This window comes from Strix uralensis, chromosome 4 (genome assembly GCF_047716275.1).
Source record: "Strix uralensis isolate ZFMK-TIS-50842 chromosome 4, bStrUra1, whole genome shotgun sequence".
Lineage (NCBI taxonomy): Eukaryota > Metazoa > Chordata > Aves > Strigiformes > Strigidae > Strix > Strix uralensis.
In genome coordinates this window covers 44,728,452-44,866,698 of record NC_133975.1, presented here as the reverse complement: position 1 = coordinate 44,866,698, position 138,247 = coordinate 44,728,452, and the positions used below count along the sequence as shown (strand labels likewise).

General features: G+C 38.2%; 2 protein-coding genes across 3 annotated transcripts in view; both read left to right on the top strand.

Annotated features, from left to right (window-relative positions):
• MSMO1 (methylsterol monooxygenase 1) overlaps window positions 1–8,982 on the top strand; it is a 9,057-nt gene extending 75 nt beyond the window's left edge. The window contains exons 1-6 of one of the 2 annotated variants that reach the window (XM_074866528.1): window positions 1–72; window positions 1,692–2,001; window positions 3,020–3,168; window positions 4,037–4,163; window positions 6,245–6,399; window positions 8,002–8,982. The exon at window positions 1–72 is cut by the window's left edge and continues 75 nt beyond it. In XM_074866528.1, coding sequence (XP_074722629.1) covers window positions 1,744–2,001; window positions 3,020–3,168; window positions 4,037–4,163; window positions 6,245–6,399; window positions 8,002–8,209 — 897 coding nt within the window. In that variant the 5' untranslated portion in view covers window positions 1–72; window positions 1,692–1,743 and the 3' untranslated portion in view covers window positions 8,210–8,982. Of the gene's footprint in view, window positions 73–242; window positions 409–1,691; window positions 2,002–3,019; window positions 3,169–4,036; window positions 4,164–6,244; window positions 6,400–8,001 lie in introns of those variants that run through there. The other variant, XM_074866530.1, reaches the window with a different exon arrangement.
• Window positions 8,983–17,101: 8,119 nt separating this feature from the next.
• Window positions 17,102–75,731, top strand: CPE (carboxypeptidase E). Its single transcript, XM_074866527.1, has 9 exons — window positions 17,102–17,448; window positions 56,685–56,881; window positions 58,713–58,880; window positions 59,824–59,941; window positions 60,945–61,127; window positions 67,615–67,754; window positions 70,052–70,151; window positions 72,471–72,589; window positions 72,999–75,731. Exons 1-9 carry the CDS (start codon window positions 17,148–17,150, stop codon window positions 73,095–73,097), a joined length of 1,425 nt encoding a protein of 474 aa, XP_074722628.1. The 5' UTR covers window positions 17,102–17,147; the 3' UTR covers window positions 73,098–75,731.
• Window positions 75,732–138,247: the final 62,516 nt, after the last annotated feature.

The following is a 138,247-nucleotide window of genomic DNA, read 5'->3' as shown; positions in this document are numbered from 1 at the left end:
CTGGCCACGGGCGCTGCCGCCGCTGCCGCTGCTGCCTCCGCCGTGGCGTGAGGGGCCGCCGCTGTCACCCAGGTGAGGGGGCGCGTGGGCTCCGCCGCCGGGGGAGGCCGAGGGCGGGCGGGCGCAGCCTGACGCGGGGGTGCCCGTGCCGTTGTCTGGGTGCGAGTGCCAGCCCGCCGGGCCGTGGGGCTCCTCCTGGTGCGACCCCCGTGCCGTGGCTGCGGGTGGAGTCCCGGCTGTGCGCGGGTGCCGCCGGCCGGGCGTCTGCCCTGGGCATTGCCCGCGGCGTGTGCCGGGCCTGTCCGCCTCCGCGCAGGGCCCTCGCACGGGCTGGGCGGGACGGACGAGTCCGATCCAGGCGCAACCTGGCCGCTGGCCCCTCGGCTAGCCGGCGGCTTTCTTGGGAGGGTGAGTAGCCTTGCGTGCCCATCGGTTCAGGAGCTGGGGTTGTAAGCTTCCCCGGCATCTGCTGTGATGTACTTAACGTTAATAAAGTGGCATCTGCTGTGATGTATTTACTGTTAATAAGAAATGGTAGTATCTTGGTGCTGTTCATAAGAAAGACAAATGGTAACTAATGTTGTTGGACACCGAGCTTGGTGCGTTATTTATGTTGGACCTAGTCTGAGTGTATCAGCTGGGGACTAACCAGCGTTCTCTGGCCTGTATATTGTATACGCATTTTAGAGTGGAAGATGGACCTGTTAGAGGGGGTCCAGAGGAGAGCCAGGAGGACGATCAGAGGCTACATCCCCTGTGGAGAGAGGCTGAGAGAGTTGGGGTTGTTCAGCCTGGAGAAGAGAAGACTCTGGGGAGACTTTACTGCGGCCTTTCAGTATATAAAGGGGGCTTATAAGAAAGATAGAGAAAGACTTTGCTGAGGTCTGTAGTGACAAGATAAGGGGTGATGGTTTTAAACTAAAAAAAGGTAGGTTTAGATTGCACATAAGGATGACACTTTTTACCATGAGAGTGGTGAGACACTGGGACAGGTTGCCCAGAGAAGCTGTGGATGCCTCATCACTGGAGGTGCTCAAGGTCAGGTTGGATGGGGCTTTGGGCAACCTGATCTAGTGAAAAATGTCCCTGTCTATCCCAAGGGGTTTGGACTAGATGACCTTTTTAAAGGTTCCTTCCAACCCAAACCAACAAGCAGCCTATTCTGTGGAAATGGCAGAAGTTCAGGGCACCAGCAGGAATGCTGCCTCTATGCTTTTGGAAGCTGTAATGAAAGCTCCATTACTTATGGGAAGGTGGATTGCCCCAAGCTAGCTACAGTCTAAAGGCAGTCTGCTGTGTTGATGTAGTTTGCGTGGATTCTGGCTCATAGCTATGAGAAGAATGAGGCTGGATAATCAAGAGATCACAGTTAATTTAATTTCCAAATCTGGTTTGAATCTTTCTGTGCTCTTTTAGTACAGGATATAATTATTCTAAAAAAAAAATTGAAATAAAATGGGTAATAATGAATATTTCTTTATCCTTTTGCTTTCTTAATCTCAAAACTTGAGAGCTGATTACCTCTCAAACCAATCTTAAGTTTTGTTCTTTTACACTATTCTGTAGAAAGAAAATCTGTCTTTCCCTTCCCTGTTTGTACTTTAAAGCTAGGCAACAACTAAGATAGGTAATGTTTTTTTTTTTTTCTGAAGATTAACTGTTGTTTATTCAATTTTTCTCAAAATTTGCAGGTTACTTATAGACAACTGTAGAAGAACTGTAATTGTGATGTTTTATGTTTGAATGATGGCAATGAACGACAGCGTTAATATCTTGAACTCTGCTTATCTGGCGGTGGAATATATAGACTCTTTCTTGCCTGACAATCCCCTGCAGCAGCCATTTAAAAATGCCTGGAATTACATGCTGGATAACTACACAAAGTTCCAGATTGCAACTTGGGGATCACTTATAGTTCATGAAGCTGCATACTTTTTGCTCTGTGTACCTGGATTCGTCTTTCAGTTTATACCATACATGCAAAAGTATAAAATTCAGCAGGTAAGACAAAGGTGTGAACTACACACTTCCTGATTTGTTTTTGAACATGTGAAGTAGAACATATAACTGCAGTATCCTAGTTTCCAATTTATATGACTCTATTTCCTCTATGACTTGGACATCCTGGAAGTAACAGAGCAAAATTACAATGTGTATGAGGAGAGAAGTGGATTTTTCTGAGGGAGGGTATCCTTTTCACCATGGTGGTATAGAGAGAAAAGGGTATATCAGTCTTTGCTAACAGGGTTACATACACGGTTTATGCATCAGCAGGGGATGGTGTGTATCATAGCATCCGGTGGTAGAGGTGTGTCTTAGTATTATGAAAGAATTACGTGGTGTGCTTATTTAATAGCAGGTGTCTCTCTCAAAATACCTCAATGCACACCCTCTTGAAAGGATTTTGAAGTATTTTAACAATGGAGAAAGCCTGGGATGGACTGCACGCTTGTAATTGGTATTAAAAGCACATCCAATGCCTAAAGATGATTGTTTTCCCCCAGTTTTTTGTAATATGAATTGGAAATTAATAATACCAGCTTCTGAAATTACTGCAGTAATTGGTAAAACGTCTCCCTGCGAAAACTGAATGTTTTCAAGACAACTTATTTCTTCATAAGCTTATATCTTCAGCTTCCCTTTGTATTACTTCAGCTATGGAAATACATTCTGTGGTGTGAAGAAGAAAAGCAAACTTGGATTTGAGTTAAACTGTTAAATGTTCCTGCTAATTACAAACAATGAAATAACAAGAATAGTTTGGGGCGACTGACAAAGACAACTTCCATTGAGAGGCTTACTTTAAATTTTATAGAAAGCTAGCTTAGAAAAAGAGGTTTTGATGAAACTGAATCCAATCCCATGTAATTTGTATTGCCTGTGTTAATTTGTGTTATTGGAGGACCTGCTGTGTGTCTTCCAAAGCGAAATGAAACTGCCTCCAAAGTAATTTTTGCAGCACTTCAGTTATGGGCAATAGAAATATGTAACACAACCAATTCTTTTTGCTTCTTCTTAGGATAAACCAGAAACATGGGAAAAACAGTGGAAGTGTTTCAAAACGCTCCTCTTCAATCACTTTTTCATTCAGCTTCCTCTGATTTGTGGCACCTATTACTTCACGGAGTATTTTAACATCCCATATGAGTGGGAAGAGATGCCTAGATGGTAGGTAGATTTTTCTCATATGTTGATGCTGAGTTACATACAGTTGGAGGTGTGGAATATTTAACAATAAGCTTTTGGTGATGTAAACTGTTTGTTAATTTGCTTCTGTTGATACTTAAATGCTATTAAGAGCTAATTAGAACTTTCTAGATTTTTTTTGTTTTTTTAAATGGCTCCAAATTGTTCTGATACTCAGAAGAAGAGAGATTAGGATGGAGTTTATAGAAGCAAAACAAGATTCGTGGTGGTGTGACTTAAAAATATTGGACTTTCTGGGGTTTTTTTATCCAAAATTTTTTGACTCTTCCTAAGTGTTTCTTCTCTCCACCTTGTTTTAGATCATAGCAGCAGTGTGTTCCTTAAAGGAGAGAATGTACCACCTGCTTCACATTCTCCTTTTTTTGCAGTAAACGGATATACTTTTAAACAAAGCTAAATTAGTTGTAAATGCCGCTTCCTCACCCAACCCCCACCCCTAGAGTGGTTCTTTACAACAGAAGGTTGTCTTTCTTGGAAAGCTATTTTGTGTCTGGTTTAGATAGCTGCTGTAGCTCTATATTTTTATATCTAGGTCTTACACCGTCTATGAGTGTTCTCTGTAGACTGTGTGTGTAACATTGAAATGACACCTTGTTATACCGCATGCTAACTCACTTCAGCATATCAACAGATGAGCTGATAAGCACAGTAGCCCTTGTAACTGGTTAATATTTTTAGTATGTTAAAGAGGTAGTGTCAACGTGCTGTTATTTAGTCAGTAATAGGCGTAAACATTTCCCACCCTTACTAACATATAAACTATTTTCTCTTTTGGGATTGTACATCTGCTAATATTTTTTATAACTAATAGCTCTTCTCCTTTTTAAAGGTACGTTCTGGTTGCCCAGTGTTTTGGATGTGCAGTGATTGAGGATGCCTGGCACTATTTCCTGCATAGATTGCTGCATCACAAGAGAATATACAAGTATATCCATAAGGTTCACCATGAGTTTGTTGTATGTATTCCTTGATCTTTTTTTTTTAATTGTTTTTAGTATATGCGGTTTCATACAATTTATTTAAATGTCTTATTTGAAAGAATTAAGAATTTTGCATCCCTCTGACAGTAGGATAGATGTCTTGAGCTCTTTGTCAAGAACAGTCTTCCATTTTGTTTCTGAAAACACCTCCTTTATTTCATTTAATGGCAATGAAAGATCACACTCTTGCTAAAGTTTGATTGTATCTGTTGACCTAGGTGAAGCAGGCTTTTAAAAGCGTATTTATAGGTCTCATTGTTAGGGGAGGGGAAACAGCAGGTTTCTGGGTTTGATGGTTTGCCAGTTCTTTTACCACCTAGGGTGTTATCCAGAGCATACTGATCCCCAGAACACAATCCAGACAGGCAGCTCCAGCAAGGCCTGGATGTGTGCATCATACATGCAGCGTACTTGATTCAGGGAGGGATTATAGCTCTGGATATGGGCCTCTGGAAGCAGTATAGCCAGTTGTGTGGTACTGCATCAAGAGCACAGTGCAGTACAGAGATATTTTGGGTGGTTCTGCATTTAACGGTGTTGGAGCCAACACTGAGCACAAGGTAATGAGCCACACTTGACTGAAGGTGGCACTGTTCTGAGCCAGGTAGGGTCCAGCAGTGCTTACACCTTACAGTTTGTATAGTTGTGTTTAGATGGCACTGTCTCTGGATCACGGAAGTCAGTGCTGCTGTATTTGTGTACTGCTGTGTATAAGCTATACTGTGCATAAGGTAAACTGCAAGCTGCTGGGTCAGGGGTGGTTTATACAGGCTGCCAGTGATAGAGAAGTTTGGTATTGATTGATGCATGCATAGATACGTACATCTGCAGCAGCAGCTGCTGTTTTCCTCTTGCTCTTGGCAGCCCCTCAGGTCTCTAGCAGGAGCAGCTTCTGGCCGTTATTCTTGAGAGTGGTTAGCAGTTCACACAGAATTGACCTTGTAGGCTAATGGCTGTTTCACTAAAAACTTTGCCTGATCGCTCTCTACAACTACCTGAAAGGACATTGTAGAGAGGTTGGTGCTGGTCTCTTCTCACAGGTAATTAGCGATAGAACAAGAGGGAATGGCTTTAAACTGCAACAGGGGAGGTTCAGACTGGACATTACGAAAAAAATTTTCACAGAGAGAGTGGTCAGACAGTGGAATAGGCTGCCCAGGGAGGTGGTGGAGTCACCATCCCTGGATGTGTTTAAGGGTCGTTTAGATGAGATGTTGGGGGATATGGTGTAGGGGAGAACTTTGTAGAGTAGGGCTGATGGTTGGACTTGATGATCCCAGGGGTCTTTTCCAACCTGAATGATTCTGTGATAGTAAAAGGTGAAGATTTTAAAATTGCCCTTAAGCCAAAGTGGATTTTATTTTTTTCTGATAATCAAATTTACAACCTTCAACATTAGGTTAAATTTTTTTAAACTGTTCCTTGTGTGGTGTTCTGTTTTTGAAAACTGTCTATGGAATGTCTTTTTTGGTAAACCAAAGGTAGGAATGACTGGTGTGCGTGTGTGTATATATAAAGGAAAGAAAATGTTTTATTTCAATCTCAAAATAACATTTGAACAGTACAAATTTACTTTAAAAAAAAATCATCAAAGATGAGGCTTTTTTTGTTTTTAAAATAAATTTCTAAGTGAATCCTGATTCTGAGAATATTTTGGCTTCCTTCTTTCTTCTGCTTCCAAGACTGGATTTATAACAAAGCTGATAGGAGCTTGCCAAACACTTTAATATTCCTGAAATAACACTTTGGCCTGGGGTAATGGTAAGCCTAAATAAAAGTTTTCAACTTTTCAACTAGTAGTGAAGTGTTTGGAGTCACTAATGGAATGATAATACTTATGACCCTGGAACACTGTTTTCCCAGTGAGGATCTGAACACCTGTGTTAAGGCCCTTGCTCAATCATACCATTTCCTTTGCCCCCAACATCATTCCATTTGTCCTATTGTAGTTTTGTGGGGTAATGGGAAGATGAGAGTACCACAAAACGCTGATTCTGATTTTGGCATATGTAAAATTGAAAATGGTGACTGTGTTTCTGTCTGCTATCTCTTTCTAGTCTCCATTTGGAATGCAAGCAGAATATGCACATCCTCTGGAAACACTTATCCTTGGAACTGGCTTTTTTATTGGAATTGTTGTTTTCTGTAACCATGTGATTCTTCTGTGGGCCTGGGTGATATGTCGCTTAATGGAAACCATTGACGTACACAGGTGAAATCCTCATTGCTTTTTAATAATTGCTTTTTCTCTTCTCCCTGTCTCCAACTTACCTGCCTCTTTCAGATTTACTGTTTATTTTGCACTGAAATGCATTTATGCATCTTACAAAGAATAATACAACCTGAACAGTTACCACTGTTTTCTATTTTGAGGTAGTGTTAATAGCAAATCTTGCTGATTAAAAGAGTGCAGACTGTCAGCTAGAGCATCTCAAGGAGGGTTTCGGAAGCTACGTGCCTCATCAGGATGTCTGGCTCTTGATATTTGGTGTACAAGTGATCTTATGCATATTAGAATACCAAAAATTAATTACAAAAAGCAACATTCCAGCAAGAGTTCTTTCCATTTAATAATACTTTGTCAGAGAGTTTTCCTGGACAAGAGAAATTTTAGTCTATACAACCACTGAGTGTCTTTAAAATAAATATATAAATTACTTTTATTTATTTGCTTATTAATTTATTTGTTGTAGATACAAAGGACAAGACTTCTTGTCTCTGTAGTAAAACTGACTTCTTTCTAATTTGACTCCAAAATGCTAGTGCAAATCCCAATAGGCTTAGTTGGGCTCATCTGCAAATGAGTGAGTTTTTCTTTCCTGTGGAAGGGAACAGTAAGAGTTCATTTTTAAATGCTAGTATTACACTTGACCTTGTATCTGTAAATATATTATGAAGCATATACTGCCTTATTAAGCTGAGTGTCAAGTGTTTTAGTGGAACATAAGCTACTAATGAAGTCATCGTACAAATCATTGCTGGTTTAGTAATATATTGCTTATAGGCTGAGAAGTATATGTTGTGACATACCATGAAGTGATTGATGCAAAATATGAATCTCCTTTGATAATTATCAGTTTGTTGTCTGCATGAGGTGTTTATAAGAAATTACCTTGTGCTTTCCCCACTAGGTGGTGGTAAGATGCTTTCCTGTACTACTAAGCAAAAGAGTTGAAACCCCTCTAAAGCAAACTGTTCTGGTTTTAATATTACTTTAATTGTATATTTTGAATTTTAAACATATTGAGCATTTGCAGTAAGCTGAAAGTAAGAGTAAAAATACTAAAATTGTAGTTGATTTGAGATGCTGCTTGATGAGCAGCTGAGCTAATGTTCATAGATTGTTGCTAAAAGATGCTCTTACTTCTTGTTCCTCCTTCCTGCTGGGCCATCTTGTCTAGACCACGCTTTTGCCAAGAAAGGTTGGACCAGATGATCCTTGAGATCCCTTCCAACCTGGTATTCTATGATTCTGTGATTCCTAACATCACTCTTGAGTCAGTTAAAGCTGCTAAGCTAGCAGGAAGTTAGCCACTGTGATTTTTTTAGGTGACTTGCTTAAATTTTTTTGTATTGCCAGTCAGCTGAGGTGAAAAGGTCGGAAAGTGCCAAAGCCATTGTGGGATAGTTTACAGGGGCATTTGGCTAGGATAGGAGGAATCTTGTTTTCCTATTAAGCCAGTATTACAAGTGATTACCTCAGGGCCTTACCATACCAAAAAATCATTTTATAAAAATAATGTTAGTCTCTATATTTTGTGGTTTATGTCTGGGAAAAATCCTTACTATAGTTGATTTTTTTTCTCCCCTGTAGTGGCTATGATGTTCCGCTGAACCCTCTTCATTTGGTGCCTTTCTATGCTGGGGCCCGCTTTCATGATTTCCATCACATGAACTTTATCGGCAATTATGCTTCAACCTTCACGTGGTGGGACAGAATCTTTGGTACAGACTCTCAATTCATTGCCTATAAAGAAAAAGAGAAGAAGCAACAACTCATAATGAAGAAGAAGTCTAACTAAATTTCCAGTGTAAAAATTCTGATGCTAATACTGGTAGTCAACTTTTGCTTTTCTGTAAAGCAAAATAGTGATTGGGTGTTAAGCATAAATCTTGTTCCTTGGCTACTAAGTGGTAGGGAAAAAAGGCTAATTACACTGCAGTATCTTCCTAATGGGAATGCTTTCTATTTTATACTTAAGTACCGCATATATTTTAACTACAGATTTAAAGATGATGCAAAAAAACCTGAGATGACTTGTGTCTATCCTTTTTTTTTCTTTTTTTTCCAAAAAAAAAAAAATCAATTTTGTCTTTAATGTTGCCCACTTTGGATTCAGACAGAATTGTACATGTACACTGAAATTGGACTTAGTTTTTTTAAATATATATTCTTAAATTTGTACTATCAAATAGCAGAAGATATTAACTAGTATCAGCACTGTACTATTTAAATATTGGGTAAAAGTCGCTTAAAACCAAAACATCTGTTAATAAGAAGCTTGGACAGGCCTTTTGCACACTGGATAACGCAAACTGTTAATAACAGAATACCTGGCTAAACATGAGTTAGCAGAGACATTCCTGATCTAGATTTATTATGTCATTTTAGATTACAGGTAAAAAGAATAGAAGTTTTTATTTGAAGAAACTGGTTTTTGCTGCTCTTTTGATGTTGGTCTGTCAGTGTACTTAGCATTTACATTACATTCTTCTCTATGTGTTGTAATTTGCTGAACTGACTTGTTGCTATATTTGCACTTGTGACTGATGAAATAAATGTGGTTTGGTTTGATGCGTGTATTATACCTTTCATATGTTTTTTTATACAAAACTGTCTTACTCTATTCATCTCTTTAATGAAGAAGCATTAGTTCTGTTAGTGTGGTCTACAATAGTTCCATCTGTTAAACTACTTAGAGACAGCAGTAAGAAATGGAAATGGAGAACATCTTATAAATTCCGCTGGTTTGTGTTTTGAAGGACTTGGATGCATAGCTACTCAGGGTAGGGACAACTTTTGGGCCAAGTGTATTCTCAAGTTAAGCTTCAGCTTTCACAAACTAGAATCTCAAAATCTATTACTTGAGTTGTACTAGTAATAGAAGCAGTAATCTAATATTGTTGAATCTACTCTAAATACTTGTCTGTTGCACAGGAAGTAACAGTGGAAGTATTTAAGAAGGGCTTAAACCCTTACAAAGTTTTTACACTTTGTATTTTACTGTCAGCTGCTCTTCAGACTTCAAATACCACTTCATCTACCAGGTAAGTCCTTTAGAGATGCTTACAGCATTTTTCTTGAGTCAAGACCACCTGAATTTTCATGCTGCTTCACATACAGTCTGGTGTAATACTCAAAACAGGCACTCCTGTGAAAGTGCAGATGAGATCAGGCTTCTAACAAAAAACCAAGGCGTTAATGACATTCAGAGTGATTCAAATATTACTTGAGATGGGGGAGTGGTTCAGATTCCTCTTCTGCATGTGTTTTATAGAAGCTTTTACTTCTCTACTCGTATCCCTGTTGAAATTAGGTGTTCTTCCCCTTCCCTCTAAAAGGAAGTGAAAATACTTGGCTGTGACAGGTGAATGGAAGCTGAAATTTCTGTATTGTTCATTTTTTAGCAGAGACTGGTACTTAAAGACTTCCTGAATCCATATGCACTGCCAGCCTGAACTCTCCATGGTGGAAGCAACCTCTTTAATCAGATTTCAAAGATGGCCATTATCTGCTTGGCTTTGTCAACTCCCACTCTCATCCTGCAGCTGCAGCTATACTTTATTTTACTGAACCCCTAGCCTAAAAATACAAGGAGCTTTGTGCTTCAGATTTTCCCTGCGTACTTGATTCTATTCACTGGTTCTCAGCCCACTGGCTTGTGCCTATACGCACAGAGTCGCAAAATTGTGTACAACTGTGAGCTAATTGCTTAAATACTCCAGTAAAGGTATTTGTAAAAGCGTGGTGTCTCCTCAGCTATTGGAGAGCTTAATCAGAGCACTAAAAGCTTGATAGGATGACTTACAAAGTTATAATGTATATTCCATTCTTTAAGAGGTTTTTAAAATAAATGTAATTTTAACACATTGCTTGTGCCATCTTTGTAGGTGGTATGCATGGAGGTTTTTTTGTTCTTTGTTCGTGACTTTAATCTGTGTTTTTCTGACACCCTTTGCTATTTCATTTTTTTGGGTTATTTTATGTACATCCTTAGTGTACAATGTGATCACATCACTGCTTTTGATCCTCTAACATCCTAAGAGAATTATACAAGCTGTGCTTTATACATTTATTTTTCACTGAAAAAATGTGCCCACTGAACTTTTCTTAACACAGGATCTTGCATTTGGAAGCCACAGGCTTGTTTTGCTGCAGGACTCGGATAGACCTGCATTTTACCACCACCCCATCACCTTTTCAAGTGCGGAACCTTGTATTTATTACTGAACGTGATGCTGGCCAGTAAATGACCTACCTCGTTACTATGTATCTTTTATGCATATCAAGAACTGTTAGGCATTTTTGAGGTTTTAGGCCATTATTAAATAAGACTTCACTGGTTTTTTTTTTCCTGTATTTAGTGAGAGAGATTATAGAGTATGTATAGTTCTGAAAACTAAGAGGGTTTTGTGCAATAGAAGAAAATGAGAGCAACATACGAGTAACAGTTTTTGGCTCTTCACAAGGCACAACAAAACCTTACATAATCTGTTGTCCTTTATCCTCTTTAGCAAGGAGGCAGATTTAACGCTTCAAAGTGGTAAGATAAGGGAATAAGTGGGGTAGCAATATTTCCACAACTTAGTTTTTTCCTGAAAGTCCAGTTTAGTTTAAGTAAGGCTCATCTTGGGAAATAGCAGCTTGTACTGTCCCTTAGGATATGATAATAATTAAGCCCTATGAAAGCAATGAATTAATTTCTTGGGTTCTCTGTCCAAAAAACATGGAAACTTGGAAAGTGTAATAAATTGCTAAGATTAGGATTGCATAATAGTCAGCTGCTTTTGGCTGCTGATGTGAAATACTAAATAAGGAGGTTTATATTATACTACAGCACAGCTTGCCAGAAAATACTAATAATGATTGATATTATATTTGTAGATTATATGACTTAATTTATTTTCCTCACTGAGTTTATAATAAATGACTGCTGAGTGGTTTAAGATAATTTTAAAGAGAAGTGTGATATGTTTCTAGATCTTTAACATTAATTTTTATTGAAAAATTATATTGAAACCTACATTATGGCTACAGATAGTTATTGATGACTACAGTGTCTGGTTCAGTGCCTCCAAATCTCCATTCCATTGCTGCTGTCTTTCTCTCTGTCAGCTGCAGCCTTTGGGTAAATCTCAGCTATTGAAACCTGTAACTGGCAGGTCCAGGGAGAAGGCAACTTTCTGCCATTGGTTCTTGGTGTAATTTTCTATCGGTTGAAGGTAATAAATACAGCTTTTTGCTTGTATTTTTCACCAGCTAAATGGATTATATCACGTCCTCCGCAGTAAGGCATTTCCTCTATTTCTGAAATCACTTCTGTGGCTTGTCTCTGAATTTCTGATGTCTTGTTTCAGCTGTAGATAGCAGAACTGCATGTCCAGATCATTCTCTCTAATACCACCTTGGTGGTATAATCACATCCTTCCTCTTAACCATTGTCCTTTTGTCTAAACATTCAAAGATAGAATTAGCTGTTCCGCAGCATTGTGCTGGAAAATACAGTCAGGTTACCCATCTACTGTGATCTCTCGATGCTTCTAGCAATACTGTTTGCCAGACTGTTACAAGCGTTTTGTATTTCTTGCTCTTAAGTGTAATTTGCAATTTGCTGCTCTGACATATTTAAATGTGTTTGATTTACCAAGTAATCTAAATCACATTCCAGAGCTGCTATATCCTTATTATTCACCATTCTTTGTCATCTGCAAATTTTAATCAGTTTTGATTCACATTTATGTAATCACCCAATAAATTAACCCCCAGACTTGAAATACCACTCCCTGTGGAAGAGCAGAAGAAAGTTCCTGTTAGATAATGACTCACCACTTTTAAAAAAACCCCATCGGATAGTTTTGCGAACTTTCACAATGATCCGGCATGGTTGTTCCTCAGTGTGAGAGTGTTCGGCGCTATAGCCATGCCATCACTCAGCAACAGCATTGCAGTTCAGTGTCCAGGACCCAGTATCACCCCAGGAGCAGTGATTACTCCTGCAAACTGAAACAAGGGGTAGCAATAAGCCATGGCCTTTTGTGTAGGTATGCAGTGTGTAAGTGTGAATGTCAGGTACTTCTTGTATGAAAATTAAATTGCAGTCTATAAGAGGCTCTATGCAGAATTGTTACATGTATAGGATGTTCACCGCCCCAGCAAGAGCACAGTAAGCTCTTAAATACCTGATAGGGTAGAGTTTCAGTAACATGGATGAGTCATTGAACAGGTGGAGACAATAAATGATTCAGTCTTGCAATATGTAACTGGAAGGTGAGGTTTTTTCTTTCCATTTCTGTAACCTCCTGCATAACTGCCTCGTCTGTATTTGGATTTTTAAAAATTAATTCTTTTTTTGTTTATATTTCCTTTGACCTGCCTTATGTTAGGCCTGTTCTCAAGGTACTGAAAAAACTTCAACTTTCCATACCTCAACCCAGTTTTGCAAGCATCCAAGAAATAGAGCAACTGAGTTGTGCAAGACATTTTGGAGGTTGGTAATAGAAGCTTCTATCTTCAAGACAGCTTCAAGTGACCAGAGCTACCAGGTATAGTGTGTGCATATAATCAGCATTCAGATAAATTTTGTAAAAGCTTCTTAAAACTCACAAGTTATGCCTACCTACTTGCCTGGTAATTTGTCAACACTGAGATCAACTGTTCTCTTTTTAAAATTGTTTTGAGCTATTCTATTCCTATCATTAATTTATTGATTGAAATCCTTTCCAGCTTTTACTTGGTCTTAGGACATATATGGTCTATAGCTGTTTTTTTCTGAATCATTGTGCTAATACCCTAATTAGCCTCTCAGAATTTTTCTAAGGCTTGAAAATGCAATATAACTGGATTTTAGCAGGCCAAAGATAGCCCTTCTCAGAGGGGAGCTTAAAAATCAACTAGTATAAGAAGGACATAGACCTGCTGGAGCAGGTCCAGAAGAGACCACAAAGATCATCAGGGGGCTGGAGCACCTCCCCTGTGAGGACAGGCTGAGAGAGTTGGGGTTGTTAAGCCTGCAGAAGAGAAGGCTCCAGGGAGACCTTTATAGCGGCCTTCCAGTACTTAAAGGGGGCCTACAGGGAAGATGGGGAGGGACTCTTTACCAGGGAGTGTAGGGATAGGACGAGGGGTAACAGTTTTAAACTGAGAGGGTAGATTTAGATTAGATAGAAGGAAGAAATTCTTCACTGTGAGGATGGTGAGACACTGGAACAGGTTGCTCAGAGATGTGGGGGCTGCCCCCTCCCTGGCAGTGTTCAAGGCCAGGTTGGACGGGGCTTTGAGCAACCTGGTCTAGTGGAAGGTGTCCCTGCCCATGGCAGGGGGGTTGGAACTCGATGACCTTTAAGGTCCCTTTCAACCCAAGCCATTCTATGATAGTGATTTGGTCTTGCTGATCTGAACATGCTTCTCCCCTACAGATTATGTTCAGCATTTTACTTCTTTATGGGCATGTTAGAAAACACTGTCTTCCTCATGCAGTGTAGTGTACCCTCTCACTTCTTTCCAAATACAAACCGGAGAAGTTTACTGAATATCTCCATGGTGTAATTATTAACAGCACTTTGTTATTAATAATGTAAATATCTGATCTCCATCATAGAGTGTTTTTAGGATTTCTGTTGTTCCTAATGTAATTCTAATGTTTTTAATGGACATAACTTTAGGGTTCTCATTCTGGGTTATAAAAGAAAATAGTTGCCTCAGCTGCTTGTCTTGCCAAACAAATAAAAAAAAAGGGCAGAATTACTCAAGTCTTGTAAGCAGAACTCTGTGCGTATAAGGTTTTTTGGGGTTTTTTTGAAGATAGATTTACATACTTGCTGGTGAATCATGATTTGCTGAAAAAGACAGATTCAGGCAAGTCAAAAATATCAGAAAATTTGAATCACATTCAGCAAATTGTTTTGGCCAAAAGAATGGAGTGATATGTAAATATATATGACTATTATATATATTTATGTCTATAAATAAGTATTTTTTGAAACGTCAATGAAGTTTTCACCATTACCAGATTATTCGCCGCACCTGTTAGCGAAATATAATCTACTATTCGGTGTCATATACAGGCATAAGAGAGAGGTAAACCAGATTTGAAATCTGCTGATCAGGAAGTTTTCTGGATAGGGAGCGCTTGAGCTCTACTCCCTGCTCTAATTAGTATTATTATCTTACAAGGCCATACCTGGGAGCCTGGTCATGCATATAGGCTGGGAACACCCTTGGGGTTAGGATATACCTCTGAGACTAAGGCAATTCAAAGCCTTTTTCCATATTACAAGGACGTTGGGCCTTTGTCTGTGATGATAGCTGTCATCTCTGAACTACGGAAAATAGGAGGAGGGATCGGATACAAAGGAAGTAATCAATTTATTCCTCCGGTTCTGCGAATGCTCCTAAACTCTCTGAGAATCTAATCATTGTTTCTTAATCCCTTATCAGAAATAAATTAGTAAGTGTGAACTCAAAATGAAATATCTGATAGTATCTAAAATGCCCTGTTTTACACAGGATGTGTATGTGCATGTGTTTTTATAGTTACTCATTCTCTTAATTTCTTTAGGGGTGGGGGGTTAATAAGTATGGAAATTAATGTAAATCCATTCAGATCTAGTTGTGAGACTAATTTTGTGTAGTGGGATAATAATTCACTGCTCGAAGAGATGAAAAGAAAGATAATTTCTAAGCCTACTTGTATCCTTTAGTGACATTGTATTTTGGGCAAATAAATTTGAAGGGAAGACAATGAGAGTTGCTACACTGCACAAAGGTTTTTTTGATGGATCAGAAAGTTCTCCCAGAAAATGATACTGTAAGTCTAAAATCACAGCATCAGCGGATTTGTTTACTTTGTGTATATGGCGCAAGGGAAAGTGATGAAGAAAACAAGGAATATTTAGCCTGTGATGAATGTAGCTAACAAAACTGATAAAGAATGTGAATCTTTTGAATGCTAGGTCAGTTACCTTTATTTGCAGTTCATTTTGGAGCTCTGAGAGCATTGCACATATTGCACACAATTCTAAAGCGGTGTGAAGTCATAAATTCGTAATACAATTCATGCTGTTAGGGAGGAAAGAAGTCAGAGGGATGGCACTTCTGTGTTCCTAAATCTGAAGAGTGATCTTGCTCAGAGAAAAAACTTATCAGGGAGTTTCTGTACATCCAAGTCTTGCAAAATGCTTCAAGCAAATTTGCATTTGCATTTCATGACCCCAGAGCAAATGTGACATGATATGATAGGCATCTCCCAAAGTTTTCTAGCAATAAGAATGGAGAGTTGAAGGCTCCAAGAAGTGCTCTGAAGGTGCCTTTGCACATGGTTGCGTTCTTGTAACTCTGGAATTAAACTGGGCAGAGAAGCTTCTGAACCCAGTTGGCTTTGAAAGATGGTGAGGACTGGGTGAGCTGACCTTTGGTTCTTGCTATGAAGAAATGCATCAACTAATCCAGGACTGACAATCAGGACACTGAAAGATAACAAGTATAGGTGAATATAGAGAAATAGATCTATAAGTATTTATATATATAGTAGTTGCATTTTCAGGTCTGAGTTTCAGCTGCTGGATGAGTTTCTGAGCTGGTATATCACCTAGTGTCAATGAAGATGTTCTAGAAGACATTATTTCCATTATCTTCTTGGCTGGAACTAGGCAAACCATAATTTGGGAAAATATCCATAGGATCACAAAAGCTTAACAAATCTTCCTGAAAATTGATTCGGTGTAAGTTGGTGATGGAAGGGGATGTTATACAGGCTCACCCTTTTAGATTAGAAGATCAGGGTAAAACATGTATTAAATTATTGGGGGGCAAGATTCTGTTTGTAGAAGGATGAATTGGATGTGTGATTTTTTTGAACCTCTCAAAATTTTCCAGTGAAGCTTTGTGTCCTTTAAAAATAATAATAAAAATAAACCACCCTGATACAGAAGTTGCTCTTTAGCATTTAGCCTTTTGCTTGTATCAGTTGTCCTTTTCAGGCTGTTTTGACATAGTCTAAACACTTATGCCTATAAAACAGGTTGAAAAAACAGAGGGCTTCAGAAGTCCTGTCGTATCTGTGGTCTAGAAGAGATTGTGATTTATTAGTATCCAGCGAATGGTTCCTCACAAGGGCATTCCCTTTAAACATCATGGGATGTGCTCGTTAAGTAAGCATTCTCAGCATCGGAAAGTAAATCTTGCGTGATCCTTTGCTTTCTGTGATGCCGCAAAGCTACTTTATAGATGATAAGCAAGGGAACCTTTTAGATGGTTGTTTATATAGTTTTCCCTGTGAGGTCAATCACATACATTTGTCTTATTCTGCAATAGTACTATTTGAATCTTGCATGGCGCACTCTGTTCATCCAGGTTTTTGGCAGTGGGTTAACTCGGCGGGACTGCAGGAATGCCGTGCAGGGTAAAAGGATGTCACCGAATAAAATCAAGAAGCAATGGATCCTTCCAATGATTTTTTTTTTTTTTTTTTTTTTTTATCTGATTGATGACACCAGCTTTAGTGACTTTCGGCCGCCTCTTGCGGCTCCGGCACGGCGGGGCCGCGCACCCACCGCCGCCCTCCGCGGGGAGCTCTTGCTCCCCCCGCCGCGGCCCGCGGAGACGGGCGGAGGGGCCGGTCCTTCCCCTCCCTTCCCCTCCCCTCGCCACCGCCTCCGCCCGCCCCCCGCTCCCTCCCTCCCTCCCTCCGTCCCTCCCGCCGGGGCCGGCGGCAGCTGCTCGGCCGCGGGCAGGAGTGCGGGATGGCGGCGCGGGTGCGGGTTCTGCTGGCGCTCTGCGGGCTGCTGGCTGCCTGCCGGGCGGCGGAGCCGGCGGCGGGGGGGGCGGCGGCGGCGGCGGGGGGCTCCAGCCGGCGGCGGCGGCTGAGCGCCGAGGAGGGCATCTCCTTCGAGTACCACCGCTACGCCGAGCTGCGGGAGGCGCTGGTGGCCGTGTGGCTGCAGTGCCCCGCCATCAGCAGGATCTACACGGTGGGGCGCAGCGCCGAGGGCCGGGAGCTCCTGGTCATCGAGGTCTCTGACCGCCCCGGCGAGCATGAGCCCGGTAAGGGGCGGAGGGGATGCCCGCAGCTCGCGGCAGGTAGCGGCGGAGCGTAGCGGGGCTGCTGCCGTGGGCCCGGGGTCCGGCGGCAGCGGGCAGACGCGGTCCCTAAAATATCCCCGTTCCGGGTGTCAGTGGTCGCCCGAGCTGAGCGCAGAGCGCCTTCGTGCCGCTGCCGCGGGGTTTAGCACCTTCGAGAGAGAGAAACGCGCTGAATTCCCCACAGAATCTCAGAGGATGCGGCAGCCGCCGGTATGGGCGCGCTCTGCAGGCAAACCCCCGGTGCGGCGGGGCGGGAGGGCGAGGCCTTGGCCCCTCGCTCCCTGGCACCACCGAACTGCCGGGGACGCGTGAGGCGCCGCCGTGTCCCTGCGAGGTGCGTGACACGGCCAGGCTGCCTGCGGCCCCGCCTCGCCGCGGCGCGCTGCGGGCTTTGCACAGATGTCTCGGGTATGTGGTTATGTGTACCTGGGGTTTGAGGCATTTTTTATAAAAGGGGATATGATTGACGCCGTGCATTTGTTCGACGCCTACGAGGGTGCGTTTTTCGTCGTTTCCAGTTTCAGAACTGGTAGTATCGCTTATGTCTCTGCGTGAAGAGGCTTAGTCTTGAAAGCTGCTCAGGACCTGAGGCCCAGCTATAAGCCACCTGCAGTCACGTCTTCACCCTTCCCTTGGCAGGTTACAGAACAGGTTGGAACTCTGTGCTTTTTAGGTGGAGAAGTAGCTTCTGTTGGTCTCTGGGGATTTGCTCTATACAATTGGTGCTTAATGTCCTGCTTTATGACCTGAATATAACCTCGCTTTGCATCCTCAATGGACTTACATTTTTACCGACTGTGTTAGGGCTACTGATAAAACTTATACATTATAGGATATCAGACGTAAGGAAGAGCGAAGAGATAGTCAGGGTAGCTAAGCATTGTCTTGAAGTGAAAAATGTAGGAATTGCAGCGAAATTTGAAAAATTTCTTTGTGGTATGTTGCCATCTTGATACGGGGGGTGATCCTGAAGCTAAGAATTAATCTACTGCCACCATGTAATTTGCTCTCTAGAGTGATAGGCAATTATTATTGTGACTTTGCGCTACAGTCAGGGGACAGTTGCTACAGCTCATTTATTTGGCACTTCTGTCAAGCCAACAGAAACAGGGACAAAAAGAGCACTCTGTGCAGTCTGAGGTGGGGCCATGGCTCTTCCTAGAGACACACTGCTTCTCCTGCTGGTGTCAGTGACGTGAGAGAGGGTTTGTCATTGAGCCTGAGCAAAAGAGAATCCAACTGTGTACCAATGAGCGATAACAAAATGCAGAAAATTTTCTATGGTTTGCATCCACATATAAGCTACAGTGAATGTCAAGCATTTCCTAGAATGTGCTCTATCCCTCACAAAGGGACCCCTATAGCCGAAAATGCCACATGTTGTAATGTCCAAAATCACATGTCAGGGAATGTGATGAGTCCTGGCAATCTTTAGTGGTGGATGCTGAAAATGCTGCGTTTTGCAGAGGATTCACCAGGGTTTGAACCAGAGCAAATTCGTTGTTTTATTTCAATCCTCAGTTTCGTTGTGCAAGGTACTGTGAGCATTTCTCAAAAAGCGGAGAACTGCTGCAGTTTTCGCTATCTGCAGCGGCACATGAGAGAAACTCAGGATCTTCTTAGGAAGAGCAGCGAGCCAGACCACATGCCTAGTTATGGTTGTGCTCCTTTGAAATAATTGTAAAGGCATTGATAACACCCCTGCTGCTTTGTTACAGAGCCTAAGCACCTACATACGATGCTAATGGTTGCATTAGAGGTGTTTTCTTCTTAATAAAGTGCCCTTTCTTCTACTGGGTAGTAAAAGGTAGTACTGTTTATTTTTCTATGTGAGCTTTTTTAAGCTGTGCAGTAAAAGAAGTAGAGCCTTGTACCAGCCTTGGCAGGAAATGCAAGGCTGATTCTGCAGCTTGTACCTGAGGGGGAATCCTTGCTCACTCTGAGCATCCATGCTTGATTCCCAGGGCAACAACAGGAACAAGGATGTTTTGTGTGATTGAAGTTTGCAGGATCAGGACCTGATTTATCATCATCTGTTATTAAAAAATGATATAGAATTTCACAGACACACACATACATGTAGTTATTTTTTCTTTTTTCACAACAGGCTAAGAAGTTGTTATTTCTGAACATAATCTGTTCCTACAAGATATCCTAAGTGTCACTAGGTTTATTTTTAAATATATATAAGTATAATGAAATATACGCTGTGGCTCATAGGTTTACCATCTGTAGAGAGCTCATGCTTCTAGAAGCCTGGTGAGTATGCAGGGATGATACCTGAATTATCTAGTGAGCTGCTGCGAAAACAACAAAATGTTTCTGTTCACTTAGTGAGCAAGTTGATGACAAAATAAATCAGGAAAGTGTCAGCAGAGCATCAATAAAGACTCTTTGTACTGAGCAAAGAGTCTTTGTACTGAGTAAATCAAATACCGCACATGCGTGCATACATTGCATAATCACGCATATTACATGGCCGTGCAGCGCTGTGTAAATGCTTTTGATCGCATGCAAGCATATAAATCAACTTTAATTTTAGAATATCAGCTATTTGTGGAAATGAGTTTGTAATATATGTGCAGTATTTGAAAAAAACGCATGAGAGAAGTAGGAAAATTTTAGAAATGTACTTTAGGCTTCCAAAGCAACTGGAACAAATTCTTAGTGAACGAAGCAACTGGAACAAATCGTTAAGGCCTCATCTTTTGCTGGGGTAAATATACATTATGAGGATTTTTTTTTTTAAAGTCCTGATCCTGCATTGGAAACCAGAAAGACTCCATATGAGTCAGTCTCGTTTCTTGCATAAGCATACAAAGTGTCTTGGCAAATCTTGGAAACCCAGATTAGACATTTGGAAGACGCGAACTGAGCCTTCACTGAGCTCTTCCCAGGGACATGCTAAATGCCAGAAGCGTGAGACTGCCTGAAGTTTCTGATCCTACATTAAATTCTTGGAGAATGTGCTGCCTTCTCCGCAAACTTGAACACCATGCTGCCTGTGCTTCCCTCGTGGTTAATGCCAAACAGAGTTTGGTCTAGTATTTTGTGATTTTGTTTTTTTGTGGCAGCAGTTTCTTTAGGCTGATACTGTACACTTATGGGAGATCAGAGCCTTTAATTGCTGGTGGAAAAGAAGCCCTTGAATAAGGAGAAGCAAAACCAGGAGATGAAGATGTTTGAACTTTAACAAACAGTTTTATATTGAAGCAGCTGTTCCATGTAGATAACCTCACTTTGAGTTGGTGGGGATTAGATGGTTAAGGCAAAGGAAGACTTGAATAAGACTATATCAGTGGTTAGCTCTAGAAGGGGTTGTATGAACCTAGACTGGAAGTGATCAAAATACAATTTTGTCCCCATGCTTGCCAAAAATTGGCAAAGTTGACAGAAGATGGTGAATGGCAAGGTGGGATAAAGCGAGGAGGAAGAGACTGTGGGAGGTTGATGGTGCACCAAAGGAAAACAGAGGACGGTTGATAGTAAAGCACAGATTATTTCTGGGACAAACTAAACAATTTTTTGCCTTAACTCAGATGCAAGAGAATACTGACTACTCCTGAGAGAGGCTCTTGCTTTGGATATCTGATGTTCTGTTGAACAAACACCCAATGGATCCTGATCTCTTGAGGCTTTTTTAACAACCATAACTAAGCTCATTTTGAGCATAAGTTTCTATTCTTTGATAGAAATGAAATATATTTAGAATTGATTAATGCCAAAAGCCATTCCTCCACCGTTAATGTTCAGCCACTCGTTTAGGCATGCTGCCACTTCTGACTCATTTGTACCATGGATTTTGGTGGTGCAAGGTCGATCCCCTCTATATTACCTCTTCACTTTGAATGTGAAAATGAAACATTCTGACGCTTTCAAGATTCCTAGGTCGGTTTCTTCTGTTTACATGAAAAAATTGCAGATTAAAACTTCTCTCAACTCCTAATCTTTTTTAATAAATTACTAAGATTCTTATAGTGGTTATTTTTCAGTGTTTAGTTTTGTGAAGATATCTTCAAAGTAAGGCTTATTAATTGACTAGTTACATGTGTTACAGATACAGGCTCTGAAAATTACTTTGCATGGAGGGGAGAGAGGGTGGATGAAAATACAGATTTTGTGACAACAAAATGGTCTGCAAATGACATTTTCATCAAATTGTTCATGCTAGAGAAAAGGAAACAGAAATCCTGAAAATATCAGAATAACGGCATTTTGGAAACAAAATATTTCATGTTTTTTCAAAGCAGCATTTTTTTTTCAGTGTTAATGATTTTTTTCAGTGTTAATGATTTTCTTGTTCATCCTTCTCCCCACAAGCATCTTTAAAAATACCTAAATAGAAGGAAAAGGTTTGTTTGTAGTTGAGCGAGACATCTGATTTTCCAGAAAATGATGTACTTCGGACTTTTCAGTTTTGAACAACATCAAAACATTGTGTGACAGTGAGGCAGGAGCACACTGTGCACAAGGTGAGCAGCACAGTTGTGACTTGGAGCATTTGCAGGACCCTGTGAGTGGGACTTCAGTTGATTTTATGAGGTGCAGTTTGGCTACATTAATCCTTGTACCTGTCACTTTACCAAAGACCCCCCTTGGCATGGTGAGGAAATGGGTTGGGTGGGTCAGTGCTGGCACTGAGCCTAAATAAGCTGCTTGATTTCCCAAATTGCAGCTCCTGACTGGCCCCCGCAAAGTCGCCCAGTGTTAGGCTCTCAATTTCACGCTCCAGCCCTGCAGTGCTGGAGCTGTTTCTTCCTGCAAAAACATAATTAAAGGGTGACTGAAAGAGAAAATCATGACTTGACTCTATATTAATGAATGGGGAAATCCAAGATCTGGCCACTAATACAGAAACCATACCTAGGGTTTTTTTCTGTTGTTGAAGTGCTCACCCATTCAGCTGTGGCACCAGCCATAGTGACCTAATACTTTCTGTGGTAAGAAACTGTGAAAAGTAAAGCCAACAAATTCACAGGGAAAAAAATGGTTGCTGGTAATGTTTGTATTTCACTGTTGCACAAAACTCATTTTTTAATATTTTTTAAATTATTGTAATTTAAATGACGGTGCAGTCATTACAGAGAACTGTGAGCAAGTGCTGCTCTTTTTCAAAGAGAAACGACAGCAGCAAGGAGAAACAACCATGTAGGAGGCTGCCGTGATTTCAGCCCAGCGTGGTGCTGTGCCACCTTAGTGTGGTAGCCCAGAAGCGGGGAGACCACTTGATACCACCTGTGGGTCCTGGGGGCTGCCCCGCTTTGGGCGGGCGAGTGCAGCCCTTGGGTTGGCGGCAGGGTGTTTTAGCAGTGGTGATGTCAGAAAGCGTGCAGCTTGTCTCTTGGTTATGGTGATGTCATCAGATGCAGCTGTTCTAATATTATCACTTACAATTCGTTGCACTTGATTTTCTAAAGCTTCTTTTCCTTACGTTCGGAATTTGCAAGTAAAAATCTTGTGAGCTCTTTGATGGGCCTTGTTAGTGTTTCCAAGTTGTGCAAAGCATTTATACAAATTGTCTATGGCAAGAGCTTGTTATTAAATCTAGATATTAGAGAGCAAACCTAATTTTTACATGCTTGAGGTTTAAGCAAACACCGTTTTTTATCAGTGGCCAGTCATCTACCTTTCCCTTTCTGAAGGGAGGTGTTGAAGGATACAGGGCTGATTGCTGGTAAATGAGAGTGCACCAAAGTCATATTCATCCAGCTGCATTGCATAAGGGTAGGGGCTGTAAATGAGTGAAAATAAGCAAAACACTTTGTATCAGGAGTACAGGAGTTGCTGTGCTGACCAGGTTATGGTGTCACATTTTTCTGTCGGCTGTGGTTCAGCTTCTCTCCTTCTCTCATGGCTTATATTTGTAATCCTCTTTAAAGGTGAGATGCTCTTCAGGCAGCAGAGTAACAGGAGCACCTGCAGTGCCAAACCGAGAGCACGAGCGGGGCAGCTGCTGGTGTCTCTACAGGGATGTTTAAAATAAAATGCAGAATAAAACGTGGTTGAACCTGTTATTCACGTAGCCTTCTGCATTTGGATTTTTTCTTTCCTTTGTGCATCAGGGAACAGATTTTCTTTCAGAGCTTGTGAGGACGTTCTGGCTTCCCCATCAAACACTGCAGGGGCTACACTACCGACTCGCCTTCTGGGAGTGCAAATCTGGGGCTGGTTGTACCTCACTCATTCTGCAGAAGACTAAGAGTCTGTAATTAACTTTCCAGTGAAATCCCTTATGGGCTGTAGTGCCGTTTAGGGTAGTCCCCCTGGAGTCTCCTAGCCAGGATTTGGCCTGGGGTAGTCTCTGGCAGCACGATTTTAGTGCTGCCTGCGTTCAGAGTGGGATGTCCAGTGTCCTTCACAGACTGTGTAGGTTGCACAGGTCTTGGGAGGGCTGTAAGATTTGCTGGCAATAAGATGGCTGTCTGTACATGCAGAGTGAGTTTTTTAAAAGTATCTGTTTTATTTTAAAGAACCTTGAATAACTTTGTATTTTTAGAATGTACTTCGTAACACTCAGTTTTTTGAGAATAGATTTTTCTTCCTTAATATTTTCTTTCTTAAATAAATAATATTTCCTTAATATTTATTATTTCATCCTATTTCAGTTTTAATGTTCAGCTAAAAATAGAGGTGTAGAACACCAAGAGAAAAACGTGCTTACAAAACTGGTGAAAATCAAGGAGAGGTAGGGACCTTTATAGGTCACATTCGCAGCTAATTGTTAATGCCATTCACGATCCCATTGAAGTCAATGGAAATTCACATAAGTGTGGTGAGGCAGCTGTGCTAGGCAGTCTCTGCAGTGTTTCCTAGAGATACAATGCCCTTACTCCAAATTGCTTCACTGGCAGAAGTATTTAAAGACTTCCCTTTTTGTTAGATCATTTTTAAGAGAGGCTGAGTGCTACCTGTGAAAACACAGCTACCACCTCTCAGAAATTTCTCGTTGCTGGAATAACACAAAGGGCAAGCAAGCTGTAGTAAAAAGGGCTGTAATCATTAAGAATAAACATGACTCCACAGAAGGCAGTTGTTTTATTTTTCAGGCTTAGAATTAGCTCGAGTATGCAGAGCATTCAGAGTTTGTTGATCTGACCCAGGCTGGTTTTGACAATCCCACTCCTTTTGAAAGAGTCGATTACTTTAATTTCTTTTAAAGAGAAGAGTTGTCATCACCTCCCACTTCTGCAGAATGCCTTAACAGTTCCCAGTGAAAACAGGAGGTGAGCCTGTTTTGTTGTTGGCTTGAATTAAAGGGATGTTTTATTATGGTGACATTAATGCAAGCTCCAGAGAATTAGTGAGAAGGCTATAAAGTGCAGGGATTTCCTAAGATTTTGTGAGACATTTTGTTAAAGGCAGTAAGCTGTAATTGTGTGACTTACCAAAAAGTGACCTCATTATTACATTAATTTTTAATTTATTTTATTTAGGAGAAGCTGTTTATTTTTCTATAATGTAATGATCAATATCTCAAGCCTTTAAATTACACAAGGGTGAAAAGGGCAAGACAGTTCTTCCTATTTCAGAATAAACACAAGTTTTTGGTTGTAACAATGGAGTTGCTACTATGCTCAGACAACAATCTAGAATTAAGACTAATTTAGAATTAGTTCTATGTTCATTCCACCTAATTTTTGTTTTCAAAGGTGGTACGTAATTTAGAAGCCTACGTGCTGTGCATGCATATTCATGCTATAACCTCGCTTTGCTGTTTAGCAGGTAGAACTCTTCATTGGGCTGCAGTGCCCTCTGAAAATGTCTATCCAACACTGGGCAGGCTTCTAACTTAGGAACGTGTGCAAGAGCTTATGGTTAAGACCTGATGAATAACAAGCCTTTGTGTGTCATCATCTAAAGTACCTTGTTGTGCTTTATATGCTTGCTTTGTGAAACATACTATTTATGAACCTTATCTGGTCTTTTCTCAGCAGATTAATTTATATTGTTAAGTCTTCATACCTATTTTATTTCATGTTCCTCCTGAAAAAAAAAGTCATATGTCATCTTTTTTTGGTCTACATTTTCTTTTTAAACAGAAGTCTCACGCATGTATTACCACAGACTCTTGCTTTTTTTTTTTTTTTTTTTTTTTTTTTTTTCCATTGAGTTGGGAATTGAACTGGAAGGAAGGTTTGTAGCTGAATTCCCTTCAACATTTTGTGGATTCAAGGAAGAGTGAAAACTGCAGTGTGTACTTTAAGGCTTCTGGGTCAGTTAATTAAAATGATGGGTAGAGTTATGAGCAGTGGAATAAAGGCTATATACTTCATTTTGGAGTAAGTTGCACATCAAAAGCCAGGGTTCAGTGAATTCAGTGGGACTGGGATGTTATGTTTGAAGCTTACTTTCTGATATGCTGAGGCTAAATGAAGACATCCTTATCAGTAAAATGGTAGCAGAGTGGGCAGGTTTGATTTGCCATGTGACATGAATCTGAGTTCTTTTGGCTACCAGATCTGCATGCTTTATCTCATGTATAAGGTTGAAAGCTGGTGCTGTATTGGGAGTGGGTTAGGAGCTCTGCAGAGCAACAGCACTGGAAAAAACAGCTTGACTTGCTGGGATTTGGGATTTTGGAATCGGAGTTCTGCCATGTTATGAAGAAATGACTGTATGTGCTGGTGATGTGCTATCTGCCCTGTGACACTGAAGCAGTCGCCTTGCTTACTCCTTTCAGGGGCACTGTTGGGGATGAGGACTCTAGACTAAAAGTGCGGTCTTGGTCCATAGTGCCCTTCCCTTTGGATTGGAGGTTTCCTGCAGTTCTAGCTGAATCAGCACTGGCCACATCTTCCTGTGACAGCAGCAGGTAACAGAGTCATTGTCAGAGGGCTCTGGGGTTTGGGTCAATACAAAGGCATGCGTTAGAAATGTGTGTGTGTAGCTACAATGGCCAGGTAAGAGAGAATCTTGAATCATAAACCCTTGTTTGAAGGCAGTAAATGTTTGTTTTTAATTAATTCTTTTTTTGAAGTGAGACATTTATAACTGTAAGATAGTAGCTGCTTCCTGCTAGTTGTTCAATACAGAATTATGAGCAAAACCTGACATCCTTGTTTGCTCACAAATTAAGTCCCATGGGGCAAGCTGAGATAGTCGTTCTTTGTATGGAGCTTTACATGACTGTGGAGCGTGAGCTGTCTGATTTATGACCAAAGAAAGATACTGCTCTGGCTGTAGAGTCTGCCTACAGTGAGAACAGCCATCGTATGCCATTTTGAATACTTATCCTTAGGTATGGATCTGCCTTAAAGCCGAGTGGAAAAAATTGTTTGATCAGGTGGGACGTCTGACTGGCCAAGGTTTAATGAGCTGTTTTCTTGGCAAAGACATGCTTGCTGGTATACCAGTCTAATGATCTGGTAGATTTTTTTGGTATCTAGAAAGTATGACCTGGACCTTTGCCATATTAGTTCTCCAAACAAAAGAGAAATCATGCAGTACTTTACTATGAGAAATACAACTAATAATAGTTGAAAGATACAAAGAAAGTGGAAGGACAGCGAGACATTTCAAAGATCAAAACTTTTTGTGTAGTTGTTTTTCTGATACCATCACATTAGACATAACTAGATAACAATGTGTGTGGGTCAGTGCATGTTTTTCCCCTGAGATTTGTAGCTGCAAGACGTCATTTGGATGTCTTTTTGTGTCCCTCAAAAGTAAAGGGAGCCCACAGTGTGACTGTCCTTCACACATTACTGTCCCTCAGTATTATGAAAGGCATACTCCTTGCACAATTATGGTTCAAAATTAACCTTTTTTCTTATGCTAAATTGAATGTTTTGTAGTCTTGGCTGGCTCTGCGTCTTGGCTTATTGTACAAAAGCACAGTTCTAGAACTATAAGCAAAATTGGTGTGAGTCTAAGAGCTAAATACACACTTTTTACACGTGTGAAAAATCATTACTTCAAAGGGGCTTTATGACTATGGTAAGCTGACTCTCCATGTCAGATCTTCACCTCATATAGACTAGACAGTGCTTTAATTTCTCCTCCCATCCAGCTGCTGAGCATCCACAAATCAAACTGAAGTCAGTGGGAGCTGCACATCTGAAACTTCATTATAATCAGGAGGTTTATAAATACTAATGTTCAAGCCAATTTGTGTGCATGCCCTTAAGAAAGAAGGCTAAATGTGACTTTGATTCTGTAATAGCCTGCATTTAAGGAATGAGTGATCACTGTTTATGCCTTTCTGAATGAAATGTCTTCATTCTTTTTGGTGACATCAGTACATAGTGAGATGGAGAGAAGAAGAAAGATGTGGGGTTGGGAGCTGGGCTGTCGCGTGTTTAAACTTTAAGCATTGTCATTGTAGGAAGTTGTTTCACAGGGAGGAAAAGTGGTTTTGTGATAAAGGATGTCTGGCTTCTTTCTTGGCTCTGCTGTGTATTCTTCATCTGTCTGGATAAGGACATTCTCTTGCTATGCTTCAGGTTCTCATCTGTGTGCCTAGGTTCTCATCTTCTGTGATGCAGGTTAGCATGTGGCTATGCCATGTACCCCATATGTAGGTTCTTGATAGATAGCACGTGGTTCAGCATTTGATCTATCTTTAAGATGCGGTTCCTACCGGCTTCCTGTCAGATTTTTCCCTCGGAGCAAATAGCCCCAGTATTTGTGCTGACTCAGCTATGCGAACTGAGAGATGGTGAGGAGTCGTCAAGAGTTTCTCTCCCTGTTTACCTGTTAGGTAGATACACTTTTTTTTTTTTTAAAAAAATATCTGCCTTGATAGCAGAGGAGTATGAAGAAGGTACCAATTCTTCCTTTTCTTCCAGTGCTGGTAGGTAGAGTCACAACACAGACATCTATATTTGTAAGGTTTCCCTGTGTTACAGTTACGGGAACAAATCCATAGTGGAAATAAATAGTACAGACCTTTAATGGAAGTCTTATAGTACAAATCTTTAGTGGAAAAGTCTATAAATAAACAGAAACAGAGGAGCATCTGTTCCTTGATACTTCATGGAGCAGCTGGTAAAAATAAATTCTGTATTATAACAGTAGCCAATACAAAGTGAAAAAGTACCTGACAACAGAAGACCCCCTGAATAGAGAAGTTTAAGGGCCAACAAGCTCATCTGACTTGAAAATTGAAGAATTGTCTGAAATAGATGTTGCCATGGAGACAGAGCGGATTAGCAGCCTGAGACTGATTTCATTGGTCTGTTGCTAGCACAAGTTGCTTGTTTGAGTAGCATTAATATGTTGTCTCATGCTGCTTTATATGCTGAGACCATCTGGCATTAGTGGTATTTAAAGGTGCAGTTCTTGTTATGGAAAGAGTTGGCCAACATGGTTTGATTTATGCTTGTAAGACAAGTTATGAAAGTTAAGAAGTCTTTGCAAAGCTGCCCCATGCACTAAAAATATTATGAAAAGTCACAGCACATACAGAGATGAAGTGGGGCTTTGGGAAGCGACATGGGGAATTTCAGAAGTTTGTTTTATGCTCAGCACACATTTAAAGTATTCACTGCACAAACATGCACTTTTGCATGTTTCTTCAGGTGTGTATGTGCAGACAGCTACATTCTTCTTTTCAAAAATAAGCCTTTTCACTGTACACTATGAAGCTGCTTGGGAGCTACAGCTCCACCACCTTGAACAAGCATGAGATCATGTTGCTCATCATATTGTGTATTACGGCAAAGTATGTCATAGAGTTAATGAACAAGATAAGGTCTAACCAAACAGAGCCGCTCTATGTTACTTCAGAGTCTATGCTTTCAAGAAGAAATATTTTCTTTAAGTTTGACTATACCATTGAAAACATATTTTGTAGCAAAGTATTTGATAAGAAAAACAGTTTGTAGAGACTAACATAAACCTTATCTTTGATCTATTTATAGCTGTGAGTCTTCATCTGCTTTCCTTAATACCATTCTCAAGTGGGAGTTATCTTCCAAAGGAGCTTATATGACAGTGCTGTCATTCCTCAGATGCTTGTAAATTTTCACTATTTTTTTTTGATAATTATTATCATGATACTTAATTATTCTCAAGAGTTTTTCCACAGACAGAAATGGGTAGTTACAAAGTGACCAAATAATAGCCAGAAAATGTTCCTGTCTGAGCTTATGAGGTCCAGTGTAGAGGTCTGTCTGTGGGCTGAGCATCATAGGAAAAGTGGCTGGAGTGAAAACTAGCTGGAGGCTTTGTTCTCCTGGACAGACTTAAAACCGAACTGAATTTGAAGTTAAATCTTGGTAATAAACACTGTGAAAGCATAGGAATAGAGCATTTTTAGATTCTCAAGTTACCGGTGTTCTGAAGTTACTGATGGAAAGCATTCATAATGATCTTCTGCAGCTGTGTAACACTTGTCTACAGATATTGATGTGATATTCATTGGATATTGATGATGTGGTATGTAGTACAATAATAAAATGAAACAAGGACTTGGGATCTGTTTCACAAACCTTTAGGTTTTAAGCTTTTATTCTGGAGCTCTGACTTCGATGCCAAAATAAATTCTTTGTATACTTTCACTTCAAATGCAAGACCCAAAAAATATATAGCTGTGGATGTCCTAGCTCCCTTAAATAGCTTTAGAATGATTACATTTGATGCTTAATGTTTTTACAGCTTAGTCCTGTTTTAACTCTGTCAGAATGAATATAGGGCACATGAAGAAAGCCAAATAATTTATCTCCCCAGCCCACTCCCAACCCTCAGCTCCTTGTTTGCAAGTCAGTTTTCTCTCTGGGTTTTTTTTTGAAGCCAGTCATCCAGTTCTCTCTGAGACAAAGTTTGGGTGCAGTTTTGGGGATCAATCCACCCCAAGACCCACCTCACAGTGATATGGACAGGACTGCTTGCTGCTGTTGTCCCTGAGCAGTCTTCTCGTGTTACCTTGTCATGTCTCAGAGCATCACATACATCTACCTACTCTCACGACACACCCAGGGTATGCCACACACTTTCACAGTGTTGTACTATTAAAATCAGCCTGAGAGGCTGTGACACAGCCCTCACATGATTGCAGGCGCTTTGAACTAGATAAACCCACAAGTAATTACTTCTTAAAGACATTCTGTGAGACCCATTGTAGCCTTGTCCAACCATGGGTATGATCAGATGGGACTAGCCCTGAGGAACGAGGGTATAAGCCACCTCCACCGTTTGGCACAAGGGGCCTCCTGGATGCCCTTAGCAATGTAGGCTAACTGCTTTCCAGTTTTATAATCAGAAGTTATAGTTTCTTGAAAATTATTTGTACTTAATTTCTGAAGCCACTGATTTTGGCCAGATTCCTTCACAGTATTTGGTTTGTTTCAGTTCTCCAGATACTGAAATTTGACATACCAGTATTTATAGTCTGGAAATGTACTTTTCTTTCTCCTTTCTGTTCATTTCCAAGGATGGAATGCTGCTTCTATTCTTGCTGCATTTCCATAGCACTTAAATGAGCCTACTGCAGCTGATTAAACTATTGACAGATTAATTCAGTGTGAGGAAAGATGATAGAATTGAGAAACAGAAGCATCTGGAATAGTGCTTGAACTATATAACATTATACTGAGTTGCAAAGCCTGGTGACTTGGAGTCTCTGAAACTGAAATAGTTGCAACTAGGCTTTCTTGTCTGGAGTGTCCAACAGTTCTTTAAATTTATTGTTAATGTGAAGTGGAATGAACATAGATAAATTTATCATATATTTTGTGGTTTATTTTATTGGTAGCCCTGAAGACTAATGATATGGAAATGTGCTTTTGAAACAACGAACCATAAATGACTAATGCCAAGTTATTCTCACAATACCATTACAATAACTCTGTAGATCCAACAGATCTATTTTAACAATAAATTTTCTATATTCAGTGGATTAATTAATATAATTCCATATTATGGGGGCAATTTCAGAAACCCGTAGTTAGAAATAGCTGAATCGTCAGAAGGTGAAATGTCTCCTGTACAAAGAATCAATAAAAGGCTCCAGAAATGCTCTGTTTAAATGTAAACAGAGCTGCTATTAGATTTGTGCTTCCTAAACTTTGTTCCAGGTAAATTGCACCTTTGGATAGCATTCCAGTGCTATTCCTATAACCCCAGTGAAATCTCTATATAAAGTCACTCTGGAGTGCTTAGGTATTACTCTAAGACTTGACAAAGATTTAGTGCCCATCTATACCTCTGACTTCCTCTGCAACTTTAGAGAAGGGCGTTTGTTCTGCCTGAACCTCAGTTCACCCTCTGGGACCCTGGAGCAGCAGTGCTTGCACAGCTCATGGGAATCTGTGAGAGAGAATCTTTTGATGTCTGTGTTGCCCAAACACCACAGAAACTAGAGATATTGGTTAGTGCAGTCCAATCCGTTTTTCATTTTCTCTTTCCTAGGAACTGAAAGGCTTAGGATAATCTAAACCAAAAAAAGATTTGACACAGCCAGAGGAGATGGAATCTCCTGTTGCAGGTCCTGCTTAAGGGTTCTTTAGGATCCTCTCTAATGACTGGTGGCATTGTCGTCTACTCTTATTCATCCCCTGTGTAAGAACTGGCTAGTACAGAGCCTGGTATCTCTATGAGTTCCTTATTCACTTGGTAGCAAAATTTACTTTAAATGGCTTTAAATATATATCACAGATCTCATGTGTTTTTCCCAGCATAAAACAGACTGGTGGTGAGGCAGAACCTTGAGCATCATGCTCTTAACCAGTTAGAAAGAGGGCTGTATTTTGCAAAGGACAGGTGATCATCCAGAGTGAACAGTTTACAATTTGCTTATTGCTGGTGCCTGTCAAGTAGGAGCACTTTCCAGATTATTTCTATTAAAAGTAATTGTATGGACATTGAGTTAGATAGACCTTAGCCTATTGCTGGTATAACAAATGTAGGTGGAAACCCTTATGAGGTCCCAGTTGTAATTTAAACTCATTGCACCCTAGAAAGGTGTGAATGGCATGTATTTTTTTGATATAAGGATTAATTTAAAACATTTTTCTCTTTCCTTTCATCCTCCTTCTTTCTTTTCACTATTCCTATCCTTCTATTCCTCAATTGTTTGTTTTTGTGGGTTTTTTTTTGTTTGTTTGTTTTTTTTAATCACTGCAGTTGTCTTTTAAAAGCTAGTTCTCAAAATACAGCAAAGGTGAAATAGAGGAAGCGTAAAAGACTAAAGAAAATGTGGTTTTGCTACAGATTCTGTAGACTTTCAGTTTTCTCCAGCCTTAAGGCTGCATTATAGGGTGTATCAAGATTGTACTGTCTAGAAGGATGCTGTAGCTGTAATTTACAACAAGAACATGAGATGTTAGTCAGCAATCTGTTTATAACATTGTGGTTTAGAGAAGAACTTGCCCTTTCTGTAGGAGGATCTCCAGCAGAATGTCAGAAAAATTGAAGCAGCTGTGGCTGTAAAAAGAAATGTACATTAAAAATGCCAGAGAGAAACCACAGGCAGGGATCCTCCTCTGCCATTTATAGCCCTGTCATTAAATGTCCCTTTCAAAGCTTTGAACGGAGATAGAAATCCCATTTATGTTTATATACATAAAAGGAATAGACAAATAATGACATCAGGGGTTCAGCTGATGATGAGACTGCAAACTGTAATAAACTGGGATCTGTCATTGCAGTTAGTGCCTGAATAGAAATCTCCGAGCATAAGAGCATGGGAGTGCAAGGGGCAGTAAGCGTACAGGGTCTTACCTAGCATATAGGAATGGAAGCAAGCAAGCAAAACATTGTGATAATTAATATTTTTACAGGAAAATGCTGATTTAGTTATTGAGATTTTCATGTGCAGAGTCAACAGGAGTGTGGATCAAACTCTTCCCTCTGCTTTAGGTGAGGGATAGGTTGATTTCGAGACAGTCATCCTGCTTTTCTGTTACTTTGCCTTTAGTTGCCCTTGTGTTACTCTCTGTTGTTTCAAAATACATTGAAATTAATGAAGCGTAATTTTTATTTATGTTTACTTGTCAAATTGGGTAATACACGTTTAATTTTTGAAACAGTTTATCAGAAGCGCACTATGTGCATTTCAAGAAGTGTATGTCAAGAGTTATTTCTTCCAGCTTTCCCATTAACTGGTTTACAGTGATGAATGTGTCTTCCAGGAAAGCAGTCAAAATGAAATAGCATGAAAGTCTGTATGGGTTTCAGTTCTGCACACAATGAAGTCCATTGAAGCTTTGCCAGTGACAGCAAGGGATCCAGAGTTTAATGTATTACCTACACTGTTGAGCACTATGGAAGTGAGATGAGAGGGTGGGCTATATGTGCCTTCATAAGACATTACTAATAATATCAAATAATGTGTAATATGTTTAAATCATATGTGATTGCATGTGTGTATTAATGTATATGTGTACATTTTATATCAAAAATCTTCCTTGTAGAAGGGAAAATTGAAAACTCTCAAGCATTGGCTGCGTAGAAGATCTGTTTCTTGGGAGCTGTAGCAGAAGCTTATCAATGTGGAAGTGAAGGTTCACCAATCAGTGGGGTAATTGCTGAGCTGATCTTTAAAGCTCCTTGAATACTCAAGAGGGGAAAGTAAATTTAAAAGACTGGAAAAAAACTTATGCTAGTCCTTATTTTAGGTAGGATTCCACAGTAAAAACTACATTCTAGGTAAACTTTTCAGGCCTTCATATTCATGCTGCAATTACCTTTTCATAAAGTGATGATATGAAAATTTGAGAAGCAGCATGGCAAATGTTCTTTTTTAACATTATTAAAATATCACTGATGGCACTTATTGACCATGGCAGGGAAGTCTCATGGGGACTTCTGAGTTATTACGGGAAGAGCAGGCCAAGAGACAACCAGTGGTTTTGAGATTTTGTTAATTCTTCCGTTCAATAAGCAAATTCAGATCATCTGAAGATAATATACAGATACAAATTAACACACAATTGTGCCTGATCTTGTGTTGTAAGTTGTTTTATATTGTTAATAGTGTGCACAGTCAGAGGTTTAACAACAGCTACAATACATGAAGCCCATGCCCTTCTCTTGTTTCTAGTCAGTTACATAGCTAATTTCTACACGTTCTGCCTTTCCTGATGTTATTAGCAAGGCTTTCATGGTCTTCAGTGTGTGCAAAATTGATATTCTGATTGATTTTCTTTCCTGTTTGCTTGGCTATCCTTAGTAGCAATTATAATTTTAAATTACTTCAAAACCCAGTCTTTTTTACTAAACTCTTGGGGGAATTAAAAAAAACAAAAAAACCCAAAGCAAACAAGAAACTCTTTCTAAAGCTTTTTTTTTTTTTATTTTTAAAGCCTTACAAAACAAAAATGTATTTTTTTATCCCTTTCAATTTTGCTGTGTGAAAAATTACCAGAAGAGGAAAAGAGAAATAATATTATCCATATAAAAATCATGACAGTCTTGTGGGTTTTTAAAAGAAAATATTTTTGACTTTGAAATATGAAAAATCACAAGTCTTGTGTCTTTTATTTGTATTTCTTGATTTTCTGGATTGGTCAAGACTGTGGAGTGATCTTTCCTGGAGTGGTCATAATTCTCCAGTGGCAAGGTTTCACCTTGAAGAAAGAGATTTTTTTTCTAATATAGTTTGAATAAAAATTAACAAACATGTAAAATTACCCAACTATGAATCAGAGTTTGAAGCATGAAAGTACAAGTTGAAATTCAAGTCTCAGTTTGCCATTCTTGCATGGTGCATCAGAATTCTCCAGTTGTTTATTAAGTCTTTTTGCAGGTGATTTCCTGGCATATGTTGACCCATCTTTCAAAACTTCAAGCATTATTATAAGTTGTAGAAAAAGATCTTTTGAACTTTGTGGCAACTCTGAAAAGTTACAATGTACTCAGGGGAGGTTTCTCAGATCAGCCTGCTTGATTTGCAAGAGTGAGGCCAGTATCTCTAACACTACAGACACAGTGGTCCTGTCTCACCAGAGGATCAAGGCAAACCAGAACACCATTGGTAGGTGGCAGAATGAAAGATACCCCCAGAAAACTGAATTTCAAATGTTCACATTGGGCTCAAAAGCCTTTAAGATCCACTAAGCTTAAACTGTGTTTAAGTCAAGAGCTTGCTTTGTTTGCAATTCAGTAATTTCAAAGGGAAAAACATAAATAACTTCAAAAAGGAAGTGGTCTTAGAGAATGGGAACAAAAATATCAAAGGTAACTTTCTAAAACTTTCTCATGTATTGAAGGGGTAAGAGCAGATAGGTTAGAGGCATATAGTCTATCTTGAATAACTGCTTTCTTTATTTCTCTACAAATAGAGAAAAGAAATAAAAGAACCTACCTAATGTTAGTCTGTGAAAACTCTTTAGATAAAAAGAAACAAAATTCTCCCAAGAGTGTTAGTGTGTTGCTATGTGAACAATTACAATGCAGTAGCAGAAAATGTTTACTGAGTGCCCACTGTTCTAGGAAGGATTTTCTGTAGGCTATATCAAAAGAGAAGGAAGTGTTTTGATGCCAGTTAAAGAGATCTGTCCATGTTGTGAGAATTGTTCAGTTTTGTTTACTCTGGCGAATCATGGCAAGCCTATTTACCAAGACTCAGACTCTAAAATTGCTAAAGAGTTAAGAAGACATTCAAGGACAACTTCATTATTTTTAATTATTGATATATGGATAATATATATGTGTGGAGGACAAATTTATTCAGAAGAGAGAATAACCCATCCCTTTGTAGGGTGTCTACCAGTTAACTAAAAGTACAGTTGTACCAGAAAGTATGCTTATACTTTTAGTCCAGTGGCTGAATCCAATGATGTTGATGAAAATATGTTAATAGAGGTTTCCCTGAGGGTGTTTTGAGCTGACAGGGATTTGGGGGTGCTTATTCGTATTGCTAGCCTGTGCTTAAACCTGCATCTTCATCACTGTTGTCACCCATTTAGGTAGATTAAATTTGTCCATGCTGCTGTCACACCTCCATTTACAAGATTTCCTCATGCAGTATGGTTGTTGAAATTCAAATCTGCAGAGAGGATCAGGATAAACAACCCATTCATTAAGGAAGTGTCACAGCATTTTTAATGAGGATAGATATGAATTTATTACGTTGACACCCTCAGAAAGAGATGATCTTTGGCAGTGTGAGGCATTCATTCCCAGTGAGATTGGACATATTGTAATATCCAGGTATTCTGTGAAAATAGGCAAGGAAAGAAATCTTCTTTGTTGAAATGTCTTGCTTTGTCAGTGCTGATGACATTATTGTTATTAGGTTTTCCGTGATATTTTTGTGTGAAATAATGTCCCTAGGTGATATCACAAAGATGGTGTTGTATGTTCCCATTGTCTTGTTGATGCCACTATATTATTCAACTTAAAATGGATTTTTTCACATGTTCCTAATAATTAAAATAAATATATTTTATTAAAGTAATCAAATTGAATATAATTATACTTATTATGATTTAGTTCATGTTTTCTTTCTTCAAGGAAAATTTTGGAGGTTAGTATGAAACTTAACTAGAATTTTAAATTTTTTTCCCTGTTCCTTCCTTCTTTACATTGTTATTATGTTATTTTTTTCAATCAGAACTCTGGAAAGAAATTCCTGACCTTTTGATTTTTCCCATGTAAGTGCTGAACTACATTTGACATGTCAACTCATAAAGTTGTCATAATGTCATGACTGTGGTTTCAAACCTGTGTCGCTGTGGGATTTCCTCAGGAACCAGGAATCATAATCAGTGTTTGTAGATACACTCTATGGAATTACATTTCACTGATGAGTGGAATGCAAACAATGAATTAAGAAGTGTTCTTAGTCAATTACTAAACATTATCATTTTTAGAATGATCAGAAGAGGAGCTGGGCAAAACTCTTCATAATTTTAGTAAAAATGAAATCACAGTATGTATGATTTTTTATTAATTTGACTTTTGAGAGTGATCTGTAATTGAAACATATTTTTGGTACATATTGTGAACCAAAATATCACTCTTAAGGATACTTTTTCCTTAATTCGATTTTATTCTACTTATAACAAAGATGGATGCATTGTTCCTGGGTGGTAAAGTCAACACAACAGTGGAAAAATTAGATGGCTTTTGTACAAACAGTTACACACTACACAGCTACTTAAGTGGAAGTAGAGATTGGTAGGAAGATTTTTTTCAGGGGTAATACTGTGATGTTGAATATAATGTAAAAATATAACAGAGGAAGGTTAAACATGATTCACAAAGAGCAGTGTGTAATTTTAAAGCACTAAGCCTGTAGAGGTAGCAGCTAGATTAATTTCACCTCTTGACACATAAACTGGGACAATGCATGTCCCATCATTGTCCCAATGCATGTGATGTTCCATCAGTTCCTAGCACTTGAAAAAAACCCCAACATTATGGTCCTCTGGGAGGCTAAGCACTAGTTTTACTTTATCACTTTCCAAGGCCATGAAGAGAATAAATGCAAATATATTAGTTTGGCAGTCACCTGGGAGACTTAGAAGCTGCTGTCTTGGGTATCCAACAGGTCTCCAATGAACAGATGCTAATTACTGTGCCGAATGGAATATTTTTCAAGGTGGATGGACAGAAAGCAAAGGGTAAGAATTAGGATTAAGCAGTGGTGAGGTCACATATGGAAACTACTTTTCAGTGTGGAATACTTCATCAGAGAGAAAGTAATAAACTGGGTAAACTTAGTGGTAGTGAGAAGATGGTTTATGAGGAAAAGGTAAAAACATGAAATAAGAAAATAGTCATGTAAAAAAAGACAGGAAAAACATCTAGTAATATTCAAATCAGGAAATTAATTTATGAAAACAAATATGAGCAAATTTCCAGAAGTGTTCTCTCCCCATTTGTTCTTAGGTCAGTGCCTGTTGGTCTTGTTAGGTCTGTGGCATGAGACACCAATGAAGACTTTCTTTTTCCCCCTTTTTTTTAGTCTTCTGATTACCAGCATAACAATTCTTTGTAGTTTTAGATGGTGTGAAAACAGCAGGATGCTCCAGGTGGTGTGATCTCACAGTGTGAATGATGATGGAAAACTGGTGCTGTGGTCACTATGTTATAATGAGGTCATGGAAACATTAACTTTGTGGCCCGATGCTGCCTGTCGCTGAGTCTGAGTACAGCACTTGGACTGAACCAGCTGCTGTCCCATCTCCAGGAACATGCAGGGCTAAGGAACCGCTTGTTTGAGGTCCACGTGTCTAGATTGCTCAGTACCTGGCACCTCTATTTCTCTGGCTCCAGAAGGGAGCACTGTTTGAGTGCAGGCTGCTGGGTTTGCACCTTCTGCCTGTTGTCCTCTCTCTTTTTGGGTCTCATGCGGTGTAACTTCCTTCTCCCTCCCCCTTCAGAGTATTTATTTGCTGTTCTCAAAAACATCAGCTTGAATCATGGAATAGCCTTCTGGGTAAGTGAATCAAAGTGCTGTTTTCCAGCTGCTGGGATGCTGTGAGACTACTCCCTTTGTTTGCTGACAAGCCTTGCAGCAGAATTGAACTCATGCCTTTCAGAGGCTGACATGATACGTTGTTATTTCTTATTTCATCTTATTGTCTGCCTTGGGTAACTTATCCTGGTCTTGTATTCTTCTCTATAATTGCCTTTATTAATTGGCCTCTTATGGCAGCTTAGCTTAACTCTCCCTGAAGTCCACATTAACTTCTGAAATATTTTGACTTGGTGGAAGAAGTCCAGTGTCACTATCTTCTGAATTGTATTTTAACCTCAGGAAATCCTGGTCTCCCATTCCTCAAAATGAAGGACATGTAAGTGCTACAGCAACATAGCAGCATTTGTATTTCCAAAGTGATTTCCAGAGGAAAATCTTAGTATGTATTAAATATTTTCTTAATTTTAATTTTTTAAAAGTGTGTTCTTTGCTTCTCCTCCAAGTTGGGAGTTTAAATATGCCTCTCTTTCTCTTCTATTTCTAGCATTCTGTAAAAGGGTAAGATAAATTAAAAACCCACAAGTGTTTCTGAAGGAAGATGAGTGCTTGAAAGTTATTGGAAGAAACATACTTTGTCTTAATGCAACACCATATATATATGAATAAGGTTATAATACCATAACCTTACAATTTTTAAAGGAGAAAAAGCATATTGTTCTATACCTGCTTCAATCCCATTATGATGTGAAATAAAGTTTGTGTGCACTGCAATGTAAAGTAGGATTTATAGCTACTATGTAAACCTTGATAGAATGCTTTTGGCTTGCTGAACTGTCCAACACTTGCTTCATTACTTTGTGGATAATTTCTGCAATGTATAGATCTAGTGGAGAGATTTGAGGGCTAATTAGGCATAGTACATTAGGCATGGTGATAACGAGTCATAGATTCTCTTCCTAGTATCTAAATCTTTGCTTTTCTGGAAGATACCCATATATACTATAGGGCATATATGAATAAATTCTGTCTTTTCTCTGCTGTATGTCAGTGTTCATTACTCTAAAAAATCAAGGTATAGTGCAATTCCTCTTGAAGGCAATTGAAGTGCACCAGGTAACAGAGAGTAGAATAGATCCCAAATCCCATACCTATATACACCTGCATAGCAGGGGGACAAAGTTGTCAGGATCCTTAAATGCCTGTTGCTAGTATGACAGTGTAGCAACTTGCACTGAACAGGCCCTCTTAGAAGAAGTGGAGTTTAGCTTGGTCTCCTACTAAGTATTCTGCTTCTAGAATAATTCTGTGAAATTACCTCCAGAGTCTGTGTAAGAAAAAAATAGCATTAGGAATTTGTGCAGGTTCAGTATCCAGTATCCTCAGGCATAGAATATTGATGCCAAAGTAAAATCTAGATTTCCTATATTTGACAGAAAAATGCATCTAACATAGAAAATGTGCTCTGAGGGGAATCTGTCTTGCCTCTTTAGTGCTCTGAAATGTACAGTGTCACTGCAAACTGTATCTTCAGAGTGAATTATTTATGGAAGGCACACCTGTGTTACTTGGTTGCTCATTAGATCAGTAGTGTGCTACTTCTGTGGTTTACTGCCACCCATACTCAGCTGTGTCCATCATCTTTACGTCTGTTACTCCTTTATAACTGATAACTAGTTGCAGTCAGATCTCTGAGTGATAGAGCAATCCCATACCACAAAACTGAAAGAATAAAACCACCAAAATAACCATAACAAAAAGTCCAGCATGGCAAACTTCCAAAGAGCAAATTCCTCTTTCTGTGTGAAATAATACAACACCACATGTAATGAAAAAAACCCATTAAAAATGTGAAATATTATTTATCCTGGTCTTACCCACATCCTTATTACATATGGACTTATACATTTGAAATGTGGAGGTTTTGCACTTTCAAACATCTGGGCCTTCTTTTTATTAAAGAAGTGTGTACTGAAGTTAAAATAAATAAACAAATCACTATTGTGAACCAATATGGTGATTTCTATGCCAGCTCTTCTCTAAACTTAGTTCAGGCTACTTTTCTGCTCACTGTCAGAAACAGGTTTAAGTGTGGTATTGAACTGGAGTCTGATTACTTCAGGCCATGATCCTTCTTTAATTCATAGACAATTTGGCACAGAATTTGAAGTAACCTAGTTTCACGCTGTTTTGTCAGATCTCAGATGTACTGAAACATTTCCATATTCTGTAGAATGTTAAATTTTTATATTAACTGATGTTTCCAGCCCTTCAAAAAAGCCAGAAATACTTTCTGAGTTTGCAGACTCAAACAGTAAGCATGACAGACTCTAATTGCCATATTATGAAAGAGGTGACTCTGAGCTCTCATAATAAATTTGAATATCAGCATTTACTCTCTTACTGATTAATTTAGCAGGCAGATTCAGTTTAAAAATAAAATTGTTGTGGCATGTACTTTTTACTTTAACAGGTGCTTGGGTATTGGCTCTCCAGGATGCTTGCAGTCTCTTAAGTCATTCACTTGTAGGAAAAAAGAGTCTGTCTTGTTCTAGTTAGGATTTCCACTTCATAAGAGAGATGGAGTTGAGGGAAGAGGCCTAAAAACTCTGCATGTGAATAGTTTCAATCCATATAAGCCACAGTGGGAGGCTGTGAACAGCAAGTCCACTTTTTTCTGCTGATGGTGCTGTGTTGTCAAGTTCCAGAATTTCACCTGTGTGACCATCACCTTTCTGAGACTCCTGGGGCATGACAGCTAATTCAGGCTGTCTGTAGTGTCACACTTGAGTGGTGCCCCTTTGAGCGGTGTGGCCATTCCTGGCTCAAACAGCCTCATCCTGAAACCTTGGTTCAGATCTGGAGCTCAGCAGGGAAAGGCAGTGCAGGCATTGCTTTCATGCTCTCGTGTCCCCCTTTTTGCTCCAAGACAGGATGCTTGCATAGAACTGGAAGATGTTTTTGCAGATGATAAATTAAAGGATAAGTGAAACTGAATGGCAGTGAGAAACCTACATCAACTGACATGAGTATCAAGTAGCTCAGTGCAAGGAATTGTTATAGTGGTCAAAGTGGTAAAGAAAAATTTCCTGGAAGGTTCGTCAGACCAGGGAATAGTCTACAAAGGGTGTCAGGAGTTAGTTATTTAAAAATAAATACATAAACCTTGAAGGATACTTTATAGCAAAATCTTCTGATAGAAGGAGAATACACAATATCCACGTAGACCTTACCAGCTTGTCTGGCTTCTTCACTTAGCTGGTTAAAAAAAATAAAAAGTTGTCTTTCACTCTTGTATGTTGAGATTTAGAATATTCATGGGATTTAAATTAAAGTACACATAAAGGGCGTAATGAAAACACAGTCTCTCCTCTAGCTGAAAAAATATTATGTTCAGCAGGTGTGACATTGCTTTTCACAAAACTTGTGTTTTCTTTTGTTTTAGTTTTCTTTTTGTTTCTTTTCATCTTGATTTGGTTTGTTTTATTTTTGTTTCCTTTGTAGGTGGATTTGTGTGGGTGTAATCCCGATTCAGCAATCCTGAAATAAAACCGCAAGATAGCACATTTCTTTCCTCCATTTAAATAGAAACATATAGTTATAAAGCCCAGTGATAAGCAAATAGCAGCTGAACATCACATGTCTTCCTGCTTTCTCTCATGTGCATCGATGTGGTACCAAAATGACATCTGTTAGGGTATTTCTGTAGTCAAAATCCATGAAGAGCGAGCTCTGCAGTATAGCTGCCCAGTCTGTCAAAAATGTTGTAACACCCTTAAATTTTTGTTGGAAACATTATACTTGGGAACAATTGCAGTGTAGTGACGAGTGCTATGTATTTTGTCCTCTGCCAATATTCACTTGCTTTTATACTAATTGTGCAGTGAACTGATTTTCATTTTGTACAGTCCTGAATTCTTACACAAACCTGTCAGTTTCTTTGTTTTTTTCATTACATAGGAAAATGAACTGTTCCTTAAGAAAAAATGTGCTCATATTCAGTTGTCTACTTGAGCTAAATGTTGCTTATTCTGCCTATTTTGGAGGTTTCTTTGAGTCCAAAGCCTTGGAGCATCATTTAGGAATGGCACTCAATTTTGTTGCTGTTGAGACATTAACTGCCAAACAATTAGTAAACATTAAAATATTAGTTTGTACTTCTGAGCCATTAATGATCATTTCTGTTGTCCACTGAGCAAATTTTCAAATCACCTTCCTTGCACTTGCTCCTGTGGTGACATCTGTGGTAGGAAACAGCTTCCCCACAACAGTGTCAGAGGCCATGATTTGATGCCTTTCTTCAGATCTCCCCATACTATTTACTTTTGTCACAGCAGTTCTTAAAAGTAAGGAAGAGGGGTTGAGATCTATGGTAAGATCATTGCCTGCCATGTTCTTGCCATATGCTTCCATTCTCTTTTCTTCTTTTGCTTAGATAGCAAATACTGTGAGAGCAGGTACAATCTTTGTTCAGTGACAGCACAGTGGTGTCTGTCCTGTCATGTAGACTGTTAAGGATTCGTGATAATAGTATTAATACTTGTATGGAGAATCTCGCGCTGCTGGAATGGCAGCTTTGGGTAACCCGTGGTTAAGATCCCCATGTGGCTTTCTGCACTGCAACTATCCCTTGTAGTAGTGCTTGCATACATGTTGGGAAAGAGGGCTGTTGGCCCCAGCTGATTTTTTTTTTTTAAAAAAAGCCTGTTGTTTAGTAATCAATACAGTAAACTATATAGATTTTTTCATATTTCTATACACAACTCACCATTCAACTCACAATTCAAGCCACTCACCATTGACAAGCAATCTAAAATAGGAGTCTTTCTGGGAAAAAACGTCATGGTCAGACTAGTTTTGTCTGGTTGGAAAGAGCTGTAATCCAAAGCATGAGCTGCTCCTAAGAGGTGTGTGTAATAGAAAGCCTGATAAATTCTGGTTTCCTATGTTACACAGTGTTATGTTTTAGCTTGGTCTTTCTAAGTTATGCAGTCGTGACAGAACAACATCTCAGCGGAAGTCTGGGAGCTGTTCCTAGTCAGGAAACTCTTATGGTTCCTGAAGTTATCTCTTGGGTTTTTGGGTGTGGGTTTTTTTTTTTTTTTCTTCTTGCTATAAAAGACTTAGGTTTGCCCTCATATCCTGCTTCCTTTGACACTTTGAGTTGATTATTTGGATCTAATGGGGCCTTCTGAATAGTGTGAGATGTGATAATAGCGTTGTTCCCAACATGAAATATTTTATGAGTAAACCTCGGTTTTGAGTTTGTCGCTTTCATGGGGTTACAGTGGGGGAAATAAAGATTACCCTGAGAGCCTAGCACATGTTTGTTCCCAGCATAGCCTTATTGCTAAGGGCTGCTTTGTTTTCCCTCTGTAAAAAAGTGTCATTTTCTAACACTGAAGAGTTTGCAGTAGTTGTCTTAGCAGAGCAATAGTATCATATAGATGTAATTTTCCTTTTTGTCTCCATTTTTAAGCAAAATAAGAGAAAAAATGCTTAATGTTGTACTAACCTCAGTATGCTTTTCTACAGTTGGTTACCAGATAGGAGTCTGCTCAACAGGCAGTTAAGCCTTAATGCCCAACTACAACTGTGTGCCTAGCACTGATACTTTATATGCACCTTTTCTAGTAGCTTTTCAAATAGTATCATGATTCTAAATTTCATATTGCCCACTGCAAGATGGAGTTTTCTAACTTGTAGAAATCTGTTGATTCATACCTGGTGTGAAGAGAAGGCCTCAATGAAACAAGCCACCTGGAGAATTTTAACATGAAAAACTAATTTGTATTCTGGGTTACACAAATACAAAAAAAATATCTTTGCAAAAAAATGTTGCCTTAATAGGGCCTATATTTTTTTACCCCAATATAATTTATAAATAGGTGAAAAGCTTTTGCTTAAAAAAAAAAAAGTAGTAGTTAAATATGGACAGAAAACAAATATGGAAAAATTGCATCCAGAAAGAAATTTTTCAGAAATAAAAACTTGGTCCAGAATTTACAGGAGCCAGTGGAATATCTCTTCTCAAAGTTGTTGCTTTTGCATAAGACCATAGTGCCTTATTCTGGCAAACTCCTGAGCATGTGCTTGACTTGATGTTCCAGACTAAACCCTCTGATGCTAATATGCTGAAGGTAAGTATATGTTTAATGTGCTTCACTGGTTCAAGTCCTAAATATAGGGAAAAGATGATAAAACTGAGCTCTCAATGTAATTTCAATGGCAGTTTTTGCTACTGGCAAAGTTAAAAAGGAAAATGTCTTTATTGTATAAATATGGAAGTCTTTATGGGTAAAGAGCCATATTAGGTCAAATATCACCAGGATGTCTTGGGGAGAAAAGTATTGTGCCTCCCTGCTGGGTTAGTAGCATGTCTTGATGAGTTTTATGTGCTGGATGCTCTTTCCCAAATTTACTGCCTTTCATTAGGTGCAGTCTTTAATGGGCAAAGTGGTAATCTTCAGTCCTTTGCCCTCCCATTTCTGCGTTCCTATAATCTGAACACAATTTTTTACTTACACTTTGTAACTGTTGTTTTTTTTTTTTTCTTTATGGCTTAGCAGACTGCTGGAAAATATATACTGAAACATGCTTTTGGCAGTCATCACACTGTGATCATAAAAGTTAAACCCAAGATGAAAGAGAAAGTTAAGTGCACATAAAAAAGAAGTAGAAAATATGGCAAAGACTGGATAGCTAGTATTTTATGAAACAATCCAAGCAGCTTTAAGTTTGTCTTTTAATGCAAAAATACAATAATTTGCTAAAAAAGACTTTTCTTGCAGATTGTTTGATTAAATAAGAATGAACTACTGAATCACAAGGTGTAAGAGAGTTAATAAAGACAGGGAATACTGGGTTGCTTCCTAGAGGGTTCAGTTTCTTTCTTAAAGAGAGTCATGTGGTTTTGATTTTGTTTGTGAACTGTGCCAAATCTGTCTTTTCATATGATTTTGAATATCTGCAAATGCAGTTTCTTTGGTTAAAATTAGAAGTGTGCTTTAGATCTAAGAAGATGTCAGCGAACAGAAACATGAAAAATATTTTTGTGACCTGTGGATGACCTCCTTGGTGCCTCTCAATGAGGGACGTTCAATGTGTGTCTGTAAGATGTACATGTGCACATACACACACAATAGTAGAGAAGTGCTTGTATACGGTCAGAAAAGATTTTACATCCACACTACTCGGTACTGTTCCTCTGTTGTTTGTTGAATTACTGTCCTTGAATTTAGAGTTTGTCAAATGCATATTGGATCACTTACCACTTTTTCTTCCTATTCAATTGGAATAATTATTTCCAAAAAGCCTCAAATACCTGAAACCTCAAAGTGAAAATACTGCTGTAGAGCTTCTCAGGAGATGCCTTTTGGCTGTATTATGCTTTCCTCTGTGGGATGGCTAGTTAGCTACTTCATGGCATCTCTAGCCATGGAGAATGATAGTACATATGAGAAAAGTAATTTCAACAATCTCAGTATATATGTTAATAAAGAAAGGTACAAAGTGCATGAAACCAGCTTTTAAAATGTGCCAGCTTTTATCATACCTCTTCATTATACCTCACCAGCCTTCTACACTTGCATAAAATTAAAATAAAATGCAGTAGATCTGGAAGGTATGGCACAGTTTTCCTCTCACTTTCGCTGCTTTAATATTGGTGTGAATTACAGAAGTATGGCACAATATTTCAGCTCCTAGTGTTTTATTATGCCTACTAAAAAATTTAGATGATTACACAGGAATTGTGGTGAATACACTCAGACTGATGCCAGATACCACTGATACCAGTAACAAAAGCCCTTTGGAGTCTTACCTAGTGAAGGGATTTGCCCTTGGATAACATGCACATTTTCACTAACATGATGTTTCCTCCTGCACCAACAGGAAAGAGCTTGTCTGATGTACTGCTAGTAACACAGAAGAGAGAGAAAGTTTCAAATGAGATGAAAGGGACCACAAAAGATGGATTTGCTGTAGCTTTTTGTATTGCTCAGAGGAAACAATAATTACACAGTACTAGGAAGAGCTACTTGGTTTCTGATCCTGCTTGGCATGTTGGAGGCATAGTGGATATAATTGTAGGAAATTGCTATTATTTGCCCTTTTGTGAGGAACATGCCTTGTTGCTTTGAACTAACCTTTCTGCTTGTTCTTAGAATAAACCCTAGGCAGGTTCATTTTATATCAAATTCACAAAGCTATATTGCCATACATAGACCTCATTATAAAATATCTAGTTGCTCTGCTGCTGGTTCACTTTCTGCACTTTATAGGTGCTGTTCAAGGACAGGATTGTGATTTCTGTTGTCCTTGACTGTAGACCATATGGGCAACAGGTACCCCTCTCTCCTTTCTCTTAACACAGAACTATCTTATTACTCTTTAGAGGGAAAACCCAGTGTAAGCTCTGACGAAAGCCGAGATACCAAGCTTTTATATTTGTTCCCTATATAAGGAAAAAAATCTGTCTGGTTTTAGGACACTAGGATGTGTGCCCCTGAGCAGACCTAAAAGCCGTTACAGGTTTTTTGTTAAACATTTGTTTCTATCTTTCGAAGGCTGTTCTGTGTCTTGCAGCTATACAGCTGTGCTTGCAGTGTCAGGGTCAGTATCCATATGGGATTTTTTTGTCTGGTGCTCCCTCATCTGAAGGCAAAACATCTCTTGAAAGCCTTCTGGATCCAATCCCATCTGCTATTGAGACAAAGGATTTACCTGGTTCAGTCATCTCCATCATTATTCTTGAGTCAACAAGCTGTTATATGATTCACTTCTTCCTGTAATGCACTAAGGTTGATTTTATTAGCCTCTGCACCAGTTTAGCTTCCTCTCCTTATACTGTCTTGCTAGGAATCATCACCTTTTTCCATTTTTTTAAATGTTTAAGATGATATGGGGGGCATTTTCTAAAGGGTATTTATATTTCAAACATATGTGAGTGTGAAGTGATAGATTCCCACTAAGCATTCATGTCTGCATTTCTACCTAACTGGCTATAAATAAATAATTAAGGTACAATACCAATTTTAAATAAAATTTTACATACCATTGAAAAATTCTGAAGCCCAGTGTTGCAATGTTTGGAGATGTAGTGTTTCACTACCGATCTTGACCATGCTCTATACACTTAACCTTTATTGTCTTCTGCTTCATACTGATTTGATTTAACCATTGCTATCTCAAGAACAAGTACAATCAAGATTTACTGGTGGTTATCACATAGTATTCATACCTCAAATGCAGAAACTTGAGAGAGTATTAGCTGCTAAAATCAGGCTGGAAGTGAAGTGCAGCAGGAGAACAGATCTCAGTGAGCCACTTTTTCATCAGGGTTTCACACAGTTTACCAAGTTTTTAAGCCTACGATGCAGCTGCAATTTTTCTGTCAAAAAAAACCCCCTAACTTCTAAAATGATGGAATTATGTTTTTAAAAATTATTTATACCAAAAGGGTGATGCTAAAATAGTATTAGGAGTAAAAGAAGCTACTTGGTTATTTGTTGGTTTCTGAGGATAGTGACATAAATCATGTTGTTTATGTTCTGACGTAAATGGTGTCCTTTGTTAGTCATCACAAGTCAATCTTTTATATGTTTTTTTCCACAAAGGAGCAAGGTAACAGCATAATTAGCTTTGCAGTTTGCCTATGTCTTTCTTACTGTAATTTATTTTAAAAGGGCACTTTATAACTCTTTCTGTAAACTCCATGGCAATACTCACAGAAGTTAAGATCAATAAATATTAGGGCTCATATAAGCAAGGGAAGCTAAATAAATGTGCCAGTGCAAAAGAAACTCTTATGCTTTCCACATGAGGGGCTTGTTACAGATGTACATTTACGGGGAGATTTTATCCCTCTCCAACTGTTAGCAATGGCCAATACACTTCAGCATCATCTGTCTGAATCATAGATCTGCAGCCCACAGGTTTTTTCTCACAGTCAGGTTGTGACAAAACAGCAGTGGAATAAAATAATGTTCCAGTTACCAGTAACGAAAGAGCATCCAGTACATGTAGCCACAGTAGAGTAACAGGTGCCATTACGATGCCTCAAAAAGACTCCTGGAAATCAAGGGAGGAAGTCTGGTGGCTTACTACTAGTTATTCCTAGATCCTTAGGCACAGAAAATATATTTCTCAAGGACCCAGAATGTGTTCATGAAGGGAATTTTAATCCTTTTCAGTCAGAAATATCGCTCCTCTGTGGAGAGAAAAATGCAGTTTTTCTAGGTGAAGATGAACTCTGTGAGTGCGCTTCCCTTGTACACGCTGGTGCAGCGCGGGACCGAAGGTAGCACAGCCCTGAAAGCTGCCCCAGCTTGCTTTCCTCCTGAAACATGGCCTTGCAGCAAGTACTGGGGCACAGTGCTACAGAGGAGGAACCCTGGCTTGACTTTACTCCCTCAGCCCTCTTCAGATTTGCTTTCTGCTCTGGGCGCTGCTGGGGAAATCACAGCACTGGTTGTTTCCAGCCTGGAAATTGCTGTCTGTGCTTCCATGCTTTTGGCCACCCATTTGGCAGAGGGAAGCCAATGGCGATGTTGAATTGGGCCTGTATAACTTACTGGAAATGAATTATTTGTATATTTTCATTGACTTTTTGTTTGTTTGTTTCCAGTAAAAAGGGAGAGCTTACTTTTGTTTCTTCACCTTATTTGTCCAGCATTTCTGCCTACGTCTTTACCTTTAGAGTCTGGAATCCGGATATAAATGGGTTATTTCCGATTTTTCCTCATCCTCATTTCATGAAGAGAAGAAATAAAAGCAGAGCCCAAATATGTCTCCATCTGGCAGCAGGTGTTTGAACTAGTTTAGCTTTGAAATTTCTGTATATTTGTTACATTCAAAAGGAGTGAGATAGAGAAGCTCAGTCCATTTGAAGTGCTCTGATGGCTGACAAGTACTTTCGTAGCTGAAGTGAAAAAGCTGATTCTAGAGTTTGCTGAAGAGAGAAAAGTTGTTAAGTGAACTTGATGAGGAAACATCATAAATACACATCTAAATTATGTATCAACTTTCTCTTCACCAGAGGTCTATTTCAATGAGGAATCGATGGATTAAAAAAAAAAAAAAAAAAATAATCTTTGCTCTATGTGCCAACCAAATCTTTAGGGATACAGTGAGTACCTTTGAAATGAAAATTCACTTGGTCACACATAGTTATAAATGGAAAAGCTCCCTCTCTTACTGAGCACAGTGGAAAAGATGAATTGAATCTGTTATATCCCACCGCCAGCATCACAGCAGACATAGAGAGAGTTACTTATGATATCTCTGTACTTCCAGTGTCCTTCACAAAGAACCCCAGGGTTTGTTTTGGTCCAGATTTTTCCTATCAGTGTGAGCAAAAACTGAGAGGTTAAAAAACTGTACCTGTCTTGTACTCTGCCATAGACTGGTGATGGTGGTTCAGGACAGTTCATTTCATGTTTGGTTTCTTAGGAACCTCATCTTCAATGCTGAGCTAATGATACTTGCTGCTGTAATGAATTTTGTAAATGCAAAGTCCTATTCAGTTTGCCTAGAGCATGAAAAATGCAATTGATTGTACAACTAATCTAGTTAATCCAGTTGTATATATAGATGGTTATTTGTTATTTCTGAAATTCTGGTAATTTTTTAAATCTACTTTGAACATCAGAGAGGGCTTTTTAATACATTTACACAAAATGAGGGTTTTGTGCATATCACATTTCAGTGTTTCTTATTAAGTTAAAGGTTTTGATGAAATAAGTAAACTCGTTTTGCTTTAAAAATGATTTGTTGTGATTTAAAGAATCATCAGTTCTGTTGGATAGCAGCATCAGTTTGCGCAGTAACACAAATCTAGTAGGCAAAAAATGTTCTACTATCTGATAAAGCAAGTGGGCTTTACTTGAAATACTGTGTATTACTTCAGCGTAAGCACAGGGTGTTGTGGAAAGATCAGCATAGGGATGTGCCAGCAGAGAGCTGTAGGTGGGGACTGCAGGAGCTGAGCAGATGCTTTGCCCACTTGTCGTGGGAGGCAGTGCCAAGTCCTGTAGCTGCAGGGGTGAGAGTGGGCTGTTGCAAACCTGAAGAAAGCATCGAGTCATGCAGAACATTTTTAGTGGAAATAACTGTCTTGAGCATGAGGTAATCTGTCTGGAGAATTTAATTTCCAGTGCAGGGACATATAAGATCCTATTTTGAAGCTGATTTGACAGACTTTGTACTCAGTAGAACGGAGATCACATCTGAATTTGTACGTGTCAAGGCCAGCAGAAACATAGCTGTTCTTAGTGAGCTTGCACTCCGAGTTTAATGTGCTGTACAGACTTTGTTGTTAACTTTAATTTTAAGCAGTAGTGTTCAAATAATTATGAAAATTTCCAGAAGGAGCTTGAAACCACTCTTGAATCATAGATGTTAAAAAATGCCTGCATTTTCTTAAAGCAGGATGCTGCCAATAGATCCTTGATTTTCTTTTCCTCTTGTTTTCTTCTCAGTGTATTTTCTAGCAGTTAATGTCATGAAAGTGAAAGACTGCATTTTTCAAAGGCCTTCGGTGTTGATCTGTTTCTGCTTTCATGTAAGCCACCTGTGAAAGTTCCAGTAGTTTCTCTTTCCACAAGGTTAGACCAATGCTACATCTTAGCAAATGTTGCCCTAAAATTATATAAGGCCTATACAATGATTTAGAAACTAATACTGCATTGCAGTTCTATCTTTCAATGCTGTTTTTGCACAAGTTGTGGAGGTCAACATTTGTATTGAAATACTGTTGAGGCAGGCTGCAGACATTTAGTTTACAGGGTGTTAGAAATCTAAGTTTTCTAATTCTTTCACTTCCCTATCTCACGACCTCATTTATTTTCTTCTTTCCCTCTCTTTTTTCATATTCAAAGGAGAAACCCATTTTATAAGCTTTGGTTTTCCATGTAGTTGATCTCCAGAAAATTTTTCTCTTTAAGCTACTAACAAAAATGTGGAGCATAAGAAAGTCTTCAATCACATTTAATGAATGAATTTCTTGCCAGCAGGGGTTCTGAGATTTTCCATGCCATTTATCTACAATAAAAGTTTACTGGTTGCCATATTAAAAATGACAAGCAACTGTAAGTAATCAAAAACACTAAGTCTGTTATTTCAGGAACGTTGCTGGCTTTCCATAAGAAATACAGGAAAGCAGAAGAAAGACTCTGTTTTTTAAGGGTATTTGAGGCTGATTTGCAAAACAATTCATTAAGCACTTAAACTTTCCAGTAGTTAATTTTTTTTCTGTCATATGGCTTGCACTTCCATGGGTGAAATACTGTACATTTTAAGGTTAACTGCTTGACATTAGATCATGACTAGTGGCATGACATTACCTTGACTCATAGTATATATAATTAGTAGGTGCTAAACTTTTTGTCCCTACATTTTAGAAAATTACTGTCTTTACTGTACAAATACAGTCTGACCTGAAAATGACAGTGGTTAGTCACACTTAATTGGATGACCTGTCTAATTTTAATGATGTACATGCTGTTCCTAGGAAACTGCAGAAGACCGTAGCTGACAGTAACTGCAGAAGCAAATGGTGACATTTCAAAATGTTTGTCAGGCACCAGAAAGGCACGATATTTTAAAATACATTTTCCTCAATCGTTTATGAGGTTGTAATGTACCATGTAGTCAATCTAAGAGGGATGTAAAAACTTTCTAAAAGCCATAATGATGTGATAAGATCATAATAAGATATCATATCATAATATCATATGATATTATAATATATGATAATATCATAATAAGATATTTATAAACTTGATTGCTGCATTTAATTTCTTGTGACTTGCCCCAAAAGGTGTTGGTATCCACTCATTCATTCGTTATCACAAACCTCGGTATCTGAGCTGAAATTACGTGTAAGCATTTATAAATGTCATACTTGCATTGTTACACAAAACATGCTTTTGTTATTGCGAATGGGAGATTATAATTTGTCAAAATACAGTATCAGAAATTTAATAAAATTCATTAAATAAGAATTTTAAATATTCAACCAACAGAAATATTCCTTTGTGTTTATCGTATCTTGGACCATGGGAATCCATTAAAATAATTTTACTTTTTTGTGTGGGTCAAATAAATGAGAAAAGCCAATTATATTCTTCAAGCTTCTTCTCCCTTAAAGCTACCTCCAGTTCTGCAGTGGAACAGAAGTGTTTCTACTGGTTTGAAGAAACAGTTTAAAAGTTCTTCATCAAATTGACATTTACAGAGTCTTTTCATAAAAAAAAAATAATTCAGTGAGGCAATTACAATTACGGAATCTCCTATGAAGGGTGATTAAAATCTGCATTAAATGGCTCGTGAAGGATTAATGGGAAGAGCAGCTCTTCCTCTCTAGCTAAGCAGCATGCTAGCAACAGGTGACTGAAGGCTGTTTTCCCCATGAGGTGAGCTGTTTTCCAGAGGAGCTGAAGCTCATAGAAATGGTGTGGCAGGACATATTCAATGAATAGACCAGGGAACCCACAAAGTGTTAAGGCTTAAGGGGCAGATGGCTGGCATCCTCAGGTTTGAGGTATCTGTGTTAGCCCATGCAGTGGAGGAGAAGGAGCTGGTTCCTCTGGGAGCTGTAGTGGGCCTGGGATGCGGGCTTCAGCGCAGTGTCATTCACTAAAACTCCGGCAGCTCGGCTTGCTTAACTCAGCCAACAGAGTGATGGGCGTTTTTCTGTCAGCCTCAGCTAGCAGTCTGCCCCCCAGCTTGGACTTCATTGTTCTAGAGAAAAAGATGATTAAGAGAGAATCTAGACTCAGAAAAAAGGTTTCCGGAAGGTACACCCTGAGTTGCAGTTTTTACTCTAACAAGAAAGGCAGAAATGCAAATGCAAATTAAGGGCTTTATTAACTGCAAAGTTGTATCAGCAGATAGTAGCCTGTGGAAGCTCCCTGAGCTTTTTGGGCACTGTGATGATATCTAATGATTTTAGCAGCATTGTCCCTTTTTCCAGAATGGATTCCCTGACTTTGCCCATGATGGGCACAGGCAACTAATGAGCGAACTCCTAATTCCCCCCCCCAGCCAGCTTGTAGCATTTATTTGTTTCAGCTGAAATAAACAGTAAAAATAGAGTTTGTTTCCCTTGAAGCAGCTGCCAAGTTTAGATATGAGAAAGATCCATATTTTCCATTGTTCTTTTAGATGTAAATTATTACACTGTTGAAATGATGAAGAGTTTTCCTAAAATTTTCGGATACAGTCTGAAATTTAATATCTTCTGATACTAAGCAGAAACCCAGTATTTTTTTGATTGCTGTGCCCAGAAGTAAGAAAATGCACAGGGCTGGGGGTGGCAGAGAACAGTTCCCACACATGCGGACTGTGCAGCCCCTTCTCTGCAGCCAGAGGATCTATCTATAGGAGATTGATTTCTTTGCTTCAGAGAAAGGTGTAAGAAAATGCCCAGTGGAGCTAAAATACGAACACAAAGTTTTGAAGTGGGGCTGTTATTAAGCTCTCTGTTTTCTTTCCCTTTCCATTCTTTTGCATTCACTTTTAGATCAGTTTTTTAATTCTTTGTTTGCTAGCAAAACTTGAAGTTCTGCTGACACCTCACTGCCAAGAGGATTTTTTGAATACTAATTTCACACTTGTGTTATAAGTAATGTTATTTTCCTTTATCAGTCCAAAAATAGTCGTTGTTCCCTTTCACTGGAAATGGCTGTCTCTTGTGGTGTAGGGAAGTGTTGCTTTCCAGATCAATTCCTCCATGCCATAATGGTCGGTATATTTGACTGTTCCTTATTATTCTTCCTAAGAAAAATGGGGCTGATCTCTTGAATCACTTCATAGGAAAGACTTTCCATATTTCCAATTACTCTCTTTACCTTTTCCTGAACTCCTTTTAACTTCTTTAGTGCTCATTTGAGATGGGTCATTACCACTGAAGATATGCTGTAGATGAGGCTGTACTCTTGGTTCACTATAGACTCTGTGACTGTTTTCATGAACCCTTCCAAAAACTGTTAACGATTCTTTGGGGAGGGGGCCAAGCAGTACCCTATGGGAAACATATGTTTCTATTCTTCATTTGAACCAGATCTGTAAAATTCAAGTGGGAGAGAAAGGTAGGTGATTAATACACAGGGCTGGGAATCAGGAGAAATTATTTCTCCTTCAGGCTTCCTTAGTGATGTCCTAGGGAAAATCACAAATGCAAAATGCAACTGTGTTCATATTTACCACAGTAACAGATTTGCCTGTTAGCTTGTGAAGCACTTTTCCCATAAGTAACATGCAATATACATATGCATGAGTTTTCTAATTATGCGTGTATGTGCTGCGTATTTTATTAAATAGCATCCATCCGTTTTAATGGGATTGGGTTGATTGTCTAGTCTGATTACTCTTGATGATTAGTCCTCTTGCATTCCGTGGTATTAACAGATAGGAAGAAACAGTAAATAGGAGCTAGTGTCAAAAGAGGAAATGGAGGTTTTTGGTAACAATAATGTCATTGTGTCAATCAGATAAAATGAAGCCATTTCACTGACACTAGAAAACTTTTTAACCTCTCTGACAAAAAAATTTTGAGACAAATCCGTATGTACAAAACCATTTTAGCTGGAAGGAAAGAAGTCACGGTATTAGTAGCATTGTGTCTGCTAGCATCTTACCACTGGATTAAAGTTAACAAGCACTGACTGAAGAGTTGTAAGTAGATGCGGCCATGTGCTTGATTAGCAATTATTTAGGTCTCATTTGTGTAACACTCTTGGCTTGAATTTGTGCCTGTGATAGTGCTAAAGGCTTTTGCAGAGTGTGTTCAAAGACTATTCAGAGCATATAAACAGCAGAATGTTTGATTAAAGCTGTTACAACAGAAGAACTGCATTTAAGAAAGATAAGGAAAAAGGAGTCTGAACCCAGAAAACAGCATATTCTTCATTTTAATTTCAGGACAAACCTTTTAATGTCATAGGTATTTGCTTGTATACTAAAACCTCTCTGGAATTAGGGACCAAAATGTGGTCTTTTAAAATGTAAATCCTTCACAGCTCTGTAAGACATATCTTGTGTGTTTTTTATGTCCATGGTCATGAGAATGAGACTAATGAAAAACTGGGAATACTGGATGGCTTATTTATATATATTCTCTCTATATAGAATCATATTGAATATATATTACATATTGAATATTGTGTATGACTATGCAATATATATTAAGTCAACATTAAATATATGCTTAAACATTCCATACATATATTCATTAATATAGTCACATTAATATATATTAATATTTATTTTAATATATATTTAATACTACACAGTTTATTGGAATGTTAAGTGGGAATAATTCATTTTGTAAGTTGGGTTGTTACACTTGCTTCATAAAGTTTAGCTGAATATCCAAACCATCTGCTAAATAAGATTTTTCAGATCACTAGGATCAACAGCTGTTCACTGGCAGTGCTTTAATAAAAGAATTGCAGTTTAATGCATGTATAGTGTGATAACCTTAACCTAATCTTGGAGAGAACATTAAAGATAAGAAGCTCTGTTAGTGTCAGTTTATATATTTAAAAACCTAATCAAGATACTCTTTGTAGTACTGAGGCATCAGTTGCATTAGATCTCGACAGTAGTAATGTTAATGGCAGTCCTTAGCATTTATTTTTGCATACTTTGTTGTCCTCTGGTATTCTTTCTCTGCCTTTGGCAAACAGCTGAATATAAATTACTATTTGTTTAGCCAGAGTTTAGAAAAAAATCTGAATCTGCTTTTCTGAAGGAGGCTTGTAGCTTCCTGGGGATACTGTCACCCATTGTAATAGTGATACTCACATCTCAGGTGTGCTGTGTGATCCAGTCCATAGGTGATTTTTATATGTTGTTCTAAAACATGTCCTTTTTTTTTTTTTTTTCCCAGGAGAACCAGAATTTAAATATGTTGGGAATATGCATGGGAATGAAGCTGTTGGAAGGGAGTTGCTCATCTTCTTGGCTCAGTACTTGTGTAATGAATACCAGAAAGGAAATGAAACTATTATCAACTTGATCCATAGCACACGTATCCATATCATGCCATCTTTGAACCCAGATGGCTTTGAGAAGGCAGCATCCCAGGTTTGTAAGGCTATGTATATAAGAATAGTTATCAATATCTGTATCTGCCTTAGGATCATGAGACTCGGACCAGCAGTTTTACAGATACGTGAACTCTTGGTGGTGATTGTTGAATGGAACAGCATAACTGAAGTATTTCCTAATAGTTCAGTAGGCTTGTTCTGTTTAACAAGGAGGATTTTATGCTTAAGTTTTCAACAAATAGCTGTATCTCTTGTGAGTTTACTGTATTTTAAAATATAATGATGTTTAAGTTCCATGCATATTCTTGCATCTAAGTTCATTGACCAAACTGCTTCCTAAACAAGTAATTTCTAGTAATACATGATGTTTCAAAAGTAGTAGAAAAAGGAAAATTGATGTTTCCTTTAAGAATATTCTCATGTAAATGGACTTATATGATTTTTTCACATTCATCAGAGCATGATCCCAAAACAAGCAAACTTTGTGAACCGTCTTGTTAATATGAATAACTTTGATTCTAAATTTCAGGCATGAAGTACTTTAATGAAGCTATTAGTCAAGCAAATTTAACATGTATTTTAGGATGAAGACTCAATAAAGAAACATGTAATGTGTTAATGCATAATTAACAAATAGAGGCCAAATAGGACCCTGTTAGATATAGCTTCTGGTGTGTATTATGTTCTAAACAAAAATAAGAATTTTCTTGTTTTACAAGGTGTATTTATTTTTTAAATCAATATGGAATTGTTGAACCTTTTTGTGTGGCTATTTATTTATGATTAAATAAGTCAAACCTTATTAAGATATTTATTAAACTGATTCTCATGAAGTATTTAAAAAAACCTCCAGACTTCTTTTAAATCATATTTGGTCATATGTCTCCCTCTCGTGGCAATGAAGCAGCTGTCCTCAAATTGGTGCAGTATTTTACTTTGAAATCTCTCTCTGTAGAGATTCTGTAATATTATTTGGAACTTTTGCTCCTTAATCAAAGTACACTTGCTTCTACATGGTTGCCTTACAGGTTACATATGATTTAAAATACAATTTGCTTTAGTGCCACTGTTATTCTGATTTAGAAGTATTTTGATCTTCACACAGTGTGTGACAGATTCCATATACCCCAAGATTAAAACCAGTAATAAAACTAAACCTACTTTAAAGAGTCCTGAAAGCTTATAGAGACAAGCTGGGGAAAACTATGTGCTCTGAAGGCATTTCCTTAATGCACCCAAAACCTATTTGAGAGAATCAGCTTAAAGAACAGATTTTGCAAAATTTCTCATTGCTTCTTTATTTAGTGGTACCGTTTCAGTGAACAAAGCTGACAGACACCATAAAAAGAAAAATCTCAGGTAAATAAAGATTAAAGTCCTTCTTTACCTTGGAGCTATTTAGAGGAACTTTGAAATGAGCGCTAACGTTCCTTGTGGTTGGATGATAAATTTACAGATGCTCTGGGCTCACTAAAATGAGGTCTGTAATTCACACTCATGGGCATGAGACAAGAGGGAAAAGCCAGTTCTCAGGGGAAGACTAAGCAGGCACTGAAAAATCTGATGCTGCTGGTAATTTTGCCCATCCTTAGTCCAGATCTGACACTATGAGAATGATCCTCTCCTCCGAGATGCTGAGTGAAACAGAGGTTGGTTTTGTTTCCCCAGGGCTCTAGGAAGAAAGAGGGGTGACTCAGCTCTTGGTGCTTCAGGATTCTTTACTCCCACATGACCCCTTCTTACTGTTGAGAACATGAGAAGTAAACCCATGATTTGACTTTACATGGCTAAATATACCCATATAAAGCTTGACATGTAATCTCCTGAATCTACTCATCTCCCTTGTTCTGTTCCCTTTCCTCATTCAGCCCGGTGAACTTAAAGACTGGTTTGTTGGTCGAAGTAACGCCCAAGGGATAGATCTAAACCGAAATTTCCCTGATCTTGATAGAATAGTCTATGTTAATGAGAAAGAAGGTGGCCCAAACAACCATCTGCTGAAAAACATGAAAAAAGCCGTGGACCAGAATCCTAAGGTAAGTAGGAACTGAGTATTGGGTCACTTACATGCCCATCTCTTTCCTTTTACTCAGACAGACAAGTAGCAACCTCTACGAGCTCTGTGCATGGTCTTTACGATTCACATTCTTCTAAATATTTTATTAATTTTGTTAAATTTATCTATCTGGTGCTTCCTGAATTTCTTCCCAAGATGGCTTGCTGTAGTAAACCCTTTTGATCCACATTGCTTAATCCTTAGACAATTCCTCGTTTAAAGCATGTTTTATTTTTAAGGCCAGAGATTGCATAGCCTTCTCCCTTGGTTTGAAGCTATTCTTGCAGATATTCTGCATTTTTACTATTGCCAGAAATTCACCTGTTTCTTGTACTTAATTACATTGCTGGCTAGATAGCTATTCTTACATATAACACATGCATTTTTGTTAAGCTGAAGCCTTAAATATACAGGTGTACATCTGGAGGGATTTTTATCTGCTTGTGTTTACCCCCAGGGGAGGTTCTAGAAAATATAGTGTTGTGACTGCAGTCCTGTAGGGTTGTGGCCTTAATAGCCATCCATATTCTGTCTTCAAATTCAAATTATTAAATTAAGTACTTTTACTTTCTGTGCAGAGAATAGACTGCATCCTGCCAACATTTATTTTGAATTAGTTTATTTTCCGTGGTTTTAGATTTGGTAGGCTTTTTTTTAGCTATATTGGGAAGAAGTAGAAGATTGCTTTATTTTTCATCTCATTCTGAACTAATTTACACCCATTTTAGATCTACATTAATCTACTTAGACTGGCTCTGATGTAAAGGACTGATTCAGTTCTCTCTGAAGCCAATATAAAATTGCTGTTTGTTTAAATGTCTTGTACAATATATGTGATAATAATTAACCCCCCTATATATAATTGAATAAGTTTCTCCATTGAATTATCAATTTTTAACTGCTGGTAATGCTATTTGTTGTAGCTTGCTCCTGAAACGAAAGGTGTCATTCACTGGATTATGGATATTCCCTTTGTGCTCTCTGCCAATCTTCATGGAGGAGACCTCGTTGCAAACTATCCTTATGATGAGACTCGGAGTGGTATGTAATAGAATTTAACATGAAATAGTAGGAGATATAAATTATATTCTATACTTATTTCAGTGCTACTGAAGATCCACTATGTAAACATCATGTCATGGCTTTGTAGTGACTTATTTTAGCATATTAATCACATATAAAGCTAGTCACTGTATGGCCATGTTTTCTAGTTTTGAAGATAGATAGCTTGTTTCAGTAGAGTTACATCATAAAAATGATGTAATACCTGAGGGAATCATGGTCCCTCAGATATTTTAATCAAGGCAATTTAGCAGTTAAATTAGCTGGGGCTGTTTGTGCCCTGTTAAGTGAAACAAGAGAGATGTGTCTAGGCTGCCTGTATGATCTGATGTTTCTCTACTTGCACCTTTAAAAAATGGATTTCTGGAGGTGGTAGTGTGCTAATAAAAACAACTGTCATTGTTTCCACTTTCTCAGTATTGGTCCCATATAAAAAGGATCACATTGTGGCATAGATGTTATAATTTAGCACACAGCAATATCAGTTTGTTTTTTCTGCCACTAGGGGATGTGCACATGACTGAAATGGTCATGAGATGATCGTATTGTTTGTGATTATCTTCCTTCAATATACTTTCTCACAGTTTAACTGCAAATCCTTTTAATATCAGACTGTAAAACTCTAGAGAGACACCTTTTTCTATGTACTGTGTGTTCTTCTAAGAAAATATCTAAAGCCTAGAATAGCTTAGATTTTGCGGTGCGCTTTGAAATTAATATTTTCATAAATATTAGGACTGATATGAATAGTCACCTTAATAATGGGGCAAGTTGGTACAGGCAATTGATGAAGTATTGGGGAAATGTTAATGTTATTAAGATAATGCTATATTAGTTTGTGGTGCTGTGGGACCCTTACCCATGTAGAGAGAATTTCCAGGCATGGTCCTGCTGTGCAGTACTGGTAATCTAGGTTGTGAGCCCAGTTGGTATGACTGCACTTTTAATAACCCTTGTTCCTGGACTTTTTTTTCCTCCCTAGGCAGTGCTCACGAATACAGCTCCTGCCCCGATGATGCTATCTTTCAAAGCCTGGCTCGCAGTTATTCTTCTTTTAATCCCGCTATGTCTGATCCAAACAGACCACCATGTCGTAAAAATGATGATGACAGCAGCTTTGTGGATGGAACAACTAATGGCGGTGCATGGTACAGTGTCCCGGGAGGTGAGTCCCACTGTGTGTGGGTTCAGTGTCACTGATGGTTGTTGTAAGCTTGAGTTTTCACTGGTTTAATTACAGACTGGAATACCACGAGGTTATTCAGAACTTTTGGTTCAGTTAAGGCTAAATCAGAGAAAGATCACTCACCACAGTACATCTACACAATCCCATAACGCTCATCATGACGCCTAATAAAATATTTCTCCTTCACTGCTTTTTATATAGTGTTTCTCCACTCAAGGTTTGCAAATTTACTAGTTCTACAGTGGGTGAGTGATTTCTATGCTATTATGAGAGCTTAAGAGGTTTTTTTAATTAAAAAAATGAGTAAAATATCCCCTAGCAACCCTGATGAGAGAGTGCAGGCTACTGACTGTTCATTTTAACCTCAATAATGAAAGCATCCAACCCTGAAAGAAGTGGAGAGGCCTGATTTTGCTATGTTATTGACAATGGGAGTTTGGCCTTTGATTTCCATGGGAACAAAATCCAGCCACAAAGATACTTGTATATCCGTACTTTGTGACTTAATTAGTGCCTGAGTCCTGCCCAAGTAGTGTTGCCCTAGACTTTGGTAGAGCCTTCTGTGTTAAGAGCAACAGCAGAGCTACTATGGCCACTTCAACACTAATTTTCCAGGAGAAGCCTAGAAGAGTAGTCTAAAATGAGAGATTTCATTTCTTTTACTAAGAATTTTGATATGTCATTTTCTTTGTAAACTGAGGCAAAAAGGTATTGGGACATCTAAATTTTTGAGTCTTCTGTGTCTGCTAAACTCGGACAAAACTTCAAAGTGAAAACTGAGCTGGGGATTTGTGAGCCAGAAACTCAGCTTGAGTTGGAGTGATTTGCTTGTGCATTGGCTTTGTTGATTTGTACCAGAAAACTTTGAACACATACCACTTCTGTTGTTTGCTTTCTTTTTAGTATTCAATTACAGTCCCTGAATGAATTTTAAATTTTTACCTGGAATAAGTAGGAATCTCTCAACGTGTTAGTACAGCCTAGGTGGTAGCTGCATTCTGCTGCTGTTACAGTAAAGGGAGTAATAGAAGAGGAAAATAATTAAGCTTGTGTGAAGAAATTAGAAACAGAATGACTGGTAGTGCTCACACAGCCAGCAATCACCTGCTTAAACTTAGAGTGGTTATTCCCAATGTTTACAGGAGCAGCAAGTTTCCTCTGCTGTGGTACTACAGGTACCAGGGACTTGGTGTAAGGGAAAATGTTGACATTTCTGAAGATAACTGAAAAGCAAAAATTTCCCTTTGTGTGAAGCTTTCCACAGACTTCAAACTGGAACCATTAAAACACCCTTGACAAAACAGAGTTTGCATAATTTGAAAAAAACTGAATATAAACAAAATACTGAGAGATTTAATAGTTAAATTTTGTTTCAGTCCAAAAATTATCTTAATGAAATATTAAGTATTAACCATAAAAATATGGACATATTTAACTTCAGCTTCTTTTTCCTTAAGAAAATGCTATAAAAAACAATCTTTCCATTGTTTTGATGACATGCTTTGATTCTGACTAAACTGCACATGCCAAAGGCATATTTTTCCATTGGAAAAACTTGTTGGAAAGTTTGAATTATTTCCTCCTTTTGGATCTTATTTTAAGTTAGACTGCAAATTCCCCAAGTGAACCCTTTCTTTTTCTCATGTATTTGTACAGAAGTTAGTAGACAGGAATCCTAGTTCTAACCAGGATCTATGATCCTAATATGGTAGAAGTAATAAAAAATAGAGAGGCGACTATATCCTTTGGACTGTACAGCATGAATCTGTTTTTTTTTTTCCAAGTGTAGAAATCAGCTGGCAAGCTGTGACTTTTGAACGAAACCTCCATGGTAATGTTTGCCACAGGCTGACTTAAAAAACCAAAAATAATTCAGCAGAAACAGTTTTGTTGTTTCCATGTCTAGTGCTAAGGAAAAAAACTAAACATTGCTTAGTTCAAGTGAAAATTTTCTTGGAAGCTTTAGTCTGAAAAGCTCTGTCTGGAAACCGAAATGTGGCATGTAAGTTATCTGTGGTATCAGTGACATTTTACTATCCGTATGATAACGGACTCAAAGTTAGCAGTGGTGTAAGATATTGAAAAGCCATTTGTATTGCTTTAGGAAAAGTATTTCATTGTATATCCTTCAGAATTTATCAAGAGAAACTCTCCAAAGACCTTGTCTGCATGGCATCTGCTCTGGTTTGGAGCTAAGGTGGTGCTTTTCTGCCTTTGAACCTCTGGGTTGCTGTGGACTGTTCTGGGTCCTGCAAGAGGGTGTGAGGGTAGTTCAGTGTCCTCTCTGGGTGTCTACAGGTTAGGCTCACGTCCCTGCCTGATCTCCCTGGGTTGAACGGAAACAAAATAAAGGAGGGCTTGCCACAGCTTTATAGAGAAGGGAGAAGTGGAGCAACGTGACTGAGAATAGACTTAGAAAATAGGTGAGAGCAGGTACTGGAGCTATGTTTGGTGTAGAAAGGAGTGCTTAGCTTTAGCAGAGCAGTGGTGAGGGGAGGAAAAAGGAGAGAGTAGAGGACAGCTGAGCTAAGTGACAGAGGCTGTGCTCTGTCCTAGATGCTGCCTTGGACACTACCTCATCAGACCAAAAACTCTGACCTAGGAAAGGCTGATTTTTCTTTCCAATAATTACTAAAGTTGCTGTTGCTCTGTAGAGCTTATTATGGTGCCCCCAGTTGTGCAGCATCAATTTCTTTGCTCGTATCACTCACCCAAAGGAACTTCTACCTTCTGTAAAAGACAACACTACATGGTGGGCCAGCAGCAGTCTTCATTGGTTCATGAAGGGGTAATATATGGGTGGCTTTCTTTCTGTGTTGCTTTTGCATATGTTTTTCTGAATACCTGGGCTCTTTCATTAGGAAGGTTGAACAGAAACGTGGCAGAAAAGTCTGTCAGCAGCCCTTGTCTCAAACTGGAAGTAAGGATGAACGCTCTGTTGAATTTATGTTCTGTCCTTCCCTCTTGTCAAACCTCAGGATTTCCTCATCAACCTCAGGTGAAGTGGCAATTCTCCATTCAGTTTTTGAGGTGGAGAGAGCAGATGATGTACAGGAATATCTGACACTTGCTTCTGGGTCTTATTACACTTAGCTGTGAGGTTTTTCTCACCATTATCTGCTTAGTAGTTACTTTCTTCTGTGGAGTGGGGGGCACAGAGAAAATAGCTCCCCCAACAGTGTCTTTGTGCTAAATCTGAGACCATGATGCCTGTTACACTTGCTTTGTATTAGTGGTCATCTGTAATTAGTTGATCCTTGTAGGTTTTTCAGAGAGCAATAAGCAAAGGCAAAGAGGTTGTTCTTCTGTGTTCAGTAAAAGCCCTTTTAGCCACCAGACCGTGGGGAAAAACAAGCATGTACATAAAATCCATGCTATTTTTAACACTGATCTTCTCCCTATCAGTGTGTAATTAATGATTTCATTTATGCACAAGAGATCCAAATTAAATTTGCACAAACAGCTTTAATTTTGGCATTTCCTTAGCTGTTGAGTACCTAATTTTTTAACATTGATTGTTTTTAATGTACCTTTTGTGTGGAATATCTGTTTGGAAATATAAATGAGAAGAGCAGATAGCAATGAATACTAGCTAGCCACATGCCTATTCTGCTTGTTCTGTCATTACAGAGTCACCTGAGTCTAATCAGATTCGTGTCATTACAAAAATAGCATTTCAAAGCAGCTTACATTGCTATACTATTAGGCTATTGTTTAAGTGTTGTTTTATTTTCAGATACTCTCAAATCACTCTTGGCACTCAATTTGTTCCTAACTTGATTTACCTTTCATGTTACCAGTTTTGGAAGCAATGTTACGTAATTTTTTTAAGGATTTTATACGACATGTGGGTGGCACGTGTTCTCCCTATTATGCACAAGGCTCAAGTTCATCCTGTCCTGCTGAAAGTTACTGCCTTTGTATGTGTAGAAGCTGAACTAGCTTAGTACTGTAGCTTGCAGCTCAAAGTCTAAGTGATTCTGATGCCTGGATGCCAGGGACGTACCCTAAACTCCACTTCGTGAAGGTTGGAGTTCCTTCTTTTAAAAGCTGAAGAAATTAATTTTGTCCCATATTCTAATCTTATTTATGTGAGTACTAACGTAGAGACACTTAGTTCTTCAGGACTGTAGAGCAGTGCAACAGAGGAAGGTTTGTGTTGCTCAGTTTCAGAGTCTTACTTGTGGTCAGCAGTGAAGGGCATGAATCTCAGTTATATCTGAGGTCTGGTAAGCCCTTCTGATCTTCAGAGGGTGGTCCCTGTTAAAGTATAGGAAATTTAGTTTTGTGCTATACTGTGTTAAAACAAGAGGCTTTGGGAGTGTGGTGGTGTGCATGCGTGTGATGTATGCCATGTGCATAACAAGAAGGAATAGGGCAGTTAGAGAGCTTGACCAGTGGCAGCAAAGTTGCCACAATGTTGAATAAATCTTTTGAAATGTGTTGATTTCTTGGATATTGCACCTAATCACCATGTTGAACAGGCAGGTAAAGAGCGCAAATTGTTTGTAGTCAGCCTGATGCTTTCCAGATTACAGATGTAGTAGGCCACAGTTTAGATCTAGGTATCTTCACCCCATTCTCCATCCTAGAGATTCAGATCATTACCTGCAGCTCAGTGATGCAAACTGAATTTTTACAGGAGCAACACATATAAGCTCTGGCCCAGGCCAGGAGCTGGGAAACAAACTATAGGATATGGCCATTGTGCACAAAACTGGAAAATATGTTGCTTCTTTATTCTGTCCTTGAGAAACTAGGGCATCCCTGTGTATCACCTTGCTTTGGGAGGCGAGGGGGAGGCGAGGGGGAGGGAGAAACTTCCAGAGAATTGGAGCAGTAATGGTCAAGAGTTGTTGGCACCACAGTAAAATTACATCACGCCCTTCAGCTCCCAGCTCTCCTCTTCATTTATTCTTTCTTTCTTTGGAAGAAAGGCAAAAATCAAGAAAAACGACATTATCTAGTGTCTTGAACAGATGCCTGGTGTCAAAATTTTATTCATGACTCCACTGCTCTCTCGCTGTGTACTGCTGAATGGTCTATCTTGCATTCTGCCTGGTGGGACATCAAAGCTGTGCCTCCCAGGAGCACCTTTGCCTTCTGTGTCCTCACTTTTCAGACATCTAAAAAAGACTGAGAAATAAAAATGTTCTTTTAGGAATCTGAAAAGTCCCTGTGCCTATCAGTAGTTCGAAGTCTCGTTGCCTGGTTGGCAGAAAATAGCTTCACCCTAATATGTTGGCAAAATCCCACCTGACTCAATCTGTTCTCTGCTCTTTGGATGTGACATCAGCTCTCTGGACATTTCTGGACCGGTGCACAACACTGGTGCTTCAGTAAAGAGACTGTGTTAAGTCTTGTATGTAGCTTGCATGGGGGAACATAGGGCTGAAAGAATTAGCTGTGCTTGAAGCAGTTTTTTAAATCCCTCAGCGACCTCCATGGGGATGCTCAAAATGATTGGTAACCTTTTTCTTTTCAGTCCTCCATTTGAGAATCCACTGACTCTGCTAGCTGGAAAGGCAAGAGCTAATTCTACATCAGCTTCTACAAAGAATGTATTTATATTTATAACCCTCCCGGGGACAGCCACAGTCCCTCTCCAGCTGGCTGATCCAGTTACAAAACTGGAAACCGCTTTGGTTATTGGTTGACTGGTTCAAGAAAACAGCCAATATTTCCATGTAGTAAGAGGAGGGGCTCAGAAATGTAAGAGAGTGCATCTTTCCCATTAAGTTTTATTTCTAGTGATGATGCTACTAATATTTTTAAAGTCCTATGATTAAAGTTGCATTAATAATGATGTTTCTCTTTTATGTCGAAGACTATCCAGTATTGATTCTGCAGAGGCATTAAATGGGTGGGAAATACCCCTATCCATGGAAAAATTTCCATATAAATAAAGTTTTTAGGAAGTTTGCTTTTGTAATTTTTTGTGGAAAGTATTTGGAATCTATGCAGAAAAGCTTGACAAAGAATAGCAAACAGACTCTTCTCATGTAAAACCTTTTTTTCCAGATCACTTCTGTCAAGTTTCATTTGCTTTATAATTAGTTATCATTCTTCTTGGCTTACAAAGTCATAATCTTTTACTTTCATAGGGAAATAGCTTAGCCATATTTGGAAGTAATTTTCTGTTCCTGAAGAGAAAAAAAGTAATTTATATGTTAGCTATCCAAAAACATGTGTGAGGTAGGAGTGTACAGGCCAGGTGCAGTGTCAGGTAGAAGTATACAGGCCAGGTCTCAAGTCTTTTCTAAACTTTCCTCAGGAGGAAAATGTTTTTGGGAATTAATTGTCTTGTTGGTTTCTCTGATTTAAAGCTTCTGAATTTAGAACTCAGCTGCATCAACTGTATTTATTACTATTCTTTTCTTAATAGTCCCAGCATCCCATGTGTCCCCCTTTATTTACTTCAGAACAACGCAAAATGCATCACTAACTCTCTTTTCTGGCACTGCAGGAATGCAGGATTTCAATTACCTCAGCAGCAACTGCTTTGAAATCACAGTGGAGCTTAGCTGTGAAAAATTCCCGCCTGAAGAAACTCTGAAGGGCTACTGGGAGGACAACAAGAACTCCCTTATCAATTACATTGAACAGGTAACAAAAAAGAGAGGATGGCAAAACTCTAGTTATTGTACATAAATCTTCTAAAATTTGTGCTGTGTGAACATCTAACTCAAAATTTCATATTAGTCCAATTGGTGCTCCATAATTCTTATATGTCTCTAAGGTGGTAAATCCTGTGTGATCTTTCTAAATATGTGGAATAAGGAAAAAGAAAGAAGATGTTACGATATGGAATTCATCTCACCTTACTGAAGCTGTTGCAGATACTTAATTTAAATGATTTGTTTCAGCTTCCTCAATGCAAAGAAAATGCACATAACCATAGTGTATAATTCATTTCCCCAGCACTGATGTGTGTATACTAGCAGAGGTGGATTGCCCTCTACAGATATGAAAGTGTGCATACAGATGTGGGGTGATTCACTCTGGATGTAGAGGGAGCCTTGGCAGCTGGATTAGACTAGCCGCCTGGCAGTTCAGTGTAACATTGGGGGACATCTCTAATCCTGGTTTTGTAGATACTCTGCTGCTCTCCGATAGCATGAGCTGCTGATAGTCAGCATAGAGCTGTCAGTGTGATGATTCCATTAAAAATTATACAAAATCTGGTTAGAAGTGTAAAGTGTAGTCATGGGTTTAGATAATCTTGTGCTAAGGGGTTATTAGAAGTTAAGACTCCTGAAATAGATCTATGTGCGTCTTTGGGGTTTTTTTTTGTTGTTGAGTTTTGGTGGAGGTTTTTGGGGTTTTTTGGTTTTTTTTCATGTAACAGGCTGCACTGAAATGATGGTTCCAAGCAGTGTGGGAGTATTGAATATCTGAAACCTGGATATTGTTAAAGATCACAAATATATCTGATCTCATTAATGGCTGCACAGCTGGGATTGTGAAATCAGAAACATACTTTGTTAGCAGAGCTGGTCAATTTCTTTAAGAACCTGTTTGTGCAGAAATGCTTCAGTTAACCAGAACTCTGAAATATTTGAATATTTGAAATGTTTGAGTTACACCATTCTATTAGTAAGTTGTATGTGGACCGAGGAAAAAGCTGCACTTGCCCTGCGGATTTTTACCCATTTATTATGGGATCCATCTCAGGTTGCTCAGCACCTTTGCACATGGGTTAATTTTCTCTGACTCATGGAAAAGTATGATGTCACTGCATTTTCAAAATTACTAATGTGTGAGAGATTATTTTGCCAACTTCCTTTGCTCCTGTGGAGTTGCTGGCTTTATCCTTGAAGTTCAGATGGTTCTATCTGGCATTGGTTTTTATCCTCTTACAGGATAAGAAGCTCAGCTCTATGCTCCAGCTCCCCGGTGATTGCTAAGGACAGTGCAAATACGTACTTTCTGCTTTACTAAGCCAATCTGTGTCAGGCTTCTCCCACAACGTAAATTAGAGGAATTTGGTGAACTAAATTATAGCAGCTGAATACACCATATAGGTTCATAAAGGGGAATATCAAAATCCCAAAATAAAATTTGTGATCCACAAGTCTTTTCAAATATCACAGAATCAGAGAGAAGCCTGAACTCCACAGTACTTCCCTGCTTAATTTCCAGGCTCCCAATAAGATGCATCTCCTCAGTCTCTTGCCTCTGAGGAGCTCAGTCTGCTTTCAGACCATGCTTAAGAAATACCAGCAGGACTGGTCTCTCCACACATTGCGGTCAAATCAGTGCTTTAATTTCGTATATGCCAGGAACAGACAGATTAGGTACTTCTGGTGCTGTTGTCTAGAGTGTGTTGCCTAAGAGGCAAGAAGGATGGTGGGACATGACCCACCATCGCCTTTCTCTCACAGGCCATGTGGGGAGTGTTGTGACTCTGTGTGGTCCCAGGTCAAACATCTCACACAGTGATTGCCCATCAAAGTCCAAGTGCCTGCATTTAACCTTGTTAATGTTTCGCTTTTAAGCAGCTATGTCCACTATTAGCCCTAAATTCTTACATTGATGAAACTTTAAAAAAAAAAAAAAAGGTTTTTTTAGGCTATCTTTCAAAGCTTTTCAGCACATTCATTAATCCCCAGTGACAACAAAGACTTTCAAGTCAGTGTTCACATATATTACGATTTGCTGCATATTTCAGAGAAATGCATGCATTGCACCGAGAAATTAATATAACTACCAGCTGAATTATTTTTCCTCTTCACTGTTTGTTCCATTATGACGTTTATCCGTGATAGCTGTTGGCATGTAGACTGTGGGATCCAAAACATGCATCATTAGATATATCAATAGATACTTCACTGATGAAAATGCCATCTTAAGAATTTTCTAGTGATTTCCCATATGTTGCTGACTTTATTTATTTGTTTTAGATTCATCGAGGAGTGAAGGGGTTTGTTAAAGATCTTCAGGGCAATCCAATAGCAAATGCTACAATTTCTGTGGAGGGGATAAGCCATGACATTACATCAGGTGAGTGTTGTACCTTGGCAAAACAAGAAGTGCTGGAATATACTGCTTCTCCATCTGCTTGGCAACCTGGAGCCATGTCAGATCTTATTAGCTGAAGCGTTAAGGGAGCAAAATTTTGAAGCCAAGAAAGCACGTTGTGCCTCAAGAAGCTTGTTTTCTGTGGGATTTCATGAATCTTTCTCTTGTATTTTGCTCTCAAAGTAGCTGGAGACTAGTTGTTGGGACTTCATGGATCTCTGGCGTGAATTGGTTCTGGTGGCTCTTGGTTATTCGTGCTTAGTTTGTCTTCTGATTTGTGGTACAAGTAGCGTTTCACAGCTCTGCTAGTATTTAAAGTCCTTGTCAGCAGTGCCATTTTGAGTTTGAAGGCTAAGTGGTAGTCCAAAATTGTTATATTACTTACAATGCAATCACACGTTTTGGTATGTAAATTCTTGCCAGATTTTCAGTTTACATAACTACCCCCTGCAAAGTAAATTCTCTCTGCTGTTTACAATTATGTGACTTATTTTTAGAAGGGTCATTCTAAAAGAGGAAAGTATCATGTTGGTGTTTGTAGAAAATTGTGTGTGACCTCTTCAGTGGTGTTGTGCTTTATTTTAGGAATGAATTCAAAAGTAGCTCTCACAGTCCCAACTTGCAGTCTTCCCTGTAGATGTGTGCTTTCTTATTCTGAATGACAATTTTTTTAATATGCACAAGATGCTAATTAGAAAAACAATAATAAAATGTCATTGCTTTATGCATGAGCTTATGCTATGGTCATTTTCCCAATGATATGTTACAGAAATGCAGAGTACTATGAAACAGGACTGGTAGACCCTTCAGTTGGCTTTGATTTGTGTTTGTTCTCACATCCCCTGCAAAGAGGCCAGCATTTCTGCCAAGCAGGAGAACAGTCTGTGATGACATTAGCCACCAACCTTCACTGTATATAAGAAGGCAAAAAGTATAGAGGCTGAAAATAAATTTTCAGGGATAATAAGGGAATAAGCTGTGCAAAGATGTATTTTGAGTTATGAGAGAGTGATGCATACGGTCCTACAGCTCATGCTTCTACAGTACAAAAAAGCATCTAATCATGAATCCTCTCACATCATTGTGTGTTTATAAGCCTGGAAGTCCTGTATTGTCAAAACAGTGAGGAAAACAAGTACTTGAATTTTAGCACATTCAAAAAGAACGATAAATATTCTTTGGCTTTTTTTTTCTTTGCTCCTTTGTGAGTTAAAATTCAGCTTTGTTCCAGTGCCAGGAATTAGAATAGATCATTATCATAGCTCGGCAGCAGTATTTTTTTCCTTTCTGTTTTATGAAAAGTCTTGGAACAACTGGACTGACTACTGACATTTTTTGACTCTGCGAATTGCAGACATTTAAGTAATATTTCCCTCTGTGCACTGTGTAGATGCAGATGTGCTGAAAAAACATTTAAGGAACTGGCAGTAAGAGCATGGCCAAGTCCTTAAATGGCACTGCTAACTGACCTTTAGAACAGCTTTGCAGTGTTTTCTGGAGATAGAGAAATTCAGAGTATTAATCTGTGACAAATTAGATAATTGCCCACTGCTGATGCAGGGAGGATCTGAGTCTTTGTGAAGATGGGAGAGGGTCATTCTTAGAGAAGAGGATGATGTGTTTTTATTCTGTGACTGAAAAAGATGATCTGCAGTAACACTCAGTGCAGTAGGAGCCTTTGTTTGACCTGAGTGGATCAAACTTTCATTTCTTTGTTTAGCTAAACAGAAGAAAAAAGCCCTAGACATTGCCTGGATACTGAAACATGTAGATAATGATGCTTCAGGGGTGAAACATGTTTAGGAAATGATGATTTATAGCTTTCTCTGCAAGACAAATTGAGAAAGATGGTCCTATTTATTTAAATTTGATGAGAGTAAGATGTATTTACATTTGGATTTTCAGAATACTGAGGGACATGACAAATTAACATTGCATTGCAAACAAACTCAGACACTTAACAGGAGCTATACATTGGTTGGGGGGTGCTTCTAACGTAAAATAATGTCCCATATTGTCCTTCTCTTCAGTGTGCTTGGAGAGCCTTCAGCCTTAGCATATAAAGTCTTTCATGCAGGCTACAGCACAACTTCACAGTTTAAATCTGTATTTTGGTTACCGGAAAAGAAGAAAATCTGTAATGATATATATATGCAGCCCTTACAGAAGAGTCCTTTCAGACAGACAAAAGGAAAGCTGACAGGAATATGAAAGACTCTGACAAGATATATGGTCTCTTCTCCTTAGCTGTGTAATTAGTTTTATAGATATTTATTTGGATTTTTTTCTTCTTCTCTACAGCCAAGGATGGTGATTACTGGAGATTGCTTGTGCCTGGAAATTACAAACTTACAGCCTCAGCACCAGGCTATCTAGCAATAACTAAAAAAGTGGCTGTGCCCTTTAGCCCTGCAGTTGTGGTATGTACTCACATGTGTGTTGGTTTATTGTCTATTATATATAAAAAGGAAGGCTTTTTTTCCTTCATGATATATATGCAAGCAGGAGGTGATTTTTCAGAATATTTCAGAATATGCTAATTTAGAAGACAGTCTGGAAATCTACTCTTCTAGTACTTGCTGCACAAGCCTCTGAGAGTAATCTCATTGTAAACTCACTTCATCTCCTGCTAGTCTTATTTAAAATGAAAAGACACAGGGAAGGGTAACATTGAGATACTTAAACTTTTTTTATTGGTTGATGTGTGAATAGCCAATCAGATAGAAGATTACAGAATATCTTTAAATAGCACGACATAAAAAGAGATGTTGAGGTTTTCATCTCTTTCTACAAGTCTTACTGATGTTTTTGATTGTTTCTCTTACTCAGGTTGATTTTGAACTGGAGTCATTATCTGAAAGAAAAGAAGAGGAGAAAGAAGAGTTGATGGAATGGTGGAAGATGATGTCAGAAACACTAAATTTTTAAATGAAAATTTTGACTTTACAGCGTTTAATCTATTATATGTTGACTTAGTATAATGTACTGTGGAAAGTCCCTATATTCTAGGTTTTGTGCACTTCACAACAATTAACTTTGAATTTTTCAGTCATCTTTTGATTAATATGATTACAAATAACTACTAGCCTCCTAGCTAGATAAGTTATTAATTTTCTTTCATATTGTTATAGAAAATTTACTCTTATATACAAATCAGAAAAAAATGAGTGAATGTCTCTGCAGCCTATATGGAAGTACAATCTGTTGTGTATTATTTGCAAGTTCAGAATATGTAGGTTAACTCTTGGTTTTAAAACAGAAATATGCTGTAGTCAATTCCCAATACTGCCAGAAATACTTGACAGTGCATAGTAGTAGACAGAGCTCTTTACTGAGTTCTATAATGGATGTTATTGAAAAGATTTATAATAACAGTGTGTGGTGTAATAATATTTTACAAGGATTAAAATTCAGTATAACATTTAGTATGTCTCTGGTGTTTGGGCTATTTAAACATGTAAGAAGCATAAGCTGACTTCATTTTATTAAGCAGAAGGAATCTGTGTAAGCTCTTTTATTAAAGATGCCATGGAGTGAATTCAGGAAATAGCAGAGCTTTATTCCTTAAACTGTTAATGATATTTCAAGATCAGGTTTTAATTATTTCATATTACTTATTAACCAAATTAAAAGTTCTGAATGGGCAAAGAAGGGCTTGTGCATCTTGTTAATATGTTGCTTGTGTTTGCTTTACAGCAAGAAAAAAAAAATCGGTTTAGATGATGTCTGTCTTAAAACTGCCTTTCCAACAATCTACATGTGTCAGCAGTGTCTAGATAATCAGTCAGAAGTTCATATGTTCACTGAAAGCTACCAAAACATTACGGTTTAGACAATAAACTGGAAGTCTACTGAGGACATGCATTTAGTCTCACAAGCCAAGAATGGTTTTGTTTCCAACTTTGTTCCTTCTACTGGTTAGTCTTATCTAAAACTAGAAGCAAGATAGACAAGTGAAATTTTTTTCAGTGTGGTGAAATTTTCCCAAAATACTTGAGGATGATAGAAAAAGCAACTTTGATTTAAAAAGTTCCTTCTCGTGTTTTTTTTTAGTATACTTGAATTAACTTGCTTTAGTATTTTGTCTAAGATGAGTGAAATTTGAAGAGTCAGAGAATACGCATGAACCGTAGTGGGTGCAAGTTTGGTATAATTCTTCTGAAACCACTGCTGGTATGCTTACTTGATAGCAGCTAAGCATCTCATCTGTTTGAAGGCTTACACACTATTGATGGTCTATTTTAATTCAAGATCAGATGTTTGATATAGATTTCCTTCCTCTGTTTCTTTATTATCTCTGTCTGTGTTTTGATTAACATATTATTTTAGTTGATGCTATAGGAGTTCAGTACCATTCAGAACCAACCCACCATGACTTAACCATACTCCCACTGTAAATGAAAAATCACATGTTCAAGTGTAGGATCCAAATTTACCTCCTTCGGGTATTTAAAAATCTACCAAAAATAGTGTTTTCTGGGAATCTGAAATTCTTTAGTAAAAATAGCTCTTGATCCTTTAAAGTAACAGGCTTAAGGTTTGACACATTGATAAATGGAACAGCAATAAAAAGGCATAAGCTTTCTTTCTCTGATCAAGGCTTTGCTATGTAACCTGTAGCTCATTGGAGTAGTAGATATTTAGTTCCAAACTTCAGGGGAACTTCACTTGCTGTAAGTCATTATGCAGTGATGAACTTCGAATCTCCATTGTGATGAGGAACCCCTGTGTCAAACAAGAAATCATATCTGAACATGTTTTGATAGCTGTGCACAAGAGTATGCATAAAGGATGCCCAGTTACACACCAGATCAGGTGTTCATGACAATTTGAACAGCTAAGACACATAGCACAAAATACACTCTGTGTCTGGAAGTATTGGTACTGTTTTCAACTGAAGCAGGTGAAATAGAAGCAAACATTATAAAAATGAATTATAACAAGAGACTGCTGGCATGTGGGCAAATGGCTACAGGAGTGTTTCTGTAATAAGGCAAGTGTGTATTTGTATAGAACACACTGCTCTGCCCCTTCCAAACCTAACAATTTCAATCCAAATGATATTAGTACATGGTGTGATGCCTGTCATGCATCCAGTCTTCCTGTGTGGTGGATTGTGTGGCATAGTTAGTGCAGACATTACATCAAAGTGATCTCGTAACAGATTTCTAATCCATACTTGTATTACGTCTGTGAGATCCTCTGGTCTACTGTTTCATGCATTTGCAATTAAATGTGGTGTCCCTTAAATGAGCTCTTCGTTTTGCTCTAGATGACTGCTTGCTATTACTGTGCTGAGAACAGGTTAAAGTAATTAAATGTTACAACACCAGAACCACTGCCACTGTTCTTGCTGTAGGTAAACCTCCTTAAGAACAGCGTAGCCAGGACTCTCAATAAATTAATTCATTATGTAGCTTTCCTAGCTGAACTGAGCTGTGTTGTAGGACTGTGTATGTTTAAATGGAAGATTAAAGTGTTGTGTGATGCTGAGCTTTTGGTTAAAAAGGCACATGCTGTACTATTGTACAATAAATCTACAGGTTTATTTAAAATGTAAAATGTGTGAGTAATTTACAGGTTCAAAACTTGACCTCTTTGGCTGTGCATGTCTGCAAAGTGTGCCATAAACATCCTCAGTGAAGTGCGTGTGCCAATTAATTTGCTGTTTGAACAGAGAAACGAGACTGGGATTAGTGCCAACATCCCATTGAGAGTCATCCATAGCCCCTTAACTTTGTGACAGAACATTTTCCTTTTGGAGTATACATCTTTCTGAGCCCTTTCCCCATGCAGGTGTTCAAGTAAAGTCATGAATAAGAATGAGATACTCCGCATCTGTGCAGGGTCAGTGGGACAGGGCATACATTTTTGTGTGTCTGTCCCACAGTATTTACAAACCTGTTCTTTTTCCATATCAGTCCTTAGGATTAGAAACCACAGTGTGCTTGCAAACCTGTGGTACTATGCATTCCTTATAACTACAGTGGTCAGGATTATAATAACAAAGTAAGTCAAACAAAATCACTGCATCTGAATTACGTTTCCTTTTTCCTAGGTTGTGGTGTTCATGTCGATATATGTTAATTCACATGTAGTCCTGGCTATTCCTGAGCTGATAATAACATACATTAATGTGTAAAATAAAACTGAGATGGTATGTAAGAAAGAATTGCTACCAAGTTTATTTCTCTGAGGTTTTTTAGCAAATCTAAGAGGTGTGTTAGGAACACTTAATAACTAGCCAATGAAAGGGAGAGGATTCAGAGAAGAATGACAGGTAGGTTTAGAGGAGCTGGAATTTAAAGTTACAAGGCACGGTTCCCATGAACCTGATTCTCTCCCATATCTGAGCTTAATTTGACCCAGCAGAGGCTGTAGAATAGCAGCAGATTAATGACTGCCTTCCTGCAAGTTAGAGTAGCTGTTTAGAGCTTCTCAGTAAATCTGCTCCACTGGAGGAGTGCCTTGTTTCCTAGTTGTAGTTAGCACTGGAAACGCAGGATCCAGAAACATCACTGCAGTGCTTGCTTTCTGCCTTCCTGAGTCTTGCAAAGAGCTCATTCTGATGGTCTTCTTGCAGGTATTTTATTTCCCCTGTATGTTTCTGTTTATGTACATCTGTTGTGAATAATTTACTGCTTGTTAATTTGACTCATAAGGTCGGTCATTGACACAGCCTCAGTTCCAGCATTTCTGACTCCTATAATTAAACCCAGAAAACAAAAATACTCGGGAGATTTTCTGAAAGTCATGGCATAAAAAAACCCAGTGGGTTTGTTTGTCTCCTGGCTTGTGAGGGTTTTGAGTGAGCTTGCTTCAAGTTTTCAATTTTAAAGCCTGCTTTAGGGGGAGAAGAAAATGACAACTGAGAAGTTGATGTAATCCTATGCTTCCAGGGGCTAAGTTTTTGAGCAGTATAGCAAGTATTGGAATAGGCAGTATAAAAAATGAGATATTTAGAAACAACTGCTGTTTACTTTTGCTAACTGTGATAATGGGAGTATATTAATTGAGTTAAATGGCCTTGCAGTGTTGATCTTTTTTCAGCCCTCCTTATTTTGCCTCTCTGTGCCCCAGGCATTATATTTTAGCAATGACTTAAACACATTCATGAGTAGGCACCATTTATCGTAGTGCTAGATTTTCCCTGAATTAGTGGTTAATACTTCATGTTATTTTATCTTTGTTCTACTTTCATATTCAGTTAAGCCACCACAGATTTTTGTAATCATGTGTCCCTCTGTGCACAGTGGAAATTGTCAAAGAGAGAAGCTGAAGAGTTTGGCTCCTGCATTGGGAATGTAGGGGGAATTTTACATCTGGGAATGCACTGGAAGCAGTTTAGTATTGTGAAATAAGTAGATTTTGTAGACCTTTTGCTAATCATTCCTTAGTAAAGCGCTGAATAGGATTATGTGCCTATGGGATTCTAGGAGCGCAGTGTGTCTGTACCTTCAGACTTTAGGTAAAGCTACTCTGGAAAGATTCCTGTTGGTTTCGCTCAGGTTTTTATCAGACCCTCAAGCCTGGAATCTGAGTGGTCAGGACTATCTGGTGCCAAGGCTGCTTATTTTGCATTAGCAGTAATTGTTCTTCATCTTTTCCAGGAGAAAGATGCAAAATAATAAACAAGAAATGAAGTCCACTTTCACAAAGTGCAGAATTGGTTGTGGAACTTGTTAAGAGTCATTGCAAGACCTAAGGTAGAAATAATGGATATTAGCTGGACCAGTGGTCACATACAGCTCACTAAGCCTCTGAACTGCTGCTCAGTGGAAGATAGGAGGGTAAATTAGGGTGCCTTTTTTTTTACATTCACCCACTGAGGATGTTGTCAGGGCCATAATATATAGAGCTAGATGAACTTCTTACAGGACTGCAGCATGGCAGCAATAGAGGGGTTCACAGTGTTGCAATGTCATCCTGTAATGTGAGAATCAAGTTCATGGACTCGGAGGAGCATCTGTTCTGCTCCTCTACTGTGGTGCATGTGCTGGTGTCCAAGGGTGCAGAACTAACATCCCTCCTCCTCATTCCACCACTTCTTGCACAAAAGGTAAATTAAACACATTTCAGAAACTATGGACAAGATTCAAGAGGGGAATTGGCTGCCAAGAGCAGTACAAAATTACAGTTTGACTTCCCTCCCTTCAGCTCACTAAATATCCACTCATGTGGCTTTGCTTGGCTGCTTCCAGTTCTCTCTCTGGGTGTGTCAAAAACTAGCCCAGCCTGAGCAACTCAAGGATCACTTGTGCCAAGACCCATCAGGAGTGGATTACAGGGCTTTCTTGTGTCTAAAGATCCTAAGTTTGCACTTGCACTGTGAGGTGGGTCCCCTGGAATAGCCTGGTGTCCTGAATCTTCAGGTCTCCAGAATGGGGACCCCACCAGTATCTTGCTTTTGGCCTGCGTGCTTAGATTTCTTCCAATGGAGGTAGAAGACAGCTGCTACACCTCCCTGGTGGTATAGGAGGAAGGATCTGTCCTATGCATCTGACTCCCCATCAAAGCGTGGCAGGCATACATTAAGGCTTGAAGGCTGGGAAGTGCTCCTGCATCTCGTAGGTTAGACGTGGTCTGAGACACGGTTTCTGAGACATGGTCTTAGAAGCTCAATCTGAGAAGGAATAACAGTAAACCTAATACTGCCTTCTTTCCACTTCAGATTCAGGTAATTTATTTGAAGGTTTATCGTGATAGTGATATTTATTCCTGTATACACATATGTCAGCATATCTGCTTTGTGATTCCTATGGGGGCTGGAATCCTTTTAATTTAAAGGAGTTTTGAATAAAATACAGAAGCACCTTTGGGAGCAGGTGCTGCATAACATTTATTATTGCTGTGTGGTAAATGAGGGGCATTCATTCTAGTCCTGGTGTTACCAGGTTTTAACAGATGCAATAAAAACTGTTGGGAGGCAGTTTTTGCAGATGTTTAGTGTAAAAAAACTTAGAGTCCAGAAAGATCTTACTGCAAAGAAAAGACTTAGATGCTGCAAAGTTTATCTGTTGTATTCACTGTGTGCATACATACATAAATGTGTGTGGGAGCAACGAAGTAGGACAAGAATGTACATCACCTCTCTAGGCTATTTTAGGCACTTAATGGCTCAGAAATCCTTGGAGGCACCTATTCTCTTTGCCATAAAGGCAATGCAGACTCCTGGTTTTGTGAATCACGTCTAAATTATATGCCTATGTTAGACAAGTGAATCCGAGGCAGACCCTTGTGTCATGGGGCTAGGTGACCCCAAAGGGCAAAGAAGGTGCCTCTCAGTGGGGTGGACCAGGCAGCCACCTTACCAAAGAGGCCAGGGAAGCCTGGGGTCCAGTTACTGCTTACAGAAATATTTAAAAATTTATAGCGTACAGTTCTAATGTAGCCAGTGACTACATCAAAACAACGGTGGCTGCTGTCTTGGCGTGCAGGCTGCCCTGCATCATGTCCAATGCTCCAGATGCCCTTCATGCACTGTGCTGAAGTCTGTAGACCTGAATCTTCTACTGCATTTTGACCTAAAAATCCTATTTATTAGCTGTTTTAGTAGGGCTTTTGCAAAAGAAACTTCTGAAGGGAATGCTTTCTTGTGCCTTGCTCAGGAAACTGAAAGACTAAATGAAAAGAAACGGGTTCTGAGCTTTGTTGTACCAGGATATGATACATGCTTTTCCAAATAAATATAGATTTTGTCTTCAACTCTCTATTTCCACATATGTCTGACAGGCCTTAACATCAGATGTCAGTTAACATATGTGGTAATATGCAAGATGTTAAACATCTGCAAAATCTTCTGATCATTTTTGTAACGTCTCAAAAGTTAGACATAGCTTGCAGGGGATTTCCGCTGAAAAGAAACAAAATTTGGAGGACGCTCTAAGTTAAGTCATTCAATATTTGATGCCAATGCACTGGATGGTATTACAAGATGCCAAGATAAATTCAAATTAACATGAAAAATATTCAGGTTGTGGGTTTACATAAGTTGCTGGCACATCATGTTAAGAATTCCCAGATAAACAGTTGCCAGGAAAACAAAGTCCAAATGAAAAAATAATAATTACATATAATACACTTGAACAAGTGTCACAGAAGAATGAAAGTTTTACCAGGTGGAATTTTGCTTCAGCAAAGCAATTAAACACGGTGATGTGTTCACAGACTGTTTCAAAATTAATTGATCTCAAAAACCTCATTTTAAATTTAAGAAAATTAAAAGCCAAGATAAAAATAGAAAACATGAAATCCAAAATAAAAATACAATAAATACAAATTTAAAAGACTGTAAAAAGATTGCAGTGAATATTTGTGTACCAAAACAATTCACTTATGATAAAACTTCTTAGATGCCTTAGGGGCCTTTGAAAACTGTAGGCTGAAAAATAAAACAGGGTTATTTAAAGGTAGACAGCAAAATTTTGAAGAACATACTATTCTGCTTCCACTTGAATCTTTCATTTATAAAAATGTCAATTCAGACTTGATATTTTATGGTATAATGCTTACACTTAAAAGTATTTTTACTGGTTTCATAGTTTTTATTAATGTAGCTACATAATTGAACTCACAGTCCAACAAAGAAAGACAGAACAAGATCAAATAGTCGGCAACTGAAACTAGGCAAATTCAGAAGCAGAACTAATGTTCAGTATTTTCTTAGTGAGGTTGATTCACCTTTGCAATAGTTCATGTAGCTGTATGGTAGAATTTTCATTATATTAATTTTTTAAAATAAGCCTGTTGTCCTTTTGAAAGACTGTTTAAATGCTGTTTGTGTTCCTTGGCTGAACCAATCCTTTATTCTTCATGGGTATGCCCTTTCAGTTGATTGTTCCATCTGATTTAATTGTTTTCTGAGGCTTTAGACAATCACACATCCCTTTGAGCTTCTGCTTCATCGGTCTTGGAGCATTTTTTTATGCATTAATTACAGGATTCTGAGAATTCAGGCTTGGATTCTGTGGACATTATCTGTATGCCATTAAAAATATCTGGGTATTGATTTTCCATGTTTGCTTCTGGGTTGGTTCACTCTACTATCTGTGCTCTGAATGAAGCCAAGTGAGATTTTTTTAGCTTTGATTCTGAGCTGAATTTTTAAATATAACAGAACCTGCTGAAATGTTGTAGGAATCTGTTTGATTTTAAGATCAATCAAAATGCTTAAAAGGTCTTTCTCTCCTCCCTCAGTCTTAGATGTTTCTCAGTTTTCTTGGAATTACACTATTCCTAGAATTTACTAATTAAAGACTGGCTTGACATTTATAATGTCAGCAGCTTCAGCTCCCTTAATATCCAAGAAAATTATTTGTATTGCAAGTCTCCATTCCTCTCAAATTCCATGGGGAGGGACGGGATGTCAAAGCCATACATTTTTCTCCCCTTCTTCAGCAGTTTGCAATTGTTCTTTCTCCACAACCTCCTTTTTTTCATTCCAACATCCCCGAGATGCATGCTAAAATCCTGATATGGCCTGTGCACTGCAGAAGGTGCTGGTTTCCAGGTCAGTAAATGTGAAAGAGATTGCAGTATGATGAAATTTACTATCTAAAAGGGTGAAACTAAGCTGCTGCTGGTAATAGAAGGCCATAGAGTTACAGAACATGCACTGCTTTATAATTTCTAATGAATAACCATGTTATTCTGGGCCTTTGGATAGAAATCGTTGAAGGCAATGAGTAGTCTTTATACTTCACAGAATAACAGAATCGTCTAGGTTGGAAAAGACCTTGAAGATCATCTAGTCCAACCATTAACCTAACATTGACAGTTCCCATCTACACCATATCCCTCAGCGCTATGTCAACCCGACTCTTAAACACCTCCAGGGATGGAGACTCCACCACCTCCCTGGGCAGCCCATTCCAACACCTAACAACCCGTTCTGTAAAGAAATGCTTCCTAATACCCAGTCTAAACCTTCCCTGGTGCAACTTGAGGCCATTCCCTCTTGTCCTATCGCTTATTACTTGGTTAAAGAGACTCATCCCCAGTTCTCTGCAACCTCCTTTCAGGTAGTTGTAGAGGGCGATGAGGTCTCCCCTCAACCTCCTCTTCTCCAGACTAAACAACCCCAGTTCCCTCAGCCGTTCCTCATACGACATGTGCTCCAGACCCTTCACCAGCTTCGTTGCCCTTCTTTGGACACGCTCCAGTAATTCAATGTCCTTTTTGTAGTGAGGGGCCCAAAACTGAACACAGTCATCGAGGTGCGGCCGCACCAGTGCTGAGTACAGGGGTAAGATCACTTCCCTGTCCCTGCTGGCCACGCTATTTCTGATACAAGCCAGGATGCCATTGGCCTTCTTGGCCACCTGGGCACACTGCTGGCTCCTGTTCAGCCGGCTGTCAATCAACACCCCCAGGTCCCTCTCTGACTGGCAGCTCTCCAGCCACTCCTCCCCAAGCCTGTAGCACTGCTGGGGGTTGTTGTGGCCGAAGTGCAGAACCCGGCATTTGGCCTTATTGAAACTCCTACAGTTGGCCTTAGCCCATCGCTCCAGCCTGTCCAGGTCTCTCTGCAGAGCCTCCCTACCCTCGAGCAGCTCAACACTCCCACCCAACTTGGTGTCATCTGCAAACTTACTGAGGGTGCACTCGATCCCCTCGTCTAGATCATCAATAAAGATGTTAAACAGGAGTGGCCCCAAAACCGAGCCCTGGGGGACACCACTGCCAACTGGATTGACTGGCTGCCAACTGGATTTAACTCCATTCACCACAACTCTTTGGGCCCGGCCATCCAGCCAGTTTTTTACCCAGCAAAGCGTGTGCCCATCCAAGCCACGAGCAGCCAATTTCGCCAGGAGAATGCTGTGGGAAACGGTGTCAAAGGCCTTACTAAAGTCAAGGTAGACAATATCCACAGCCTTGCCCTCATCCAATAAGCAGGTGGCCCTGTTGTAGGAGGAGATCAGGTTTGTCAAGCAGGACCTACCTTCATGTCCTGCCAGATCTTCACTCAGGAATTCTTCTCCTTGAAGATGGGGCTAGAAAGGTGCAATCATATACTGCAGTTCATTTCTTTTTCTGTTTGCTTTTACTCTTAGTTCCTCATACTGTTAAGTCTCTTATATTAAGGCAAACTACTCAATGACATCTTGCACTTTCTTTTAGACAAATGATACTTAGGTGGATATTGTGCAAACTGTGCAAAAGCACTCACAAAAGGGAAACAAAGATTATGAATGTTTTATTTATATACACATACACATACATATACATACATCTCTATATATCTATATACATCTATATATATTTAAATACACACATAAATTTAACCTTCCCTGAATTTCAGTGCTTCACTTTAAGTGTTTTCTTTGCCTAGTCTTTCATAAACCAGCAACATCATGGGTTATCTCAGAACTCTGTATTTGTTGGGCAATAATAAATTAACAGCCTTTTCTTTCTCTAAACTAGTGGGGGAAGCAAGGCCCAGCACTTTTCTTAGCATATTATGGTCAGCTGTAGGTGACTCAGACTTCAGGACTATCTCATGGTTTTATTCATATTCGGTTTCTCATTCTGCCTTGCAAAGGCATATTTTTCCTCCAAGAGAGGATGGCCCATGAAATGCCTTTGTTTGACCTACTCTTAATCCCTATCACATCAGTTTCAATACTTGAGAAACATGTTTGTCAAAATAGTTTGAGCTGCTGCTTTATTGTTTGATGCTCTTGGATTAGGACCTGGATAGTCTTATTTTAGAATCAAAACCATGCTTAGTAATGAGAGGAAATATCAAGATAAACTTCATTAACTGTAGGCAAGCTGCTAAAATCACAAACATCCAGGACCACACCCAGTGAAACTCTATCTTGACTACAGCCGAAGCTGAGAACTTGAAAACTGTGTGTTTATGGGGATGTACACAATGAAGGAAAATAACAAAGTTGCAACACACTTTTAATTTTAAACTGGTTCTTCTCCAGGGCATCACACAATTGAACTATGGATTTTCACACCCGTGTAGATTATTGGGTGGAAGGAGAAGTTTAAAAAGTAGATTCTGTTTGATTTACTTCTGCACTTCCCTGTTATCAGCTAAATAACTAATACTCCTTAGCAATAGTTCCTCTAATGTCAGTGACAATTATGATTACTGAGATTCTGTCTATCTCAGCATATATTTTCCTTTAATGCTTTCCAGATATTTCTTCCAGATACTATGTTGGGAAACTTGACTATGCATTGAAACTTTAGGATGCTGAGGTTAGGCTGAAGGTCCACAGCAGCTGTCACTGACATTGCTGTAGGGAAGCTAGCAGAGCTGTACCAATATGTACCAGCTGTGAATCTGTGCTGTCTGCAGCCAAGCTGTAACTTGCTGGAATAATTTTGAGGCAATAGCTCATATTCATTTTGCTTATACCAACAATGTCTTTTCTACCTCTCCGTATTTGATATGCCCACAGTGATTTTTTTTACAATGAGGTTACAGAGAGGGGACATGAAGAGACAACAGAACTAGCTGTGTGGAGATGACAGGCCTTTCCATACTATCTTGCAACTCTCATCTGTGTTGTAAGTTCAAGGAGTGTATCATCTCAATTATTTTCTGCTTGCAGAATCAGAATAAGATATAAACAGAGAGGACTCAGCTATGACCATGTAGAGTAAAATCTGTAGTTTTCTTTCTTTAGCTATTCAAATATTCTGTCTAGATTTCTACCTAGAAAGAACAAAACAGCAATCTGGGACAAAAAAATCCTGGGACAGGAAAGCTACAATATGGTTATTCATCTGAGGAATCAATAGATAATTGAATATAAACTTTCTTTTTTTTTTTCTTTTGTTGTGTCTGGAATGCTTTCAGAAGCCTAACGTGGGGAAAAAAAAAAATCCCATGTCATACATTTCCAAAGAATGTTTTCCCTTTAGAAAATTGCAGATCAAAATAATCAAAAGATAAAAATCAAGTTGTGCAAATGTTTCCTGTTACAGATTTTTTTTCCCCAAAGTCTTTAATATTTGGAAAGATTGCTTTGAAAAGCTAAAAAAAACCCATAAAAAACCCTTGTATTCTAAGTATGTGGAAAATCTAAGCATAAAATTAAGAACTATGTAAATGCCCTAAATACCCTTTAATTATTACTTGATGGCAAAAACTTAAAACAGGATCTGAACATCTATGCTACCTATTACTGCCAAGACTACATTATTATGCTTCCACCTTGAAATTCTGTGAAGTGGGGAATGCATTTTGACTCAAACCACTCCTTCTGGTGGGTAGCATCCTCTGTCAGAATGATGGGACAAAGAAATTTTGGCTGATGAGGTGACCATCCTCTGTATCACCCCTTAATCCAGCACTTCTTGTGAGCCAGCAAATCTAGATATTTAGGTACCTGTTTGGCCCTTATCCTAGGTGTCCCTAGAGAGGAGGAGAGACTTAGTAAAGATGTGTTGAACTGACTCTCCACCTCCCATTGTTTTTAAAAAGGGATAACAGCCAGAGTCTATTTTCCACACTATATTTAAAACCATTGACTTCAGTGGAATTACTCCGGATTACAAATGCCATCCTTGGGAGCAGAAAATGACCTTGTGTCCCTTTTCTTTCCACCACAAAGATCCTCTTTCCCAGCTTTCACATGTTGAGCAAGGGCAGTTTGGCATGTGCTACTACTGCGCATTTCCCTCCCAATTACCTGTTTCCTCTCCTGTGTGCATTTTTGGCATAATGGGTCATGTTCTGAAACCTCACATACCTGAAATATTTGGAAGCACTGCGTTCTGGACACATCTGGTTATTAAATTGGAGATGGCTGCCCCGTTTGTGAATAAAGACCTCACACTGCCATAGGAAATTCCACGAAGATTTTCCCCTCTATATTATAATTTTGCCTCCAATATTTTATGAACTGCTTCCTTATTAATGAAGAAATATTATAATAACCATGCAAAAAACACTGCAGAAGCTTAAATGGAATATGTCAGTTTTTAGGACAAGAACGTAAAAGTCTCTTCTTCCAGGTAAGGACATACATCCTTCACAGCTAAATTCAGTGGTAACTTTTGCCTTTCACCGTGGTGAATGCTCAATAGCAAGCTATGGCCTTTGGGAAACAGTTCTGTACCTGAATGGCTAGAAATAATGTTTTTCCATACACTTTTACTGTGAAAAATTGTGTGTGATCAGCGCTTTCTTGTAAAGTTGTAGTGGACCAGCTTGAGAAATGTCTTGTTTGACATCAGCCGTCTACTGATGCTTGACATCAAACTGGCACACAGAAGTGCTCTTAGTACAAGCCTCATCTTCTGCTCTAGCTTAGGAATTCTACTAGCCTTCAGAAGTTTCTTGACCATCCTCTACTTCCTTAGAATAACATCTTTCCCATACTAGTAGAGTTCACATGAATGTCTGGCTGCTAACTTAAATGCTGAACAACTTTCCTGGAGTTAGCAAACAAATTGAGGCTCATTAGTAGGATGCTGTTGAAATCTCGATGTTATTAGGCATCTAACCAGAGGCGTTCTTGCTCCTCTGAATTTTAATGTAAACATCTTGCTATTTCCACTTTGGATTAAAAAACTCCAACCCATTAAAAATTATTAGAAAAGGATCCAGTTATATATAATCTCTTCTGTTTGGAACAGTCTTTTCTTTAGTTAACAAAAATTCATTATTCTTTTACAAGAATAAGGTGGATACTACCACTTGTTATTGAAAGAGTTACCTTCTTTTGATATCTCACTCTCTGAAGAAAACATCCATTTATTCTATTAACTAATCATGTGGTAAGCTAGCAATCAGGTAATCATTTGTAAGTGCTTCTATTTTAGCAAATGGGGAAAGTACCAAGCCCTAGCTACAGCAATAGCAGCTTTTTCTGACCACATGCCAAAAGGCTACAGATATGCCTGAACTAACTTAGATGATGCTGTATCTGTCTACAAAAAGTTGTGAATTTAAGGCTGGAAGATGTTGAAGGATAGTGATAGAATGAGGTGGGATGGAAGAGGTGTACTAGTTTTGTATCTGCCAATTATTACATTGAAGACTTAATTCAGCAAGCTACTTAAGTACTTGCTTCACTTTTGTACCTGAGTTGCTGTCCTACTAAAGGGAATGGGAATATTTACATGATTGGTGGTAGGTACAGGTATCAGTATCTTGCTGAATTAGTGTTCAATATATTTAGAAAAAAAAAGATTTATAACCACCATGGAACTCTATTTACACTTGCTACATTTTCTCTTGGCATAATGCCCAACAGCTGTGCTAATGAGAGAAGTTACCAGCCCTAATTGTCCTTCACCTCCCTCCCTGCTGGAAGGGACTGGCCTCTCTGATCTGCTGACAGAGTCAGTGTAATGTTTCATTTAACATGACATTGGTTAGTTTAAACAGTTGTTTTTTGCTAAGTTGACTCTTTTAGACTGAAATTAATTAGGGTGCTAGCTAGCCTTCTCCCCTAGCTCAGCTGTTTATGGACTACATGCGTGTTTGCGTTCTGAAGCACAATGTAAGTAATATATGGAGGTTAATAACAAACCAAGACTGAATTTGATAAAGGATGTATTTTGAATATTAACTGTAGTAATGACAAATACAAGTGTGTAATGTGGTGGCTAAACAAAAGGCTACAGGCTATTAAATACATTTATTATTAACACCCTGTGCAATATATCATATGATAAGTCCAGTAAAGTAAGTAAATGTGTTAACAAGGAGAATCAGTAATTTAAACCCCAACATCTAGCAAAAGGAGGGTAAAACCTGCTGGTTATGCATCACATTACGCCCTTGATAAATTGTTAAAAGGGTGAGCCACTGAAAAGAACAGCTGTAGCCAGTTCTCATAAAACATGGTATTTGTAACTGATGTTGGGGCTTAAAAAGAGCTTCTTCAGTTCTATAACAGGGAAGCTGGATTTTGAAAGCAGAGGCATGTTTTCAAGACACGAATTCCCTTTCTGATCATAGTAAGGATTCTTTCCTGTTCTTTCTTTCCAGTGGAGAGCCTGTTTCTCTCTCAGGTGAACTGGAGAATGGGGTGAGTGTGAAACCATTTTTTCCTTTTTCACTCAGAATTCACTGCAGCAGCTTGGAGCCCAGGGAAGGGCTGGGCAGGAAGGTGGGAGTGCCCAGTGCTAGGGTGGCCTTCCTGGTGGCCAGGGACTCTCGAATACAGTGCCATTTACTTGTTCCTTTATAGTCTTCACTATAAGTTAACCTTTTCCTGTTGGCTCTGGGCCTGTTTGTGTTTTGAAAGAGATCTTCCAAAAAAGATAAAACTTACCATAAAGATAGGATAAATCTGTGCTTCAGAGGTCTTGGTTTAAAAGCCTCAAATTCTTAAACTAGAGTGAGGCCTGTGTCTTTAAATGCATGGTGAGGTATTGCTCAGCACTTAGTGTTGCAAGACTTCAAAATGGCCAAGCTCCACTTTGTCCAAAGTCCCCTGTTCTTACCTTGGGCCTGCTGTGCCTCTAGCACTGTTCACAGCTAGTGAATTCAGGGACTTATACCAAGTAATACCAGGAAGGGTAGTACTCAAGGGTGGGATGCGTAACTGCTAACAGTCCACACAGGGTGGGGAAACCACAGTTTTCCAAGCCTGCCTTCTTGGAACGGGACTGGGAGACTCCCGGATGGCCGCCTGGAGCAGTGGCTTGGTCTTCTGCTGGTGCAACGTGGACTGTGCCTCCTTGTTATCCAGGGACTTGTTGGTGCAGCTTAGCCACTGTCCTTTTCTTGATAACAGTTTGATTAGTTATAGAAAGTGGCATGAGAAAGACTGGGATCATTCCCCATCTCCTCAACCCAGTGTCACTCCAGAGCGGGGTGGCTGTGTTGCTGTCAGGGGTGAGGGCTCGTGTTCCATCCAGGGGAGGACCATTGAATCTTATGCATCTTTTGATGCATAAGAACAGTTGAAATTCCTAAAACTTTCAGTGGATGTGCCTGCTAAATGCAACAGACTGGGCTTCAGCAGAGTGGCTGCTTCTAGAGTAGTGCTTTATGGTACTGAATTTCTTGGTAAACCAGGTAAAACCTGGTAAAACCAGTCGTACGTTTCTTGGGATTGAGTAGCCTGGAGGAAATCTGTCTTTTTGCAAGATAAAATGCATTGAGGAAAGCCAGCTAAAGGGAAAATGCTGCTGCTTTATGTGATGTTAATTCTGCAAGTCTGTTTCCTGGGGTTTACAATATATACTGCATACACTAGATGGCAATGTAATACCTGCATAAAGACATTACCACTGAATTCAACAAAAAGTGCTTTCAGGTAGGTACTACCAGGTCTTTCAAAGCAATAGCTTTACCTTAAGTGTTTTGTTGTGAGCAAATATTCTAACACAAGGGAAGAACACAGGACCAGTTTAGATCAGTAGAGGTCCACTGAGTTTGATTCTTGCTTGTTCCCATTTGTTTAATAATTTTCATAACTGTGTATATATTTGTCACATGGCTTAATAATTATTTCATAAGGCAAAATCTGTTAGAATGTAGTTTAACGTCCTTCATTAGGCTTTGCATCTCCTATCCCTATCTGACATTAGCTCAAATAGCTTTGAAACATCCTTCCTGTATATTCCCTTTAGAACACTTCAGACATTGCAGATGTTCCCCTTTCACTTCCTCTTTTTCCGATGAGCAAAGGCCTGTGTAATAGCTCAGTAATGTTTCTGGGACACAAGGAAGCTCTGTTGCGTATATGTTTCAGGTCCACCTCTTTCTCAGGCTTTGCTGTGGCTTTCTGGATTTAGCCCAGGCGTAGATAAACCTGTGATAATATTTGATTTAACATACACTGTACTGTACTTTACATTTTCATGTATTTAGGTGACTGCCTTATTCAAATATAACCAGTACAAAAATGCATCTGAATGTTCAGTAAGGTTGTGTAATACACTGAGAAGTTTTTTCCTCTATTGTTTGGGGTCTTTTTTTAATTACTATTTATTTGTTTCACATACTATTTAAATAAAATTTCAGGGAGATCTGCTGTCCTGAGCTCATAGCAGAAGTTCTAATTAATTCTTCTGTAGTGCTGCTGCCATCAACAATCATACAGGAAAATTTCTGTGTTGCAGCTTTTGAATTATAAGCCAAAAAGTTAATATTGGAGTTTTACCATGTTGAACATTTAATCTAAGTTTTGATTCAATTCATCCCCTTTGCAGCTTGCTTTATTGTGTAATCGGAATGAAATGCTCCTTAGTTAGTGAAATTCTCATTTTTGGTTTGAGCCAATGAAGCATTAGTAGGACACTCCAGATGATGTTCTTCAGTATTTCTGGTGTCTAGGTATGAAGATCTGCTGTAACCCAAGGCACCAGTAATCCCACATGTCCCTCAAGAATCCACCCTGTCAAATATCTTTCTACATCCCATATAGCTGCTCAACTTTGTTTCTCAGTTCTTCATTTTCTATCACCCAATTCATTCTTCTAGTATTTCCCCCACTAGAGCAGTCTCTCTCTCTCTCTCTCTCTCTCTCTTTCTGTTTATTATTTCCGTCCTGTTCACCCATCTGCTTTTTTTAGCTACCTGTTCCTTCCTTCTGCCTCACTTCTGTATAGAGCATACTCACAGGGAACAGGAACTTATACATTGACTTACAGGGAATTAACAGAAATATGTAGATTTGTTTTCTCTTGTGATGGCTTGGTTTGATATTACTGCTTCTTTATACCCATATTTTGACCCTGTCACAAAATCAATTAATTATTTGTTTTCTCAGCAGAGTATCTGAACATAAGCATACACATTAAAACTATAGGAATGCTTAGCATTGCATTTCAATGACTAATTGGTATCATGTATTTATCCTGCCTGTACCTCTTCCTTCTTGCCTTCTAATGTGATGAAAGCTCCTGCACTACGCTTCCTTCCTTAGCCTCTTTTCTAGCAAGGACTTGCTCTTGCGGTTGAGGTCAACAGTGGGGCTATCTTTGAACACAGCCCTCTATTGCAAACCGGCATGGGTTTGCATTGTCGTGCAGTATTGCTAGCCTCAGGGTTTTCTTTTTAAAGTGAAACAGAAAGCAAAAGTGAAAACTGAATTAAGGCATTAATTTATGGAAAATGCCTTCCCTAACCCGGTAGTAAGGCCTTAGATAAAAGTCGGTTGAAAATCCTCCATGAAATCGTTTTGGTGCTTTTGATTGCTGAGGGGGTCACAGGATAAATTCTTCCATTCCTAATGCCACACATACCATGGGGCATCTTGCATTTATAAAGACATTTTATTATGTCATATTGTCAGCAAGTTAAAAATATGATTTTTTTAAAGCCTATTAAATATATATTAAAAATATCTGTACTTTAATGACAGCTGGTTAGAAAATGTATTTTAACATCTGTTGTTTGATTTATGTTTTGATTTGACACTTTGACAGAAAGATGTTTGTCCTTTTGGTTTCTGAGTGAGAGATTCCTTTGAGGTATAAGGTTAGCAGCCTTGGTTGAAAGATGTCTTCACACCTGTATATAGAGCAAGAGATTAATATATTGAAGAGATTAATTTTACACAATTAACTTTTTTACACAAGTGAGGAACGGTCTTCACTTGAGCTTAGAAAAACAAGGTAGACCTATTGTTTCACTTTATAATTTTTGGGCTATAGTCTTATTACTTCTGTCTATATTATATTATATATAGTATTATATATTATATACCAGGTAATTTCCATTCTTTATAAGGTACTGCACAGTTTCAGGTGTTGGAAAAAAGCAGGCGCCAGTCCATATTTTTTTTTATTTTAATATATGAAGAATGTATACTAGGTAAGGAGTGAAAGGTCAGTGTAATTGGTTTAGCCGCAATACAGAAGTCTTTTATTTAATTTTCACAGTTCTTATTAGCAAATTCTGCAGAGTGGCTTTCTCAAGCAAGAGGAAAATAAAAAATTAAAATTTGCTTTACTGGTAAACTGATTTGATTCCAGACTGACTGACTTATTGAGATAAAAAATGAAAACTTGCACATGTTCCTCTTTGATCACAAATTCTCCAACATAAATCAAAATTAAGAAGTATCTAATAAGTTATGGATGCCTGAAATGCTAAAATAGCTGTTTTGAGTGAAGCGTCAGCTCAGTACCTGTGGCAGTTACAGAATCTCAGCCCATTACTGCTTTGCAATTTCCACCCAAATTTTTGTTTTTATTTTGTTGCTATTTACAGTTTGTTACGTGAAACATAACAAATCTGATGTGAATTTTTCTCTTTCTTTGGTTTGTTGTAAGTTAGACATATAGTCAAACTGTGGTGATGATTGCAGTAGCATGTATTTGTTTTCTGTTTAGGTTGGATTTATACTGGTCTATCAAGTCTTTGGGTTGGTTGGTTATGTGGTTCCCTTCCTTTAAGTTCAAAGCCTTCCCCATAAGGATTTTTCTTTAATTATGGGATTCTATTTCCAAAAAGGAAACCAGTTGTACAAATAATTCCCACTGCAAATCTTTTGCATCTGGCTAGCTACAATGTTCAGACTGGAGAGCTTTGCTATCTGACTTTCTGTTTTCCAGGGTGAAATAGATTAACCATGGAGTTAAAAGCAAATCTTGGCCAATTTACTAAGAAATGCCTATAGTGCTTACGGTGATCTGCAAAGGTCTTAAGTTTAGAAGACACAGCAACTGACTGAAAATCCCAGAGGAAAAGTGACATGACTATTACTTTGGAAAAAAGCCAAATCTGAAAAATCTAAGTAGTAATGATTTTTGCCTCTACATTTCCAGTAATTTGACTTGCATATTTTGGAGAAAATTCTGCAACCCTTTGTTGAGCAATTATTTCTTCAAGCATTTGCGTTGGCCTTGACATCTCAGTTTACTCAGGGAGCCTGCCTTGTGAATGAGCTCATTAAGAGCTATGGTATCTGGATGTCAGACTGCTGTTAAATGTGCCTGAGGATACCATGTGGGCTGTGAAGAAGTATGGGGTTTTTCAAAACATTTTTCTAAAATGATTTTTTGAAAAAACTTGCTGAGCTGATGGTAATGGTTATGTTCTCAAAGTGAATTAGGCATTCAGGTTTATCTTAAAAAATCTCATTGAGAATCTTTATTCTTTGTGCCCTAAACACTGGAGAGGAGAGGAAAAAACCAGAACAAAACAATCCCCCCCCCCAACCAGTACCACCCCCAAAACCCACAATGAAAATAAATGTCCCTTTTTCTTCAGTATATGAATATGTTCTTTTTTTCAGTATAAAGTTTCTTTAATATTTTGGTATCTTTAAAACACTGACTCTTTTTTAAAAATTAAGTTATTTAAAAATGTGTCCTGCCTATGTTGTTTGCTGAATTCCCTCTCCCTCCCCCTAAACAAAGGTTATATTTATGCGGTACGTAAAGGTAAGATGGCCTTTTTCTGAAGAGGCACAGTCAGCATGCTTGTTAATTCTTTCAGTGGAAGGAAATCGAAATGCAAAGATGAAGGATTAGAGATGGTAAATCTCAACAATAAAATATTAAATGTTGATAAAATTGTGATGTAATATGTATGAAGTAGGTGAAATGAACATTTTTTTCTTTTTTTTTTTTTCCCCCCCTCTCTCTTCTCTCTAAGAAGCTGCACTTTGTGACTGCTTGTAGCTGAAACATCTTCAGGATTATGAAAAGTTTTAGAATCAGAAGAGATAACTTGATAACTTGAGCATTTGCAAAGCTCCAGGTAATTAAACTGTCCTCCTTTCTATCTGGTGGAGGAAGAGCAACGAGTACTTCAAACTTATTTCTCATTGCATTTCAGCACTCTCTTTTGGCATCTTCTACAGATTCATTGCAATAATTAGATGGATGAGAAAGAGGCAGTTGCTGAAGCAGCTGACTGCTATTGAATGAAACAAAGGTTTGGGGAAGATGAGGTAATGGAGAGGACCTGGGAAGGGAGCTCAGGTCTGGAGGAAGTTTCTGGTGGGTGGTAAGTCAGTGATATTGCAAACTCGAGAAGATACAGAAAAGAAAAATTGGAATTAAGTTGGCAATGGAGTATTAATGTGGGAAGGTTAAAGGTTTGGAGAAATTTGGGAAGGGAATAACAGAGATAGTGGGTTTTGGGGTGGAAGAGGCAGTAACTGAGAAGAGCAAATGGAGAATGAGCATCTTTTCAATGCAGAGGAAGTTGGACACTTAAAACAAACCATCAACAAACTCAAGATTAGTGGCAGGCACTGTAAGCACAGTAATGATAAGATAATGAGGGGAGACAGGCAGTATCCTGTACTCCTTCCATGTGCTGAGCTCTACTAGCAAAATTGCCATGGTGGTTTGTGAAATAAAGCATGGTACAACTTTGAAGGGTTGGGGATGGGGAGGTGTCAGCACATGTTTCCCTGGTCCCCCAAAAGGGCAGTCACATTTTTAGGTAATAATTCTTCCTGTGAAAGACAAGACCATGAGCAGCAGAGAAGCTCAGGGGGAAGCCAGGGTGGCAAAGCCCTTGTGTAACAGCATGCAGAGCTGCCTAACTCAAGCAGACACATCTTCATAGTGATCTTGTTTGCACTTCACCTGTTTTCTGATGCTGCTGGAAGCTGTATCCTGCTGAACTTGAATGTGTAAGACAGAAAAATGTGGAAAATCTCCAATCCAGAGTGCTGAGAGAGCATTTACGGGAAGTGGTTAAATGGCAGCACAAGGTCTGGTGATTAAAAAGCTTGCTGCAGCCTCATGTCTTTGATCTTACCATGGTGCTTGTCCCATCAATCATTCCAATTTATTGCCCTATCTATGCACATTTGCTCTTTGTGGAACTATTTACACAATCCATCCTCATTAGATTATCAGGTGATTTACTCCCTGTCTACACAAAACCAATCCACAATGGGTGATTCCATTGATGTGCAAGGGGGTTTTGTACTGTTCATTTGATGCTGAAGTAAATTGCACTGCCATAAACTCACAGGGTTATAGCATGTGTGTGGGAATGTGGATTAAGAAATTGACAGAATATGAATTGTACTGATGTTGATCGCTGTACAGAACAAACCTTCAAAATAGAAAGAAACTTAGATGAGAAATAGATCAAGAAGTACTATTTTACAGCATGGTGACACAGAATAAAACTTACCCTGAAGCACATCTTTTTCTCCATGGTTTAGTAACATCTAAAACTGAATCTTGCAACCAATTGTAAAAGAAAAATATTTTTTAAAATTGCAAGGAAGTTAACATTTGGAGTACTGTGGGGGGTTTTTTTGTGGGTTTTTTTTTTTTTTTTCCAACTTAGAAATAGGGGGGAAAAATATCTAAAAGTATAATCTTTAACTGTAAAGGATTTATTTGGATAAAATATCACAGTAAAAACATGTTTCCCAGTCTCCGTGCCTGTAAAATAACTTGAATACTACCCAACATACTTTTAAATTTCCCAAGAGCTTAAACTAGTACTTAATTTTAAGCATATTGATTACTGAAAAAAATCAGGTGCCTAACAGAGGGCTGAAAAGAGGAATTGCTAATAGAAGTTAAGATAAGAAAATAAAACCAACACAGAATAACACATCTAGCCACATCTGGGCATCTGCAGTGAATGCTGTCCCCATCTGGAGGATGGGGAAGGAATAGCAGCTCCAGAAGCCAGTGAATGGTAATGGGGGTTGCTGTAGCACTAGTATCCTTTTTGTGTCTCCAGTCCACTTGTGCTGCTCAGGAGGAAACTCTCTTTTCTGCATTTGTGTGTGGTGCTTCAGTACTTTGCTCTTACATCTACCTGGTGAACATTGAAAAGAATCTACCTACCTGGTTTTCTGTTTGTGTGGATGTTGCTGTTTAAACTGTTAGCTCTGATTCAAGTGCTTCAGAACTACTTTACTTCTCTTAGTCTTGAGCCTCATCTTCAGAAGAAGAAATAATAATGATAAGATGTCATTTGTCAGCTGATTAAAAATTAAGTATGGTACAATGGATGCAACAAGATTGCAGAGTGATTTCTTTGACACATCAGTTCAGGTTATTTTACCGGAGACCCCAGCAATCTGGTGTTGATGTTGAATTGGATTAAGATGCTTGATTCTGTATTTGGGAATTAGTGATAGAAATAAAAACTAGCTCCAGTGGTACTATTATGAAATATTTGAGGTCATTCCCTCTCTTAGACAGTGCCTTAACTTATAAAAGCAGTGAGTGAACAATGAACATTTAGCAGCTGTACTCTGAACTCTGTGTGTTTAGCTAGATTTTGTGTGGACATACAATATTTTGCTATTTACTTAGTACTATAGCTGCTCAAGGCTTTATTTTTCCCAAGAAAAATGTGGGAGGGGAAAAATATTACATCTTATAAACTACCAGGAGTAGAAGCCTGGGTTTCACAGAACAGTCTTCAGTAGGGGAAGATAAATTTTCTGATAATGACAGTATACTTTGTTTCTATAGACAGCAAATTCAAAGAACACTTTAGAGTAAATATCGAGTCATACAATATGTCTCTTGGGATAGACATTAATTTGAATCCTGAATGATGTATCACTCTAATAAAGTCAAAGTCAGAAGGAGCTGAATAAAGGATGTCCTTCACCTGCTGCTTGGCCTGTCACGCATTTTAGAGATGAAGTAGTGGATTACATTCACAGAACTAATGAAAGGTCTTAACAAATGAGAGGATATGCTAAAGAGACAGAGCAGTAGGTCTTACTTCAATAAGGAACCAACTGTTCCCAAAGTGCTTTTTTTTTTTTTCCCTTCCCCGCCCCCATGATTAATCCGTATTTGAGACTGTTGACCTGAGTGATCGTTCCCAAATGATTGTCTTTGCTTTCACTCTGCTTAGTCACTATTAATCTAAAGCTGAAGCTCTGTGCTTTGCAAAGATAAGTTTCACTTGTTCTGCTTGTCTCAATAGGTGTTTTTAGAAGACATGCCTTTAATTAAACTTGGGAGGACTTAAACCAAAAATTCCAGGAGGGTTTTAGCACAAGGAATGAAGAACTGCTAAAGTTTAAATATTGAAACATTTTGGCAGAAATAATAAAGTATGTTCATTACATTTGTTAGAAGAAGGAGGCTGGAATTCAACAAACTGAACAATGGTAAAGATTTAACACTTGGGTATAAGAACACTTTAGAAATAAAAGTATAGGGTGGTGATTTTCCAAGTGGGACTGGAAGTAAAATTAAAATCGGATCAAGATGCATGAAAAGATATTGCATACCATTTTGGACTCGTGTTCTGTGATGCACTGACATTATTTTGGCAGTATGAAATGTAGCACTTTTATAAGTGAGTTCACACTCTCCTACTAATTCCAGCCATAGAGCTACGACAACATAACTGGTGAAGAAAGATGAATATGATGGATTTGATAGAGTGCATGGATTAATAGGTGTCAGAGCAAAGAAAAAATGTGCAGTGGAGAGAAATGGGGCATGGGAGGAGAAAGAAAACAGGTGTTGTGGCTTACTAGAATGTTTATGGAATTTGGCACAAAGCATGATCCCATGTTCACTGAAGCTGATGGCAAAGCTCCCATTAACTTTAATCATGCACAACCCAGACATTTCCCAGGGTATCCAGAAGAAAGTAAGAAAGATTGCAGGGGAGCAAAATAATCATGAAAAGATGGGAACTTGGAGAACAGCAACACTGAAAAATACAAGCTTGTCAGGAGCCAGCCAACAGAATACGGTGATTTATTAATAATAATCTTATTCTATTTTATTGACCAAGTTAATACAACTTCAAACAAAAGTAGAACTGGTTTAAAGAATTCCCATTCTGTCATCTGCATCTATCTAGATAAATGTCCAAATGTCAACTCCCGTGAATTAGCATGGCTCGGAGCAGTGTATCTATTATTTGTTGATTGACTGTGAAGATCCAGAAAGTCTCTTTGTTATCCTGTGTAGATGTTTCTAGGAAAGATGAATGTGAGACAGTAGTCACTCATTCTTCCTTAAGGAAGAAAAGCTTGTCAGGCAGATGTACACTCTTAATTTTGGATGTTCAACCTGTTTGTGTGTCCTTAAATTTGGTCAATTCTCTTCCCTATCTAAATGGTCTTTTAAATGTGACTGAAGGACATCTGGACAGGACTGGTAGGGTTTACTACAAGACATCTATTTTGAATACTACCACTACTTCAGTAGGAGAATGACTTCAGTTTTCCTGGCTAAACCAGAGTTCTCTCAGTCTATTCAAAGCCACCAGGCAGCAGGACTTAAATTGTTGGTTTTACCATGTACTAGTGAATGTACTTATTGATTTATTGAATGAATTATTGATGATCTAGACGAGGGGATCGAGTGCACCCTCAGTAAGTTTGCAGATGACACCAAGTTGGGTGGGAGTGTTGAGCTGCTCGAGGGTAGGGAGGCTCTGCAGAGAGACCTGGACAGGCTGGAGCGATGGGCTAAGGCCAACTGTATGAGGTTCAATAAGGCCAAATGCCGGGTGCTGCACTTGGGCCACAACAACCCCCAGCAGTGCTACAGGCTTGGGGAGGAGTGGCTGGAGAGCTGCCAGTCAGAGAGGGACCTGGGGGTGTTGATTGACAGCCGGCTGAACAGGAGCCAGCAGTGTGCCCAGGTGGCCAAGAAGGCCAATGGTATCCTGGCTTGTATCAGAAATAGCGTGGCCAGCAGGGACAGGGAAGTGATCTTACCCCTGTACTCGGCACTGGTGCGGCCGCACCTCGATGACTGTGTTCAGTTTTGGGCCCCTCACTACAAAAAGGACATTGAATTACTCGAGCGTGTCCAGAGAAGGGCAATGAAGATGGTGAAGGGTCTGGAGCACATGTCGTATGAGGAACGGCTGAGGGAACTGGGGTTGTTTAGTCTGGAGAAGAGGAGGCTGAGGGGAGACCTCATCACCCTCTACAACTACCTGAAAGGAGGTTGCAGAGAGTTGGGGATGAGCCTCTTTAACCAAGTAATGAGCGATAGGACAAGAGGGAATGGCCTCAAGTTGTGCCAGGGAAGGTTTAGACTGGATATTAGGAAGCATTTCTTTACAGAACGGGTTGTGAGGTGTTGGAATGGGCTGCCCAGGGAGGTGGTGGAGTCCCCATCCCTGGAGGTGTTTAAGAGTCGGGTTGACATAGCGCTGAGTGATATGGTGTAGTTGGGAACTGTCAGTGCTAGGTTAACGGTTGGACTAGATGATCTTCAAGGTCCTTTCCAACCTAGACGATTCTGTGATTCTGTACCTTCAAGATATTTTTAGCCTCTAAGATGTGTCAGAGTACTTGAAAGTTATAGACTGTAAATAATCTATACACATTATGTAGCAGGGAGGAAATCTCAAAAACAGATTAAAAAAAACCCAGCCTGATTTGTACTTAAACTATCACTCTATTGTTTTCAGTAGAAAAATCAGAATCTCAAAAAAAGGTAGAATAAAAAATATTCTGATTAAGGGGTTATGAAACAAGATGCTTGATGAGAGGTGGGACTGCTTAAAGGATGGCTTTATGAATAGTGGAGAAAGTGGTATTGTCTTTACTGTTATTATTATGTGGTATAGCCACATTCAGTGGTATATATCCTTTTCTTTATTAGATTGCATGATTCTGGAAGCAGTGATCTATGATCAGAAAAAATCTTGGATTAGTTTACTTCTAAAATTCAGTTGTCCATAGTCACACCACTATGAACTGTTTATAATTATTTTTGAGGAAGTACTTGGGAATAGGAAACAAGAATTTTTTACTGGCTGTATTTTTAATTATGAGTGGCAGTTCCCAGAGTTTCATGGACTGCATACATGTAGGAAGCACTTTCCTATCCCTGTGAAGCTCTGTTGCTGTCCCAGCCAAACGCTGCTGACCCGGAGGGTTCCAGCAGCCCCAGCCTCCCTATTCTGTATCAGAGAGCTTGTAACTGGGCTTTTTTGTCTGCCTGTCTTTGGTTTGCAGGTCATGCATCAGGCCAGGGTACCTGTTATCTCTATTACCAGCTGGCATCTCCTTTGTCTGGCAGGATCTCACTGCCCCTACTGATGTCTGTGATGTGGTAGCCCTGGTACTGATCCTAGCACAGATCCTAATTTCTGGCATTTCTGGGAGGGACTTGGTGGCTGCAGCAGCTGTGGCAAGCAGCCGGTTCTGCTGCCAACTGCCACAACTAAAAAAGCCATGTGTAAACATCATAAAAATAATTTGAAGGTTGCAGTTTCGGCAACCCTGGATTTTGAGTAGTGTGAGATTATTTGGTGTTAACTAGGATTTAACTCTTAGCTATCTTAGAACTTGCAGTGTAGTATAATGTCTTGAGCCAGCTTGAGGAGTGAGGACACTGCACAATTAACCATAGCAAAAATGCACATATTTTGCATTAATATGTGTTCAGGATCAATGATTGTATACATTTGTCTAATTATCATAATTGCAATCCAATTATTTCTCTGTATCTGAAACACTGGTACTTTTTTGCTGAGGTATTGAAAATCAAAGTGCCCAGTCATCATCACCTTTACAGTGTATTAATTACATATACTTCTCTGCCTGGCCCATCCACATATATTCTTTGTTTTGTGAAAAGTGCCTAACATTAAATATAGATTTTATAGGCTGTTTTCTTACAGGGAGATTATGGTATTTATGTGACTTAAAAACAATAAAAAGCAAAGAACAGAGGCAGTGCACATATCATCCTGAACATGGAGCTTGCTGAAGCTGTGTTTGCTGAGGAGATGAAGACTCCTAGGGGCAGGAGGATCTGCCGGTAGCCAAGCACAGCACTGAGTTTGTGAGAAAGCAAGCACTGGATCAGAGTAATATTTTACAGGACAAACCTGTTAACCCAGACACGTATTTTTATATTAACAAAAACCTTATTTGCTGTTTACTTATTTTGTTGCTTTCTCAGAACTTTTCTCTGTTTACAACTAGACATGAACTACTTAGGCTTATAATTTAGGTAGGTAGATACATCCATCTTTAAATCTTAAATGTTACTTTTCTGTCACATTTATTAAGCACTTGACCTTGTTAATGCTGACAAAGACTTCAGCTGTCTGAGTGCATACCAGTACTCACAAGACACTCATTATGAACTTTGTTGGGCTTTAAATGAGCCCTAAATCACAGATCATAAAGGCACATATGTATTGTCAATATCTGGGATTGTGTGTCTGGATGGTTGATTACAATGCCGACTGTCCCCAGCATATTCTATGGTCTAGCACTGCAAAGCTCAGCATAATGAATAAGACAGTTTTAAATTTATGCAATCAAGTATGGATTATAGGTTTAATTCCATGTTTCATTATGACTGTCTTCAATTTAATTCTGTAAGGCTGTCGAATTTATCTTATGAAAGTTTCTGTGATGAAATAATCTGCAGCGCCCAGAATAGGTGTTCAAATATAGGCTTTAGTTTAGTGATGGGAAGAGAAGTCTCTTGATTGTAGTAGAGCAGTGAGTTTTATGTACTTTTAAGGGACACTTTTTACATAAAGTATTTCATAGCTTTCTGAATAACTTCTTGATAAAACTGACAAGAAACCGACAGAAAGTTTGTCTCATCTGAAACTTCTAAAATGTCTCTTGGATATAGATGTCTACATGTAACTACCAAAGTAGTTTCCTCTCTCTCTGTTGTAAACAAAAAAGGTCAAACACTGGCATGCCACTCACTTAAAAATGACTCTATTAAGGTGCTTCTGGCGTATTGTGTGTAAATAACGGGACTATGTACTATCTTCCCTTGTTCAGGAATGCATTTGAAAATGTGCTGATGGCAGGTGTAACAGACCACTACTTAGAAAGTGCTGCTCAAACACTTTGTGTTGTCTCTACTTCTCCATTTCGAAGTAAATGCCCTGTTTCTCCTTTGCCTGCCTCAGACCTTATTTTGCTGATCATAGTTGAAAAATGGAGTCCAATAACCTAAAATGACATTAAAGGGCAATACCTGTTGCTCTGAAGTGGCAGTAATTGTACCTTGTATTCAAGATTTATAGCAGGGCAAACTTGCTCATCAACTTTGATTTCAGGGGACTATTTAAATCTTTAGTATGAATGTCTATAATCCAGAAACATTTTTGCTTTATATTACCTGCAGTGCCTCATGTCAGCTGAGCAATTCCACCCTGTTGTGAGGATAACACGTTACATCTGCATTCTGTGTAGTATTTAGAGATATCACAGATAGTTCTTTATGGAAATAAGTGCTCATATAAAAGTGTTAAAAATGAGTTCCTGTGTGTTATTTTTATGCTCACCTCTGAGCTATTTTTCTTCTGCTGCCCAATGAATCTACTACCAAATGATAGGTTTAAAAACATGCTTCTTGTTAGAATTATGATTCCTAAAGTCTCCAGCTTAGATTTGTGAGCTATTATGCTAGGAGAAGCCAGTATTGCTGAAAATACCATCTTTGAGGCAGTGAAATACCCAAGTCTCACAAAAGCAGAAGGGAGGAAATACTGTTGTTCTAATCTCAGTATTAAGTAAAGAACCAATCCACTGAAACTAAATGACTTGCCCCAACGTCATCTAAATTTTTTTGTAGTAAAGCCAATGAGATGTTTTTGATTTCCCCCGTGCTTAACCCCACCCTTCCTTCACAATATCCTTTATTTTAAAACAATCCCTAAATCCTGTTCATATCAAATGAGAACAAAAGAAATTTTTGCATCTTGACACAGACATACTATTAATTTGCAGAGAATGCCCAAAGCATCTACAGTATAAATCCAGCAATACCAAATAATTTATTGATGTGTTCCTTGTCACCAGGGTCTTTTCATACAGAGATTTTTAAGGGTTTTTTTTCTTTCTTCTTTTAACTACATGTAGAGTGATATCTATATGTTAAAATGTTCAATCTGCTTGCTCATTATTGGCAAGAGAAACAAATTTTGAACCTTTTTCTGGCACATCTCCATCCTTAAATCTGCTGCACATAGCTGTTCTAACGTTTCCTTTTTTCTCTGGAGTAGGCACAATCACTCTTTGTCCTCTACAGAGCAGATCAGCGCACAGGGAAATCTCATCTCAGCCCCTGTACAACTTGACTCCTGTGGTGTTTCAGTGCTGAATTCTGGCCATCTGTGTCTTACTGCTTCAGCAAGTTTCCTCTTAGTATTGTCATTAAGCATTTTCTGCACGCAGCCTTTGCACTTGGAAATGAGCAATGTTGTGTTAATCTAATTCTAGTGCATCATCTAGACTGTGTAAATTTGCAGGGACACATTATTTGGACCAGAATACATATTTAGTTTTCATTAAATACACATTTCCCCCCTCACCACTAGTCTTCCAATCACTTTCTATTCAGATATCTGTCCTATTGCAGACTACTAGTTACTTTACTCAGAAAAGAAACCCTGGGTTCCTCAGGAATATAGTGCATCTTTATTACTGAAAATTATTCATCAGACCCTTTCAATGACAAGACATGATACAAAGACATTTATGCAAGAGGAAAGGGTCACAAAGTATTTTAATTTTTGGTGTTCTTCAGCCTGGATCCCTGTCACATGTTGGATATTGTGTGCATAATGTCCAGTGGTGTGAGAATATAAATGTGCTTATGAAGAAGGTAAGCAAGCCTCTTTTACAGTAACTTTTCTATTGCCATTCTGCAAAGGTGTATTATTTGTCTCAGAGATCTTTAAGACAAAACCCCACAAAAACCAACTCAAAACAATGAAAACCAATAACACATTTCCTATTAAAAAACGAAAACCAAGATTTCCTCTTTGTAATTAGTAGTGAAGTAACAACCAGATGTCTCAGTGATGGGATGCCTATTTCATTAGCTATTCTTCACAGCAAACAGATGGTTCTTGCCACAAAACACTAAACATCTAAATACATGATGAAAAATTAGCAGATATGGCAGTCAGGAGATGCAAAGAAACTCTATGAAAGAGACACTGAGTGCACAACTTAGGTGGCTTGTATGCACAAACCAAGGCACATATGCATGCCTTGATTACCCTTTCAGCTGCAGTAAAAGTGGGGGAAGATGGAAGTGGACAGTTCAGTAAAGCAAATTGACAGCTTCTGCATAGACCAAAGCATCGCCTCCTCAGCTTGACATCTGCAGCTGAGAACAGAGAGCTTTCAGGCACAGGCCTTCTACATTTCCAGTGATACAGGGTCCTGAAAGTTGCTGCAAGTGCAAAATACTTCCCCCTTTTGGAAAGCCAGTGGTCTGTCTTCTTTATGTTATACAACACATTTTCCTGTGTTTATTGAATTTGAGTTCAACAGAAGGGCCTTAACTATTCCAGAACCATAAACCCATCTCTTTTTGAGCTTGTGAAACCTGGTCTAAGGAAAAACACACTAGTGAACGTGTTCATGCATTCATGCAAAATGACTGTTTTGCAGAATGAGCGTGGAGTGGTCTGCTGCAGACTCTAACTGCTCTAAGGACAAGTGGTGTCATCTTGGTGATGATTAGACAGTTGCTGTCATACAGCCTTGATGTTACATGGGTGTTCCCAGCAGCTAGCCGGGCTGGCAGCTGTAGTTTTATATTCTTTAGTCAATAGTACAACTTCAGAAGCTTATTATGTGTTTACTTAAGAAACAAGTTTTGTTCAGATTCATTGCCTTTACTTGTCTTACTGACAGTTTTCCATTGCTCAGTTGCATGGTTAGGCTGGTATACTGCACACTTCTTAGTAATTTGTGGACATGAGTTAATTCAAGTTAAGTGTTAAGGGGGATTTTTTGACTCAGTGTGATGCATAGGTACTACTTATTCTCTGTTACCCTTTTAATAGATGGTAGTGACAGAGACTTCTGTGGTAGGGAGCAAGCAATTCTTAGCCTTATTTAATAGTTGTTTCATGTATCTGCATCATGTAATAGGCTACACAACCCTACTGAGAAGAAATAACTTTCTTAATAAAAATAAAGGGAAAGAAATTGTATCAAGGCTTCAATTGTATACAATCTACCAATTGTAGAAGGCAGTTCATAATGACCTGCATGAGATTTGCACGAAAGTGATTTAATCTGATCTAGACTGTCCCTATTTTAAAAAGAAATCCTTTCAGATGAGTGGAAGAATTCCCCCTGATCCCACTAAGTGTTGGATAAGGGTGTTCATGGACGATTCCCAAAACTTGTTTAGAAAGTCGTAACTTCAGTATTCTGTGAATCTCCCAGAATAGGAAATGAATCTCATTGTTTTCGATTATATTTCATGTCATATGAATTAGTGTATTTTTTTTCCTCTGAGGATGAATGTAAATGTCAGAAGAACTAAATTGGACATAATGGGTCCTCCACAGCAGCTGAAAGTCCTTGGGTGAAGGACTCCAACTGCTGGCTTGTGCTGTGGTCTGGCAGCTGTGAGCCAAGTGTGGTGAGAGCATTGGATAATGAGAGAGGTTGATGAATGTAGGATAGTTTGGGAAAGAATTTTTTTTTCTTCATAACAGCACAGCAATTCTGAAAATATACACGTGCATTTTAAATGTTCAGCTCAGGTTGTCAGATTTATTATTCTTTTAGGTTATTGCATATGGTAAATTCTTTTTAATCTTACTTTTAATGTTCTGTTACATTTGTTTATAAATTCCTTTACTTTAGGAACATCTGTATTTTGTTTTCCCTAGTATTATTAAAGTTGTGTCACAGGAATCAGATTCACTCTCAGAATATCATTATGTGCAGCAGTGCCACCAGATTAGAGATGATTATGATTATGAACTACCCATACATTTACTTCTCAGTTTTGTGCTGGTCTGTAAACTGGCTGAGTGGATCTGATTTGCAACATGGCTGTTTTCTGCAATATGCAGATGATTAAGACCTGTAATTAACTAATGATCTATACAGGAATTCGACAATTTTTTTTCCTCTGATTGCCTACTCCCCACAGAAGCTTTTCTGTAGCTTCACAGAAATTTCCGCTCCTGGCTCCTCCAAACCTCAGCTATGAAATGTCTTTTAATTTATAAAGGAACTTAACATTCGTCTTTATAGTGACAGAGGTGGCTATGCAAACCTCACAGCTTAGCACGGAGCACGAGGGGAAATAAAAAAACTAACAGTCACTAGGTAAAAGAGGAGCCTTTTACAGCTATCCTTTAACTGCAGCCAGCAGTGGTGTCAGCCAGCCATCCTCTGCAAAAGGTAAAGTTATAAACACCACTTCTGAGGGCAGAGCGACCTGGCATTTCTGAAGTAACCGTAAATGTAACATCTCCTTTAAGTGACAACCTGAAACAATAATAGTGTTTAGGAAAACAATGGCCTGTTAAGAGCAAGTGATGCTGGAACATGTGGAGCGTTGGCTGTCCTTGACTTTCTGACAGCCCGGGAGCCGGTGAGGAAGCGCAGATGGAGCCAGTCTGCATAGGCCTCTTCACACTCACTTTTTTTTTTTTTTTTTCCAAACAGCAGGAAAATATTGAACAGTGCCAAAGTCTAAATGAGTCACTCCACATACAATAGGAAAAATCATAGAGCACCGAAGACCACCTTAGATGTGAGTTCAAAAGAAAAATATGTATACACATCTTGCATGTATCACTGATCTTCTTCCTTTAAATCCCCAGTATGAATTTTCCAGGAAAACATGTGACAAACAACAAAGAGAAAGTTCTCTGATTTATACTGTATTTTTGAATAGTAGAAGAAAATGTTGGAAAATAATCAGGGTGATGTTTAAAAAAAAATGGGGCACATCTCAGAAAATTTGATTTAGAGCTCTATCAGTCTCCTATTTAAATCAGTGGCAAACCTCCAAGTGGCTTCAGAGAGAGAAGGATTCAGCATAGAGAAAACAGAATGTGAACATATTTTTTAGCTTAGTGTTGTGTCCCCCCTTCCTCTCTTTTAAATGACTGAAAATGTAAACCACATTTAATGCAACTGGTTCTCACAGGTAATATGGAAAGCATGCAGTGGTGTTGCAACTAAATATTTCTGCTTTAATACCAGAAGCTACAATAACCCCTAAAAGAAAAGTATTACAGTTACTACAAAGGATGGTTTTCAGCCACTAGAAGTAAACAAAAAAGCTCATATCCTCAATTAGAGGAAAGGTTTGGAAGAAAAAATGACTATGGCAAAATAGAATGAAAGGCAAGTAAGAAAACTGAGGTTAAAGTCAAAGACCATCTGCAAGAATGGCAAACAAAGACTGAAGATCAGATTTCTTAGGGCCAATGAGACCTTTGACATCAAAGGAGATGTGCTGATTGATTTCAGTGGCTTTGGATTAGGGCTTTTAATTGTCTTGAAATTATTATGCCAGAACATATATAGCTGCAAATGTCTAAAACTAGATTTTTGCAAGCTGATGGCCTACTATTTGTGAGGAAGTCATGGTGGAATCAACAAATGAGGAGATGTATTTATTCTGTATGTTGAATCATATTTTATATTTTGGTCTCCAGACTGTTTTGTTACATCTTTGTACTCCCTCAGCATTGACTGAAAAGATATTCATTGTTCATAACAGTTGGGTAAAAATTGAATTCCATCTGTTTCTTCCATAAGTAACTGGAATGAAGGTCTTAACAGAGAACTCCTCCTTGCTAAACACCACATCAATGCTATTTGTGGTTTTATGTCTGAAACTCTTGCTTAATGTATTTGTGCAAAGAAAAACTGCTTTCCTATGCAGAAGTCCATATGATCAGACAGCAGTGCCAGCTGATCATCCAATCTGGTGAAAAAACCCACAGCCACCTCTGATGTGTAACAGCTCATGGATTTTTGACTGGTACGTCAAGATAATTTTAGTAGGGTAAGAATTTCCTATGGAAAATTGAATGAATGAGAATTCCAGGTCTCTCTAACAAGCACTTTAATTGTGACAAATTAAATCAGACATATATATAGATTTATTAAAATGTTTCTCATTCTTTCATAAATTTGACTCTAAGACTTTTCTATCCAAAAGTTTTCTTGTTCTGTTTTAAGTAGTGTTTACTGCTGATGTGCAGGACAAGTAAAAATTAATGTTTTCTGCAAGGACTAAATGTTAATGTTTGGATGTTGAAACCCATCCGTCATTAGAAACTCAATCTAGTAAAATATTGTTTAGATATAGATAGAAAGGTAATACAGAAAATAAACCCAGAGAATCTATAGTCATAGGCATTGAATACTCACAACTCTAGTGACCCTTGGGGCCAGGGAGGAAGTAGATCTGGAGACTATCAGAGCAAAGACAAAGGAAAATGGTAGTGAATATTACATTAAAATAGTTTTGTATGTCTGACATGATTGAGGAGAAAGTGAGTTGACTCTTAAATTATTGCATTTCAGCTGCCTCACCTCAGCTTACTCTCTTATGTTATGAAGCTTATTCCCTAAGTTATGAAGAAATTGGCACAAATTCACCGAAAGTTAGTTCTGAGTGCTACTAGAAATGGATAAACAGTCCATAGGTATCTGAAAGTAAGCACTGGCAGCCCCTGTTGACACAGAACCCAGCACTGCAGTTCTTATATCCCAGTTGTTCCCTAATCATTGCCAAAGATACGTAGCTATCTCTAGAGCAAATATTAACTCTGCTGCTAGATGAGATTTTTGTCATTACAATAGATAAAACAGAAATTTGAGCTGAATATAGTTGTTCCTGATTAAGAAACTAAAAGGTGGAGTCCAAGAGCTCTACAATATGCTGTTTTACTATTTTCCTGAGAAAATAATGGATTGGAAACTATAACTTTATTAATAGTTTTCATTATATTTCCTTTCTATGTCCCTCTTATATGTCCTTTCTGTCTAGTTTATGACTTCACATACAATTATACTCTAAAGGTGCAGGTCACCATGTTCAAAATGTTACACCCGTCTCTGGCAATGTCCTCATAAATAGACTGGAGCATATGCTTCCTGTATCGTCCCCCTCTCTTAGGGACAAAAGCTGTTATTGCTGATAACAAATCAGCTCTTATGTGATTCATGGGAATAAAGAGCCAATACAATCTTAAAAGTTTCTGTCTCACCACAGTCTTACCACTTGATACTGTGTCCTTACTCAGGACTTCCTAGAATGGTGTGGTCATCACCTCCTGATGCACTTTGGCACAAGTGAAGTCTACAGTCCCCTTGGGAAAAATGACTTTACTTTTTGGAACGGAATTTTATTTTCTACATCAGTAGTTTTCACTGATTCCATGGAAACTACTTTCAGGACCTCATTTATTTTCTACTTGAATTTATGAGCGATTTGCCTTTCAGCATTGGAATTATTTTTCCAATGAAAAGTTGTTTCTCTGTGTGTGGTTTTTTTTTGTTTTTGTTTTTGTTTTTTTTTTTTTTTTCAAATCTTTTAACAAACTAACTGCTAATCATCAGAGAGGTGATAAAAAATGGGCTCTTTCAAAAACTAGCTCCTCTGCCACAACCTGTTCCTTAGAGAGAGTGCTCTGGAGATCAAAAATAGTGAAGGAAAATGCTGTATTTAGGTCATTTGAAGTTCATGGAACATGAAGGGCTCATCGGCTGAGCTAGTAGATGTTTCTTCAGAGAGATTTCATCTATGTCAGTTCTGCATAGCATGTTTTGTGGATCCTTCACAGCAGTAACTGGGTATTACAACGAAGATGTCTTTTGATTTTTGGCAGAATCTCACAGATTCAGGGCAATCCTTTAAAACTGTCTTTGTTGCAGCTATAACTTAGTGATACAAAGCAAATCATATTTTAGCTTAAAGCATATTACAGGGCTGTTTTTCACCTAGAAAGCAGTATTGTTTAAACCTATGCCCCCCCCTGCAAAAAGAGAAAAACAAAAAAACCAACTGTGAGTCTGATCTTTAAGATACAAAAGAAGAAAAAATCCTGACAAAAGTAGCATCAGAAAATCATTTTAATACTGTACTGTGAGCTCCTTCCCCTTTAGATTCAATCTAAATACCCAGTCTGAGAACCTACACTATCATTAATTGCTGCTTTCAAGTAAAGCTGGTATAATACCCTTTCATTTCTCAACCCATTTAATCGAATGATCAGCCTTACCTTCTGAAATCCAAGAATCATTTCATAGCAAGTTGCCATAATGGTTGCATTTACAACTCCATAAATAAATAAATAAATGTATTTTAATGCAAAGCAGGCTGCGAAACATAACTTCAGTGAAGGCAGTGTTTGAGAGGTCTGTAACTAGCTGCGCTAGAATCGCATATAGCCCAGATAATCTCCTGTGTTTTGGTCGCTGATTTGTCTGGGTTCATCTCCCATTCCCACAATCACGTCTGTGTAGTTGTCTGCCTACCATGGATTTGTTAATACACGTATTGCAAACTCCAACTGAAACGGATTGAATCTGAAGTTACGTAGCTTTACACCAAAAATGTCAGGTCATCAGTAAATATGTTGTAGCTATAAAAATATCAGCACCCAAGAAGCAAAGTACTACTCTTTGCTTCAGATCTTTCTTTCCTTATCTTTTTGACTTAATTTTATTTCAAAATGTCAGATATATGGAAAAAAAAACCAAAACCAAACTAAAACAACCCAGGAACCTCAACATGAAGCCAAACAAGTTGTTAATAATTACGGATTTTTGACTCTTCTACAGACAGAAGCATTTGTTCATATGGAATGAAAACTGGCAAATACAAGCCCCACTTATATTCAATTTTTCACATTCTCAATGTTTTACTGATTAATTAGAAGACCTCACAGTGTCCAATGACACAATAAATTTAGCACATCTAGGAATGACTTTCTGAGCAGGCTATACTAATGTCAGAGTTATTTTCTACCTTTCTCTGATGGTGATCCTACTTGATGCATGGTTTTTAGAAAGTTGTCTGTTGATAAAAAAGCTCAGTAAGTTTTGAAGAAGGCAGGATGATACTTTTCCCCTTACACAACAGACTCTGCCTCCCCGCCTCAACCCCACCTCAAAGCAGACACTCCTGCCCCTTGATATAAAAGGGTGCTACCTCATAAATAGAAGTCCCTTATCTGACTTGATACTGTCATTTTCAGTTTCCTAGGGATTATAGGAAACATAACACATATTTATGTATGGTATATTTTTTCCATTGTCTGCTCTGTCCCACACAGTTTTGCTTCTTTTCTGACAGGAAAGCTGTTTTCCACACGCCGGTGCTTTTGAGGCAGGGAATAATAAAGCCTGAACCCCCCTCCCACCACTCAATTTAAAAGTAGGCTTTAAAGAGACTAAAGCAGCAGGCTTTCTGCAGCGCATTAGTGAGTCGATTTATTTATTTATATATTAATGCCCATTTAAAGATCCTCTCTCTCCTTACCTCCAGTGGGAGGGATTTGAAGCCCTACCTCAGCAGCTATTGGGGTATCCAGTGGAGCAATGTAAACTGTTTCTTCCCACCGTACAGAGAGGAAGAAGATGACTCTAGATGTCTGGTTGTGGAGATGTGTTCCTGGTTCTCCAGTCTCTCAGATCAGCAGGGTGAAATGGGCAGGAGGCATTTGCAAAGCCCAAAGATACACCGTAAGTCATGGTAGGAGGAATCTAGTGTGCTGCTGCTGGGTTCAAATAGGCTCTGTGGAGCAGCACTGCAGCTTCACAGTAGCTTAGGAGGATGGATAGGAGGATTACGCAACTACCATTCAGAATGATTCTGGAAGGATCTAACTATGAAAGTTTGTCCAAGCTTTCCACAAGATGCCTGAGCATTCAGCACCTCAGAGTGTCAGGGCCAGAAATGGGAAGAAAAGGGAAATGATTGCTCGTGATGACTGCCAAACTTCTGTATTTGTACAAATCTGACACTTTATAAATAACATGTTGTGTCCTTTTAACAGTTTAATAAACTATAAACATTCATTACAATGTTTTCTAATCTAAATGTGGTGATTAGTGTTTTTTTTTTTTTTTCTTTAAAATGGGTCAGACATTCATTTGTTAAAAACTTGTTAGAAGTAGAGAACTATTTCCCTGCTTATCTCTCCTGGGAAATTGGTCCATCAATTTTTAGCTCCTATAAAAGGGGATAGAAGAAAGTTCCCAAGGACTAGACTTGGAAAGCAGATTGTGGAGGTTCATCTCATTCTACTTAATGCAGTTCAGATGTAGGAGGCTCCACCTACTCCAACCGATGGTTAGCTTCTAGTGATTTTCCATAACTAGCGTAATTAGATAATTTTAAATGCTGTACAGTGTCTGTCTGCAGTGAAATAGTTCTGGTGAAGGAACTGACACAGATTTTGTATCACAGCATTTGTGTGCAGGAGTAATTTGTTTCTATCTTCCTATCTTGATCTTCCTCTTCCAGAATTAAATTTTCAGACACACCCAAGTTTACACTGATCGTTAAAAACCAAACAATTATGTTTAAAGGAATACAGAAAAGTCATTCTATTTTCATCCAACTCTTTGACACAGACTGTGGAGATAATAAGCTTTGAGGAACTGTGGTGTGAGTAATTCCAGTAAGAAGATTTGTAATCACAGGCTGTGTATCCTGTTAGTTAATTTGGAGTAGAGGAACAAAGTTTCATCAAAAGTTTGTAGCAGCAAAATAATTTGTCTCCCTTAGGCTCCCAATCAAATGCTCAAGAGAATCTGAAATTAGAGAATTGGAGTAGAAAGTGCATCTGGCAGCCCTCAAACACTTGCCTCGGTATGCTTACTGCACAAAGTCACCACAGTTTCTATTACTTTAAATTGATTGTGAAATGTTGCCATTGTAGAGTTTTGAGATTTCTTCACATTTCCAATACACTAGTAAAAGGGGCTTTCACATGATTTTAACGCAATTTGATCTCCATCTCACTGGAGGTAATGATGTGTCTTCATTATCCTTTTTGTTTGGATCAAACATATCTTTTCAAAGTGAATCTTCTGGTGATCCTCTCCTTTCACTGCATTTGGGTTTGTATTTGGGAGTGCACGAGTTAGACTACATTGCTTGTGCAGCATAAGCACCCTGAAACCCATATAGCACCAATGGCAGATCCTCCGTACTAGCCAATGTATAGATACCCTGTATATACACTGAATCATGTATTCATGTAAATGAGCACATACTCTGCAGCAGTTTTCTATTCTCTGTAATTACTTGGGGTTTAGTCTGGCAGGCTGGTGCACATCTCCTAATCCACTTAAGGCATCTTTCTTTTTGCAAGTATGTAAAAATAAGACATCAAACTTTGAGCAAGTCAGTAAGTACTATGCAACACACAGCATGCTCTTCCCAAACCATGCCGGTGCTCTGTGTTCAAGTGACATGGCAACTGCTGCTATGGAAACGGCTTCCACGATGACCAGTGTCATAACTCCCCTATTTTATCAGCAAGCTATTGCACTTTCAGAATATCCAATATGCCTTAATGAGTAGGACAATGTGAGAAAGAACTTCTGTTAGCAAATGTGACTTTTTTTTTTTTCAGTTAAAATAATTTCAGTGTTTCTTTCTTAGGTTATCTCCATCACATTCAGTTTTGCAAGTACTTCCCCAAGTACTGAATATGTTAATATTCATCTGAAAAGCTGCTAGCGATAGCCCTGAAGATTCCCTCCCCCTCCCACCCCTGTTGAACCCTCAGTATTGAATCTGAACAGTGAAGCTGGTACAGATGGAATATAGCGAAGGGGAAATGTGAATATGTAAGAACCTGGAAAAGGAGCATTGCCAAAGTCCTCTGCACAATGCCAATGAAGAAGCTTGGTGGTAATCAGCAACCATCCCATCTCATGGAACTGAGGACTGAGAGTGTGCTTTTAATTTTTTCTCCTCTGTGATACTCCTGTTCATATCATTCAGGTATCTTGGGGGAATCATTGTGTAATTGAGGATGAGGGGAACTGACTGAGCAACGAGGCGCTTCTCTGGCTTGCTGTGTGACCTTGTATTGTTTCAATTCTGTGTGATATTATTCTTCCCTCTCTAAAGTTTGTTTAAAAATAAATTTTTCATAAAGGATTACTGAAGTGTAATTAAAATTTGCAAAGGATTTTGTTTCATACAAAAAAGCAATGTAACAACATCATGACATGACACTTATTACTTGGCTTTATGCATTTATTATTTGTCTGCAAATAGCTTTTTGGCTCAACTAAAAGGACTGCTGGATGCAAAAATTCAGTGTTAGCAACTTCATATTCTCCCTATTGCCTTATTTATTACTTTCTTGAAAAATCTCACTTGTGTTCTTAATCTTACTGGGAGCTTGTGATCAGTTTTCTCATCACAGCAGACCAATTGTACTCTACAACAATACTTTCACATTTGTTGGTGGCAGGGATGGAACCATGTTGTTTTATCAGATTGGCAAATGTGATCTAAGAGAACTTCAGTTTATCTTCATAATCTCTACTTTCCAATTATTGTTTTATGTTTCCTTAACTGATCTTTTAAAGAGCTGCCTCTCCACACACTTTGGATTCTGTACTTTCTTGTTTATTTATCAGAAAAAGTAAAACTAACATAAAAAGAATCTGGTGTAAGACTCTGCTCTGGTTGGTGTTGCTGTATCAGGGAGTGAGGATGGTCCAGTGCCACCCTCAGAGAGGGATGCTGTATCCTGTTTTCTCTCGGATATAGTGACACTCTGCAAAAGTCACTGGATGATCTTCAAAATACCAACAGCAATGTCATTAAAGATCTGCCAAGTACAATGATTAGTACAAAACGCTATTTCAGGACTACTGGAAATTTCCATGAAACACAGGCAGATGTGAAAAAAACCACCAAACTGAAAAACATTGCAGGTTGTAAGTTAAATATTTTAGTAATGATTTGTGGATATATGAGGATCACAGAAATTTGTGGGAAGCTCTCTACAGAAAGAGTATAAGGTGGAGCTACAACATCTGATGCCTGGAATATATGAGTCAGGGTTTTCTGTGCATAATTATTTATACACGCATATGTCAACTTTCTGTTGAGTATCATATATTAAGTGTAAATTGGACCACTTCCTTCATTCCAGATAAGAATTCCCTATGTTTTAAATATGGCTGCAGTAAAGAAAAAATTAAGGACAAACATAGGGCTTGGTTTTCCAGTAGAAAAAGGCTTTGTAAACCAATAGTACTGCTTTGCTTAATGAGAAGCTAAGCAGAATATTTCTGCCAGTTCTGCTGGTGTAAGGGATTCAGAAGCAGTGTGTGGCCAAAGAACATAAGGAAGAGTGACCTTGGTATCTTTTAATCTGTTTCTTTCTTTTCTTCTCTGTTCTGGTGAAGCTGTGCTAATTTGGGGAATTCATCTTATTGTGACCCAAATGAGAAATAATATACTAGCTGAAGCTGCAAAACAAAAATTAAGTACTTTTGAAGTTCAAATTATTTTAAATACAGTTCTGAACATTTTTCTTAGTAGTTTTACCCTAAAGAATAAATATTGAATATGGTTACACTTTAAAAGCCACTTTAAATCCAGATTTGATAATATTTCGTTTGTTGTACTTACTCTCTTCTCTTGTTGATGTTTTTTTTCTGCTGTAATAATGTGACTGAGGCTATTTCTGTTTTCTGTTGCCTAAATGCATTTTTATAGAATTTAGTACTTGTTTACGCCCTCTGTTTTATTTTTGATTCTTTCTCCTGTCAGTTTTAGCTCTTTTTTCCCTCCTATTCTTCTTCTATCTGCATACTTATCCCTTTTTTCCAATACTAATTGTTTTCCTCTTACCTGTGAACTCTTAAAATACCACTATTATTGTTTTATCTTTTAATCTGTATTTTAAAATAATTTATTAATGTTATGTGTAGCTATGTAGAATATATAGAATTATGCCCACAGGTCTAATTCTGATTTAAGTGAAAAATTAAATAATTTGTTTTTTTGACATGATCTAACCTGTTAATTGGCATGATCTAACACGATCAAGCAGAGAGTTTGTTAGTACTTACAGTTTGCCTAGCAGAAAAACTGAATACATTTTTTTGACATCAGGGACATTGGATATTACTCCAGAAGGGCACAAAATGATAAAGTTAGTGTCTGTCTTTAAAGGGACTGAAAAAGAATTATTATCGATGAGTCATCTTTGCTTCAATGCACGGAAAAATACTGGAACTAAAAATCAAGCCAAGAATTTGTAAGTATTTTTAAAAAGCAGAGTAACAAAAGGAGATAAGTTGTAGTCAACACAGGCCTGTCAAAAATATATTAAATCCATTTGATTTCCACCTGGGACTGGCTGATACCCCTTATCAGTAGAGAAAAGGTATTAAATATTGTTACATAAGTAGAGCCGTGGATATTTTCATAAGCAAAGGAAATACAGTCTAGATGCAAGATGAATCATTAGAAGATGAATTCAGACTCAAAGACTATACTCAATAATTTTCTGTGGTTCACTGTCAACTCTTAATCAGCTGCCTGAATAGCAGCTTAGAGAGTGTTCTTATCATCTCTGTAGATGTCATCCTCCTGGGAGAGTCAGCAAGCGCTTTCAAGCAAGCCTTGGACTTTGAGATAAACATTAGCATTGGGACCATCCTGGTATTGCATCTCTTCCCCAGGGCACAGGGCAGGACCACCATCTTTCTAAAGAGTTCGGTTTGGCTGATACTGATCACAAATGAGCCTGGTTTACAGCTAATATATACTAAAATGTGTCAGTGGGGAGTGCTGTAGGTGTGACAGGGTATGCAATTGCTTCCACTCAGAGATGCAAGAGCCTTGGATCTGGTTTGCAATGTCAGCCTTGGGGCACCACTCTTTCTGGAGGGATGGTCTTTTGGAGACGGTCACCGGGTGAGCAGCCAAAAAGATGAGAACCTATGAAACTGGGAAAGAACTGGGCTGAATAAAACCTTTGTTGAATCTAGAGGAGACAAGAAAGAAGCAGATTAAGTCTTCAAATATGTAAAATGTTTCTTCTAAAGCTGTCTGCTGTGGATAAAGCAAGAAACAATGAATTAACTGCAGCATGAAAGGTTTCAGTTAGATTTTAGCACAATGTGATGGCTAATCATAAGGTTAAATAAGTATTGGGATAGATTCTTGCAAAAGGGTTTCATTACTAAGGGCTTTGACAACGAAGTTAGAGAAATACCTGTCAGGAATAGCTGACACGCCGTTTGATCCTGCTTGGTGGAGGTAGAGAGCTTAATGAATGAACTTTTTATTTCCCTTCCAACTTTATGTTTTAAGATTTTATGATCAGAAGAAAAGACTCCAGAGCAAAAAGATAGCTTTATATTTCAGTCCTGCTGCTCACTGAGATTTTGGACATGGAGAGTGTTCTGAAGAGCTGAGAATCGCGTTTTGAAAATAGGCACATGTGAAGTTTGTTTGACAAGATACAAGAAAATTTAAAGATGGGTCCATGCAACCTATAGAAGACCTCTATCTCCTTTTCTGTAATATGCTAGCAATTAGGGTGATTCTTCCTCTCTGTAATGCCACAGTGTCTTTTGATTTATGGACTGGCTGATGTTTTTCAAAGATTTCTTTTTTCCCCCCTTCATCTATAAAAACGGCTCTCTTGGAGACTTTTGATTAACATGGAACAAAGAAACATTATTTCACTTGTGAGAATATTTTTGTGGTACTAGAAATATTCTCAAGGGTGTGAACTTTATGGGGAGTGTTTAGCAGCACAAATTCCACCTATTTTCCCACATTCGCTTTGCAATTTGAAGTCTGAGTTTAAAATTCAAGCATTACCACTCAAAGTTTTTCCTAGTAAAACCCTATTAAAACCATATTTCTGAAACAAAAATTACAGTATGACCCAAACAGTTGGAATGTTCTCACTAAGGCGTATCTGCAATACTTGATAACTATTGACATTTTAGATTTATGAAGGGCCAGCTGTGAAACTTTCACAAAACAGAACTTTTGATTTATTTATTATTAATAATAAGCAGAAGCATGCATTGGAAAACAAATTGCACAATGTGATAAGCTAATGAAATGAATATTTCTGCCCCAGTAAGTTTCTTGTGCCAAACATGTCATCGTGAGTTTGCATAATGACTTCATTTGCTCATAAGTGGTCAGAAAAATGGCTCCATGAAGTACAAAGTTATTTTGTGCTTTGATTTTTTTTTTTTTTTAAAGTTTACAGGATGAATAAACATGAGCATATACCAGAAATTTAAGCATATATCAGATATTAGTTTTGCTGGTTGCTAGTAATCTGCTGTCAGAAAGCCAACTCATCCCATGTAATCTTTAAATTTGAAAAATACATTTTTTTTCAGATATGTGTAGCTAATTGTTTAATTGTTTACAGAACTACCAGAACTACTGAAATTTGTTCAGTTGTTCAAGACAGCTTGCCAACTCATGCACCAATATTGACATCCATCCAGTTTCCCAGTCATAGGGAGTTTCCTTTCTATTTCTTACTGGTATTTAGTTCTACCTGTCTCCTCATAGGGATTTATCTAATAATTTAACAATACTATTTTAATAAGTCATTGTTTCACTTATTTTTTTAATACATCTTTGCTTAGGTAGAAAAGTTGGAGCATTTTGTAACATACATGTAATACCTTATTTCTATAAATGGGAATACATTATTATTCGCAGTGTTATGAAGCAAATAATTTATTAAATATATGTAAGTCCACTTGCTTTAGGGAAGAACCATTTGGAAGACTGAAATACTCACAGGTTTTTGGTTTTTGCAATGCCACTGGCTGATGTTGCCATAGTTTCTATAATCATATTTATCTAAGTATTCTTTTTTTATGGTGGGAGAACATATATCTGATCCAGTGCAATTCTATCAAAGTAGCAGGGACCCAAATCACACATTATTAAATGTATAAAATGGATTCCATTGATTGATTGTAGTTTAAATTCTGAGGCAATATAAAAAAAATACTCAGCATGTTTGCATTCTGTAATTTATATGAATAATAGAACTGGATTATATTTTCAAAACATCTTGTTTATTAGAGCATGGGGTTTAAGACTGTGATACCAAAATATAATACTATCAATGCATATTTTAACATATGGATATGAACCATCAATAAGATTGTAAATTTAGTAATTAACAAAAATTGCTGTAGATTTGTAGTGGTACAGTACTATTCTCTCCAGCAAGTTTATCCCAAAGAATAGTCCTTCTGTTTCCTTACCTTTGGCGTCCAATGATATATGCTCTCATTCTTTTGTTATGCTTCTGGTCTAACTTTAGATTAAAGGTAGGAATCATGGTGAAATTGTTTACATCAATGTCACAGCTCTCTTTGATGTCAAAAAATCCATACTCAGTTATCCTTATATTTGTGTTTCAGCTCCCATGTTCATGTAGGACATTGTATAGGTAGTAATCTCACATAGGTCTTGCTTGTGAACTATGGAAATGTAAGCTTACAGTATAAAATAGGTGCTTAACAAATACCTATTTGAAAACTATAGTCCTACAGGACCATCTTTTCAAAACTGGTAATCTAATTTTGTGTTCTACATTTGAATCTACAACATCAGTAAAAGAGTGAATAAGTGGTCATTCTGAGTCTTGTCCAAAACCATTTCAGTGAATGAAATGTACCTGTTGAGGTCAGTGGGCTTTGGGTCACACCCTGTCTCATGCCTAGAGGGGCTGAGATATATAAAATAGATGAATATGTAGGTTTAATGGACAATCAGGTTAGAAATATTTCACCCTGCGTGGTTACTATCCAGCTCTGACTTTCTCACTTATGCAGTCTTTAAGTCTCTAAAACCCTCATGGAAGTGACATGAAAGATGCCGAGCTCCGTTCTGAGTGTTTCAGCAAAAAGCTTAAATTGGCTAAAGCTGCACAATATTGTCTGACAGTTTTGAAACCCATCTAAAAATCTATGTATGAATTTATTTATTGATTTGCATAGCAGCAGTCAAGGCCATTTACTGTAAAACGAACAGAAAAGTAAAATCTGACTTAAGAAAGAAAACTGACCTTTTAAGAAAGCAGGTAAAGAAGTAAATTCAACTCTATAGGATATACTTAGTAAGCACTCCTGAAATTTAAGTAAACAGAACAATCATAAACATTTAGTTTTGACTGGTTTTCAAAATCTGATACCCTTGATGTTTGGGAAGAAATGTACCAGGAATACTTTTGTGAAATTCATGTTCTATTTCAGGCTTAATTTTTGATGTCTCTCTTGCATGTTAGGTTCTTAATGTGAAGTGCTGAGCATGCTGTCTTTCATCTACTCTGAACGTCTTGCTTAACTTTAAAGGCGAACAAATCAAGATGTCATTTACGACATCTGAGAATTTCCTGACAGCTCGTCTGCCAGTAAGAAAATTTATTTTCCTAATACAGGCCAGATTCTGCACTAATGATCAAATAAAAGCATGTGATGACAATGATGTTTCTTTTAAAAGATAAAATTGTGATAGAACTACTGATGAATATTTATTATAATAACTTGGGTTTTCTAACACGGTATCAATAGTCACATGAATCAGAGTTATTTCTCTAAATAAGGACCTAGTCTATTGCAAACTCCCTTGAGATTTTGGGAAATTAAGCATGCCTCTCTCTTGTTAAACTTCTCCATTTCCTGTCTTGGAAAAACCTGGTCTCAAACAGGTCTGTACTGCCTCTATGATGGCAGAAAAGGAATATTCTGGGGAGCAGGGAACATCTCAAGGTATTTGGAAACCTACCTTTGTAGACTCACTCCATCCTCGGTGAGGAATATCTTGATGGTAACTACTTGCTTGGAAATGATGATAATCCACTATAACAGGGGTTCTCAACCTTTCCTTCACCACAGACCCCCTTTAAATACCTTTTGTGGCCATGGACCACCAAGACTTAATTCAAGATTTAAAGCACTAGACTGCATCAAATATTTATTTGAATTTTCTCATGAAGGGTCTTCAAATTTGGAGAGGAGAAATAAGTTAATCTGTTAATGCACACACTCCTATTATAATATCTTTATTGCAATGATTCCATATGAATTTAAAATAATATCATCAACACTCTTCTTGCTCAAAAGGCCCATTTTATGGTATTTTAACCTGCTAATTCTGAATTTGATGCCAATTTTTACATTAAAATTTGATGAAAAGTGTTTACAATTCTTTTCACCTCCCCCCTTGTTTGTCTGTGTTCAGTCGCCATATATTTTTGTGTACGGGTCCAGGGCTACCACTTGGAGGAACAGACTTCAGCCCGTTGTGGCCCTAAGGAGGGCTGTTGGGTTAAGAAAATGTCTTTAAGAGAAAAACCACCTAGTTAAAGTGGGTCCCGCCAACTCTACTAACACTGAATATACTAGCATGTCAAGACAGGTGGGGCAGGGTGGAGTGGGGGGTGGTGGTGGGGCTTGTGTATGAGAGGAGCATTGAGGGGAGGGGGCTGTGGGAAAAGGAGGCGCAGTGTTTGCTGCAGGACAGACCAAATGTTTTCCAGGCTGGATGTTCCCCACCCCTGCTTTAAGCCTCTGTGGATGCACTGTGATGACATCGCGGCCCCCCAGGGGTCCACAGACCACAGGTTGAGAACCACTGCACTATAAGATACAATAGAGATAAAAATATGTTATCGTTTCATACACTAAACAATATAATTTTAAAATTTTATTCAGATAGGTAATGAAGTGAAAGGAAACCCCACCATTACAATCTACTTAGTGACAGATCAAACCAAAAAGAGGTCTCATGCGGTTTAGCTCTCTGCTAGATGTGTTTGTCGCTGTTTGGGGTTGGGATTCTCTCTAACTCTGCCTTTCACAGAAGCATCCCACTCCCTGTGAAATGTACTTTTTTTAATAGCCAAATTCTTTCTTGGAGCCCTCCAGGGATTCCATTCAGGTCCAGATTTTCCTTCCTATTTATCTCTAAATTTTCAGTGGTAAGTTTCAATATACTTCCCACTAAATTACAAAGAGCCTCCCCTTCCTTCGCATGTAAACGTCATGTCTGCAGACCAGTCTTCATGCTCTGTATTTGACTAGCTTGCAGATGACTCCATGACTGGAAGGAAGGCCTCATCTTCCTGTCAGTGGCTGAGAGTATCTTCTCTTTCAAGGAAAAACTGATGTGCAAGGCTTTGGTTGATTACCAGAACCATTCAGACAGAGCTTTCACTTTGCTGTTGTCTCAGTTATGGTTACAGCTGCTTGTGCGGTTATGTTATAAAATAGATCCACAAAATTATTTAGGATAAGAGTAAACTCCTCAAGGTATTATTATTCAACAGTATAGTTCCTTCATAAAGTGTGTATGTTTCAGTGCAAAGTACCCCATCCTCTGAGACTTGTAATTGGTCATCTATAGACTGTCAAAAATACTTCATATATACATCTACAGGAGATTAACACATGCGCCCCACAGCCTCTTAACTGAACTTAGACATATTAGTTATTAAACACCTTAGGATCATAACGTGTATGAGACAACCACAGCCAAAATCTATATTGGAGAAGGCCTTCAAGAATATTCTTTGCAAGTAAATTGTAACATTGATTACCTCTGTGATATAAACCGAAGACCTCTAAATATACAAAAGACCACATATCAAATAAAGATGAATAAAATATAAATTATATTAGGTTCTCATTCATTTGTTTTCTGTTTTTTTTTAAAGCATCAATGGACTTTCATCCAGATATATAAATAATATAAAGAATGAAATCAAAGTCCTGATAAGAAATCTCAGATCAAATTGCTTTCAGAGCCTGGATAAGCTTCTGTATTGGTTCTTTTTTTTCCTGATATACCCACATATCTAATTCTCTCTTATACAGTCTCAGAATAACATCAAATCAATATACATCCAATACTCTTGCTTTTGCCTCAACAAAAAAGAGCTAATGGTGCTGACAGACTTTGAAAAGCTTTCCAGTTGGCCCAATATGGAATAAATTATCCTGAAAAAGAAGTAGAACTCTTCCAGCTATGCTATTATTGTAGTACATTCCATCAGCAATACCTTTAAGTGTTTAATAATACATTACAGCACAGAGAAAAGGCTAATGGAGGAATCTACCTTTATTACAGAAAAACGGGTGCATGATTTGTGTCTGCTGCTTTTTCTAAGAAAAGTACTCCTCAAAGCAGGAACTGTGATTTTTATATAGTAGCTTCAAGCATTTATTCTTTAAGAAGTAAACACATTTAATGTAAAATGCCTGTGTAATTTCCAGAGGAAGTAGTTTAGGAAGAAAAAGGGGAGTAGCATTATGTTGCATTTTCTAAACATAGGTGCTAACTGTGACTTTCTTTCAAGAGGGTTCTTAAGCATGCATCTCACTTTAATTCTGTAGATCTATTGATGCTATTATAATTTCTTATGTATTAGGACAACACACATGTACTAAGGGATGTGCTCTTGGCACAAAAGGAGAAAGGATTTAAACTTATGCTTCTCATTTCTTCTTCCCTCAACTATTTTTTTCTTTGCAAATGTCCTTGCCTTTATGTCCTCCTCCTCAGAGATTTGACTTCATCTTCTTCTCTTAATGGTTGGACTAGATGATCTTCAAGGTCCCTTCCAACATAGATGATCTTCAAGGTCCCTTCCAACCTAGATGATTCTGTGATTCTTCCATTACTTATCTATCCACTTATTTCTCCAGAGAGCTCATCATTTGTTGATCAGAAACATTAGATGCAATACTAGCTTGGGCAATATCTGTTACCTCATCACTATCCACAACCCTCACTGCCTTGCTATCTCTTCAGCAGTGCCAACACAATTTTTTGTAGAGTTGTGTAGTGAAACACCTCAGGGTGAAAAAACATAAGCAGGATTTAATAGGCATTATTTAATAAATTCTGTTTTCAGGTTACTCATCTGGTTCATGGTGCAATCTCAGACCTGCTTGGTTGGCATGTCTGAGTTGCAGTTAATTACAGTTAACCACTGTAGAGCAGTGGAGATAAATGGGCAGTCATGGAAAGGATCAGGGCTGTCATGGTGTAGTGCTTAAGATGGTATTTCTGACAGTGCTTCATAGCTCAGAATAAGGCCTGAGGGTGACACTGCTTTAAGGTCTACCAGAAATGAAGGCAGACTGATCTCCAGATGAGAAGTTGAAAAGTCTGTGGGGTAACTGTGGCAGTTGTAGTTGAGGACAGCCTGACCTCTCCCATTTAGGAGGAGACTATCTGTACAGCAGTCAAAACTCAAGAGGTTGTGTCTACTGATGATAATAAATGGTTTTAAAAAAATTATTAAATTCATAAGACTGCAGGCTATAAACAGTTTGAGTTTGCTTGTTTATAACATCTTTAAACTTTTGCCTATGAAAAGCTGAGATACATACTGTACTTATTATACACTTTCTGAGATCTCATCTGAAGTCAGGCCTTGATAATGTGATGCTAAGTTACAGAATTGCATTGAAAAGTCTGGGGGGCCGTCAGAGATACTGTAGATCTCATACGGGAGTGACACTCTCATCTTATTCTCAAAATGGATGTTTACCCCAAACTCAGCATCCTGAAGTTAGCTGAAAACCAACAGTATTGATAAGTGATTTTATGCGCATATGCAAATCTTTAAGCATGCAGGGTTTTTTCTTACTCTTTTTGTATTTTTTCTGACTGTATAGTGAATCCATCTGAATATGCATAACAGTATTCATTCACAGCTTTTGTTAATGATGCTGTCTTCACCAGAGGATGATGGAAATTCCTTAAGTTTAACTTTTCAGAATATCTTTCAGAGTGAAACTCACCAGATAGTTATATAAAAAATAGAAAACTGGATTGTTCCTTGTTAAGAATCAGAAATTTTTCCCACCAAAATGTACAGTAATTTTTTAATAGGAGCTGAGTTTTATTATTTGTATGTTATCAGCAAAAGGATTATTTTCAGATTTTTATTTAGTTTGCATGTTATGAACAGAAAACATAACCATCACAGGATCAAGTATTTATTCTGGCCAGTTTTCAGCTAACATCATGCCATGTATTTTTTTAAATGAGATTTTTGTAGATATTCTGTTTTGTATTTTTAAATGCTCTTGGCAGGAAGGATAGTCAAAGAAAAGACATTTTAAATGAAGCTGTTTGCTCTCAGATTTTACCATTTTTTCTTAAGAGCTAGGTAGGCAGATTGGGAGAGCAACAGTGTAGCAGGAAATAACACAAAAAACAAAACAAAAACCACAACAAAATCCCCTAACAAGATTGTTTGTGGGGGTTGTAAATCAGATGATTGACTACCATAAGCAAAGAACTATTATTCTTTATCAGTTAGTGGGTGGCAAATATTTCATTTTCACTTATCTAGCATTGCTTTTGGTTTGCAACCAGACTATGGCTATGTTTTACAAGATTAGAATTCAACTGGGTAATTACACCTTATTAACAAGGTTAAAAGGGCAATGAGAAAGAGATAGAGTGGGAGAAATAAAAGCATCAGTGGTGTTTTAGGACCAAGAATGGATGGGAAACTGCATGAAGTTTACAGTGAAATTGGGATATAGCCATCCCTTTTCCCTTATCTGGGATGAATATCCTATATCCTTTTTTTTTTTTTCTTCCCCCCGTAAAACAAGTCTGAACTGTAATGACAAATTCATCCACTCCAGCTTGTGGGCATGTTATTGATGGCTGTGATATGACATGTTTCCCGATGACATGGTGGTAACGTTCTCCACCAATTCTGGGATTTATTGCTACACCCAACAAGTTTGTCATATGCTCATCATAAAAGAAGCCCCATCAGATTTTCTGGCTGTAGCAAGTCCCAGATGCATTTGTCTTAATTTTAGGAAATTCTGGTTTATTGCACAAACCTCCACAGAAATGCTGAATACTTTATGTCACCTGATTTTATTTCAAATATATTATCCTATATGGTATTATATACTAGTATATGCCATCCTCCTACATTACAAGTAACTGGAACACCTAAGACCTCAGACGAAGAGAAAGTTTCATAACTTTCCTAATGTCAAATATGAAAACCTTGACTCTTTGGGATTTTGGTAAAAGGAGCTCTCTACAGTCTTGAGAGTTTTTGATTGATTTGGCACATATATAGCTTAAAAAAAGCGCCCTTCTTGTCTATGAAAGCCAACTCTGGAAGTAATACTGAATGAGGAACAAATGACTGGTCTGTCTAATATTAAGGGTAGAAGAAAAGAGATATGGGAAATGTAGAGGTATTTTTCTATAATTCCCCTTGTTATGGTTATATATTATCACATAAATAAAATCAACATATTGCTCTAGAGCTCTGGTTCTGTGTCTGTGTTGCATTTGGAGTTTAAAGTTCATAGAGCAGTGACCCTAAAATCTGCAAACACAGAGCAGGTTTCTGAAGGTGACCAGTCCTCTTCGCACGCAGAAAGGGTGGCTCATCTAATGAGCAAGCTGTAATTATCCAAGTATTAGGGGCAGAGGATTGCTAGCTGAGATGCATAGATGTCCAAAGAATAGAAGATTATAACTCTGTAATGAATCAAGTGTAATATTACCATTTTTAAGATTTTCAAGTTTGGATCTAAATTTTGTCCAGTGTTTGGACTGATGAAGAATTCTGTTTCTAGCAAGTGTGTCTGTATACTTTCTCCTGAAGAACATGACTTTACTTCAGTAAGCTAGCTGCTTCTCAATAGCAAAATATGTCTTATTTCCCACAACACTTCTAATTCCTTCATTTTTTTTTAAAGTTTCCAAAGCTTAGTATCTTATTATAGATGGTAAAATTAAGGACACAACATACTTACATAGTTTTGCTTTTTACTTATCCATTCTGCAGTTTCCATAGTTCAAGATAATTCCATTTATTCTTTCTGATGGCATGTGCATTCATTTATTATTTATTTGGGTTAGTAGTTTATAGCAAGGATGCATGAAAATGAAAGGATGGACATCTGAGGGAAGACTAGCTATACCTACTTGACCATCAGCATGTAAATGACTAGAGCTCTGTATAATTTGTTGAAATACGTGAGAAAATTTCTGCTCAATATTTTTTCTTATTAGTTTGTTAAAACAAAAAGAAACTACTTTTGACTAGCAACCAAAAAACTGGCAACGGATGAAAAGTAAGAAAAAGGAAAGAAAATATAACTGGAGAGCTGGAAGGGAAGAGTTTGAAAGGCTGAAACAGAATTAGTCTCTGAATTTTCTTATTCATGTGAAATTCCCAGTTTCAGCTTTCCACCCAGACACTTTGTAGGACTGCGATCATATTGCTAGGACACATGCTTGCCATTTTTCCTCCTTCTTTTCTTCTGCTTAATTGTTGATAGGAAGTACAACCCATCTCCTCTATACTTGGTGCTAAAGTGAAGTTGCAGATCTAGCTGATAGTTTATTGTTTACCTTGGTGTTGATGGCTACCTTTCATTTCACTCAAGAGGAGTTCTTCTCACAGTTTTGATAAATTATAGTTGTTGCCAATGGATCCTTTCCTTCCCTTTTTTCAGCACTGAAATCCATCTGTCTACTGAGTACAGGGAAAATAGCTGACTGCCCAAGGTTAAAGCAAGAAGGACATTTTGGTTTTGCTGGAAAGCTAGCAGTGAGCAGAATAACTGCCTGAAGAAAAGGATTTATCCAAAATACGCTTATTAAAAGATCTTTTCCTTCCGCTTGGCATTCATGCGTCTACTGGTGGTAGTTATGCTGTTAGTATATAACTCTAAATCTAAGACAACCATGAGAGCAATTTTTTTTTTAAAGCAAATTAACTCTAGTGGAAACTCAAAATTTTTCTGACATTTTTGGAATTACTTTAAGGCATGTGCTTGCTTTTAACAGCAGCTATTAGATACCATTTTATTTCAGGAAAGAAGTTTTTTGTTTAAGATGGGTACAGTCAAGACTCTTCTCTATAATAAACTTGTGTGTCACCTTACGAAGAAAGACAAATCTGAGATTAATGCTCTTGAAATAAATCTGAAGTTTGATTCTTATCATCTAGTCTGTACTCAACTTGAGGCTCTTGTCATTACAGGTCAGATTTTGATGAACCACAACATCCACTAAAGCACTGAATAGCAACACTATTAGTTACAAAACTCAGTTTGGACTGCAGTACCTCAAGACACTGATATGCATATTTTGAGTTGTAAGAAAGTCTGTAAGAATAATTATTTACATAGGAAAGAAAATTAAAGTATCACCAAATGCTTGCTCGATATTATTTCAGCTGGTGAATTTCTAGATGCTAAGCACTTGCTAAAGGTTTACTGTATTGTTAGTCTTGAAGAGTTTTATCAAGAAAGTGATATCTTTAACTGCCAGAGCAATCAAGAGTCAAAGGAAAGATTCTAGCTGACTCCTCATAAAGCTGCAAATAAGAGTAGCTTTTCTTTGTGCCATTGGTTCAAACTATACCTTGCTGCTGGTCAGCTTAATGTAAGTTTGATCTTCATTGATCTGTAGTCAGAACTTTCTGCTGAAGATTAAGAGAGCCAAGAAAGGTTAACTTTCTAACATTGCCATAAAGTTTTCCTGCATCAAACCTCTGGAAGCAAGTTGCTTTAAAATCATTAGTTCCTTTAACAACCTTGCTTATAAGTTCTTGGGTCTCAGACCTTAAAACATCTTCCAGAGCCTAGCCACAAACGTTCACAATTTCATATGACATTTTTCCATTCTCTTAATGAAGATACTAAAAGAAAAAAAAGTTTTGTCTAACTCTACTACTGTCATATGCAGAAAGCAGGCAAAAAGTTAATGCAAAAAGGGAAAAGCATAAATGTAAAGAAAAGCTTTTCAGCATGTGATTCAAGAGCATGCCAGTTAATGAAACAAGGTATTAGTATGGAAACAAGACCAGAGTAATACTGATTTCTTGCAGTCAACCAATAAACTTTTTCCTGCGCTCCCAATAGCTTTGCATGAGGTTGATTTAAAGATTAGCATCCACATCAAATTGAAATTTGACCCTAAACTTTATGCTTGAACCAATGCCTGTGGTGTTTCCTTGCTAGCGCTACAACCGAATTCAATCCCAAGTGACATATTAGTTGTAAAGGCAGTCTTGAAAATATCGTCTTTGGAAGATAATTCACAATTTTAGAAAGCAAATCACAATGGCAGGCCAGTATCACTTTCTGCGTGGTTGTATACTTCTCAGAATACACCTTGCTAAAGTGGAAGAATGATAAATGTGATGGAAGACTGGCTGTTACCTTTACACATAACTGTAGATGCTCCTTTTACAGATTGAATTCAAGTCTTTTAAGACTTTAAAGTCTTGCCAGAGGGTAAAACACTAACCTATGTATCTCACACATAATTGACATTTAAGCATAGTTTTAAATCAAAGCAGATTGTTCAAAAATCTCTAAACAATGATCAGTGGGTAGTGATTGTGTTACGAGCAAGCTTTATGCCAGTAAAGTATTATTTTCTTCTCATGCTCTTGGGATTATTTGGGACATGGGGGATATATTTCCCTAAATCTCAGTTCAGTTTCCATTAAGAATTAAAGAATTAAGTGTCTTTTTTCCCCCAGTTTCAGTGAACAATGGGCTAAGCACTGAAATTGTTGCTCTTGCATTGATGCCATTGGATCATACTCAGGTTTCCTTCTTATTTTGAGTAGTAAATCCAAAACATGTAACACTGTAAAACTCTTGCAATTAAAAAACATTCATTTTGTATCTCATTATCATATTTCTTGGCTGAGTTTTTAAAAAATAAGCCAGATTTAGCCAGAGAAGATTAAAGATTGAACTCATGCTGGAAGAGCTGGATGTAACCCTCTGCAATAGAATGCTCCACTTTGCCCCATAGCTATCTGTCTCCACTTACATTACCTGCCAGCAAATACATGCAGTTCTCATTTGTTACCATGAAAATGTGAATAAATCTTAGGCGTTTCTTCATTTCCATCACTTGCTTGAGGCTCAGCAAGTATATCACATTGCCACATGCCACTTTTTCTGACCTTGTATCCTGGAGAACTTTGAACATCTTAATATTTAAGCGTGAATGATGCATAGTGAGATCAAGTTGGTCAATCAAGAATCAAACACTTCTGAAAATAAAGCTGTTGTGCACAGTGAATCATCTTCATTCAGTAACGTTGGTATTGATTTTCTGTAAACCAGCTGTTGCCAGTTTTACATGATCAAAGATTTCTGAGCAATGAACATGCTAATGGGGTTAAGCATATACCAGAATGACTAGGTATACTGTATTTTAGAAATGCAATTTTTAAAATGTGATAATGAATCCTTAGATCATGACAGAGGCATAAAATGCTAGTGAATCTGGCTGCTGGCAGTGAATTGTGATGCATGTACAGATCTGGCCTGAGCTGTGGGTAACTAGCTTAAAATTTGAATTGCAATTTAAAAATTTAAAAGCTCAGTAGATGATTTCTGCCTCCTAGAGAAATAATAAGAAAGCCTTCAGCATTTTAAATGCAGAATCAATCACCAAAGATGAAATTTACACAGTAAAGCTGCTATTTGCTACCTTTAACAGTGAAGAACTGTTTCCTCAAACGGGTACTGATGCCCAATGACCACTCTCTGGGCTAGCCCATCCCTCAGCGTGGTGGGATGGGCTTTTCCCTTGCCCTTTTCCCAAAGTGTGGTTGTGCTGCTGTCAGGGTCTAGTTGCCCAAGTGTGATCTGCACCTGCCTCTCACCATACACATCAGTGCTGGGTTGTGTGGAGCTGTCATGGCCACCCCTGCACTTGTGGCGTGGACGTGTCAGAAGTGGCAAAGTGATAAGGCACTCCACACAGCAAACCTCTAAAGAAAATCTTCATCAAAAGAACAGGTTAAAGTGATTATAGTTTTAGTGATTTCTCCCTGCAGCCTTCTTACAAATGTAAGCGCTTAGTATGAAATAACATTGCTATTATATATATCTTCTCAACAGGATTAATTATTGACAGGAAGTGTAAAGTTTTTACATTAAAGTCTTAATACTAGTGACAATAAACATATTAGGTATATATAATTACAGAATTTCACTGCAGAAACAGCAGTTTCAAGTATACTTGTACATTCAAGAAACGTTTGATTCTTTGTGCACTGAATGCAAGTTTATATATAGCAAAACATTACTCTAAGGCAATGTGATTTATTCTTCCAAATAAATTTAGTATCTTATTAGAAAATACCACTTTTGGTACCTTTGTATACCTTTATATTTTCATATGAATTTAAAAATAGCTCCTTAAGGAACAAAGTAATTTTAGAAAGAACCAGTTACTTAATGATGCTTTCTACATTTCTTACCTTTATTCAGTACAGTACAATAAAAGGGTTTAGGAAATTTCTTCCTTGTTTTTAAGTCCCAGAGACTGTATAAAAAGCAGAAAAATTGAACACATTTCTACTTAGATTTTCAACTTAGTTTTATTTGAAAAAAATTACGTTTAGACTTGATAATATGTGATTGTTTACTTAAAATACATAACATTATTTTTACTTAGTTGTATAAAGAAATTTAGTCTTTTTCAAAGGTGTCTGTAGTGACAAAATCAGCAATTTTATCATTAAAACTGTTCGCAGAAAGTCAAAGTCATAAATGCTAAGTGACCTCATGCTTCTGCTTCAAATACTTTTTCACAAAGCTTTTTATGGTGTTCATGCAGTGTTACTCTGGACCTTAAGACTGCCACTCATGCCTTAGCTTTATTTAGCCTCTTGAAAAGAGGTGGGGGGAGAAAGATCAGACTTTTCCTGCTGAGTGTATAGGCTTGACTCGCCTCTTCATCTTGCTACCTTTCACAGAACTGGCAGAAAGAATCCAAGCTGGTGAGGGAAAACAGGTTTTGATATTTCTGGGTAACAGCTGCAGTGTTGTCTATGTTGTTCTTTCATCCAAGGGACTTTTATTTTCAAAATGAATAACTGTCACAATAAATAATCTTCACAGGTTTCAGAGAGCATTATTTGCTCTGTTGAATCTCCTCAATGATCTTGATTCAAATATCAAAAATTTTCACAGAGGTGGGAAAGCCTTTTCATTCCCAAGATGGGGAAACAGTTTTGGTGGTATAGCAATTGAAGCAGCTTTGCTTACAGAAAGGAATGCAGTTCTCCAGTCGCTATGATGGAAAAAAATTACGAGCCATTTCTGCTGTTGTTCTTGTGACCGTGGTTTCTTTTTCATGGTTCTGTTTCAATCTCTGTGACCTTGCAGCTTCTGTAGCCATGTTGCTTGGTCTCAGAAATAAGGCTTTAACACTTTTTTCCTTTATGCTGTGAAGACCGTGACCCATTGACTTGTTATGACTTTTTAAGAGCTCTCCATAGAATTTAATCCAGTCGCTCACATCTGGAAAGTAGAAACAGAACTGTCTGAATATTTTTTTTTTTTTTTTTTTTTTTTTGCAAAGGAGGGAATGAGGAGGAGAGGTAAAGAAAAAGATCAAGATTTGGATTTTAGTTACTTCTACTGCTTGCTGAACTAGTATTAGAGGCTTCTAGAAATTTAACCTACACAGAAAGAAAGATCCAGTTTTATTCTTCAGGCAATCAAAGTCTCACCCTGGGAGAACAGTTTTAAGATCATTTTACCTGCTCAGATAAGGACGCACCAATGCAGAAAACAGAAGAAAAGGTAGCAGAAGGTTCAGGGGCCAGGCAGAGCCTTTATGAGCAACGAGACCCATTGCCCCTGCCATACATCACAGACCCCAGGGCTGCACAGCAGTCTCCCTGCAGTGGAGAGCATCCCTCTCCACGATAGAGATATTACAGCCTTTCCGAGCCACCTGTCTGCCAGCCTCATTGCCATTTCCTGGGGGGCCCAAGGTAATAGTTGATGCAGAGTTTATTTGATTGGGCTCAGTGTAACCCTTTATCTCTCCCATCAGTATGCCTCAGTAGTGAAGTGCAGCTGATGAAGCAGGAGACACTGCTCTGGTATCAATAGCTGCTATCTAATCCAGGAGGCAAGCTGCATTTCCACCAAAAAATACAACAGGAAAGTTGACACCCAATTATCATACCGAAGCAGAGTGAAATTCAATGAAGATGAAAGATAGATACCCTTTAATAAATAAATCTTGAGGTTTCTTAAGTGATTGAAATAACTTTACCATACAAAAATCTCCATAGCAAGACACAATTATATGGCTGCCAGCTAAAAAGAAAATATTAAAACCCCCACATTAAAATATGCCTTCATCCAGATTAAACACAACTTCTTGAGGTTGCTAGGGGTTTCTGCTAAAATAAAATTATTCTGTCAAAAGTGGAACTAACATCTCCTTAGAAACCTTTGTTGGTGGGAATAGGCTTTTACAGGGGCTCAAGGCCCTTGGTGACTATATTCCAGACAGCTAGCTTCTTCCAGTTTACTCAAAATGGATTCAGACAGGTAGCAGAAAAAAGCTTTGCAGTTTGTGTGGGGTTTTTTTGGATTTTTTTAAATTTTTTTTCCCAATAAATTTTTTGCTATGATTTGAAATAATTTGTTCATTTAGCACTGATTTTTCCAAACCTTTCCTCTAGTCCCACACTTCCCCCCATTTCTGGGAGGGAAAATTAGTTGCAGTGTGAGCCAGCGAGCTGGACAGCAAGACCACATATTTTACAATCTAGATGTTTTCATTGTGCTAATTTGAATGTCAGACTTGTAATTGCGTTGCTGATTGTCAGTGTGTTAACAGTACAGGACACCATCACATACTTCTCCAAGTATTACAAAAAGCAGAAACAAGAAAGAGAGGAATGATTTACAGACTAGAAATCTCATGTGGTTGATGTTTATTGGTGCTATCTACAAGCTGATGCAACCTATAAATCTACAATGTTGATGAAAGTTTATTTATTACTGTGCAGTCAGTGAAATTAGTAATGTTCTGGGCAGTAGTTTTCTTACTGAAGCAGTAAGGAAATTAGATGCTTTTACTGACAAACAACCTGGAGCACTAGGGAGTTATACAATTAGATCTAGGAAATTTAACAATTTGTTGGTAGTATAGAAGTGATGGAGCTAATCTGGGAAAATACAAATCAAGAAAAATATTTCTAGTAAAAGACAAATTTATGATACAACATAGAGCTTAGCATCCATATAAGACCTGTAATTTGACCTGTGATAAGAAAAGACAAGATTTATTTGGCTGCAACAATGAGGAGATATTAATTTCGGTATAATTAGATGTGATCGTGTCTATGTGACTACATTGGGTTCTGAACACCAGAAAAGCAGGAGAATGCTGAAGAAATGCCTTAAGAAGTAAAGGGAATGGTCAAGCTTAATGGTATTTATAGATACGGCTAGGAGGCAGATAAGGAAAGTAAGGTTGGTACAGCTGCATGAAAAATGACACAGCAGAAGAGATACTATTCTATTCCAGAATATTATAAAACTTTTCATTATCAAGTTAATCATGAGTTTTTATCCTCATTCTAATCCTCTGAAAATGAGCGAGTTGTTATATTTCTTAGCAATAATAAATCAGTATAACTTAAAGCAGTGAAAATAAGCTGAAGGGAAAAGTGTAATATTTTCAAAGGCTATAGTAAATGAATAAATGAAAGAATTGCAAGTATCTTTGGAACTACTGTATGTGCATTAACTAAACTGATCTGTTATACTTTGCGTATTTTGTCAATTTATTCATTGTCATCATTTCACAAGTCCATCTTCTCCACTTTACATTTTTGTGGTAAGATTGCTCAACATATTTTTGACTTGATAGTCTATATAACAAGTTCTGACCCTAAAATCTTCTACCCATTTTATGTTGTAAGTATACTATAATGAGGCATTATGAAATATAATATTTAGAAGTTGTCAGATGTGTCATAATGTCTGTTTCTAACTCTTTCTCTGAAACTATTTCTACTCGTATTTCATTAATTCTTAATATTTTATACTCTGATTCTTTGCAAGACTTATCTCATATTCACTCATTCATTCTGAAGATAAGAAAACTTATGGATAACCTGGATTTACTCTTATGAGAAAAAATATGTACTATATAGAAACCATTTTACAGGGCCAGACACCTTGGTCATATGCTGATTGTGTCTGAGCTATAAATAAGGAACTAGGCAGGCTCACTCTTTATTCCAGAACAATAAATATGAGATCTAAATCTTATTGGTATAAAGGGTGAATAGAAACAACTTTAGAAAGATGGAGTTAGTAAATGGAAGGAAATTAAAAGCCAAACATATTAATATTTTTTCTATTACTGAATTTTTGTTCTCTTGATGGTGAAAAAACTGTAACTAAATTTCATATCAAGTAGTGTGTTCTACATGTTAATGTTGTTAGATATTAATATTCAATCTATTTGGACAAGAAAACCACAGAAGTGATATTTCTAACCTGGCATTTCAAAATCATATAAGGTTTTTGTTGCTATTTTCTTTCTGGCAGTGATCACTTTTTCCAGCATGTTGGACATCAAAAGTACTGTAGCTGCATAAACATGAGAAATATAAAGAAAATATTTGATTTTCCTTAATATATCAATAAAAAGTGGGTTACAGGATATGTTTGAATATATCTTAGTGGGTATTACAGGGACTATGGATTAATTTGAGAGCACAAAATTTCTCAAGTGTACCATCTGTTATTTTTAGATTGTACCTTTATTAATGAGAAATTTACTGAGCAAAGATTTTGAACAGAGCTTACATAGCACAGTCAGATGGGACCCCTATTCCTTTACCAGTGATATAAATAGCAGTTTTGGGTTTTTGGGGTTGTTTTTTTTTTCTTTTTCTTCACTGAATGGATCAGCTCTTGTTTGAAGTATGCACAGTAACTCTACAAAAATACAGGTGTCTCTGAAACATCAGATGATCTTATTCAGATATGAATAGAATTATAATATTAAAGGTAGAAATATTTCCTCTGAAGCCAAGTTTGTGAATAGCTATTGTATCCTTAATGGTCTGAATACTTTAAAGTTGAAGGAAATTAAAAACGTTATCAGAATTTGAAGTTTTGGCTTATCACTACTTCTTCATAACAGCAAATTCAGGCTTAGTAAAATCATTGTGCTTAGTAATAGCATAGAAAATGTCTTTGTCACTTCTGAGGCAGTAGGATAGGACTGAGCTGTGCTGCTGGTTGCAAAAATGGTGCATTTGCTTTGTGTGCATTTGGAACACAAACAACAAAACATTAGCATCATGTCTGTGATGTGATAATAATAATAAGCAATTCTCCTTATTTCAGGTAGTTCTAGGTTATTACTGCCTACCAAATAGAAAAGGTCATTGCAACTTCATTGGTATGGAGCCAGTCAGCAAAATTCAGTTGTCTGGGAAAGCATTTTGCTCTGCATTTGGTTTTGCTCAAAAATAACTCGGAACTGCCAATTCCCAAGGGAGAGGGCCTGTGTTCTTTTATCCAGGATTCTCTATAATTTTATTTTAGTAAAGGAGTAAGTTACTGAGTGTTTTATGCAATCCACAGGTGTGAAGTTAAAAATGAAATTCTAATCTAAAGTCTGTAAAAGTAAACACACACTGGAGATTCAGTTCTTCAAATGAAAACTATTATCACTGAAGAGAACAAAACTGAAATATTTGTTGCTTCCATTATGACAGTTTTTAGCCCTTTGCAGGATTTCTAAAATATGTACAATAAGGAAAACAGTTGTACAACATTTTTTGTATAAAACTGTAACAACACTTTAAAACATATGTATGACTCACACTGACCTTTTCATCTCACGCATGTATCATAACCATGATATAGATAAACAAACTCAGCTATGGAGAGACAGTTTGAGAATAGTGGTGGAAGTGGCCAGAAAGACAGGGTTTTGAACCATCAGTGGCTCTTGTGTCTTTCTGTCACTTTACAAGGAAGAAGGATTTTGGTTTCGCAGGTTTTCATGCAGAAGACAATGTTCTACTTAATATTGAAGAAGGCATTGTTAACCCAAGCAGGTAAACCCAGTGTGTCACAACCCTTTCAGAATGACCTGACTTGCTTAAAAATCAGAAGAGGTTTATTATAGAACTATTATAGTCTTTTTATTTTCTCCTGTTTTTTGTTAGGTTTCATGGCTTCTAGATTTTTCTCTTTAACTATGAGGTCTAGGATCGGCAAGGGTTGGGGGTGTGGTTATTTTTGCTTTGTTTTTTTTTTTTTTTTTTTAAGTAAAATCTCAGATTGTGCCATTATTACGCACTTCCTGAAGCTGTATGTTTGCAAAATACGAACCGTTATTGCGACAAGGAAGAAACCCTCTGCTGTGAGGACCCTGCAGCCAGAGGAGGTGCTGAGCACTACCTAGATCTCTTCTCTGATGGAATGAAAGTGCTCCTCCAGCACAGAAACAAGGGGGATACTCCTAATAAACGGAAGGAGTCACAGGAAACAAAATGACATCTGAATCTTTTTGGTAGCACACATAACAATTGACAGGCCTCCAAAAAGTGAAGCAAAATGTTTCAGAAATCTCACTGTACATGTCATCTGCTCCTGTATGGATGGAAGATGGATTAACTGAAGTGAGTTCTTCCAGTTTTCAATTCTCCCATGACTAGATAAATAACAATAATAAAATTTAAAGCAGTGCTGCCTTGGGGACAGTAAGTCTCTCAAGATTACTAGTCTGTATTTTCACTGCATCAGCAAGGATGTAGACTTGTAAATATCCCAGACAACCCAAAAGGGCAATAAGTTATTCATCTTTTGTTGTTTTCTTACGTAATATACTTCCTTATTTTCAGTAGAGAAGGAAATATAATGCTGAGAACCAGTGCTAGAAGTTGTCTACTCAGAGTCTTTCTCATAAATATGAGTGAGTCAGAAGTTGCCAATTTGTTCAGGAAAAGCTATGTAACACCACCACACAGAGATGAAAGAAATGTATTTTCTTAAGGATGCCTTGTACTAGCAGAGTTTTAAAGGCTGCTTAATTATAAAGGTCAGAAGTTAATGTTTGTTTTCAGGATAAAAACTCTGCTTTGGGAAAAACTTGAGTCACTTACTGTAGTCAGTGAAGGCTTGGATTACACTAATTTATAGTTTGTATTCTGCCATACATTGTGAAAAATGCCTCCTAAGTGCTATTATATTGAAATGATAGTGTCATAGGAAAACATGTGTAATGAAGACTGTGCTAAAGGACTTAGGTATAATTTTGGCCTCACTAAAGTCAAAAGGGTTTTACTGTTGACTTCAGTGAAGTTATGATTTCCACCCACCCCATCTCTACTAGACAGCTGCCAGTCTTAAACTGACAGATCAGGCTGGGGTTTCCAATAAAATCTTTCTCGGTTTCCAGCTAAATTCCTTCTTTATGTGTCTTATTTTTACCATTGTGTTAGTTGTAGTACCCAGGAAGGTTTTCAGCTGACTAGCTGCCGGACTTGATTTAGTTGCCTGAACTTTCCTGTTTAGTGCCATTTGGACTGCTCCGATGTATCTGAAGCACTTGTGCAAAAGAGAGAAGATCATGGGAAGATG

What these genes read in the sequence shown, in the direction of transcription:
- CPE (XM_074866527.1), top strand. Translation starts at nt 17,148, where the DNA reads ATGGCGGCGCGGGTGCGGGTTCTGCTGGCGCTCTGCGGGCTGCTGGCT. An exon ending in ATGGTACAGTGTCCCGGGAG is followed by an intron (nt 61,128 to 67,614) that starts GTGAGTCCCACT and finishes CTGGCACTGCAG; the next exon opens with GAATGCAGGATTTCAATTAC. An exon ending in CCTTTAGCCCTGCAGTTGTG is followed by an intron (nt 72,590 to 72,998) that starts GTATGTACTCAC and finishes TCTCTTACTCAG; the next exon opens with GTTGATTTTGAACTGGAGTC.